General features: G+C 39.1%; 2 protein-coding genes across 8 annotated transcripts; one reads left to right on the forward strand and one right to left on the reverse strand.

Moving 5' to 3' along the window:
• Positions 1-4,090: 4,090 nt before the first annotated feature.
• On the forward strand, positions 4,091-6,354 carry LOC129776229 (probable isocitrate dehydrogenase [NAD] subunit alpha, mitochondrial). 2 transcript variants are annotated; one of them, XM_055781749.1, is made up of 6 exons: positions 4,278-4,349; positions 4,427-4,552; positions 4,762-4,926; positions 4,982-5,160; positions 5,220-5,571; positions 5,643-6,354. In XM_055781749.1, the coding sequence occupies exons 1-6, from the start codon at positions 4,293-4,295 to the stop codon at positions 5,982-5,984; spliced, it is 1,221 nt and encodes a 406-aa protein (XP_055637724.1). In that variant the 5' UTR covers positions 4,278-4,292; the 3' UTR covers positions 5,985-6,354. The 2 variants fall into 2 exon arrangements, with proteins under 2 accessions (XP_055637725.1, XP_055637724.1); XM_055781750.1 differs by lacking the exons at positions 4,278-4,349; positions 4,427-4,552 and adding an exon at positions 4,091-4,199.
• A 21,972-nt stretch (positions 6,355-28,326) lies between these two features.
• LOC129775006 (uncharacterized) lies at positions 28,327-109,377 on the reverse strand. Of its 6 annotated transcripts, none has more exons than XM_055779160.1 (10): positions 109,291-109,350; positions 108,959-109,205; positions 103,088-103,171; positions 79,316-79,459; positions 69,148-69,359; positions 40,173-40,276; positions 39,739-40,111; positions 39,335-39,678; positions 39,144-39,263; positions 28,327-29,182 (listed from the first exon to the last, which is right to left on the reverse strand). In XM_055779160.1, exons 2-10 carry the CDS (start codon positions 108,994-108,996, stop codon positions 29,042-29,044), a joined length of 1,560 nt encoding a protein of 519 aa, XP_055635135.1. In that variant the 5' UTR covers positions 108,997-109,205; positions 109,291-109,350; the 3' UTR covers positions 28,327-29,041. The 6 variants fall into 6 exon arrangements, with proteins under 6 accessions (XP_055635135.1, XP_055635134.1, XP_055635130.1 ...); XM_055779156.1 differs by lacking the exons at positions 103,088-103,171; positions 108,959-109,205; positions 109,291-109,350 and adding exons at positions 35,668-35,713; positions 93,072-94,087; positions 102,233-102,367 and having other exon boundaries at positions 29,098-29,182; XM_055779159.1 differs by having other exon boundaries at positions 108,959-109,377.
• Between the last annotated feature and the right edge of the window lie 16,212 nt (positions 109,378-125,589).

Consider the following 125,589-nt stretch of genomic DNA (forward strand, 5'->3'; position numbering starts at 1 on the left):
GAAAATCAGAAAATCCGGATTTCAGCGTTGTCGGCCATGTTCAGCTGTCATTATGCTCTCAAATGTCATCATATTGTCAATAATTTTGACCGTGTAAGGTCCGCTTAACGCCGAAAAATGGCAACTGTGTAAAGTGCTAATTATAGATATGATAAACATGTGACATGTTCACGATTAAAATTCGGCTCTGTTACAGCTAAAATGCTAATGAGCCTAAAATTAAAAAAAATGAAAATAAGAAACTGGACCCAAAAACGATTTTAATTGGCTTTAATCAACTTAATTGACTTTCGTCGCTCCAAGGTTCCGTCGAAATTACGAGTATAACCACCGGAACCAGCATGTTATTGTGAAAAACTACAGAAGTGTAGATGAACAAAAACACAAAGATACGAGGTAAACGAGGAAAAGCCAGAAATAGGTGTCGGCAGGACCTACTTCTCACCTGGACACAATCGAACTTGGTGGGTTCGACGAAGATACCTCAATCAACGCCCCGTCATCGTCATTGGAGAAAGCAAAAAATACCGATAAAAACTCCGAGATATCTATTCTTTTGTCTTTTCTCACCTTTTATAATAACGTGGTTCGTTTCATCATTGTCACATTTTTTATGCAAGCGAAATGTTGATACAAATTCTTACTGTCTGATTTATATTTTGCAAAATTGCATTGATTGATTGGTCGTAGATTTTCCCACCATGTTTATTAGTATAAGACGATTGTTTGTAAATTACAGGAACGAATGTTCATTCTTTTTGTTTTTTTAATTTTTGAGACTGCAATCGCTAAATATTTTTTGAAAAGTCATTGTTGACCCTCATCACCAGCAAGCGTTACCATCTCGTATATTGACTCAAAACTGTCTCAATTATTCTCATGTGAAACTTTTACCCCTAGCTTTGTGTTCGAGGTCTCGTGTTCAAGTATCTAGAAACAGCGGCAGCCAAAGAGGAGAAATCGAAAAGTGGTCTCGATGGGACGCTACCCTACAGAGGTCGGCATTCTCGTCGAAAAATTACTCCAGAAGTCTGTTGGACAGTACCCGGAACAGACGTGCTCACAAAGATTCTTTATACAACACAAGCGATGGAGGTTTCGATGGTAAGCGTTGGTCCCAGGAAAACTCGCACGATAGTGGCGGCATCTATTCGCCCAAATGGTCTCCAATTTCAATGAAAACAGGCTTCAGTGGGGAACCACCACCAGCTCCAGTTGCACCAACAACAGAAAAAGGTGCTATTCTAATATGCCCTCTGTTCTCACCTGCAGATGCAAATGGTCTTTCAGGTCTGCTCAGTGGTGGTGGCATAATAGGTTCGAAACATTTTGTCACCGTTTGTTGAAGATGCCAACAATAGCGGCAACAGTACCACTTCGACACCTAACAAACGACCGATCCAAAAAGTCAATATATCCACATATCAGGCGGAACAGTCTACTAACCATCTGAATGGGAACCATCATCTCTCGACGAGTGCCGCCTCGGTGGGATGCTCCCCAATGAGCAATGGTAAAACACCCATTCCAAAATACCATCGATATCGGGCTGAGTAGACTGCTGTGGAAACGATTGCCTGCCTTTCTCAAGGCAGAAGAAGAGTTTATTTCCGCACAGTTGAAAAATTCTTTCCACTTAACAGTCCACTGCCTTGGCGCTGAAGAACGCGCCAACAGGAGCAACATTTCCGGACGAGTGTAGTACTCTATTGTACTCCATAAATCCACTCCATATATTCACATTTGAACTGACGAACATCCTCGTGTCGCTTTCTGTGAGTTTCGAGAAAAAAAATCTGCTCGATAGACAATCCACAGGTGTCGTACACAAGTCGCGATGCTCGAGACGTTTGTGTTTGCTCAACTCCTTCAGTTCGAACTCCATGTCACATTGGAAATTGCTCTCTTCTACGATAGAATTTTTTATTTTCAATAGATTTTACCAGTGGAAAAATACTCACTCTAAATGTTTCTCCATATGAACATCGAATGTCTTTGGATATGCTTTGAATTTTCGCTTAGAACAATTCTGTAAAGCAGCTGGAATATCGTCATAATTTCACCTTGACCGCCGATGTTCCTAACCGAAACTGAAATCAAAACAAAACAGAAGTATAAAATGAAAAACATCTGTCATGGATGTTGATAATACAGTTTACCCAAACAAATCTAGTACACAGAAATACGGCCGTAAATGAGAATAGCTTTTTCTTTGACGAGGTATCGTATCCGACGAATGAATATACGGATAGGGACGTACATGAGAATAAGGGCGAATAATCGAAGCGAACGAATAATTTACGTATAATTATCGTCAATACAAACCCAAAGAAAAAAACGTAAGGCCGCTGCAGTTTTATCCTGTAAATCAATCAATCTTTGACGCTCCCCTGAACTGGTAAATGAGGCCCAATGCCGTCAACGCGAATTGAGCTTTGTTTACACTTTTTTGGTTCCAAAATGCTTTCTAGCAAATGATAAATATTAGTCCAACTAATTATTTCTCTCAGTGTGACGATTAATCGACTAATCGATTATTTGGAGCGATTAATCGTATCTAGACCAACATGTCAAAAGGGTCTATCTTCTTTGATCGATTCTCTTCACCGTCTTTCTCTTTCGATAACCACGGCCTTTCAGACAGATTTTTCTCCAGTTTTGTCATGTAGTTTGATAAACGATGTCACCTTTCACACTCCTTGTCGTCGAACACATCAGGAAATCCTATTACTGCTGAGTTATTAATGAAATAGAATGTAGATGAAGAGAATCGATCAAAGAAGATAGACCCTTTTGACATGTTGATCTAGGTATCGAATAACAAACTGATGAAAAATATTCGATTAGCTGATGAACGATTAATTTCAAAAATCGGGGATCACTAGTGGTGAGGTAAGTGGGTTGTTCGACAATTCTAGATGGACCAGCGAGATCATGTGTCGAAGTTTCACCGGTAGGGTAGTGATCTTGCAGATGATGTCGAGAAATGCCACCTGCAGCACGGTGAGATCCCGGGGCAGATAGACGAGCTGATTGTTGCGCAGAGTGAGCAAACGCAAATTCCGTAGATCGTCCAGCCGGGGAAGAGATTGAGTGATTTGGTTACAGGCGGCACCGAAAAACCGAGCTCAATTCAAATCACAACAGAATTCTAAAAATGATTATCATCGATGTCGATAATGTAGTTTAGCAAATAACAATTATGGGATTTGAGTATATTTCCTATTCGTTCGAAACCCAGAATAAGGGTGATATACAATAAAACCCTAATAAACCTTATGTCTTCACAACATGATACATTCTATTGTTTATCAGTAGACTTAAGGGAGTATTGTGGTGTAGAAATTATTAAAAAAAAATTAAAAATCTTCATATTTCTGAAGTTTAGACAGTCAAGAATATACCATAGAAAGGACTTTTCGAAAATCCCATTATTTTCTGAGTTAAATCCATTTTAGTGGTGTGATGTCTAATCTAGTACGGCCATAACAATTAACTTCAAACGTGTCTATTATTTTTTCTCAAACTGACGTATACGATATCTCAAGTTCTACTGAACCGATTTATGACAAATTGAAATGAATACAATCTGTATGAATCTCTCTACCACATGATCCAATAAAAAATAATCATTTTTGAATTTTACTGTTTTTAGAAATTCGGAAAACGTAATAAAAACCTTAAAACGATCTTTTTTCTTCAGATGGCCGCCATTTTGTCAAAAAAAAAACGTCAGAAATTCGTGCATCTACACTAGAATATCCCCTTAACACGAACCTAATAATTTTCAAATTTCTACTCGATTCAGTAAAATTTACAACTAACCCATTGCCATACATTTATGAGAACTTACATTAAACAAAACAGTTTTTCCATAGCTTTACGCTGAATATCTTTTTTCATTATTAATTTACTCCTATTTCATTTTAAGCGGCGAAAGTTTACGAATAATCATACTTTAGCAACAGAAATTTTCATTACACTTTTTATTTTGCATCATTCACCAACCAGTGTTATAACATTCCTTCCCCTTACTTCGACGAAGAACAAAAAAAATTGTACTGGGTAGAAAATAGTTTATTTGAGTGAAATCTACTTCGTGTACAGTTGAAACTTCAAAAATTTTCATTCAATTCGATCGCGTTTGTTTGTGACGAAAACCTGCGTGAAGAATGGCAGCTCGTTTCATTAGTAAAATTGTAAGAAAATAACATGTTTGCAATGACGATATTATTTCAACCTTTTTTGAAAATTTGTTATACGTAAAGTGTGATGTCGGCTGTTTTATTGTTATGTTCCAAAACGAGTTATCAGTTCTGTGCCGATTATTTAACATTGTGTGTTTAGCGGTCAATAATAATATTTTGTGAATTACAAATGTTATGGCTTATAGTCGCATTGGACTTGTTATTTGTTCTTATTTCAGTTGGGAGCGGATTTTGAAAAATTTATCGATAATTTTTCGCGAAAAGTGAAGGACAATTGGGTCAAGATTTACATAACCTCGTCTTCTGTTCAGTCAGAACAAAATAATTCAGGGCTAATAGTCCAAGTAAATAAACGTTTATTGACTTGCTCAATATTTTTCGTGAATAATAAACGAATCTCGTCGTCACATAGAATTTGTGTAGTAAAAACATTCTCTCAAGCAGATTGAACAGTGATACTACGAACTTACGTTACGTAATTCTGTTGTGACTACGAATGAGAATATTGCATTTCCGTTTTAATTTTTGTTCATGTACTTTTATATAATTCTAGACTTCCACTCCCTTTGGGGCTCGCGGTTATGCTTCTGGCGCAAAGAAGGTAACGCTTATTCCCGGTGACGGAATTGGCCCTGAAATTTCAGCTGCCGTTCAGAGAATTTTCGAAGCCGCACATGTACCAATTGAATGGGAGTCCGTCGATGTCACTCCAGTTAGGGTGAGTAAATCATCCTTATAGCTTGGAAACAGTGATTGCATTGCGAGTCTTCCAGAATCCCGATGGAAAGTTTGGCATACCCCAAAGTGCGATCGATTCGGTGAATCGCAACAAAGTTGGTCTGAAGGGACCATTGATGACTCCGGTTGGCAAAGGACATCGTTCTCTTAATTTGGCCCTCCGAAAGGAACTTAATCTCTATGCCAATGTTCGTCCGTGTAGAAGTTTGGAAGGGTATGATTGTTTTAAATTCATCTTGCCATCAATATTTTATGTGTTTTCGTTTCATTTAGCTATAAAACACTGTATGACAATGTGGATGTTATCACAATTCGTGAAAACACTGAGGGTGAGTACTCTGGTATTGAACACGAAATCGTCGACGGTGTTGTGCAGAGTATCAAATTGATCACCGAGGAAGCATCGTCTCGCGTGGCAGAGTATGCATTCAAATATGCTAAAGATAACAATCGCAAAAAGGTGACCGTTGTGCACAAGGCCAACATTATGCGTATGTCAGATGGCCTGTTTCTTCGATGCTGTCGCGAAATGTCCAAAAAATATCCAGAAATAAAGTTCGAAGAAAAATATCTCGATACAGTGTGCCTAAACATGGTACAAGACCCAAGCAAATTCGATGTTCTAGTAAGTATTTTACATAGTTTTCTGTTTTTCTATTTAATTTTTTAACAAACAATCACCATGCGATGTTTCAGGTCATGCCCAATCTGTATGGTGACATCATGTCCGATATGTGTGCTGGACTTGTCGGTGGACTCGGCCTAACCCCTTCAGGTAACATGGGTCTTAATGGCGCATTGTTCGAATCAGTCCATGGTACCGCTCCAGATATAGCAGGGAAGGATTTAGCTAACCCCACTGCCCTCCTGTTGTCCGCCGTGATGATGTTGAGGCACATGGAGCTTAACCAGCAAGCCGAGAAGATCCAGAACGCTTGCTTCGAAACCATCAAAGAAGCCAAATATCTAACCGGTGATTTGGGCGGCAAAGCCAAATGCTCCGAGTACACCAATGCCATCTGTGAGAAAATCAAATAAATAACTATGTTTAGTTCAGAGTGAAGAAAACGGTTTAGATCAGTTTCAAATCTGTTCTGCTTTTGGATGCTAGTCACAACTAGTTTCAGAACTATCTAAACTTGTCTGATCAGTAATAGCGCAATTGTACTTCAAACATCAACTTGAGCAGACAGTATTACTAACCAAATCGTTCGGCAAGAAATAAAGTTTTCCTAGATCAGACAATAAGCCTCCCACATTACCCACTTTCACAAAAATAAGCAAAACTTGCTTAAAAACTGAAGATCAGACTTTTTTTTACCATAAGAACATGTTATTGAAAATCTAATGCCGAAAATAAGTTATTGGAGAAGAAACGAAATAATACCACGCAGCATAATGCCATACACGTTTTTGTTTCATTCTAAGATATATGATGACAGGGAGATGAGATTTTTTATAAATAATTTGATGCTTATTCGAAACATGCATAAAATCGTCTTTTATTTATATCATAGCGTAAAACCTTTGTTCCTATCGTCGTTTTTAATGTACATTTGTGATTTGAGTGATTGCTTGCCGTCGCATGGGGCTAATTTGATACACTGTGCTTTTTATTATACATTTTTGCTTTGCAATGATTACTAACAGAAATACCATACAATCAGCCCTATTCTGTATTCAGACGAACTTCCATTTCATTCAAGTTATAATTTCGCATTCCCTATTCCGAACGTTTTACCCATTTAATATTCAAAGAGAAACAAAGATAGAACGAAATGCAAAAACAACTCGAACGAAATACAGGATGGAATTTTATCAAGTCGTTCAACATATTTCGAATCGATCGAAATACAGAATACGGCTGAATATCTGCGATTTGTTTATAAAATAATGATCTCGTCATCATTTTGCATATGACGCTTTTGATTAATAAATCGCGAAAAGTTGATAAAAAATGTTTTAAAAAACTGTTCTATGGGCCCTATTATAGAAATCGAGACGATAAGAATTTTGCTCGTTAGCTCTATTTTACTATTAGGGGCTGTCCACATACCTCGTGGACAACTTTGGGGGTGGTAGGGGTTACCAAAATGTCCACACTTGTCCACGGTGAGGGCGTATGGATAATGTCCACGTGGACATGTTAAATACATAATTCGTAAAAAAAATCACATCTATATTTAACAATTAATAAAATTAATTCTGCATTACCGAGAAATTTATCGATATTTATCAAGGTTGAGCTGTCTGATAGTGCTTCCCTTTCGAAAATCCATATTGTTTTCATATCGTTGAACTTCTTTGTTAAAATGTGTATTCTGATAGTAACGTACATCATCCAAGAGCGACCGATTTATTTTCATTAGTTTAAGAGAATAACGACGAAATGACAGGATGAAGACACCGTAAAAGCATGTTAGAATGTTGTAATATTTAAAATACAAGATATTGTTTTCCTAAATGGGGTTTTCGGTTCAACTTCCGCTCTTGATGAAAAAACCGTTTCGCTTTCAAGGCTTCGCGAAAATGGAATACAAACAACAAATTATTTTATGGATACACGCAATATATCTTTCGAGAAGTGTTGCTAGCAGTGATGCTCTACTTCGTTTTGGAATACGCTTCTATCGCGTTGCTCAGAAAGTTCATGTCGTCACTAATGATCAGGGCTCGACAATTTCGAAACTAAAAGATGAAAATGATTTTTTACTTCATCCTTTCTCTTCAGCCAATTTCAATTTCGATTGTGTGTAATCACTACGCATACTGAAACATCGATGCTTTTTTTCGTTTTCGTTTTGCTGTCATTTCCTTTGAAGCAGGCACTTTTAGACGACGATTGAAACTGCCCTTTTTATTATCATTTGAGTGGGCTATGTGTCACTTTCAGTTTCGCATGTAAAAGGATGATCATTGCTTGCAATTGAAGGTATCATTCGATTTCATTTCTCAAAATTAGATTTTAGATTAGTGGAATTAAAAGGGGCATATGAAGGTATATTAGTCTCACAACCAGATCTGATAAATAATTACGCCTGCTGGCATACTGCATATTCTATCATATAGTCATTTTCATTACTTTTAGTGAGTACGATTCGAGCTCCAATGAAATTTTCATTCGAAATAAGACCTTTCATTTTCATTTGACGATTTGATAATTTCGCTTCAGTATAATGGATGAAGGAAATGAACGAGAAATGAAACGAGACTGTACGAAGCTGAAGTGATATTCTCTTGATTGAACGTGACGAGAGAATAGCACTATTATGAAATTGTAACGCCCTGCTAATGATAATCAAATCGAGACGCTAATCAAGAATAATCCTCAGGACACGACACATGAATTAGCAGCTTCATTACAAATACAGTAGAACCCCGATTATCCGTGGAAGTCTATCAAGGTCACCGCGAATAACGAAAATCACGGATAACGCGTTAATGGACTAAAAATTAGGTGCAAACACGAAATAAAAATATTTCAGCAGAAAACATTCAATGGATCGTATTTCCGTCATCTTGTATTTCCAAACTCACAGTTTTGAAGCTAATCGTGACCGGTGATGCAAAATCTAAGCATTCATAACAATATTGAGTGAAACAAAATCTTTGAGCTAACCTGTTAGCTATCCTCGAAGCCTGTCTCCACCAGGAGAAAGTCTTTCTTTGTTCCAGATATTGCATCTTCAGATTATCATTTGTTCGGGGCGGTGGAAAAGATAAATAAAGGACAAGAATTTCGATTCATTGGATATCATATAAAGCACGTTGCGCAGTCTTTTGACGAAAAAAACAACAAAGAAGTTCTGCGATGATGGAATTTTCAAGTTGCGTGAAGGATGACGAAATATAGTTATGGGCTGAGTTACCACTCAGTCAGCACATAGCAACACCAAGCACCAAGCAGCGCACCATGCCACCCAGTCAATACGCACGATCAGCACAATGCAGCACCACGCTACCCAGCCGCCACGTGATTGCACGATCAGCAATCACAACCAATAAATAGGACCGCAATCGAGTGAATCCCTCTCTTGTGTTTTTAGCAGTTTAGTAGTTAAGTTCAGTTCCGTATTAATTGTATGTAATAAATTTAATGTGTTGAATAAATCCCTTTGTTAAAACGTACTCACCGTGAGTTAGTACTTAATTATATTTCATAAGATATAGCGCGGACTCGATTATATACAGTCCAGGATTTTTTTTTAATATAAAAGAAGAATTTAATTTTTGATTCAGTCGGAAAACACCTTTCTGACTTTAAATTTATTCAGAACCTCTCAGGATTTGATGAAAAAAATCCTTCTACGCATATGTTCGAATTCCAACAATGACAGAGTTATAGAATTTTTTTTGTTTCGGACTCTGTTGCCTCGAACTAGCTCTACATTCAAAAGTACACTACGGAAGACGATTCTGTGGCTTCTATTTGAAATGTGAGAAAATTTAGTACGGGATATAATTGTGAAACATCAAAATTAGTGGATTAAATCCATTTGGAAGTAAAAACTTGAGTGTTAGGAATTTTTAATGTGTTTTTATTAGTTTTATCCTAAAAATTCATAATAAACTTGATCGTTTCTATCAATCAAATTAAAGCTCCCTATTCGCTCTATAATTTGTTCTTTGACACCCAACTTCTATCTTTCTTAATTTCGCTGGTGAAAATTCAAGCAAAATTTTTTTCACTTTAACGTTGAAAGGTTACATTTTTTCTTGAAATAAGTCATATTGCAAATGTAAAAAAAATATTTCAAACTGTATATAATCGAGTCCAAAATTGTATATAATCGAATCACATATAATCGAGTCTGTATATAATCGAGTCGATGATTTCGACTAACTCAATTCCACTAACGAAGCCCTTGATTTCATTGTTTGAGTTTCTCCAAAACAGCAGCTCAGCCATTTTACGTCAGTTTATGCTACAAAATGTCCGAGTTAAGAATTGTCCACGTTGTCAACATGGGGAGGGGTATAGGAAATGTTCGTCCACTTAGAGGGAGGGGGTGTCTAAAATAGTGCTTTTTCTGTCTACGTGGTATGTGGACAGTCCCTTATAGATATCGAACAAGTCAATACCATCAACCGAGTGATAGCTATCGAGGAAAGTGTCCGAGCTTCTCGAGTTGTTTGAATCGCTTTTGCATATCTTCAAAAAATTATTTTGTTTCGGTTTGCGTCCCTGATATTTTCCTTTTGGAAACATTTCAGAAACGCTTAAATATATGCGATTTGCAACACATGTTCGTTTGTTTTGATCAATATTAAAAATTTTGTTTTACGGTGCTGCCAGAATAGTCCATACAAGTAGTGATCCCCGATTTTTGAAATTAATCGTTCATCGAATACTTTTCAGCAGTTTGTTATTCGATACGATTAATTCAAGGAGCTGGAATTGACAGGTGGTTCGTTTTCGACAGTATGACGATAAGGCATGGAAGATGCGAGAGGGGATAAAAAGTGACAGCGACTATTTTTGTTTATAAACAAAGCAGGTCTAATTTGTATGCTACATAGCGGTCCACACCAACATATACATACGCTGGGCCGGTTTCAATCGAACTAGCTGTTGTGTCTCACAACCCGTACGATCAGGTGAGTCTCCAGCTAAAGCAGCAGTCGCCGGGAAATGATATGCATGGATATCCACAGCGTATCGCTATCACTCAATCCTAATAGGTCGCCAACGACTAATTCCACCAAAGCGAATGGAACTTAGAGCAGTACGGCACAAGCCCGCCGGTAGTGACCCTTTCATATACCCACTAGCAAAGCTCCCACAATCGCTGAATTGCCAATCCCAGCAGCAACAGCAACAACCCTCACGTTCCGTAAAACAGCAATGCAGACAACAACTTGTAGCAGTCACAGAAACACAACAATGATGCCAACAGCGTAAACAAAACCAACGTTTATGCGCAGCAAACACATAGCGGTATGCACTCATCATTGCATGCCATTTGTTATCCTCTTTCTCGGAAAACTCTAGCCGTTCGTTTGGTCGCTGTCAATTCGAACTCAAGTAATGGCTGAACAGCAGTTCTGACATAACGTTCCACCTTATTATACCGCCTTGGATTAATTGCCCCAAACAATTGATTAATAGATTAATCGTTACACTGAGAGGAATAATTAGTAAAACTAATATTTCTCATTTGCTAGAGAGCCATCTGGAATCGAAAAAGTGTTCGTTCCGCCTGAATATCAATTATTATCTTTTACACTCCCCTAACTCGTAAACGAAGCGTTGATGGCGTTAAGCTTCGTTTACGAGTTTAGGGGAGCGTAAAAATAAAGGATTGATTTTCAGGATGAAACTGCAGCAGCCGTACGTTGTTTTTCTCTGGGTTTGGATCGATTAATCGACGTAAATTGTTCGTTCGCTTCGATTATTGGTTGCGCAGTATTCGTTCGATCAATAATCGATTTCTCTTGGAAGTATTCGATTAATCGAACGATTATCAGGGATCACTACCTACAAGATAAGTGTTCAATCCAGCATCATTTATATTAATTATGTTATAATTTACAATGCAGAGCTTACTTTCAGCGCATATTTCAGTGGTTAAAAATGAGGGGACAGAAGAAAAAACAAATTACTATCAGTTTGAACGGCACGTTGAGCCAATAAAAGCGAATGTAGACATTGCTCAAGGCTTTTGTGGAGTCAGTTCAAATAGTACTGTGTATGAAAATCTGATTGAACCTTGTGCACACATGATAGTCCTAAGCTCTAACCACTCGTTATTTCATGCTAGAATGAATAAAAAGATTACATACAAAATATTGTTTTGCTAAAAAAAAGTGAAATTCATACGTGACTGTCGTTTTTATTACACACTAGCTGACCCGGCAAACTTCGTTCCGCCCAAAATGAATTTTTTTGTTATCAATATCTTCAAACATTCAAGTTTTCTTGCTCAGCGAACGGTCATGGGTCCAATTGATCTTCCAACTGACCCTTTACAATTTCCTTTTACTATAAATTTCCTAGTACTTCTATCAAAACTCGTCGTTGCAATATCAAATTATTTTCAGACACAATTCTCGTTCAAGATTTCTCAATCACTTGCAAATAGCATCTTTCTCCCTTACATAGAATACAGAAAATGTAATAAATTTTTTATGGCAACCCCCCAACTTTAGAGAGGGGAGCTAGTGTCGACCCACCATAGAAACATTTATTGTCCCTCAAAACCATCACATGCCAAATTTGGTTCCATTTGCTTGATTAGTTCTCGAGTTATGCATACCCGAACCCCCTCCCCATTTCAGAGTGTCGAAATACCATAGAAACGTATCGTGATCTCTAAAACCTCGACATGACAAATTTCATTCCATTTGCTTGATTAGTTTTCAAGTTATGCTTGTCTGTCTGTCTCGAATTAAAGAGACTTTAAACTCTGAGAGTTCATTCGTCTCTACAAGTTATGCAGAAATTTGTGTTTCATTTGTATGACAGCCCCCACTTAGAGAGGGAGGAGGAGTGCCGTACCACAATAAAAACATTTCTTGTCCCCTAAAACCTCTCCATGCCAAATTTGGTTCCGTTTGCTTGCTTAGCTCTTGAGTTGTGCAGAAATTTGTGTTTCATTTGTACGACAGCCCTCCTTAGAGAGGGAGGAGGAGTGTCGTACCACAATAAAAACATTTCTTTCCTCCTAAAACCTTAACATGCCAAATTTGGTTCCGTTTGTTTGCTTATTTCTTGAGTTATGCAGAAATTTGGGTTTTTTAAAAAGAGGGTGAGGAGTGTCGAACCACCATAAAAACATTTCCCACCCTCTATATCCACCTCATGACAAATTTGATTCATTTACTTAATTAGTTCTTGAGTTATGCAGAAATTTGTGTTTCCTTCATATGGCAGGAGTGTCGAATCACCATAAAAACAATTCTCAAACATTTCTTTCTCCTTTAGAGATTCCATGTCAAACCTATATAATGGTTCTCAGATTTTCGTGAGAAGTGGTAGTTTTGTTCTTTATAGCAAAACATTAGACCCGTTTTTTTGTATTTTCAGTAGGGTGACCACATCCATTTTAGGGTTGTCCGAAAAATCAACTTTTTCCTCTTTTTTCCAAAAATGATTTTTTTCAAAAAATCATAACTTTTGAACTACACATGATCTACATATCAAATTGAATCCTGGTCTTTTCTGAAAAAAACACTACACCTGCAGAAAATTTGAATTCTGTTCTCGTTATAATTGATTGTATTCGTTTTTTATTGTTTTCATAGTCTCGGGACCAAGTGCGCAATTTTTTTATATTTTTCATGCTTAGGATTTTTCACATAACGTATGTCGAAACCAGAGAGGCGTTTTTTTCGTTTTTGAGTTATGATTTTTCAAAGTTAACCGATGGTCCAAAAAAATCATTTTTGATTTGGCATGGAACGGCTGTATACTAGGGTGTCGAGTTTAGAAGGGTGGCACATTTTCATTAGGAAAAGAATGGGATGTAAGGAGATTGTAACAATGTTCGCACGCATACTCACATTCTCATTCACACTTTTTATTGGCACACTAAACCATACTTTTCGTTTCGTATTCCAAAGTCCCAGAGTGCCGATTTTTGACAAAAAAAAATTTTCGAGATGACATTAGATCTCGACGTTTCATGCAATTTTAAGACAATTGGCATAAACAAAATTTTTGAAAACCCCGATTTCCTTTCCTCCCCCTTAAGTGATTTTTCGGTTTTCAAAAAACTCAAACTTTGACCGCTTTGCGCCACTTTCCCTTAAGTCCGATTGAGCTGAGGGTATTTTTTCGAGGTGGTGAACATTTTGTATAGGGTAACTTTTTGAAATTTTAGGGTCGATTTTTCGCATACATTCATTGACACCCTACTGTATACCTATATAGTGGAAACCCGATTATCTGCGGAATAATCTGGCAAGATCATAGTTGATAACAAAAATCGCGGATAACGCAATAATGTACTGAAAATGAGTTGCAGACGCGAAAAACACAGATATTCCAGAATGAAACAATATTTTAACGATATAGAAACCATTAGACTATCCATATGTAAGATCGTGTAAGTTCTGTTTTCAGGAGTTGCGGGCAATCAATGCGATTGGTTATGGGACCAGCAACAAACAATGACCTCGCTAGATTTCGTCTGATATGTAGAGAGTCCAGATGGATCTCGTAGCTTGAGAGCCGAAACGGACCACGTGAAGGCAACAGTCGGAGAGCGTATCTAACAAACCGTCGTAGAACAAATTCAATTCGCGTCGCCCCGTTCTAAAAGCAAAGATTCCACATGACGCTTCCATACTCCATGGTGAGTCGAACCAGAGCGCAATACGGCTTTTAGAGACAGTAGACATCGAGCCTTTTGGAGACTCTAAAAATGAAACCAAAATTTCTTGATGTATTTTCAACGATGTGTGAAACGTGCTGCTTAAATCTCAATTTGGAATCCAAAATCACTCCAAGATCTTCAATATCCGTTCTCCGTTCAATTGTGACATCAGATAGGGCATAATTGTGCATTATTAGCTCCTTGCTACCGAAGATAACCGTCGTACATTTGGAAGGGTTGACTGATCACGAATGTCACTTCACGGTGAAAACGAAGTGATTGTGTACCCCGTTATTACGGCTGCCACCGTGTGTGCAAAATCCGAAAGAGTTCATCCGTCGTGACAACTTTGATGAACTCTGTGTTATTTTGAATACCACGATACTGTCATGTCACGGAGAAAAACAAGAATATTTGTCACTTGTGTCGTGCACTCGTGGCCGAGTGGTTAGCGTCTCACAGTATCATGCCGGATGTTCGGGTTCGATTCCCGTTCTGGCCGGGGTATTTTTCGTCAGAGAAGTTTCCTTCGACTTGCACTGTGGTCACGCGTATTCTAGAGCTTGCCACTCGGATTACATTCAAGGCGTGTTATTTGGCTTAAGAAATCTCAACTAAGTATGATTGAATGACGCTAGTTAATGCATACGTTGAGACGGCAAAAGTTCCACAGGGAACGTTAACGCCATTCAAGAAGAAGAAGAAGTTTTATATGGTGTAAGTTTAATTCCGGGTTTATTTAGTTTTTTTGCTAACATATTTGAATCTTGTCTTATTTTTTAGGAAATAAAAGATAAACAAACAGCAATTTACCCACCTGGTGGCACTTTTAGAACAAAATCCTGACGCATCCAGAGGACGTAAATTTGTTAATTTGGATTCGATAAACGCACTATGGGATGTAATTAAGGACTGAAAATGTAGCTCCCGTAGGCCCTTTGAAACATGACGAATAGTCTACTTGCGACTGTCCTGAATGAATAGGATTTTTTCGTTTCTATTTTTACGATTAGACTAATAGAGAGTTTGTTTATTTGTTCATTTTTGTTTGTTATCAACAGGCCTGAACCAAATTGCCCTAATGATATTCTTAAATCTAACATAGTTTTTAGTTAATATCTAAGAGCGTTAAACAAAAACTTTTTCGATTGTAAACGGGTCAGGTGAAAATCGATTGAAGTAAACGAGCGGTTGAAAGCACGGCACATACTCGATACGGGTTCATTATACCCGTAATTAGTGCGTGAAGAGGGAACACAAATGAAAGTATGAGAGCGTAAATTTCGTATCATTATATTGAAGTTAATTAATTTGGAAAGATCAGAACAGTCGATATTCGAAAGGATCAGGTCTGAGAATAATATCGCCTTAGCGACGTCCCTACGTAGACTTAGTAAGCGTAGTTCAATTAAATTGGAGGATTGAGCGGACCAAAGTACAATATAGAGACTTTAAACAATGTATGTCCCTGAAATATTCTGTAAAACGAAAGATAAAACCTAGGACTCTGGATGCTTTAGTGGTGATGTAAGCTACATGTTCATTAAATGTTAACTTGGAATCGAGAATGACGTCAAGATCTTTGATGGCGGTTAACAATAACATTCCGTATTTTATATGGGTAGACAATAGCAGTACGTTTCCGTGAGAAGGTGATAACTGAGCATTTTGCTGGATTTAAAATCATCCTATTGATGTCACACCATTCGGTAAATATGTTGAGCTGCCTACAAGCGTAACCATGCAAATTTCCAATTAAATTTCCAAAATAATCTGTCCAGATAAAGGATATCATCGGTAAAAAGAGGGCCTTTTACGGATTAAAACATGTTTCTTCCATTTGGAAAACGCTTGCGTCTATTTATGCGGACAATCAATCGTTGCAATAAACATTTGTTCGCATAGCTAGACGTAATCACCAGGTTGCTCTGTCTGTAGCATTAATATTTACATTTCCGATAATAAAGTCTGCTTAATTTAATATTGGAACACAAACAATTGCGTGTAGTTTAGTAATTTATTAACGAATTCATAATTTGTTTTTCATACAAATGTAGCATTTTCTTTACTCTTTCATAAAAAAAATTAAAAAAATTATTCATTGCTGTTTCGAAGAAATTCTCGTACTTTTCCCGTAATACGGCACATTAAGCGGCACACACCCTTTTCGTCCACCGTTTTGGCGATTTGATTCCACCAGTTCTTCATTTGAGTAATTTTTTTATTTTTTATTTAAGTCATTTATTTTTACAGGCTCAGTTACATAGGTTTAAAGGAGCCGAACTCTTAGCTATACTTTTATTAGTATATATCAACATGTTTCCTTAAATCTAGGGTTAATAAAGTAGGAAACCGATTACTCGCGGTCGACTCGAGATTAGAAGGGTGACATAGTTTCTTTTGGAAAAGGAGGGGATATAAGGATATTGTACAATGTTCACACTCGCATTCAAACTCACGCTCATCATACTCGATTCTTAAATCTATTATTATATCTATTATGTATATACATTTCAGCTTATTCTATAGTTAGTCAGAAGGGAAACAGTCGCTCGCGAAGGAAAAAAAAGGAGAGGATAAGGGTGTACGGACAATCACACACGAAGATCGATAGTTTTAAGGAAAACATATATTAGGGACATGTAATCGAGGTCTAACCGAGCCAACACATCTCTCACCGGTACATTGGGCTGTCTACCTCGGGTCCGAAGGGAGTTTTCTAAATTCGATCTGGCAACAAGATACACCTCGCACGACCAAACAACGTGCTCGATGTCGTGGTAACCTTGGCCACAAACACAGAGATTGCTACTGGCAAGATTGATACGAAAGAGTAGCGCATCTAACGAACAGTGATTGGACATGAGTCGGGAGAAGGTGCGAATAAAGTCCCGACTCAAGTCCCGACTTTTGAACCACGGTTTGAGGCTAACCTTAGGGGAAATTGAGTGAAACCACCGGCCCAATTCATCTTCATTCCATTTTCGTTGCCAATTAGCGATGGTATTTTTACGGACTAAAGAATAAAATTCATTGAAGGCGATTTGACGCTGATAAATGTCGCCCTCAATCGCACCTACCTTTGCTAATGAGTCAGCCCTCTCATTACCCGGAATTGAGCAATGTGAAGGGACCCAGACAAAGGTAATGACATAACAGCGTCTGGATAAAGCACTCAAAATTTCTCGTATTCTCTCAAGGAAGTACGGCGAGTGCTTTTCCGGCCTCACTGAACGGATAGCTTCGACAGAGCTAAGACTATCCGTTACAATGTAATAGTGTTCAACAGGTCGTGAGGCGACGCTGTCCAGCGCCCAATGAATTGCTGCCAATTCAGCAATATACACTGAGCAAGGATTCTGAAGTCTGTGTGAGGTGCTAAAAAATTCGTTGAACACTCCAAATCCTGTGGACTCGTTTATAGTGGACCCATCAGTAAAGTACATATTATCACAATTGATACCCCCATACTTTTCATCGAAGATCGTTGGAGCGATCCTCGATCGTTGGTAATCTGAATATCCATGGATATCTTGCTTCATGGACAGATCAAAATGCACAGAGGAATTGATGTAGTCAGGGAAACAAACACGGTTGGGAATATACGAAGAAGGATCAACCTGCATGGAGATGAATTCATGATATGAACTCATGAATCCGGAGTGAAAATTCAGCTCGATCAGCTGCTCAAAATTTCCGATCACTAATGGGTTCATAACCTTACACCGGATGAAGAACCGAAGAGATAATAAATTGAAGCGATCTTTTAGTAAGAGTAGGCCTGCCAAAACCTCGAGACTCATGGTATGCGTTGAGGGCATACATCCTAACGCGATACGGAGACAAAGATACTGAATTCGCTCGAGTTTAATGAGGTGTGTTTTGGCAGCTGATTGAAAACAGAAACTGCCATACTCCATCACTGAGAGAATAGTTGTTCGATACAACATTATAAGATCTTCGGGATGGGCTCCCCACCAGGTGCCGGTAATTGTACGGAGAAAGTTTATTCTTTGTTGGCATTTTTTACTCAGATACCTAATATGGGCCCCCCAAGTACATTTGGAGTCGAACCAGACCCCAAGATACTTGAATGACATAGCATGAGTGATCGGTTTACCCAAAAGTTGAAGCTTTGGTTTTGCTGGTCTATGCTTCCTAGAAAAAACCACCATCTCTGTTTTCTCCGTGGAGAATTCGATCCCTAGCCCAATGGCCCAGGTTGAAAAATTGTTCAAAGTATCTTGTAAGGGTTCTTTCAGGTCGGATTCGTTTGATCCTACGACAGACACCACTCCATCATCTGCAAGTTGTCTTAGGTTGCAATTTTGTGTAAGGCAATTGTCAATATCGCTTACATAGAAGTTGTACAAAAGGGGGCTTAAACATGAGCCCTGGGGGAGTCCCATGTAGGAGATCCGACTTACTGTCGAATCCCCATGAGAAAAATTCAAATGTTTCTCACAAAGCAAGTTATATAACATATTATTCAATAGAGGCGGCAGACCCCGAGAGTGTAATTTGTCTAACAAAACCTCTATTGAAACAGAATCAAAGGCCCCCTTTATGTCCAAGAATACTGAAGCCATTTGTTTTTTTTCGGCGTAAGCCATTCGAATTTCTGAAGAAAGCAACGCAAGACAATCATTCGTCCCCTTGCCCCTGCGGAACCCATATTGTGTATCTGAGAGTAGGTCATTCGTTTCAACCCATCGATCAAGGCGAAACAAGATCATTTTCTCCAACAATTTCCGTATACAAGACAGCATTGCTATTGGGCGGTACGAATTGAAGTCGGACGCGGGTTTTCCGGGTTTTTGAATAGCTATAACTCGTACTTGTCTCCAATCATCTGGAACAATATTATGCTCCAGGAACCGATTGAATAAATTCAACAAGCGATGTTTCGCCACATCAGGGAGGTTTTTCAGCAAGTTGAACTTAATTCTATCCGATCCCGGAGCAGAATTGTTACATGAAAGGAGAGCAAGAGAGAATTCTACCATCGAAAACTCGGAATCAAGATCGCACCTATCTTGTGAAATATCTCGAACAATTTTTTGTACGGGAACGGAATCGGGACAAACCTTCCGTGCAAAATTCAAAATCCATCGATGAGAATATTCCTCGCTTTCATTCGTTGAAGAGCGATTTCTCATGTTTCGAGCCACTTTCCATAATTTTTTCATTGACGTTTCTCGTGACAAACCTCCCACGAATCGATCAAATTTTTGAACTGATTCTCAAGGGCTAAATACGTTTGAAAATTTTCAGGGGTTCCACGTTTTCGAAAAGCTTTAAATGCATTTGATTTATCCTGATAAAGCTTGGAACATTGGCTATCCCACCATGGATTGGGAGGCCTTCGACGAATAGTGAAGCCTGGGATGGGTTTCGTTTGAGCGCGAACCGCGCTGTCATATATCAAACGAGAAAGGAAGTTATACTCCTCCAATGGAGGTAAACCATCTCTGGAATTGATGGCTAGAGTAATCGCGTCCGCATATTTTTTCCAGTCAATGTGTCTTGTGAGGTCATATGCCATGTTTATAGATTCAGAAGAACTCGACCCAGTGGTGATGGAAATTTTGATTGGCAAATGATCACTACCGTTGGGGTCCTGGATTACATTCCACTTGCAATCTAACGATAGTGAATTCGAGCAAAGCGAGAGGTCAAGAGCACTTGGGTTAGCAGGAGGTTTAGGTACACGTGTTGTTTCCCCAGTATTCAAAACGGTCATATTGAAGCTGTTACAAAGGTTATAGATCAACGATGAACGATTGTCGTCGTACTGTTCCCCCCAGGCAGTTCCGTGAGAGTTGAAGTCTCCCAAGATCAATCGTGGCTCAGGAAGGAGTGAGCACATGTCATCAAGTTGTTTGCGGCTAACCGCAGCTCTCGGAGGCCAATACAAGCTGACAATACAGAGGTCTTTGCCTTTAATGTTTGCATGACAAGCAACAGCTTCGATCCCTCCAATAGGTGGAAGGTCAATTCGAAAAAATGAGTGGCACTTATTGATCCCCAATAGCACCCCTCCGTATCTGTCATCACGGTCCAAGCGTATAATATTAAAATCGTGGAAAGAGAGATCATCTCGCGAAGAAAGCCAAGTTTCGGACATAGCAAAAACATCACAATTGAACTTATGAATTAAAAATTTGAATGCATCCAATTTAGGGATAAGACTACGACAATTCCACTGTAAAACAGTGATATCTCCGACCTCTCTATTCAAATTAGACATCAAGAGAGATAATCATTGCAAGGAGGGGCCATGTTTGCATCAATTGCTGTAAAATTGTCTTTAATACTGGAAGCATTGAGATGACAAGGGTTCTGATGGAGTCGGAAACATTAAAACACGTGAAGATTTGATCCAAAAGGTCAGACAACTTTATAAATCCCGATTGGGAAGTTGAGCTTGACGGCGAAACAGGGACAGTTGGGGTTTTTGATGTCCCCTCGAGTGCTGGGTCATTCGAAGGTGAACTATTCCCACGGAAGCCAGGAGGAACCTGATTTTGCTTGTCCGCTGCACTCGATATTTTAAGCATGCTAACAGGGGGTATCACCGATGGAACTTGTCGTTGAAGTTTGGGAGTGGACACATTTTTGCGCCGGGGATTCCCTTGGAAAATGAACGGTGTGCCCTCTTCAGCTGTGTCCGCTTCTACTTCGTCAACTGGCAACGTGGAGAAGACATTGTGTGTGGGGATTGGTTGTTCTTGTTGTTGTTCGGCCGGTGGAGAAGCGCAAAAGTACGCTTCGAGCGTTCCTTTAAAGAGCGTTTCTGTTTCTCCCAGTGACTCTTGTAAGTTTCACAAGCCGAGAGCACATGTGGAATTCCTCTGCAATATGGACACTTTTGCTCAGTCGCATTGCAAGATTTACCCACATGTTGCTCTTCGCAAGTGGCACAGCGCTCCTTGTTGGCACAATAAGCTGAAGTGTGACCAACTGACTTGCATTTTTGACAAGTCATGGGCTTTGGCACGAAGAGTCGCACTGGTAGCCTCAATTTGTCCACCATAACGTAGTCAGGGAGAGCGGAACCAGCAAAAGTTACTCGAAACGAGTCGGACGGCGTAAATTTAGAGTTTTCCCCTTCCTGGGAGACTGCCGAGTTGTCGGCATTCTAAGATTTTGATTTTCATCAAAGGTAGTTTTTTAAATCTACCATCTCCTATAATTGATTCGCTCGTCAGACCCATTTCGGTTATCACTCCCGAGATTTCTACGTCATGGGAAGGCACGTAGACACGATACTCTAGGGTAAATCTCTGGTCGACGACAATATCGTTTGCTTCTTTCCGATTATCCACGACAACACGCAGTTTGGTCGGTCTAACTTTTGAAATTTCTTTCACGGAGGAGTATCTTGTCAGATCTTTCATGATCTGAATAACATTAAGCGCTTTTCCGTTTGGCTTAGGCCTGAGGAAAACAACCCATGGACCAGTTCCAAGTGCATCTTCCGGATAGACCTTGACACGTGGAAAGGTGATAACATGAGAAGGAGATGACGTGGATTGGGTGGGATCGGTGACAACAGGGAGGGGAGGTGGGATCGAAGAAGGGCGGAAGTGCTAGGGGATGGAGAGGAGTGAGTGGCAGACTTTTTAGAGGGGGGCTTGGTGGAGTTAGCTGACTCGTCCCCGGACGAAGCATCTCCTGTTAAAGTAACGCGTTTAAGTGTTTTCGCTGTTCCTTTTTTGTTATTTTTTACTAACATTGGGGAGTCATCGTCAGAGATCTCCATATTTGGAGACCCCCCTTCTGACATTCTACAATTTGTACTTATAATCTAATGTATTTAAAAATAATAATAAAAAAAAATAAAATAGAAAAAAAGAATTAAATATATTAATTTTTATTCACCCAATTGTACACCAGTGCAGATAAACTGGCAACCGATGCTTGCTTCCCAATCGGTTGATCGCGCTCGGCACAATTGAATGTGTGTCGCACACTACCACACACAGTCGCCGGTGGTCGTTGAATCGCACTGTATGCGAATGAGTTGTAAGTGCGACGAGGATGGCGGCTCCTCCTCAATCGGATGATCACGCGCAAAGAATAACTGCGATTATGAGTCGGCCAACGGCACTTCACCACACTATCCACGGTATGCGCAATCACACTGGTATTGGTGTGTACACGCGCGATATAATGCCAGCAATGGCGATGATACAGCAGAAACCAATCACTTTTCCAGCTCTGCTGAAATGATTTCCCGGTTGGTACACTGTCCAATGTTCCGCGGTGACAACCACGCGCGACGTGAGAAAAAAAACCCCAAACGAAAGAAGGAGAAAAAAAACACTTGTCCGGTTTTGTAGCTAACGAGACCAATCGAATATCCGGAGTCGCAACAATCACGTCTGGCTACCACAAACTTTAGACATGGAATTGATTTTTTTTTATGTCAACATTTGAGTCATGTTCCTAACAAGTTTTCCCTTTGCCTTAAGCCTCCGCTTCGTGATTGCCCAGTATTTCTCTATTGGCCGGAACTGGGGGCAGTTTGGGGGGTTGAGGTCCTTCGGTATTACGCTGACCCCGTTCGTTGCGTACCATTCCATAACCGTTTTGCTGTAATGGCAGCTTGCGAGGTCCGGCCAAAACATTACTGGACGGTCGTGGGCACGAATAAACGGCAGAATCCGTTTCTGTAGGCACTCTTTTTTGTAGACTTCTGATGTCATTGTCTTGTCAGTGAGAAAGACTTTGGTTTTCTGTCCACAACTGCATATCCCCTGCAAAATCATGTACTTGCGGGCGAATTTATCCGCAAACACGAACTTAAATTTTGCAGGTACATCCCCCCGAGCCGTCGCCAAATAAAATTTTTGACCTGGGATTTGCCCAAAGTCCGCCTTCACGTAGGTCTCATCGTCCATCAGAATACATCCGTCGAACTTGGTCAGCACTTGGTCGTACAGCTGTCGAGCACGGATTCTGGCCACATTGTTCTGCTTCAGCGTCTGATTTGGCTGTTTGCTGGCTCGGAATGACCTTATTCCTTCCCGGAGACGAATTCGTCGCACCGTACTGTGAACGGCCTGGAACTTATTGGCCAAATCGCGGTCTGAAAGATTGGGATTCCTCTTGACGGCCTTGATGACTTTCCCACGCAGTTTCCGGTCGACAGTTCCACTCCGACGCTTCGAATGCGGCTTCCGAGCCGTCGTCAATGTTTCCTTGTACTGCTTGATAACACGCCATACGGTATTTCTGGGCATTTTAAGCTGTTTAGATGCCGACAACAATGGATTTTCAAGAAAACTGTGCACAATTTTATCTCTCCGTTCGGCTTCCATGGCGGTTGTTTACAAAATGCTATCGTTTGGTGTTATGACATAAATACATGGTGAAAGGTAATGAATTTCCCGACACGTGGGTGAAAAAAGTTTCCAAATCCGTCCACTAGGAGCGCCACAATGAGCAAAAGAATTTGTTCCAATATTAAATGAAGCAGACTTTAGTCAAAGCGTCTCTGTCGGTAGTTTCAGTAGTTATTGGATAAAATTAAAAAGGTTTGGAAGAAATTTAGTGAAATGTCTGGAAAAAGAGCTCTGGATTTGTTGCGAGTCTATGATGGTGTGTGGACTCCAGAATGCATATTAACAGCACTGCCAGCTATAACTGTCTCGCCATACTCGTTCATCCCACCTTTTATGTATACCCCTTAATATAGCAACCCTTGAGCTCGGTCTGACAGCTCATATGAACACGACACCGATAAAATTCCGGCCTTGTCGAAATATTGAACTCCCGGCCCCGTCAGGTTGACGCCATATGAGCCTTAATAAAAATATATATTTTGGATACAAAAAAAAAATAAATATTCCGGCCTTCTCGTTACCTGAGACGAGACATGACAATAGGGGGCCGATTCCGGACCACCACTTCTGTCAAACTCGGACCACTTGCAACTCGGCTTCTGATTGGTTGATGAGGAAAATAATTGACAAAGATAAATATACAAAAATTGGATTTCCAACATTTTCACAGTGTTGCCAAATATATTCAAAATTGAATAATAGTTGCATTCACATTTCATTTTAGCGAAAATTTCTATTATGGATTCTTTGTAAGTTTTCGTTTATATTACGTCCGGTGTTCAGTTCCTGAAGAGGGAAACATTGCATCGGAATTTCCACCCTACATCTTTTTGTGATTCTCTTGCATTCTAGCATAGCATAATAGCAGCGGCCTAGCAGAGATGAACATTCAATTGTTTCCCAACCGTAAAGCATAAATCATGTTGGAACCTGAATAAAGCATACATACCAACAAATAAAAACCTGAATAAACGCTATGTTATATTTAGGAAATGTATTATTTTATCAATATTTCAGTACTGTTAGTGTTTGAACGATATCAAAGTTCAATTATAAAGCCTTATTCCTGTATACACTTCACGGTGAAAACGAAATGAATTGTAACCGCGATGACAACGATACGGTGTCGACATATGGATACGAAATTGGTTTTTAACAAGTCTAACTACTCGGCCCGAAGGCACTTTTAAATTGTTAAAATCTGAATGAAAATTTTTACTTGGCGTTATTTATTTACTTGAAGCAAGTCTTTCTTGAGGTATTTTCTATACACTTTCCGAAATTCTCACTAAAACTTATCATTATAATATAAAATTATCTTCAGATACAATTTTTGTAAGAGATTTTTTTACCAAATGAAGAAAGAAAAGTTTTTCATTTACATTGAACACTAATTTGATACGAAAAAGTTAATTTTTATTCATAATTTTCTATTTGAAAAGGTTCAATTCCACCTGAAAACTCATCATTTTCTTTAACTCGTGAAACGAAATTTAATGACGTGTCGTTCATTTCGATTTCTTCGTGAAGTGTAAACGGTAAGGCCCATAATCTCTTGATAAATAAAATATCATACTCCAACTATCAAATCTACGTTTTCTATTTAATTTTTCACATTTAATTTTTTTGCATACCAAAATAACAGGAAAGTACTTATTGGTTGAAATATGTGACATTCGGTTGAACAATTAAAATAAAAAATATGTGCAGCTCAGAAAATACATGATACGAAGAACACATGTTTTTCATGGGAAAATAATCTTCCGAAATTTTATAACATTTGGCAACCTTCACATCTCGCTTTCATGTTATCTAGCACTTGGTCGACGAAAATGCAGAAAGAAGAGTAAACAGCCAATTGTCACGTCTTGTCTTAGCTCGTTACAGCCATTGCAGAGGTAAGACGTGTTTGCAAAGTACTTTACTATAGTACTTTTTTCACACTCTGGGATATGATAAGAACAGCAGGTTCCGTGTTTTTCAATTAATTGAATTTGTAAAGGTAATCTGCAATGTTGGTAATTTTAGCAACATGATTTACCGATATCACGATCAATCGATTGTGTCACATTTACCCGAAACCCACTCACCCGAAAGACAGTTACCCGAAAGTCAATCACCCGAATGTAACAGTTATCCGAATTGACATTTACCCGAATGCGACAATTACCCGAATGCAACAGTTACCCGAATGCAACAGTTATCCGAATGTAACAATTACCCGAATGTGACATCTACCCGAATGCGACACTTACCCGAATGAAGGATATACATATTCGAATGATACACAAATTTCATTATTATGAAGTATTTGAATATTTATTTCTATTCAGTGTTATATAAAGATCTTATTTGTCTCGTACGTTCATTTCCATTCAAAAAATATTTTTCGTGGGTAGTGCAATTTGAGAAACGTTAAATAAAATCCTTTTCGAAATAATGAAAAGTGAAAGAATGCAGTTCTATAACATATTATGAAGTTTATGCATTCATATGGATGACGCAGCCCGTTTACTTAAAAGAAAGCTGTCAATTTTGGTACATACGTGTTATGACGATGAAGTGTAATTTTGATTATGAATTTTTTTTTTCGTAATGCACAAGGAACTGAAGCGGCCTCAAGCGGCCGCAATGCACCAGGTAAACGTATGTCGTCCGACGCTGGCTAACGCTCAGTCGGACCTGACTAAACGATCGTCTCCTATGTTTCAAATACACCGGGCAATCGGTGGAACAAAGGTTTGACTGCGAAAGGCCGCCACTTCCGACGGCGCCACTTCATTTTGTCGTTCACGTCTCCTATACAAACATGGACAGAATTGGTCGATGTTAAGACAGACCGGACCATGTGACATTTTTATGATTTCAAGAAAAAGGAACTTGAAGTTTGGTGTTATGAGGGGTCTTTGTTGAACATTCAAAACAATTTCAATTCGTTATTCCCGTTGCACGCGAGATTTTCCAAATCTGATAAATGTGATATGTAGCTTACAATATGATTAACTTAATGCAATCAATAACTCGAAATTTTCAATTTTGCGACTTGGTCCCCTCTGACTCAACATCGACCAAATGACACATGTTTCCTTTCTATAACATTAAGTGGATCAATTATTTTTTATTTATTTATTTATCCAGTCTTCGCCAAGAAATTGTCGGACAGACTAAAATTCAATTATTAAATCCGCATTTCTGGACATATCGAATTCAAACAAGTGATACACTTCATTGAACCGAATGTTGATGATCAAAGGACCATTGAATCTAAAATGCGGGCGTTTGCATCAGACCCAATAAAAACAAAGACGAGCGTGGTGGTTGGATGATATCAATACACTGTACAATATGAAATCAATAGGGTTTCGGAAAAATAAGAAATGAGCTTTTTTATTTGAAATGTGTGTCATATATTGTAGTTTTTAAACCTAAAGAACAGAACAATACCAAAAAACCAGCGAAGCAAACCGAAACAAAATCGCAATAAACTATTTTCTGCCTTATCTCTTGTCACCCAAGTATTTCTAACATAATTGGTTATTGCTTCAGTAAATTACGGTAAGTCGGCGTTGAATCTTTTGATTTTCTCTCATCGTTTATCACAGACACATGTGTCAACAAAATGGTTGTGTTTCACGTTTTAACACTATACCCATCATCACACCTGATCCCTCAAGTTTGGGTGGATCACATCTTCAAGACAAAGGGCCCTATTATGTAAATCGAATCGAGATTCCTATCAAAATTTCGTATTTTGTAAATCGAGATAATTTTACCGAGTCGTATTCTTGCTCGAACTTCACATGTGGCAAAGAACATATTTTTTAGCGTTTCTGAAATGTTTTCCAAACAAAATATCAGGGACGCAAACCATAACAAAATAATTTTCTAATAGCGAATTCGTTTTTGTTCAGTTTCAACCCCAGTGCCGCACTAACTGCTGTCAAAACGTTTTTTTATTCACTCAGTTTCGCACTCAGTGTCGCACTAGTTCGCCCCAAAAGCTGTTAGTTTCGCACTGAGATGTTTCACGGGTTGGCACTCGGGTTCACCAATACAACTATACTGAACTGTCAAGTTCCGAATATTGTTTTGGAAAATCTAAAAATAAAGACTATGAAAATGGAAAACCTGCTGCTTTTGCTTTTGTATTATTGGAATCGTAATCCAATTCGGATTCTGATTTTGAAGAGTAGAGTAGACGGCATTAAGCTACGTGTGCTTTCATTGGGAGGTGAAAATAATGATGGATATTCAGGTGGAATAAATTTCAAAATCAAAATTATGAATGAAAATTTACTTTAACGTATCGAATATTTATTTTATGTGATTAAATAAAAGTTTTTTTTCCGATATCGCAGAATATTGAACGAAAACTGTGTCTAATGATGGTTTTATATTATAATAGTAATTATTTGTGGAACAAACAGGAAATGCATCGACAAATGGTTAAGTGAGTGTCAGAACTACATGTGTTAGGTAATCAAACAATATTAAGTAAAAATTTTCATTCAAACTTTTATATGTTTACACTGCACTTGGCCCTTCTGATCTGATGGAGAACAATTTACCTCCCAAGCACTAATATCACCACCAGACGTCGACACTGTACATTTGTCGTCGTAAATATAAACAAATCAGACTATATAACGCACACCAACAAACCACCGCATTCGTGAAACTGAAAACGTTTTTTTATTACAGAGTCAGTTTGGCACTGACTCAGTTTTAAAAACGAATTCGCTATAAAGAACGAACAACTTGGAAAATTATGATACTCGCACCGATATATTTCACTCGGTATATATAATAGTAAAAAAGGGCTAACGAGCAATATTCTCATCGATTCGATTTCTATAATAGGGCCCAAAATATTCCTTTCGCGAAAAATTATTATGAGCGGTCATATTCCACAATTTTGGCAAAACTATTACTGAACGTCTGTTTTCACACGCGTAATGGACATTAGCTGAATGTGATCACACGAATTCAAAATGGTTGCTATTTTAAACGAGTAATCCCTATATCGATCAGTATCCTACCAATGCGATAGACCATATCCGGAATAATTTTAGTGTCGTATGACTAGTTCATCTATAATATAAGAAAACTTGAGAGATATTTCCGCCTCGGTTTTGAAATGAACAATGACTATTCAAACTACGCCTGTAACAGCAAATGTAACTGTTTTGCTTTTCTCATGTAACCCTTTGTTGACATAATTCATAAGAAATGCTATTTTTTAATGCCTGTTGTCTACTCGCTGTTCAATATTTACTGTTTTACCAGCGAGTGCTGTGGTTTTAAATGCAACTACTGCTTTCGGAAATAAATACTTAACATAAATATCACGTTAACAAGTTGGTAAATGAAAAAAAAATCCTACTGAATATAAACAAACCCTACTACACGTTGTTGTACCTTTTAATTACTACGTCAAAGAACCGGATGCGCTTTGTTGTACCGTACCATCGAGTGACGCAGCATCAGCATCTGAGCTGGCCATCGTATTGCCGTATTTTCTATCGGGATCATGCAAAAGCAAGGATAAAGTTTCCAGACTTTTTCGGACCTGAAATGAAAAGCGTATTGAGTATTGTTTAGAATCAGTTCATCAACTCTAACAGAGTGTGTATTCTAGCAAAAATGGGATTGCGAAGTGGATTTGTTTGCAATTCATCATTATCAAATAGAAAATGCATTGTTTCTCCAATAAATACTCTATTAAAAATCATAAAAATCATAAAAAGCACCCCTCTAATAAATCCGTAAACATTTCCACTCATCCCCCTAACCTTCCGTTTTCACTCAACCCTCGCTATCCTAATCCCCCTCAACCATCCACCTTATCTCCCCGCTCAGTTGCTTCCCCCAAATTGTAAGAACACACCTTTAGAAAAAAATGATCCTGTGGGGATTAGTAGGTTGATGACTTGATACTGCGAAAAACGAGAAACAGATTCCAAAGTTAAGAAAAATGTGGATACTCAACAAAATCATGTTATCCACTTAAGGTCAAATAGTGATCTACACAACCGATGACTACGGTTTTTTTTTTATTTTGCTCTTTCAACAAACCCTGAATTCCATTTGCACCGGATATGTTTGGAACGTTTCAGAAGATTTTCAACAGCACTTCATTAAATCTAAACGATGTCGTTACTTAAATCAATAGTCTTTTTTCCATCCAAAACGGAAAATCCAGGAATTTTTTTCAGGGGCTTTTCCAACGTGAAATATATCTCCAAATAATACCATCAATCACTGACGGGCAACATTCATTCAAGAGCTTTAATGATTTTTTTAATAAATATAGTATACATATCATGATCGTGAGTGTCACCTTTCTGAGGGTGTCACCCGGGGCGGACCGCCCCCCGTACTACGCCACTGGATACTATTATTCGCTCCACATCCAAGTTATATATGAGGGGCTCAGAATGCGAGGGGTGTAAGTGACTTGATCGATTTCTCTTCATCAACTTTTAATTTAATTAATAACTCAACTGCAAAAACTTTCCAATTTAAGTTTGCTATAGAATCCGATAGATGAGGTTCCGACCTATTTTCCACATTGATAAATACAGCTGGGAATGTATTTGCAGCTAAGTTATGACCCAAAGAGAGAGTCGATGTAGAGAAATCGATCAAATCACTTACACCCCATTCATTCTGAGCCCCTCATATATAAGTTGGATGTGGAGTGAATAATAGTATCCAGTGGTGTAGTACGGGGGGCTGTCCGCCCCGGGTGACACCCTCAGAAAGGTGACACTCACGATCATGATATGTATACTATATTTATTTAAAAATTCATTAAAGCTCTTGAATGAATGTCGCCCCTCATATGTGAAGCATCGCGAAAAATAAACCATCCGTTATTCAGTTAGTATTCCTGTGTGTTTCAATTTTTCAAAGTGTTTTATTTCTGCAGTGCAAGCTGGATCTAAAGGGTCTTCTCAAGGCCAAAATACCAGATTTATCCAATTTCTGAGCTATCAACATCGAGGCCTGCTTCAGCCTTTGAGCAACATGAAAAATTACCAGGGCATTGAGTCTAGTCACAACGTTATCCCGAAGAAATCTTCTGGTTTGAAAATAGTTCTGCGCAAGATCTACTTCGAGTAGTACATCGCACCTTAAGTAGGGATAATCACTAATACAAGGAACTCGTGCAATCGATCTATATTATTCAAGCCTTCGTCGAAATCTTACGAAACATAAATGGCTTTGCTTAGTCCATCGTAGTTCGCATAGACCTCCAGCGAGTTTGCGTTAACCTTATTGTCAGCTTTGTGACTCAGAAGCACCTCAGTGATGAGTTGAAACTGCGAAAAACAACTAAACGGTTCCGAAAACGTCACATACAGTGGATTTTCAGCAAAAGAATGTTATCCACATTCATTCAAAGAGTGGTTTATAAATCCGATGTATACGGTTTTTTATTATACTTTCCCAACAAAAATAGATTCTTATAGCGCGGAGGCGATCTGGCGTAGTGGTAACATCCATGCCTCTCACGCTGAAGGTCACGAGTTCAATTCTCACTCCCAACATTCTTCCAAAAATGGATGTAAAAGTGACGAACCAGCCAAATGAGTTGAAAATCACTATAATAAAGAAAAAAAAAAAAAGATTCTTATAGATATTGAATAGATAGATTAGAAAATAGACAAAAGTTATCTTAAGATAAAAAATGTACACGAATGAATTCGGCTCTGTTACAGCTGCATTATTAATATTAGAATATTAGGTTAGTAAAAATCTACGAATTTGTGAACAATTAAGAGAATAAATTTAAAAAACAATTTTCGAACAATTACAGTCCTACGTTAAACTTTTGTTCGTGCCTTTAGACACAGACCCTTTACTTTTGTTTACTGAATAATATCATCAATCACTGACGCGTGCCGTTCATTCAAAAACATAAAGGATTTTTTGTCGAAAAAGTTTTCGGAGCGGACCGCCCTACTCGCTCCCGTACTGCCACTGCTAACAATAGAATAAGTTGAATTGTAAATACACAATAGATATAAGAATAGTTTTAACCCTTTCATTACGGCAGTGTGCTCCGCCAAAGTGCTACCCCTGTACGGAGCACGGCGCCGAAAAGTATGCACATAGCGCTGGTGTGATCGAAGAACAGTATGAATGTCGTCTAAAGACGACGCTCGTACACACAGCTCGTCGCGCGGATGTCGTCTATAGACGACACTCGTACACACAGGATGTCACGCGGATGTCGTCTTTAGACGACGCTCGTAACAAAAGGGTTAAGAATTAAGTGTGATTATCAACATTGGCACAAAATCTTTATATCCCATCCTTTTTCTGAAGATAATATGTCATCCGTCTAAACTCGAGTCGACCGCGAGTGATCGATTTCCTTCCTTCTTAATCAGAGAATTAAGGGAAAATGTTTCTACATATTAGTTTAATACTATAGTTAAGAGTTTGACTCCTTTAAGCCTATGAACGTTAGCGTCTATTTAATGCCCACAAAGTTGATGTCGTTCAATACTCCCGTAAGTTTTGGGAGAATCTCACGAAGCTCACGACTTCTTATTGGACGTTCATTCGCTCTAATAACGCAGCTGCATGTGCTTCTCATTCCGCCTGCCTTCATCCTGTGCGAATTCGCGACACATGTTCTCGGAGCTATTTAGCTATTGTCCAGAGGTTTTTTTTGCACGGCGAATTGCCAATCTTCGTGCATTGCCGCTATTCATATCCCTGTTGATAACAAAAAAAAGACTTCAAATCTTACCTAAAGATAACTACAGTCACGCCATTCGCCTGACAAAATAAAGGGTGTGTCACATCAAATTGCATCACGGAAAAAACGCTGTAGAAATTTAATTTTTAGGAATTATATCTTCAGCTTTCGCTTATAATCAGATAAGAGTGTATAGATCATGTTGGCCATGCTTCACTGTCAATTTTTCGTAAATTTGGAAAAATTTCGTCGAACGAAAAAGAGCGTCGTGAATTAATCCTGCGCACTCATTTCGAGAATCCGGAGTTGTCACATCGGGACATCGGTAAGATGCTGGGAATCGTCCAATCCACGGTCAGCAGAGTACTAAAACGATACTTCGAGAACCTAACCATCGACCGGAAGGTGAAGAACGGCAAAAGTGGATGCTCCGTCAGTGAAAAAGAACACAAGCGCGTAGTTAAGCAGTTTAGACGTGATCCGAGAAGTTCGGTCCGGGATGTCGCCAATAAGCTGAATTTGTCAAGTTCATTCGTCCAGCGGACCAAGCAGCGGGAGGGCCTGCGTACATACAAGGTTCAGAAGGCTCCTAACCGCGACGAAAGGCAAAACATGGTGGGGAAGACGCGAGCCCGGAAGCTGTACACCGAAATGCTGACGAAGCCGCATTACCTGGTAATGGACGACGAAACCTACGTCAAAGCGGACTTTCGTCAGCTGCCGGGCCTGTTGTTCTTCTCCGCAGAGGACAAATTCAGCGTTACGGAGGAGATTCGCAAGCAGAAACTATCCAAGTTTGCCAAAAAGTACATGGTGTGGCAAGCGATCTGCTCTTGCGGAAAGCGGAGCGCCCCCTTCGTGATGACCGGCACGGTAAACGGGCAGGTTTACCTTAAGGAGTGCCTACAGAAGCGCTTACTACCACTATTGAAGCAGCACGAGGGCCCGACCATCTTCTGGCCGGATCTCGCTTCGTGCCACTATTCAAAGGACGTGTTGGAGTGGTACGAAGCCAACGGGGTCACCATCGTGCCAAAGGAAATGAACCCGCCCAACGCGCCGGAGCTTCGCCCAATAGAGAAATATTGGGCGATTATGAAGCAGGCCCTCCGGAAGAACCCAAAAGTTGTCAAATCGGAGGCGGACTTCAAGAGAAAATGGATTTCTGTTCAAAAAAAACTACAACCTGTCGTTGTACAGAACCTTATGGACGGGGTAAAGAGGAAGGTGCGAGCATACGGGCTCGAAGTATGAATAAAAAGAAAATGCCAAAAGTTGTTCAATAGTTTTTATTTTACTGTCTAAAATTTTCAAAAGAATCGGTCTACTGGGCGAATTTCTACAGCGTTTTTTCCGTGATGCAATTTGATGTGACACACCCTTTATATTATCGAAGGCTATTCGTATCAGATATCCAGAAAATACTTCTGGTCTGATTCAAGCACTGCGCCAAGCTGGATCAGTGATGATTCCCAAAAATACCGTCAGTTCGGAAATTCTAGAATTGACAAGCCGTAAGTGATGCCACTGGGTACCCTCGATGTTGAATCCTGTTGACAAAGGCACCAAATAGAGTGCCGATCGCTTCACCAATAACCGCAGTTCATGGTACAACGGCCCGTATTTTGCATGCAGAGTGAAGTTAAGTTCACTACTCATGTTAACGATATACAGTGGAATCCGTTTATAATGACATTAAAATGAGATCATAATAAGCGGACATCGTACAATGCGTTTTATAAAAAACACTTATGCATGTATGTTATTACACAATGTCGGACAAAACATGAAGACCACTGCTCAAGCAAAAAAAGAAATCGACGAAACTTTGAGAAAATATAGGGATAGTGGGGGCAAAGTGGTCACCTGCTTGTTTGGTAGTACTAGGCTGTCAAAAAAGTACTGCGGTATTTTTTTTTGAATTTTCATTTGTTCAAAAAATTAGTTACAATCATCTGTTTTAAGTCAAATATGCGCCGTTTTGTTCGATGACTTGTTCCCAACGAGATGCCAACTTCATATGACTACCAAGCTCATTCGCCATGGACAAAAACAGGTGGTAGTCACTTGGTGCAAGGTCCGGACTATACGGCGGATGCAAAAGAACCTCCCATCCGAGCTCCCGGAGCTTCTGGCGCGTCACCAAAGAAGTGTGTGGCCTGGCGTTGTCCTGATGGAAGACAATGTGGCCTCTGTTTATCAAAGATGGCCTCTTCTTCATGAGCGCTACCTTCAAGCGGTCCAGTTGTTGGCAGTACAGGTCCGAATTGAGCGTTTGGCCATAGGGAAGCAGCTCATAATAGATTATTCCTTGACAATCCCACCAAACACACAGCAGAACCTTCCTGGCCGTTAATGAGAGCTTGGCCACCGTCTGAGCCGTTTAAGCGACCTTCGATCACGACCGTTTGCGCTTCACGTTGTCGTAAGTGACCCACTTTTCATTGCCAGTCACCATCCGCTTCAGAAACGGGTCAATTTTGTTGCGATTCAGCAGCGATTCACATGCGTCGATACGGTCAAAGATGTTTTTTTGCGTCAACGTGTGTGGCACCCATACATCGAGCTTCTTTGTGAATCCAAGCTTCTTCAAATGGTTAATAACGGTTTGATGACTTATCCCCAGCTCTTGGCCGATGCTACGGCTGCTACTATGCCGGTCTTTCTCGGCTAATTCAGCGATTTTGTCGCAATTTTCGACGACAGGCCTTCCGGAGCGTGGCGCATCTTCGACGACCTCTACACCAGAACGAAAACATTGAAACCATCGTTGTGCGGTGGAAATGGAAACTGTATCGGGTCCATAAACTGCACAAATTTTATTGGCAGCTTGAGATGCATTTTTGCCTTTGTCATAGTAGTACTGTAAAATATGTCGGATTTTCTCTTTATTTTGCTCCATATTTGCGACACTATAACTCACGAACGACTTAACCAAACAAAACACTGTCAAGGACTATATTATAGCGCGCAAAAATACCTTTCCAACAAGCTATAGTATTACTCGATACAATGAATACAACTAGAACTACGCGCTTACAACGACACCTCGCGGAAATACCGCAGGACTTTTTTGACAGCCTAATATATCTATCGAAATATAAGTAAAAACAGAAATTGCTCTCTCGAAAGCCATTCGGCCTCAGTTCTGTGCGCATGGTATCTAAGGAATTTCTCGTGAGATTTAGTTTATTCAATCTGATATATTGGACAAATCATCAGTTTGGACGACTGTTCACTTCACATAATCTAGGAGATATTTTGTTTAATCTGTTTTTGGGGGCAAAGTGGTCATAGGTGCATAACGACTTACATTGTTCTGTTTACTAAAGCTAATATACCTCATCACATTCTGCTCTTGAAGAGGTTCCTTTTGTGGCTTTGACCCTGGAAAAATATGTCACTCCAATTAAACCATGCCTCATTATGCGGAACGTTATGTGTTTCTTACAACTTTTTATATGCATGAGAAAATTTTAATTGAGACTCTAGGTGAATAGACCAAGCTTATTTCATACCTTTACCTACTAAATCGAATATGATTTGAACAAATTTGGACAAAAAAACGCATAAATCTATCCCATATAGCATGATATGTAGGAGTGACCACTTTACCTCCAAGCAAAAAAAACGTTCGATTTTTCCCCTTTATTTGGAAAATTATGGAAAATGTACTATTTTGAATTTTTATAGTTGAAACCGTATGCTATCTTGAACAACAATGAGTTGAATAATAATCTTAAAAAAACGGGAATTGTAGCGGTATGTGGACACTGGGAGTGGACATATTCCTTAGAGTGACCACTATGCCCCCACTTCCCCTAATCCAACCCAGTGTTTCATTCAGTTATTCATCAAAAAAATGCGTTTTAAGCATACTTAACAACTAAAATGGCTCGACAAAATTTAGGACCGGTTCCTGGTTTCGGCTGTTTCGAGTGTTGTTTCGACCGAGTTTTTTTTCAAAAATTAATGCTTTATTCTGCAAAAATTTAATACTCAAAGTATTGCCCATCGCTAGTCACAACTTTTCCCATCTTTCTGTCAATTCACAGATCCCTTTGCGGAAATAATCGGCCGGTTTACGGCTAACCACGAATTGGAAAAGTGCTGGCCATGTTGCCATGTTGCACAGTGTGTTGAATGCATAGGAATGTGGGACAAAAATCATAACAGCAGAATTTAGCCATTTTAACACTTCGTTGTAATGGAGAAGATTGTTCATAAGTATCAGAACTACTTGCATAAGTGTCTCAAGCGACAAAATCTTTGTTCTTCTAAAGCGAAAAGTTCTTATAATCTCGGACCACATAAATCATTATTTGAGTAACTACTGGTTCAAATTATGCTGAAGTAGTTGTTTTTAAAGAGCAAAACCATTGTTTGCATAAGTGTATTATGTAATCTGAATAATCTCATGTAAAAAAAAACCTTTATTAGTTAAAAGAGAAAAGTACTTATCTTTTCGGATACACATTACTGGCATTAATTACATTCCCATTACTGGCATTTATTACATCAATGGCAAAAGTGTCTCATATTCAACAGATAATAAAACTAAAATTATGTGTTGATTATATTTCATATGATTTACTCTTGGAAAGGGTTTCGGAAGATTTCACACGAAGACAAATTATAAAATATAATTTTTATAAAAAAAACATCACATCAAAACACATTGTTAAGTTAACACATATACATGGTTCACAAAAAAATAAAAACAAAGTTTATTTTTCATAATCTTGTATTTATCACTGCTTTTTCAAAGAAAAATAATGCCGACCAGTACGACACCCATGCCCAAATTTAATTTAATACGACAGCAAAGGGTTAAACGATCGGATATGGATTGTTGAGCTGCTGTAAGTGTACCTGCAAGTTCTTGTTGCGTCTGTGACGACTCTTGATCGAGTAAAGTCTTCAATTCTTCATCTTCAAACTTTTTTGGTGGTCCGGAATGTTCTTCGTCTTCCAAGTCAAAATTACCACTTCTAACCCATGAAAACCACGTCTGATACGTTCGCTTAGTTGGAGCATGGTCACCATAAACTTCCACCAATATGCGATGACTTTCCGCAGCTTTTGTCTGCATATTGAAGTAATGAAGTAACACTCCCCGCAAAAACACTCTCGTTGGTACGACATTCGACATATTCAAAGTGGCAAAGAACTATGTAGTTTACGCTTAAACTTTTTGACATATACTGAAAAAGACGCGCAATGACAGTAGCTTTCTAACGAATATCTGGAGATTTGATTTACTGGAAGAATAATCAAGTTACGCCATCTGTTGTAAAACCGAAGAAACTTACCGGTACACTTAATCGTTGCAGTCAACGAAAAATGGGTCACGTGCATAATTGCACGGAAACACAGCGGATGGTCATCCGCGAAATGTACCAACCGCCCAAAGAAAACAAACGCAAAGGGTAACTCTGCCATGAAGCAAACCTCCAAAAAAGAACCCCTCAAGGCCTGGAAAAAAATCCGAGACGAACTAAACTTGCCCGTGAGTTCCCGGACAGCTCAGCGGCGGCTAGTGGAGCAGGGACTAGGCGGTAAAAGCTTCTGCAAGGCCCCGATGCTGACGCCGGAGCATCTAAAGGCACGGCTGAAGTTCGCGAAATACCACTTCTATTGGATCGGTCCGGATTTCCCTTCTATATGGCGAAATATACAGTGATCGGATGAGACGAAGATAAACCTCATCGGCTCGGACGGAAAAACTTGGTGCTCAATAAGCTGCGCTTAAATGCCACAGTATACTACGAAGACCTTCAATCATGGTGAAGGGAACATTATGGTGTGGGGATGCTTCTCCTGGTACAGGGTTGGCCCCCTGTACTGGGTAGATAAGATGTTATGCTGGCACACACAGAGTGGGATATGTCCCTGAAATGGCAGTTCATGCAGGATAACGATCCGAAACGCACCGCCAAGACCCTCAAAAAGTGGTCGACGTCATGGAGTGCCCAGCGCAGCCACCGGATCTGAACCCTATAGGAGATCGTGAAAAGGTTGGTGTACGCGGAGAAATCGAAGAATAAGCAGCAAATGTAGGATTGGATCCAAGCTTGTTGGTACGCAATCCTGGTAACCTCGTCCCAGGGGCTGGTGGAATCCATGTAGAACCGGGTGCGTGAAGTGATGCCCAACAAAGGATACACGACCAAGTACTAACCCTCGAAGCTTTTCGCGGTATGAATTTTCTTGTTTTTATTTTTTTACCATGAATTTTAAAACCGGTCTTAATTTTTGTACCGTCATTTTAGTTGTTAAGTATGCTTAAAACGAATTTTTAATGAATGACTATTGTTTTAACTGCAGATGTTATAAATTTCCTCGAACAATATAAATAAGTTATTATAAATGGATTGAAGCACTGGAATGGAATGTTTTTTCTCAAAGTTTTGTCACTTTCTTTTTTTGCTTGAGCCAAAAAAGTGTTTTGTCCGACACTGTACGCATTCCCTCAATCAGGAATTGAGCAATGTGACCTGTACAAGTCTTATACGATCAATTTCACGTGCTTCCTATTCTTGGATATGAAAATAAATTAGCGCTACTAGTTTCCATCGACCGGAGAGCTTCAATTACACAGTTATTAGAGATTTATTCGCAAAATTGATGCACAAAACAAAATCAAACTATATACGTCAAAGTGCATGCAAGATGTACGAAATGGTGGAGTAAATGCCGATTGTTCAATTATAGTTCCAATAATTTAATATGTTATTTAAATAATTGTGGATTTGGCGAATCAGTTCAGTTCAGTACAGCGAAATACAAATGGTTCATTAGAAACATTCAAACATACCTTTGCAATTTGTTCTAAATTAGAGTTAAGAACTATTTGAGCCTCCTCCGTACTTTTAGATTGCATTTGTTTTTGCCATTTTAAAACCTCAGCATAAACGTCGATATCGTTTTCTTCACCCTAAGACAGTATTTTGTAGAATTAGATAACTGAAAATGTGATGAGTATTATCTGAGATAAATCATGCTTACCCAACGAAAATTGTTGAAATTATATATGCGCGACTGCAGGTAGTGTATTTTGTACATAAGGAAACAAGAAAACAGTGCTAGTATTATTGCTAAAATTATTCCTACATGTATAACACCAAAATCGGAGGGAAATATTTGTTGTAGCCTATGCCTAAGTCTTGTTAGCATGCTATGGGTATCATCATTATTATCACTACATATTTGATAAGAGTTATCACTAAAGCTGGATTTTTCTTTAATAATGATGGTTCCCGATGTTTTCAGTATTGCGGCAGATGCTATCAATCCTGCTGCCGATGGTTTTATGATTATTTCTTTCTGCACAGATTTTCTACATTTAGAAGCTGAAAAGCGGAGAGAGAAAACTTTAGTAATGCTCATCTGCTTAAAAGTGGGTCACTTACCATCGAGAGAACGCTTAGTGCCATCTATTACCGTAAATTTATCGTAAGTAGAATCACCCGAATCAACTACATCAGACTTTTTATCTTTCACTTGGGAAGAACTTTCGTTACCACTAATTGAGCAGCTGCTGTCGTCTTCCACCGAGCACTCGGAAACTTCAACGTCGGGTATCTTCTGTGTGATAGGTTCTTCCACCTCCGGCGGTGCGACCGGACGCCACACACTACACATCAGTCGATAGGCAGCCTCGCGACTCATGAAGCTACCAAACACATGACGATCCGCGCACGTGGTCACACCGACCGCATTTGGGAACATTTTGGCTGTCTTCTCCTTGGATATCTTAATCACTGATACAGTGGGGATCAAAAGCTGAAAGGAGAATTCCTCGTTGAAAACTAGCGATAGTTGGAAATTCTGTTGCTCAGATTACCTTTGTTACGTAACCAAAAACATTAGAGTAAAATGCAAAATAATTCTGCGTAATGTAGAGGTGACCTTGCAGCAGTATATCACTTACTAACGCACATGAAAAATCTGCGAAATGAGGGATTTAGAAAATAGATGTTTCATTATTCTGAGTACACAAATGGTTATTGTGAATAGTATACAAATGAATTACACGATAAATGATTGAATTTTAAGGACCATGATTACAATATTGAGAGTTTACATGAAGCTGTGTTCACGAAAAAATTGCATCATACGCTTTATATTTAAATTGAATATATTTTTTTATTATTTATCGCCATTCACCGTGCATTTTCGAAATATGGTCCAATATTCTTTCTAAATAGTGGGAAAATGCCCCACTTTTGCATATATGTTAACAAAACTAGTATGAAAACCTTGATATGGGTCATAGTTGCGATCAAATTCCATTAAAAGTGTCGTTTTGACGTTTTTGTTTGTTTACATCCGAAGCCATTAGCTCTCTATCAGCGTCCCTACGAAGAAAAGTGGCAACAACGCTTTTCACATTTTAGTGTTTTTCTCCTGTTGTACCGTACAATCGCAGCTTCAGATATGTATTTTGTGGCAGCGTATCAAATAGAGAAGAAAATTGCGTTTACATTGACTTTTAATCAAAACAAAAATGCACGGTGAATGGAGCCTTCATTAAACAACATTCTCCACTCACCGTGCATTGAAATTTCGAAGTACATAGACGACAATTTATCTACTTTTTACAGAATAAGTCAGAAGAAATTCCAAAAGATGCGCTATTCCGCAGATGATTTGGAGAAAGCAATGGATTCTGTTCGACGTTCGATGGAACACATGTTACATTGCCGAATCAGATTTTCAATTTGGACATGTCTGCTTTCCAGCTTGTTGTGCGGAATAAAATATTCCTAGCTCCCAAGGACAGTAAGCATGTGCAGTCAATTTTTGGCAATAGTGATGAAGAAAATTATACTTTACTAGCTGACCCGGCAAACGTTGTTCTGCCATAAAAAATATTTGGCGTTTGCTGTTTTCCAGACGGACGGCTCATTTATAACTGCTGGATCGCGTTCATAAAGGAGGAAATTACACTAACGATTTTCTCAGAGCGTATTTTATCGACTAACCAAACTAAAAATGTGCATATGATTGCCATTTGCCATTGTGGACTGAATACGTGTAATGTTGCAAAGATGGCCATCAAAGACCTTATTTTTGTTTGAATAAACGCGATGGCATAGCAAAGACTGTGTCGGCATTTCTCATGATAGCGTCTCGTCGCTTCTGTTGATTGTGTCGTAGGAATCGCAGTCGTTCGCTTTCTACCTCTCTACCGTTCGCAAGTAATTCTACGTTCAGACGGCGAACGTTAGGAACTTTAGGAACGTTAGTACCATTGAAGAAGATGTGTGTTAACGATGAACTCCAGATTATTGTTTCTTCTTCGAATCACAATTTCTCATGTCGCCGTGCAGTTGTCCGTGCAGTTGTATTCAATAACATGCGCACTGGATCCACACACGTATTCTCTAGCTGTTTTATCAGAATTGATGATTGGCCTTGTAATCCGAGCATGTATGATATGAAGAGTTTCAAAAATTTATTTTGCTCATTCAAAAAGGCTTTCACTTGGCCGGCGATGCACCTGGTTTCAGCCGAATTTAGGTTACTGGTGCATGTGTGGATGACAGTTCGATGAAGCAGACGTCGCGCCATCTGTCATTTAATAACGTAAATAAATTGGTTCTGCTTGGAAAACGAACAGCAGGTCAATGTTTTGAATATTGTTTATACCAAAATAGTAAAAACACGATTGAAAATAGGTGATAAAAGTGAAAATAAAGGGTCCCATGTATTTTTATCCCAAAATTTAGGAAGAAAAATATAGAAAAATATTCAGAATTTTTTTTCCTGTGTAGGGTCACCCTAATCGGTATTGAACATATGGTAATCGGCCATTCCATGTCTAAAGTTTGTGGTAGCCAGACGTGATTGTTGCGACTCCGGATATTCGATTGGTCTCGTTAGCTACAAAACCGGACAAGTGTTTTTTTTTCTCCTTCTTTCGTTTGGGGTTTTTTTTCTCACGTCGCGCGTGGTTGTCACCGCGGAACATTGGACAGTGTACAAACCGGGAAATCATTTCAGCAGAGCTGGAAAAGTGATTGGTTTCTGCTGTATCATCGCCATTTCTGGCATTATATCGCGCGTGTACACACCAATACCAGTGTGATTGCGCATACCGTGGATAGTGTGGTGAAGTGACGTTGACCGACTCATAATCGCAGCTATTCTTTGCGCGTGATCATCCGATTGAGGAGGAGCCGCCATCCTCGTCGCACTTACAACTCATTCGCATACAGTGCGATTCAACGACCACCGGCGACTGTGTGTGGTAGTGTGCGACACACATTCAATTGTGCCGAGCGCGATCAACCGATTGGGAAGCAAGCATCGGTTGCCAGTTTATCTGCACTGGTGTACAATTGGGTGAATAAAAATTAATATATTTAATTTTTTTTTTCTATTTTATTTTTTTTTATTATTATTTTTAAATACATTAGATTATAAGTACAAATTGTAGAATGTCAGAAGGGGGGTCTCCAAATATGGAGATCTCTGACGATGACTCCCCAATGTTAGTAAAAAATAACAAAAAAGGAACAGCGAAAACACTTAAACGCGTTACTTTAACAGGAGATGCTTCGTCCGGGGACGAGTCAGCTAACTCCACCAAGCCCCCCTCTAAAAAGTCTGCCACTCACTCCGCTCCATCCCCTAGCACTTCCGCCCTTCCTTCGATCCCACCTCCCCTCCCTATTGTCACCGATCACACCAAATCCACGTTATCTCCTTCTCATGTTATCACCGATCCCACTCAATCCACGTCATCTCCTTCTCATGTTATCACCTCTCCATGTGTCAAGGTCTATCCGGAAGATGCACTTGGAACTGGTCCATGGGTTGTTTTCCTCAGGCCTAAGCCAAACGGAAAAGCGCTTAATGTTATTCAGATCATGAAAGATCTGACAAGATACTCCTCCGTGAAAGAAATTTCAAAAGTTAGACCGACCAAACTGCGTGTTGTCGTGGATAATCGGAAAGAAGCAAACGATATTGTCGTCGACCAGAGATTTACCCTAGAGTATCGTGTCTACGTGCCTTCCCATGACGTAGAAATCTCGGGAGTGATAACCGAAACGGGTCTGACGAGCGAATCAATTACAGAAGGAGATGGTAGATTTAAAAAACTACCTTTGATGAAAATCAAAATCTTAGAATGCCGACAACTCGGCAAAGTCTCCCAGGAAGGGGAAAACTCTAAATTTACGCCGTCCGACTCGTTTCGAGTAACTTTTGCTGGTTCCGCTCTCCCTGACTACGTTATGGTGGACAAATTGAGGCTGCCAATTCGACTCTTCGTGCCAAAGCCCATGACTTGTCAAAAATGCAAGTCAGTTGGTCACACTACAGCTTATTGTGCCAACAAGGAGCGCTGTGCCACTTGCGAAGAGCAACATGTGGGTAAATCTTGCAGTGCGACTGAGCAAAAGTGTCCATATTGCAGAGGAATTCCACATGTGCTCTCGGCTTGTGAAACTTACAAGAGTCACTGGGAGAAACAGAAACGCTCTTTAAAGGAACGCTCGAAGCGTACTTTTGCGCTTCTCCACCGGCCGAACAACAACAAGAACAACCAATCCCCACACACAATGTCTTCTCCACGTTGCCAGTTGACGAAGTAGAAGCGGACACAGCTGAAGAGGGCACACCGTTCATTTTCCAAGGGAATCCCCGGCGCAAAAATGTGTCCACTCCCAAACTTCAACGACAAGTTCCATCGGTGATACCCCCTGTTAGCATGCCTAAAATATCGAGTGCAGCGGACAAGCAAAATCAGGTTCCTCCTGGCTTCCGTGGGAATAGTTCACCTTCGAACGACCCAGCACTCGAGGGGACATCAAAACCCCAACTGTCCCTGTTTCGCCGTCAAGCTCAACTTCCCAATCGGGATTTATAAAGTTGTCTGACCTTTTGGATCAAATCTTCACGTGTTTTAATGTTTCCGACTCCATCAGAACCCTTGTCATCTCAATGCTTCCAGTATTAAAGACAATTTTACAGAAATTGATGCAAACATGGCCCCTCCTTGCAATGATTATCTCTCTTGATGTCTAATTTGAATAGAGAGGTCGGAGATATCACTGTTTTACAGTGGAATTGTCGTAGTCTTATCCCTAAATTGGATGCATTCAAATTTTTAATTCATAAGTTCAATTGTGATGTTTATGCTCTGTCCGAAACTTGGCTTTCTTCGCGAGATGTTCTCTCTTTCCACGATTTTAATATTATACGCTTGGACCGTGATGACAGATACGGAGGGGTGCTATTGGGGATCAATAAGTGCCACTCATTTTTTCGGATTGACCTTCCACCTATTGGAGGGATTGAAGCTGTTGCTTGTCATGCAAACATTAAAGGCAAAAACCTCTGTATTGCCAGCTTGTATTGGCCTCTGAGAGCTGCGGTTAGCCGCAAGCAACTTGTTGACATGTGCTCACTCCTTCCTGAGCCACGATTGATCTTGGGAGACTTCAACTCTCACGGAACTGCCTGGGGGGAACAGTACGACGACAATCGTTCATTGTTGATATATGACCTTTGTAACAGCTTCAATATGACCGTTTTGAACACTGGGGAAACAACACGTGTACCTAAACCTCCTGCTAACCCAAGTGCTCTTGACCTCTCGCTTTGCTCGAATTCACTATCGTTAGATTGCAAGTGGAATGTAATTCAGGATCCCAACGGTAGTGATCATTTGCCAATCAAAATTTCCATCACCACTGGGTCGAGTTCTTCTGAATCTATAAACATGGCATATGACCTCACAAGACACATTGATTGGAAAAAATATGCGGACGCGATTACTCTAGCCATCAATTCCAGAGATGGTTTACCTCCATTGGAGGAGTATAACTTCCTTTCTCGTTTGATATATAACAGCGCGGTTCGCGCTCAAACGAAACCCATCCCAGGTTCCACTATTCGTCGAAGGCCTCCCAATCCATGGTGGGATAGCCAATGTTCCAAGCTTTATCAGGATAAATCAAATGCATTTAAAGCTTTTCGAAAACGTGGAACCCCTGAAAATTTTTAAACGTATTTAGCCCTTGAGAATCACTTCAAAAATGTAATCAAAGGGAAAAAACGTGCTAATTGGCGAAATTTCGTGGGAGGTTTGTCACGAGAAACGTCAATGAAAAAAATATGGAAAGTGGCTCGAAACATGAGAAATCGCTCTTCAAAGAATCAAAGCGAGGAAGCGAGGAATATTCACATCGATGGATTTTGAATTTTGCACGGAAGGTTTGTCCCGATTCCGTTCCCGTACAAAAAATTGTTCGAGATATTTCACAAGATAGGTGCGATCTTGATTCCGAGTTTTCGATGGTAGAATTCTCTCTTGCTCTCCTTTCATGTAACAATTCTGCTCCGGGATCGGATAGAATTAAGTTCAACTTGCTGAAAAACCTCCCTGATGTGGCGAAACATCGCTTGTTGAATTTATTCAATCGGTTCCTGGAGCATAATATTGTTCCAGATGATTGGAGACAAGTACGAGTTATAGCTATTCAAAAACCCGGAAAACCCGCGTCCGACTTCAATTCGTACCGCCCAATAGCAATGCTGTCTTGTATACGGAAATTGTTGGAGAAAATGATCTTGTTTCGCCTTGATCGATGGGTTGAAACGAATGACCTACTCTCAGATACACAATATGGGTTCCGCAGGGGCAAGGGGACGAATGATTGTCTTGCGTTGCTTTCTTCAGAAATTCGAATGGCTTACGCCGAAAAAAAACAAATGGCTTCAGTATTCTTGGACATAAAGGGGGCCTTTGATTCTGTTTCAATAGAGGTTTTGTCAGACAAATTACACTCTCGGGGTCTGCCGCCTCTATTGAATAATATGTTATATAACTTGCTTTGTGAGAAACATTTGAATTTTTCTCATGGGGATTCGACAGTAAGTCGGATCTCCTACATGGGACTCCCCCAGGGCTCATGTTTAAGCCCCCTTTTGTACAACTTCTATGTAAGCGATATTGACAATTGCCTTACACAAAATTGCAACCTAAGACAACTTGCAGATGATGGAGTGGTGTCTGTCGTAGGATCTAACGAATCCGATCTGCAAGGACCCTTACAAGATACTTTGAACAATTTTTCAACCTGGGCCATTGGGCTAGGGATCGAATTCTCCACGGAGAAAACAGAGATGGTGGTTTTTTCTAGGAAGCATAGACCAGCAAAACCAAAGCTTCAACTTTTGGGTAAACCGATCACTCATGCTATGTCATTCAAGTATCTTGGGGTCTGGTTCGACTCCAAATGTACCTGGGGGCCCATATGACGTATCTGAGTAAAAAATGCCAACAAAGAATAAACTTTCTCCTTACAATTACCGGCACCTGGTGGGGAGCCCATCCCGAAGATCTTATAATGTTGTATCGAACAACTATTCTCTCAGTGATGGAGTATGGCAGTTTCTGTTTTCAATCAGCTGCCAAAACACACCTCATTAAACTCGAGCGAATTCAGTATCTTTGTCTCGTATCGCGTTGGGATGTATGCCCTCAACGCATACCATGAGCCTCGAGGTTTTGGCAGGCCTACTCCCACTAAAAGATCGCTTCAATTTATTATCTCTTCGGTTCTTAATCCGGTGTAAGGTTATGAACCCATTGGTGATCGGAAATTTTGAGCAGCTGATCGAGCTAAATTTTCACTCCGGATTCATGAGTTCATATCATGAATTCATCTCCATGCAGATTGATCCTTCTTCGTATATTCCCAACCGTGTTTGTTTCCCTGACTACATCAATTCCTCTGTGCATTTTGATCTGTCCATGAAGCAAGATATCCATGGATATTCAGATTACCAACGATCGAGGATCGCTCCAACGATCTTCGATGAAAAGTATGGGGGTATCAATTGTGATCATATGTACTTTACTGATGGGTCCACTATAAACGAGTCCACAGGATTTGGAGTGTTCAATGATTTTTTTAGCACCTCACACAGTCTTCAGAATCCTTGCTCAGTGTATATTGCTGAATTGGCAGCAATTCACAGCGTCGCCTCACGACCTGTTGAACACTATTACATTGTAACGGATAGTCTTAGCTCTGTCGAAGCTATCCGTTCAGTGAGGCCGGAAAAGCACTCGCCGTTCTTCCTTGAGAGAATACTGAGTGCTTTATCCAGACGCTGTTATGTCATTACCTTTGTCTGGGTCCCTTCACATTGCTCAATTCCGGGTAATGAGAGGGCTGACTCATTAGCAAAGGTAGGTGCGATTGAGGGCGACATTTATCAGCGTCAAATCGCCTTCAATGAATTTTATTCTTTAGTCCGTAAAAATACCATCGCTAATTGGCAACGCAAATGGAATGAAGATGAATTGGGCCGGTGGTTTCACTCAATTTCCCCTAAGGTTAGCCTCAAACCGTGGTTCAAAAGTCTGGACTTGAGTCGGGACTTTATTCGCACCTTCTCCCGACTCATGTCCAATCACTGTTCGTTAGATGCGCTACTCTTTCGTTTCAATCTTGCCAGTAGCAATCTCTGTGTTTGTGGCCAAGGTTACCACGACATCGAGCACGTTGTTTGGTCGTGCGAGGTGTATCTTGTTGCCAGATCGAATTTAGAAAACTCCCTTCGGACCCGAGGTAGACAGCCCAATGTACCGGTGAGAGTTGGGTTGGCTCGGTTAGACCTCGATTACATGTCCCTAATATATGTTTTCCTTAAAACTATCGATCTTCGTGTGTGATTGTCCGTACACCCTTATCCTCTCCTTTTTTTTTTCTTTCGCGAGCGACTGTTTCCCTTCTGACTAACTATAGAATAAGCTGATATGTATATACATAATAGATTTAAGAATTGAGTATGATGAGCGTGAGTGTGAATGCGAGTGTGAACATTGTACAATATCCTTATATCCCCTCCTTTTCCAAAATAAACTATGTCACCCTTCTAATCTCGAGTCGACCGCGAGTAATCGGTTTCCTACTTTATTAACCCTAGATTTAAGGAAACATGTTGATATATACTAATAAGTATAGCTAAGAGTTCGGCTCCTTTAAACCTATGTAACTGAGCCTGTAAAAATAAATGACTTAAATAAAAAACAGGAAGTGGGTTATATCTATGGTATAACCGCAAGGGTGACGTAGGACTATCGTTGATTTAGAGATCATTTGTATGAAGTTGAATCTGAATTCATTCTGAATGAATGAATATTTGGAGAACTTCGAAAACGAGAGCGTTACGTTGGAGGCACAAGGTTTTATGCATCCAATATTGGATACGGAAATATCCTACTGATGGGGAAGAATAATCTTCAGAAGCTATCCTGTTGATTGCGATTGATTGAAAAATCACAAAACCTAATGTATTTGGTCACAGTGTTACATGGATAGAAAACATTAAAATAAACTCTTTCATATGAATGTAATTTTAAATTCCCAGAGGAACTGGCAGATTATTTTCAGTAACGATTAGATATTTCCACATTTTCCTCGATACTGGAAGCCCACCAGTGGTTAATGCCAACTCGATAACCACCTGTTAATAGCACTTGATTGAAACATATTTGGTCACTGTGTTACATGGATAGAAAACATTCAAATAAACTCTTTCACATGAATGTATTTTTAAATTCCTAGAGGAACTGGCAGATTATTTTCCGGATCTTTCTCGATCCAAACAGAAAGAATTCCGTGCGTGTATGTGTGTGTGTGTGTGTAGCGGCTGCTACGAGATCTTCCCGGGGAACCGTTTGTAGCATCACTCTCCTCCTGATGGATTCCCTTCTGGCCTAAGGTGCACAAACAGGCTCTTGATGACACCGTTCATCCGCGCTTTCATGATAAATGAAGAGCTTCACCACAACAGCGACAACATGCTCCAATCGCTGTTCAATTAGAACTGAGTGGATTTCCGAGCGGCGCTCGCTTATATACCGATTGGTGATTTCAATAGCCTATTTTAAAAGCAAATTTAAGACTATTGAAACATGTTTTTGGATCAGAAAGTAACAAGTATAGAACGCGTAGACGTTTTATCTTTCGAATGAAGTGTTTATCATACCATTTCGTTCAGTTGTTTAGGAGCTATTAACACTCAAAATCTAGGTCTCCGGCGTAACGCTTTCGTTTTCGAAACTTTGATTTTACACCCCGGTATAGAAATGAAAGACGTATTCCTACGTCAAAAAAAATATGGTAATCGGTATCCTAGCGGTATCATATATAGTTTACAACCTATTCTCATACCTACCAAGTATTTTGAGTATAATTTCATCAAAATCGGTCGAGCCGTTTCGGAGGAGTTCGGTAACAAACACCGTGACACGAGATTTTTATATTATACTTTATTGTTTGCTGGAAACGCTGCAGGAAGGCTGATGCCACCTTTGATTTTGTTTCCGCCTAAAAGCCGGCTTCCGGGTGAAATTGCTCGAATTGTTCCAAAGGACTATGGTGTTGAGATTGTGTGAGTGAGTTCTGTCTAATGCGAAATTTGAATATCCTTTTTGTAAGTATGACATAGTTGTGACTTGTCTCGCGTCACGTGTTTTGAAGTGTTTGGATATACTATTTACCAAAACTGGACACGAACACGAGCAATCCCGCATTACATGTAAACATTATCGGGTTTGGAGGCTGTTACCGAAACTTCAAGGACTTACAAGCAATGTGGACTTATCCCTATTCATCCCAGGTGCTCTGATTTACCCCAGTTGACCCGATGCACCACAGATTACTGTATATTTTTTTCACATTTTCAACAGGTGCGGAATCTACGACCTAGATTGAAGCTAAAGGGTGTGTAACATCAAATTGCATCACGGAAAAAACGCTGTAGAAATTCGCCCAGTAGACCGATCCTTTTCAAAATTTTAGACAGTAAAATAAAAACTATTAAACAACTTTTGGCATTTTCTTTTTATTCATACTTCGAGCCCAAGCCCATATGCTCGCACCTTCCTCTTTACCCCGTCCATAAGGTTCTGTACAACGTCAGGTTGTATTTTTTTTTTTGACGAGGGACTACGTCTAACCGGAATATATGGAGGGTAAAATGAAAACCTAAACACAGAACATGCAGGAAAAAATGAAAGATTTCGAATGCTTATAGCTCGAACATTTCGTACTGGATAGGAGAGATGTTTGCATCACTTGATAGGGAATATTTCTACGCATCTATCGCAACTAACAAAATGTTGTTTTTCATTAGATAAACAATTGAATAACTGTAAAATATTAGGCGTTATCTAAACGCCCTAACTGCATCGTTTTGATTGGCCCGAATTACGGTTTCCCTAACACAGCCATCAAAACCAAGCAGCCTTGGGAAAATCGGCATTGCAAATACATGAAAGTAGGGGGACTTTTGTTCTCATCGAAAAATGTTCCCTAACACAGACTTTAAAACCAAGCAGCGAAATCGGCATTGCAAGCACACGAAAGAGCCTAGAGGCGAGTGAACTGAAAAGTTTAAACCCTCTTAAAGCCAAAAAGAAGAAAAAGAACACACGAAAGTAGGGGGAGCTTTTGTTCCCACCGAAATGTGTTCCCTAATAGAGATTTCTAAACCAAGGTGCCTGGAGAAATCGGTATTTCAAATTCATGCAAGTCGGGGGTATTTTTGTTCCGACTGGAATGTGTTTCCCTAACACAGACTTCAAATCCATGAAGCGTGGGGAAATCGGCATTGCGAATTCATACAAATCGGGGGTATTTTTGTTCCGATTGAAATGTGTTTCCCTAACACAGACTTCAAAACCGTGGTTTCTGGGGAAATCGGCTCTGCAAATAAATGCAAACTGCAAGTACTTTTGTCCTCGCTTGCCTTTGTGCAGAGTGGAATATGTCTGTCCTAACATGATCTTCTAAACTTAGGAACCTGGGAAAATCGTGCAGCCACTAGAAGCGAATGAACTTCCCAGTTTCAAGCAAATTCGAGATTCGAGAAGTATGTACACTTTTGGGATGTAAACTTCAGAGGAAAATGTAAAATAAAATAATCGTTTGATAATTTTTTTTTGTCTTTATTGGAAAGATTTTCAGCCTTAGGCTGTGTGTGGTTCGATGGTGGACTGTATATGATTGGGGAGGAGGCAAAGATGCTCGTGACCTTTCCTCGGTTTAATTGGACAGCTGGTGATGCCTCACGCATGCGACAATCACAATCGCCGGGAAGTAGCTGGCTGAAAAGCTGCGTGCTGCGAAACTTTCCACTCGCTGATCTACGCTGACGACCACTCTCGTTGAATCAGCTGCTAGATAGAAACTCTTAAACACTGTGAAATCCAATACACGGAATGTTGTCTTTTATAATACACTTTATTTACATTGCCCTAGCTTAATCTAAAATTATACTAACTTATTCTAGACTAAAAGAGAAACACTTGTAAAAAAAACTGTTCGAGGTAAAACACTTCTTGAGCCGTCAAAAAAATATAGATGTGAGAGCGTCTCACTGGGTGAAACGCATAGTTTTATTCAGCGGGAATGCTGCAATAGCGATGGACAGCATTTTTCTTTCTTGTGTTGTTGCCGTTATTGCGCTATGTAATGCACGTGCGCTGCTGGAAGGGGAATCAAAGAAAAGGGGCGTTTGTTCCTTATGAACATGTACAGACATGTTTTCTCTTGCGGGTTCTCTTTTCTTCAGTCGTGAGACTGAACAGGCTGGTTCATCAAACGTTTGATAATTCTTCCGTACATATATTTTGTTCTAGTCATCATACCAAACGTAAAAGGTCCGTCATTAAATTTACTTGTAACGAAGAACAATCAATCACAATAAATGAATTTACTTTACACGGCATTTGTTCATTTTTTTCACTCACAGAGCAAATATATTGAACTCAATTGAATTTGGAAACTGTTTCATTCAATCAAGAATTTAATCAATACAAACGAATGATTGCTCAGCTAAGGTAGTTCCACGTGAACCTTGCGGTTATATCATAGATATAACCCACTAATTTTTTTTTAACAGAAATCCATTTTCTCTTGAAGTCCGCCTCCGATTTGACAACTTTTGGGTTCTTCCGGAGGGCCTGCTTCATAATCGCCCAATATTTCTCTATTGGGCGAAGCTCCGGCGCGTTGGGCGGGTTCATTTCCTTTGGCACGAAGGTGACCCCGTTGGCTTCGTACTACTCCAACACGTCCTTTGAATAGTGGCACGAAGCGAGATCCGGCCAGAAGATGGTCGGGCCCTCGTGCTGCTTCAATAGTGGTAGTAAGCGCTTCTGTAGGCACTCCTTAAGGTAAACCTGCCCGTTTACCGTGCCGGTAATCACGAAGGGGGCGCTCCGCTTTCCGCAAGAGCAGATCGCTTGCCACACCATGTATTTTTTGGCAAACTTGGATAGTTTCTGCTTGCGAATCTCCTCCGGAACGCTGAATTTGTCCTCTGCGGAGAAGAACAACAGGCCCGGCAGCTGACGAAAGTCCGCTTTGACGTAGGTTTCGTCGTCCATTACCAGGCAATGCGGCTTCGTCAGCATTTCGGTGTACAGCTTCCGGGCTCGCGTCTTCCCCACCATGTTTTGCCTTTCGTCGCGGTTAGGAGCCTTCTGAACCTTGTATGTACGCAGGCCCTCCCGCTGCTTGGTCCGCTGGACGAATGAACTCGACAAATTCAGCTTATTAGCGACATCCCGGACCGAACTTCTCGGATCACGTCTAAACTGCTTAACTACGCGCTTGTGATCTTTTTCACTGACGGAGCATCCATTTTTGCCGTTCTTCACCTTCCGGTCGATGGTTAGGTTCTCGAAGTATCGTTTTAGTACTCTGCTGACCGTGGATTGGACGATTCCCAGCATCTTACCGATGTCCCGATGTGACAACTCCGGATTCTCGAAATGAGTGCACAGGATTAATTCACGACGCTCTTTTTCGTTCGACGACATTTTTCCAAATTTACGAAAAATTGACAGTGAAGCATGGTCAACGTGATCTATACACTCTTATCTGATTATAAGCGAAAGCTGAAGATATAATTCCTAAAAATTAAATTTCTACAGCGTTTTTTTCCGTGATGCAATTTGAAGTGACACACCCTTTAATGCCGTTCCTGAAGAATCGTACCAGATATGTGATAATTTATTCCCGGTTTCGGATAGTGACGAGGCACCATGCCAGGCTAAGAAAAAGGCGGGAAATTATTTATCCTCGTTTCGTTGCAACAATTCAAGCTTTTTTAGAGTTCGTGGAAGTAAAAGAACGTAAACAAAAGGCACCACAGGAAGCAAAAGAATTGAAGCGGACTTATTTTTGATCAGACTCCTAAAATATATTATTTTTCTGAGAATTGTTATACTTGGTGAAGGCTTTCTATGGTATTTGTAAGTGCGATTATCTGTTTGTTATTACATCAAAGAATGAAGTTACACCAAATGTGCTTAAATTAGGATTGGGCGATCTTGGATCGATATTTGGAAGATCGATCTTTTTCTCACCGATTTCCGATTTTTCGGATCGATTCTTTGTACTCTGAAAAATCGCGAGAATCGATCTTTTGTTTTCAATCTTTCCAATTTTTTTGAACGTAATTTTTTTTTGTCAATTTGGTTTTCAGTGAACATTTATTTTGATCTCACCAAAAAACACCTGACAAATTTTATATAGGGGAGTTGGGGGTAAGCCCGTCACTGGGAGTAAGACCGGCACCCCTTGAGTTTTACTAGAAAACTCTAATTAACTATGTTTTTGAACACTGTACATGTTAGTACTTATTATTTTAGACGTTTTAAATCTAATTCAACCCACCGTGATTTATCAAATGTTAAAATATTAATCAAAACAAAAGCGAGTGCCAGTTCCTTCCCTGATCTCATCGGAGAAGGACGTGTTTTTCTTTCGCTGCAGAGTGGAAAGAAAGTATCAAGTTTTTTTCTATTACTCTTTTACTACCTATTTTTAAAAAATTGTGTTTTTACAGGTATACATACTCGCCAGCCCTCAGGATCTAAACAGGGGACCTATCGACTACCAGGACTAACATCGTCACCGGCTTGCAGTCAGCTACCCAGCTTGTTACTCTTCGAAAACAGGTAGGCTAAGTTCTGCTTTTTGCTACCCTTTTTTTTGCTTTTCCTTCCTGTTGTTGTCGTCCTCATTAACAAGAAATTAATTTCTTGCTTTCACAATGGAAGTGGGTGTTACTATACACCACAGTCCTCCTGCCCCTCCCATTACTAATAATGAATCAACTATCCCGGATCCGGGGAACCCCGATCCACCATCAAAAACAGCTCCTGGGATTAAGTCCTGCCCTGAAGATTCCGATGGACCTTACCATGTTTATTTTCGCCCCCGTCAGAAAGCTCTGCGAATTTTGACTATAGCCAGAGAACTCAAAAAGAATTTCAGCACGGTCGATTCGATAAAGCTAATTAGAAAGACCGCAAACCGCCACTGTGATTACGCAATGCAAACTTTTTACGGAGGAATATTTTGTTTATATTCCTTCAGAAGACGTTGAAATTGATGGTGTCATCACCGACCCTAGTCTAACGTATGATGAAATATTACACGAAGGAAAAGGTCGATTCAAGAATGCCAATATTGATCATCTGAAGATTTTTGCTTGCAAGAAATTGCATTCGGTATCTCATTCCGAAAAAAGGGAAAGAGTACTTCGAATCAGGTTCGTTCCGAGTAACCTTTCCCGGAAAAGCTCTTCCACAATTTGTGGAAATTGATATGGTTTTGCTTCCGGTGCGCCTTTACGTACCTAAAGTGATGAGTTGTATGAAAAGCAAGCAAAGACTCCCACTGCAGCAACAAGATACGTTGTGCAAAATGTGGGGGGATGCATGAGGATAAATCATGCTCTGAAGATGCCGATAACTGCATTGTTTGCAAAGGAGAAGTTCACGATCTTTCTGCGTGTCCAGCGTTTAAATCGCGGGAGGCTAAAGTTAAGAACTCTCTCAAACAACGATCCAAGACGACTTATGCTGAAATGCTCAAAAGGGCTGTGGCAAAAGAGACCCCTAATACTGGAGCACAAGAGAACCCTTATGTAATTCTGCCAACCGATGATTGTGAAAATTTTACTTCCATTGAAGAAGCATTCATGTCAATACCGGGAGGCTCAAGAAAAAGAAAAATTTCTGCTCCTCTTACTCCTCCGACTCCTCGTAAGATGCAAGAAAACGTTAAACCAATTGAGAAATCCTCTGGAAGTGATAAACTCCAAAACAAACACCTCCTGGTTTTACTTCCGCGAGAACACAAAAAGACGTGAACACTCCGTCAGGGTCTTTCAAAGCTGGGTTATTTCCCCTTCCAAGTATTGCGAGTCACACTCTAGATGCTTTAAACATTCCCGAGCCCCTCAAAAGTATTATCGTTAGTTTGGTTCCTGCATTGTTTGCATTCTTGACAGAAAAATGGCCCCTCCTTGCGACCATTTTCTCACTCGATGCCTAATTGTTCTATAAACGATATAGATACAATTAAAGTTATTCAATGGAACTGCAGAGCTTGAGCTTGAGCTTGAGCTTGGGTAGACTGTACAATTCGTAGTTGCTCTCCGTGATTGACCTGAACCAATCAAATTGCACAAAGAACACACAGAATGACGCTTGGGACTAGCAAATCATTCTCGTTGTGCAATTTTCGGTGATTCGTGCTTTAAATGGTCAATAACGACGCCGGCCACGTCCTTACAGTCACCAGGGGAAGGGAAGGAATGTTAGTATAATAATCGCCGCCCGAAGGCCAGAAGGGTCGCCTCTATAGCGTGGTTCCCTAGCGATTATCATGGAAGGGATAGTGGTTAGTGGGAAAGGTATGAATCAGGATTCACTGAGGTAAGTGATGTGATTATGTGAACATGAACTATCGACCACACAACAAAACGTCCATCAAAGTCCAATCACGATGTCGGAGAACTAACTGTGGGAAACCTGAGAAGGTAACCGACAGACCGAGAGATCTCTAAAATCAATAAGACCGGAAATATATATTGTATATTGTTATTCATCGCACGTATTCTTCATTGAACTCCAATTGTTATCGCGGAGTCCTCTTTTGAAGACCTGAGAAGGTAACAGGGAGAACTCCTCTTAAATCACTTGAACCGGAGCATATTTTTTATCGAATTCTAGTCGCGATGTATGAATTAAACTATAAAAACCATAAAATTTAAGAATTTCCGATTTTAGATTTTGAATATCACATTTTTAATTTTTCGGTTTTAGATTATTGAATTTGAAATTTTTGGAATTCATAGCCTACACGGTTCTGTCACCATCGCTCCCCCACCAAAGACAACATCTGCTCTACTCCACCTTCACTCATCCCACGCCAAGCCCAACCGTAGACTGTTCGAAGTGCCGACCAAAGCAAACCCCCAGAATCACCCGACCGGCAGACGGACCCTGCGAATGCGAGCAAAATCCACTGAACACATCTCCCTCAACATCTCTCGTTATCAAATAAGCAACCGGTAGAAATGTTCTATAACATAACGTTCCTACTATATGTATCTTGATTCATCGTACGTTTATTCTTCCATTGAACCATTACGCAACGACAGAAGTATAAAGACAACCGGGAGAACTCTTTTAAAACAAACCGAATCGAGTTTATATTTGGTGATTTGAGCTGGAATAGACTTACACTTCGTAGTTGCTCTCCGTGATTGACCAGAATCAGCGAAGTTGAACAAAGAACGCACCAACTTTATATTTTGTAATTTATTGAACATTTATGCGACAGCGAATAATCTCAACAAGAGCTCTAAAAAGTCAACCGCGCGAGAAATCCGTATAAACTTTATAATTCATGATTTATCGTGCGTTGATTTTTCGGCATATACACTAAAGATCTCCATAATCGGCCCTTAAAATGAACCGGGAGTAATCGCATATTTTAAACAAACGGGCGATTAAATTTCAATCCTAGGCTTGTAGACGCGACACCGAAATACGATATTTTTGAACTTTCCACAAACGAAAACACATTATTTTCACATAAATATTCCCACAACTACAGTACAACATAACTCCCTTTCTGTGGGAAACCTGAGAAGGTAACCGAGAGACCTCTAAAACCAGAAATATACGCATCTTCTCCATCTATAATAAATCTATTTAGAGCAACTATCACCCTTTTTCTGCACAGCGAACGATTTACACAGTCACTTCTATATTTACTATAAATTTCTAATCCACACCGCACGTAGAGCAACGGAAAATCATAACAATTGAAATAATTTTACCTTTATTGAATAGTTTTAAAGTTATTCAATGAAACTGCAGAAGTATTAAACCCAAAATTGAATCATTAAAATTTTTAGTCAACAATATAAATTCTGACGTATTTGCTCTTTGTGAAACATGGCTTACCCCTGATGAGGACTTGAATTTTCATGATTTTAACATTATCCGTTTAGATCGAAGAGACTCACACGGTGGCGTTCTTTTGGAGATCAAAAAATGCCATTCCTTCTATAAAACCCTATTACCATCGCTTCTAGGAATCGAGGTAGTTGCTTGTCATACCACAATAAGGGGAAAAGACCTATGTATTGCTTCTGTATATATTCCTCCCAGAGTTGGAATTTCACGCAACCAACTCGATGGAATTATCGAGATTTTACCTGACCCAAGTTAATCTTGGGTGATTTCAATTCACATGGTGTGGCCTGGGGGGCACTCTATGATGATAACCGTTCCTCAATCATCTACGATCTATGCGATAATTTCAATTTATCAATTTTGAACACTGGTGAAGCTACAAGAGTACCCAAACCCCCTGCAAGAGAAAGTACACTAGACTTGTCACTCTGTTCGTCTACTTTATCGTTAGATTGTATGTGGGAAGTAATCCAAGATCCTCACGGTATCGATCACTTACTAATCCTTGTTTCTATTGCCAATGAGATGTGTCCACGGAAATTGGTCGAAGTTGTATACGATCTTACCCATAATATTGACTGGGAGAAATTTGCTAGTATTATATCAGAGAGCATCAATTCGACTCCTGAACTTCCACCTCTCGAAGAATATGATTTCATTGCTAGTTTGATTTACCACACTGCCATTCAAGCTCAAACGAAACGTTTCCCTGGTGCAAAACTTCGCCGACGCCCTGGCGCTCCTTGGTGGGACAAAGAGTGCTCGGATGCTTATTTCAATAAATCCTCTGCTTTCAAAATTTTTCGCAAATATGGCTCAATGGAAAATTTTGATAAGTATGAACTTTTGGAGATCAAATACAAAAATCTTTTTTTTTTATCCAAAATATATATTTTTATTAAGGCTCATATAGCGTCAACCTGACGGGGCCGGGAGTTCAATATTTCGACAATGTTTGCCTTATAACTATGTTAGGAATATGTAACCGATTACTCGCGGTTGGCTCGAGGTTAGTATTACAAGTGTTTTCGTAATTGTGATGTTGCTGTCTCCAATGCTCTGTACCTGTGCCCGACACGGGATACTTCCTTTTGGGATGCAGCTGACCATTAATCAGCAACGCCCCCTAGTCTGTACCCCATATCTAGCGTGGTGCGTCTTCTCGACTCGAGGAATCCAGGATAGAATGGTCACTAGCCGGCGCAAATATCAGCTCGTGTAGAGTTGTCATGAGCGGTACAACCTTTGGCTCTTGTTGAATGATCAGTGGACTGCACAACCTTTGGCCCGTGTATCTGTAAAGAGTGTGTGTATGTATTGCCGCGACTAAGTAAAAGTTTATAGATCGGAAATGAGAGATATGAAACGGGGACACAACGAAGGAAACATCATTAAACGTTGACATCGGCGTTTCTGAGGAACAGGTATAGATGAAGCAGAAGATCAGGATCACGGCTACCTAAGATATCCCGGACGGGGATATCCGATTGTCTGCCTTTTGCTCTCAGTGCTCTAGAGAGCTGAGAGCGAGCAGCATGGAACCGGATACACGACCAGACAATATGCTCGATGTCGTGGTAGCCATCGCCACAATCACAAAGATTGTTTGCTGCGAGCCCAATGCGATGGAGATGCGCGTTTAGGATGTAGTGATTGGACATAAGCCGAGATATCACGCGAATGAAATCACGACCTACATTCAATCCCTTAAACCAAGCTTTCGTCGAAACCTTAGGGATAATCGTGTGTAACCAGCGACCGAACTCATCTTCACTCCACATGCGCTGCCAACTAACGAGTGTGTCCTGACGAGGAATGTGAAAAAAATCGTTATAAGCAATTTGCCTTTCAAAAAGTGTGCCTTCTGAAGCGCCCACCTTAGCTAGCGAGTCCGCTTTCTCATTCCCCGGTATCGAGCAATGGGGAACCCATGCTAAGGTAATCTTGAATAATTTTTCGACCAAAACACTCAATAGATGTCTTATTCTTGTTAGGAAATAAGATGAGCGTTTATCAACTTTCATTGAACGAATTGCCTCTATTGAGCTGAGACTGTCTGAAAAAATAAAATAATGGTCGATGGGCAATGTTTCAATGATCCCTAGTGCGTAGTATATCGCACCCAGTTCAGCGACATACACGGAACAAGGATCTTTGAGTTTGAAAGAGGCACTGGAATTTTCATTGAAGATGCCGAGGCCAGTGGACCCGTTTATGAATGAACCGTCAGTAAAGAACATTTTATCAGATCTAGCTTTCCCATATTCTGCCGAAAATATCGGCGGAATAGAATCGGAGCGTAGATGATCTGGGATTCCATGGATTTTTTGTCGCATGGACAGATCAAAATTGACAGAGGAATTGCAAAAGTATGGGAAGCAAAATTGGTTGGAGATGCCCGGTGAAGGGTGCACTTCATGGGTAAGGAAATCATGGTATAAAGACATAAAACTTGACTGAGGAGTCAGTTGGAGTAGATTTTCGAAGTTATCAATCACCAATGGATTCATGATCTTGCAACGGATGAGAAATCTGTAGGATAATTCTGTGAATCGAAGAGTAAGCGGGGGTACTCCTGCCAATACTTCGAGACTCATCGTATGTGTCGAATGCAAACACCCCATTGCTATACGCAAGCAACGATATTGTATTCTCTCCAGCTTGAGAATATGAATCCTGGCAGCTGATCGGAAGCAAAAACTGCCATATTCTAACACTGATAATATCGTTGTTTTGTACAACTGAATGAGGTCTCCTGGATGGGCACCCCACCATGTTCCGGTTATTGTTTGGAGAAAATTGATTCTTTGCTGGCATTTCTGTTTCAAATACGCAATGTGTATTCCCCAGGTACATTTAGAGTCAAAATATACTCCAAGGTATTTGAAAAACATCGAGTGCCTGATCGCTTTACCGGATAGGTGAAGCTGGAATTGGGCGGGTTCGTGCTTCCTAGAAAAAACGACCATTTCGGTTTTCTCCGTAGAGAATTCGATACCCAGCTTTAGAGCCCACGTGAACAGGTTGTTCAGGGTATCTTGCAAGGATTTTTGCAGAATGGCGGGATTAGTACCCGTGATGGAAATAACTCCATCGTCTGCAAGTTGTCTCAGCGTGCAGTTTCTAGTTAGACAATCATCCATATCATTGACGTAAAAACTATACAAGAGGGGGCTTAGGCAGGAGCCTTGTGGTAGGCCCATAAAACTGTATCGAGAAGATTTCAAGCTGCCATGATTGAAAAACATGTGCTTTTCTGAGAGTAAATTGTACAGGAAATTATTCAGAATTGGCGAAAGTCCACGATTATGAAGTTTCTCTGAGAGAATTTCCATGGAAACTGAATCAAATGCCCCTTTGATATCGAGAAAAACGGAAGCCATTTGTTCTTTACGAGCAAATGCGATTTGGATTTCAGAAGATAGCAGCGCGAGACAATCGTTCGTCGCCTAGCCACGCAAATTGTTCGCTTCAACCCACTTGTCCAAACGAAGTAGAATCATTTTCTCCAACAATTTACGAATACAGGATAACATTGCAATCGGCCTATACGAGTTATGATCGCAAGCCGGCTTGTTGGGTTTCCGTATGGCTATCACTCTCACCTGTCTCCAGTCATGCGGGACAATATTCAGCTCCAGAAACTTGTTGAACAAGTTCAGCAAACGCTGTTTCGCCAAGTCGGGAAGATTATTCAACAAGTTGAATTTAATCTTGTCCGACCCCGGAGCTGAATTGTTACATGAGAGGAGGGCAATTGAGAATTCTACCATCGAAAAATTCTCATAATCGCATTGGAGCGGAATGTCGCGTACGACGTTTTGTGCAGGAACGGAATCGGGACAAACCTTTCTTGCAAATTTGAAAATCCAACGGTCAGAGTATTCTTCACTTTCATTTGTATGGTTCCAGCCACGCATTCTCCTAGCCGTATTCCAAAGAGTGCTCATAGCTGTCTCCCTTGACAAACCATTGACGAACTTCCGCCAATATCCACGCTTTTTTGCTTTAATCAGACCTTTTAGTTTGGCTTCTAGAGCTTGGTACTTTCGAAACCATTCCACTAATCCAGTTTTCCTGAATTTTTTGAAAGCGGATGATTTTTCAAGGTAGACCTTTGAACACTCCTTGTCCCACCAAAGTGATGGAGGACGACGTCGGAAAGTGGTAGCATGAACACGTTTCTTTTGAGCTTGAAGTGCGCTTTCGTAAATCAAACTCGATATAAAGTTATACTCTTCGAGTGGAGGAAGTTCATGCATTGAAACAAGTGCTTCAGATATTATTTCTGCAAATTTTCTCCAGTCAATATTTTTCGTGAGGTCATACGCAATATCGACTGACTCACGAGAACCTGATTCATTGGCGATCGATAAAATTATTGGCAGGTGATCACTACCGTGGGGATCTTGGATTACCTTCCACGTGCAATCCAGGGATAACGAAGAAGAGCAAAGTGATATGTCTAGCATACTTGCCCGTGCAGGAGGGTTGGCTATCCTAGTTACTTCCCCTGTATTTAAAACTGTCATGTTGAAGTTGTCGCACAGATCATAAATCAACGTGGCACGGCTGTCATCGTAGTGTGACCCCCATGCTGTTCCATGGGAGTTGAGGTCACATAAAATTAGCCGCGGCTCCGGCAATGCCTCGATGATATAAAAAAACTGATGGCGGCCGACCATGGTTCTTGGAGGAATATATATATCGAGGCAATGCAGAAGTCTTTGCCATTGATTTGTGTCTGGCAAGCGACAACTTCAATGCCTGTCATCGATGGGAGAGTGACTCTATAGATGGAGTGACATTTTTTGATCCCCAATAGTACGCCACCAAACGAGTCATTTCGATCGAGGCGAATAATGTTGAAATCGTGGAAATTCAGCTCGTCGGCTGAAGAAAGCCATGTTTCACAGAGGGAAAATACATCACAGTTAGAACTATGAACTAAAAATTTAAATTGATCTAATTTAGGGATGATGCTTCTGCAATTCCACTGTATTACAGTGGTCAAATCCTTGACCTCTTGCACTGAATCAGGCATCGAGGGAAATGAACGCTGCTAAAAAACCACATTTTTCTTTCAAAAATGTTCCCACAATCGGAAGCAAACATAATATTATGCTTTTAAGAGGATCATTTATATTTAAAGCATTTAAAATGTTGTCCACCAGGTCAGAAAACGCAAGCAGTCTTATTGGAGCGAAAAAACGCAGTTACTGGCGACGATATGTCAATGGTTTGTCAAGGAAAACATCTAAGAGTACCCTGTTGAACACAGCCAGGTGTTTGCGAAACAAAAACCAATCGAAAACAAAGAGTATTCCGACCGATGGATTCTTGATTTTGCCAAAAAAGTATGTCCAGATTTTGTCCCTGCAGAAGACATATCTCGTAATACATCGTCTTCCAATAGTAAAGGGTGTGTCACATCAAATTGCATCACGGAAAAAACGCTGTAGAAATTTAATTTTTAGGAATTATATCTTCAGCTTTCGCTTATAATCAGATAAGAGTGTATAGATCACGTTGGCCATGCTTCACTCTAAATTTTTCGTAAATTTGGAAAAATGTCGTCGAACGAAAAAGAGCGTCGTGAATTAATCCTGTGCACTCATTTCGAGAATCCGGAGTTGTCACATCGGGACATCGGTAAGATGCTGGGAATCGTCCAATCCACGGTCAGCAGAGTACTAAAACGATACTTCGAGAACCTAACCATCGACCGGAAGGTGAAGAACGGTAAAAATGGATGCTCCGTCAGTGAAAAAGATCACAAGCGCGTAGTTAAGCAGTTTAGACGTGATCCGAGAAGTTCGGTCCGGGATGTCGCCAATAAGCTGAATTTGTCAAGTTCATTCGTCTAGCGGACCAAGCAGCGGGAGGGCCTGCGTACATACAAGGTTCAGAAGGCTCCTAACCGCGACGAAAGGCAAAACATGATGGGGAAGACGCGAGCCCGGAAGCTGTACACCGAAATGCTGACGAAGCCGCATTGCCTGGTAATGGACGACGAAACCTACGTCAAAGCGGACTTTCGTCAGCTGCCGGGCCTGTTGTTCATCTCCGCAGAGGACAAATTCAGCGTTCCGGAGGAGATTCGCAAGCAGAAACTATCCAAGTTTGCCAAAAAGTACATGGTGTGGCAAGCGATCTGCTCTTGCGGAAAGCGGAGTGCCTCCTTCGTGATGACCGGCACGGTAAACGGACAGGTTTACCTTAAGGAGTGCCTACAGAAGCGCTTACTACCACTATTGAAGCAACACGAGGGCCCGACCATCTTCTGGCCGGATCTCGCTTCGTGCCACTATTCAAAGGACGTGTTGGAGTGGTACGAAGCCAACGGGGTCACCTTCGAGAGGATACAGTATCGTTGCTTGCGTTTAGCCTTAGGGTGCATGCAATTAACACACAACATGAGCCTTGAAGTCTTGGCAGGTGTTTTACCATTGCAGGTTCGGTTTTGGGAACTGTCATATCGCTTCTTAATCGGAAGCGAAATCATGAACCCATTAGTAATTGAGAATTGTAAGAAGCTTCTCGAATTGAACCAACGGTCGACATCCATGGATCTGTACTCTCATTACATTTCTCAAGAAATAAAACCTTCAGCAGACATCTTCAATAATGTTAGCTTTGCGAACTTTTGCAGATCTTCCGTTGATTTCTATCTTTCTATGAAGGACGAAACTCGAGACATTTCAGATCATCTTCGATCATCGTTAATCCCTACTATTTTCGCTTCAAAATATAACCATATCAATTCTTCAAGAATGTTTTTTACTGACGGTTCAAGAATCAACGGATCCACTGGTTTTGGTATCTTTAATGAACATTACACTAGCTTTCATAAACTTGAAGACCCTTGTTCAGTGTATGTTGCCGAACTGGCTGCAATATATCATGCAATTAAGACCATTAAGTCCTTACCACCTGATCACTATTTTATTTTCTCGGATAGTCTTAGCAGTATACAAGCCATTCAATCCTTGAAACAACAGACGAAAGCATCATATTTTCTTATCGAAACTAGGAATGCATTGAATTTTCTTGTTGATAAAAGTATTCGAATCACTTTCATTTGGATTCCTTCCCCTTGCTCTATTCCTGGTAATGAGAAAGCCGATACACTCGCAAAGATGGGTAGTATGCAGGGCACAGTTTTTGAAAGACAAATAGCGTATCGGGAATTCTTCTCCATTTCCCGACAGCAGTCACTCACCAATTGCCAAAACCAATGGAACAGAGATGAGCTTGGGAGATGGCTATACTCCATCATCCCCAAAGTTTCAACGAAGGCCTGGTTTAAAGGGTTAGATCGTGACAGAAATTTTATTAGAACTATGTCCAGATTGATGTCCAATCATTCCGCGCTAAATGCGCATCTCTTCCGCATAGGTCTTGCCACTAGCAATTTATGCAATTGTGGTCAAGGATATCATGACAGCGAGCACGTTGTTTGGTCATGTAATGAATTTTGCAATGAAAGAATAAAACTGGTTGCCGATTTAGAGGCTCAAGGAGTACACTCACGCATGCCAGTTCGCGATATCTTAGCTACTCGCGACCCTAATTTTATGTTCTCCATATATGTCTTCCTAAGAAGCGCTAATGTTATTATTTAGGTCGCATATCCTACTCCCACTGTCCACTCTCCCTTCCTTTCCTATTACACAAGCAGAACTTAGTGCCCGTTGAGATAAGATCATTAACAGATCGTGTTTTATCTATTAACATAACAAGGAGGCAGTCACTACCAAAGGATACCGTTGTTACATCAACCGACGAGGCAACGAATACCGACGAGGCAACCGACGACGAGGCAACGAAGGAATATTTTTTTTTTATATTGCACTGTAGTTTTAGCTAATTAGACCTAAGTTAATAATTATGTAGTTATAATATATTCAAATAGTTTTAAAATGTATTGCTTGATGGTGGCTCTTTAGCCACTTGAGCCTAATTAAATCAATAAAGGAAAAAAAAGCGAGTGCCGATGATGTGCAACCGGATGTAATTTTTCGGTAGTGAAATTTAAGCTTGCATTCTTGAACGAGGATTCAAATCCTTTTTCGTTGTTCTACAGTTTGTCCCCTAAATTGTTAACTATCACTGGGATTCGAGTTGAGTTAAGTTTAAACACTAAATTAATAGAAATAGTCTCCTTAAAAAATGTATGCTATTGAGGTAAAACCGTCGTTTTGTGAAAGGTAGTAATCTTTAATTAGGACCTGGATTCCATCGATTTTGTAATTGAATTCTGGTGTATATATATATATATATATATATATATATATATATATATATATATATATATATATATATATATATATATATATATATATATATATATATTGCCAAATTGAAGGTACCGGTGTTACCCCCATGGGGTGCCGGTTTCTTCCGCACTGGTTGGTGAACTCTGTTTAAATATCAGCTTTCAAAATTGACTATTACTTGCAACATTGCCGTCTAAAAGCACTGATATTTCTCATATCTCATAGAAAATAATCTAGGCAATGATTATGTGAGGATCTCAGATCTCACAAAACAATACTTTTCCTTATGGGGCCGGGCTTACCCCCAGTTCCCCTACAATGGACCCCTTTCAAGGTTGTCAAATTTGTGTAAATTTAGGAGAAGCAGTTTTGTAATTTTAATAATAACAAAACAATTTTTTTTTTCTATCACAATAGTTTATTTTATTAGGCTCATTTAGCAACTCAGCTGTAACAGAGCCGAATTCATTCGTGTACATTTTTCTATCTTGAGATAACTTTTTTTTTTATTAATTCGTTTATTTTTACAGGCTCAGTTACTTAAGTTTAAAGGAGCCGAATTCTTAAATATAATTTTAAAACTATATATATATAAACAATTTTCTTAGATCTATGGTTAGTAAGGCGGAAAACCGATTACTCGCGGTGTACTCGAGTTTAGGAGGGTGACATATTTTTAGGAGAAGAATGGGATATAAGGAAATTGTAACAATGTTGATGAACACTCATTTCTTAAATCTATTCGTATATCTATAGTGTATTTACATTTCAACTTATTCTACTATTTATAGCAAGGGGACGAATTACCCGCAAAGGAAGGAAAGGAGGGTATAAGGATGTAGGGACAATCACACACGAAGATCTATAGCTTTAAGGAAAACATATATATGTTGAGAGATAACTTTTGTTGTATATTACACTGTTACCATTTTGAGGCATAAGAGTATCGCTATCTATCGATAAACATTTGTTTTATCTGTAACACAGTAGCCGTTTACAACGCAAGAGAATTCCTATTCTATCGATGCACAACACATGTCGCCTTTTTCGGCGTAAGAATATTGCTATTGTTCGAATGTTCACAGTTGGGCTGTTCACAGCGGGACTGTTGATATGAGGCTTCCTTTGTTGCGTTATTAATAGTGCCAACTACCGATGCAGCAGACCGAAAATGTGAGCGGTAAGGGACTGGGAAAATACCCTATGCAAAATATCAGCTCAATCGGATCATTTACTAGTGTCGCACAGCCGTTAAGTTTGAGCTTTAAAAATCACCCAATTGTGATGCCAAATGTCTTAGAATCGCATGAAACGTGATGTGGGTAATTTTTCAGTTTAAAAAACTCACATTTTGACTTTTGTGACACCAGTAATTGAAGTCCGATTGAGCTATCATTTCGCAGTAAGTCCCGTATGAAAAATCCAGATGAAGATTTTCATTGGAACCCTAAAGCATACGTTTTGCCTTGTGTTCCAAATCCTAGAGTGTCGATATTTGAAAAAAAAAGGTGACAAAAGTATACAATTCGAAGACATTTGGCATAAAAAAGTACTTCTAATTCGACATCTACCTAATTGGACAGACCTGTAATGCGACACGAATAATTGGACATTTTCGCCTCTAATTGGACATTTTTGAGTTTGGCACCCAAATTATGGGCCAGATACTTTCCACATCTATTTAGTTCAGTTGCACTCATTCGTTCGCAAACAGTTCGCTCTCAAACAGTTTGTTTACAGACAGTTCGATCACAAACAGTTCGTTCCCGAGCAGTTCACTCTCGAACAGTTCATCTGAAATCTGTTCGTTCGCAAAAGACAAAATGTTCAAGAGTTATATGATTGTTAATTATCGACCCGGAAACTTGTTTCAATAGCTTAAAAATTACTTTGAAAATAGGCTATTGAAATCACACAAATCTGAATGAATTCCCACTCGAAAATCAGATTGAATGAATTCCCACTCAGTAATGATTGCGCAGCGTTTTATATACGATCGCTGGAGTCTGTATGTTTCCTTAACACAGATTTCAAAACCTCGGAATTTCAAAACAGATGCAAAGTGCGGGTACTCGCATGCATTTTTGCAGACCGGAATGCGTTTTCCCAACACAGGTTTCAATACCTATTTCCTCAAGCTGCTTGGTTTTGAAGTCTGTGTTGGGGAAACCGTATATCGGGCCAATCAAAACGTAAGACGCGAATGGCGATATCGTTAAAACGTCTATAATAAAAAAAAAGCAAAACGTGGTAGTTAGAGCGTTTAGATAACGCTTAATATTTTACTGTTATTCAATTATTTGTCTCATGAAAAATAACATTTTATTAATGGTGATACATGGACAGAAATATTTCCAATCAATTGATGCAAACATCTTTCCGATCTATTAAGAAATGATTGAGTTATAGGCATTCGAAATCCTTCATTTTTTCAGGCATGTTCTGTGTATCGGTTTTCATTTTACCCCCCATACATTCCGGTTAAACGTAGTCCTACGTCAATAAAGTAATGGTAATGTAAAGTTAGTAAAGTTGATGTTAATGTTTCGTGCGACTTTTCTTATCCAGCCGTACAAGAAAATTATATATACTCAAATGTTCACTAAATCACACTGCTATATCATGGTTGACGAGATATACAGACTTCAAGTAGATTCTGGGGAACTGCTAGAGCCATGTTCGATGTACCAGGGACTTCAGGAAACACAAATTGTCGAAGTTTGGCAAGAAATTCATGATTTAACACTGTAGGAATAATCTTGAGGAAAAGTCTTTCTAATCCGTTCGCTCAAATGTATTTGAAAGAATGCCCCAAAAGCGACTTCTCCGCTTCTGAAGCCACGCATCGGTCGTACGATTCTCTGGCCGAATTTGACTTCATGTTATAACACAAAGAATGGTGTAGTATGAGCAAACTACTGCTGAAAAGTATAGACCTAAAGAAGTCGCAAAAAGTCGAAAGTTTATTCAATATTCTGTAAATTTGATGACAATCGGATGAAAGGATAGCTTTGTACAATTTTATCGTTGACACCCGTTAGTATTCTTGAAAATATTCGTGTAATATTTATTTGTAACACAATTCTTGATTTTATGAAAAATCTGGAATCAATTGCAGGCTCATGGCATTATGTGGAATAAACTTAACCAAACATCTATCAGAGAATTGATTAGGTGACTGAACATATGCGCGTTAGTGCTTATAACCGAGTTCTACTTACAGTTTAAAACTTTCTCATCTTCCACCTGAATGAAATGTCGCGAGAACTTCTTCTGCCAGGAACTGCTGAATTCTTTTTTCTTTTTTTCTTTCTCTGGCTTCTCAAGCTTGTCACTGTTGTCATGTTTGATGGTTGATTTCAACGGATGAGGGCTAGAACTTCTTATTGTTGGTGCAACCGCCAGTGGAGAAGACGTTAGAGATTTTAAAGATCTGCAAAAACAAGACAAAAACAGTCAGAAGATAATCCACCAAATTTAAGCTATGACTATTTCTACTTCACTACAAACTAGTTCATTGTTTCAACCGCGATATGATATGTCAACAAGATCATTTCTCGAAATGTGAACTTCAAGTTGATGTCATTTTCCCACACTTCAATTACCATACGTGATTGTTATGATGATTGCAAATTGCACGTTTCTGTTTAGCGGTTATTTATCGATTAAGGGCAAGGTGTGACATTTCCCAGCGGTTGACGAGGAAATGCAGCCGATGGAAGGTCGTGTAATCGATGTTATTGATTTATATCGCACGGAGCTAGGCTCCGCAGTGAATAATTGCGAAGATTCTGCAAGACGACTCCTCTTTTCATTAGACGTCAGACATCTTTTTTTTCAAACTGATGTGAAATGTGGCCACTTGTCGATAATTAATAATAATTGTATTAATATTCGTTATCAGTATTATCACTTTAAGTCATTTGATAGACAAATAACGACCTTGTTCAGCGAGAGTAAACATACGACGGTTGTAAAACAATGAATGTTTATCATTTGGTATGTTTCCAGTTGTAATGTATATAGTTTCAAATCTAAATATTGTTTGATGAAAAAGTAAACCACTTACCCATAGTAATAAGCACTGTGATATCGTCTAAAAACAACACCACTTTCATTATCGATTTCCGATGGAACATCAGGCGTTGAATATGCCGGCGACAGCGGCATTTTCGGTTTTATAATTTTGATCTTCGAGTGAAGTAATTAGTCTTGTACCACTAACAATAATCATTTGAATTCGAAGCAATAATTACAGCTCGAGGCAGCGTATCACTTCAAACATAGAGTATTCTGTAAATGCGTTTTGAGTATCCCAGAATGACGATGGTGTTTTCTATATCAATACTAGCTAACCAGGCAAACGTTGTTCTGCCAAATAAATTATTTCTAGTGAATATTTTGGGTGTTGAATAAAACACACTAATGTATTGTAAGTGTGTTTGAATATTTTAACGATCTTTAAAATAAATCGAATGTGACCGATAAAAAAAACGAATTAAATGATTTGAACGAAAGGTTATATGATGTTTCTTGGTGTATTTCATTAACGTAACTGACATGTTTGATCTCTTAAAAGCTAAACGTCAACTGAAAAAAGTAACATAAGTTTGTCGTAAAGTAGAAAAAATGAAATATATAAAATCAATATTTATTGATGTCTCCTTGTTAGAAAATACGTGCATGTGATTTTCAACATTGCTTAGTTTATAACAGCTTGGTCTCGTTCATAAATTGGAAAACAGCAATACGCCAGCTAACTTCAATGGAGCTGATTAATCGGCCTGTTTGGAATCGCGTTATATTATCGTTGTCATTCAATCGAGGAGTATTCACATCAGTAATCTAAGTTTGAAACACAGCCATATTGCTTCCTTTATTCATGGATGTTTTTATTACTCTTTACCGATTTGTAGAACTCAATATTCATATATGCATATGAGTGATCGAATTTTACAATTCGATCGAAATCGACTTTTACACTCTTAAATTCGTTCGCCTTGTCGCGAAACAATGGTCAAAATAAGTCATCCGTATTTGTGGTTCAATTTACTCTCTATCTGATCGGCATAATTCCGGAAATAATTATAAATTGTTGAAATTTGAATGAAAATTATTATTCGATTTCGTTTGGATGCTAAATTTGTTTTGAATGTGTTTGAATGCTAAATTTTGCGTGTTTATTCCACCCGAAAAACCATTACTATTTTTGCTTCATAGAAATGGAACATGGAGACCAATGTTGTTTACGTCGAATTGCGTGGCAAGGTTGTCACATTTGCTCAACTCGATTGGACTTGAGCTAGAACAGAATGCAAAATTGCACTTTTTCCATTCAACAGAATACAACCAACAATATGTGGGGACGAATACGATCGAACTTCATTTTGTGTTTGAACACACGCGCAATGTCATGACAATGCATTGCGCTTTGGCCTGGCTATAACTAAAGCTGTGTCGGCGTTGCTCATGATAGTGTCTCGCAAGTGAATGTATTATTCCTCGCACCGCTTTTGTTGATTGTGTAGTAAGAATTCCAGTCGTTCAATCTCTACCTTCGCGTATATGTTGACCATAAGTTGTTGGCACAGCTTACGATATCTTGAATTGGCGTTTCTTGACCATGTCAAATCACCATATGATAAACATAAAAATCCTTCGAGCGCGCATTCTTTTCTCGCAAGTGAATGTATTATTCCTCGCACCGCTTTTGTTGATTGTGTAGTAAGAATTCCAGTCGTTCAATCTCTACCTTCGCGTATATGTCGACCATAAGTTGTTGGCACAGCTTACGATATCTTGAATTGGCGTTTCTTGACCATGTCAAATCACCATATGATAAACATAAAAATCCTTCGAGCGCGCCCTCTTTTTTTTTCGTCGCATGTTCATAAATATTAAATCAAAATGAGAAATGATGTTCATAATGAATTAAGTATCTGTGACGGGGTCTCGTTGGTCTAATCTTTATGCAAGAGATTTTTCGTTAAAGAAACCCTCCTGACTTGCACTGTAGTCACGCGTATTCTTGAGCTTGCCACTCCAGAATACATTCAAAGCGTATTGTTCGTCATAGAAATCTCAACTATTTACTAATAAAAATGACGCAAGTAGTACTACGTTGAGAAGGCAAACCTTGGGAACGTTAGTGCCATTGAAGAAGAACATAGCGAGGGTCGTATGAACGGTGTGTGTCAACGATGAATTCCAGATTATTGTTTTTTCTTCGCATTGAATTTCTCGTGTCACCGTGCTATCATGATACCAGCAGCGCATGTGCTTTGGATCTACACACGTGCTCTCCTGCTGATGTTTTATCAGGGTTGATGACAATAGCGTGATTGTCATTTTGTAATCCGAGCAAATGTGATTTGAAGAATTTCGATAACTCATTGTGCTCATTCAAAAAGGCTTCCAGATCGTCGGAGAGTCTCCCTGCTTTAGATGAATTGATGTTACTTGTGTATTTGTAGATGGATGTTCAATGAAGCGGGCGTTACGCCATCAGTCATTGAACAACTTAAATAAATTCGTTCTGTTGAAAAAACGAACAACGGTTAAATTATTAGAATATTTTTGACACAAAAATAATAGAATCGCAATTGAAAATAGGGAATTGGGGTCAAAATTTAAGGTTATATGTATGGTATGAAGTCAAATTTTTGAAAAAAAATATCCAGATCTTTTTTCTGCATAGAGCCACCCTATTCGTTTACATCGCTCAACCCGAAAAAATATTCGCTTTGAAAGCTATTGAAACCATTGGAAACCAATGACACGCGTCGTTGACCCAACTAAGAATATCTATCACAGGCATTTGTGTCCGTTTTTTTCTATTAACGCACAGCTCAAACGAATCCATTGCAAGGTTCCTGTCGATCATAAGTAAACGAAAAATATCCTGTAGGAGTCAACCAAAATGTCCAACTCCTGTATTAAAGTAATTAGTGTCGGGATTTAGACGAGGACTGTGTATGAACTCTGCGGGACCAGTGATCAAGTGGATAATACCGATTATCCGTTCTACTGCACACCCTCGTGCTCACAATGGTGATGATCGCAAGAAAATGATCGTCGATATAATGACCACACAACAGAAAGTCCTGTCCGAGCCGGCAATGTCCCGAAAAATTTGAACGGCAGCCACAGGAAACCAGCTCTTTGAAGATTTCGATGTGACAGCGTGTTTTATGGATGGGTTCAACTACTCCAACTTCTTTTGTGGCCAAGCCGGAAAGCAATAAATCAATAACGCTCGATAATCTTACGAGAAGGCAACGATCAACGCAATCAACCCGTTCATGCGCTCGACGAAACAAACCGTTTCCAAGCCTACACTGTAACCTCCACAACGATAGCAACATTGGTATACATGGCAGAGACCTTATTAGGAGATCGAATCGTTCCATTCTCATCTTCTGAAGGACTGAGTGAACTCGTGATAGGAACACACAGCTTCCAAAAATCCCAGTCGTTGTGCTACTCGCCTGTTTTGACGGAAAGTATGCGAATTTTGAACCCATGTAATCGGCGATTTCAATGTCGTTTTTTTAAAACGACGCATGGATAAAGAAAGATGTGCTAGACTTCCTGGAAGATGTCGATTTGATTTAGAACGCCAGGAAGCGTGTCTAGGGTCTTCTGATTTAGTCGGACGAGAGCGTATGGCATCTTGAAATTAGTTGAGCAAATCGATTCGCTATAGAAAGCTGTGACGAGTAGCGGAATCCGATGCTTGGGGAACGAATACTGTATCGTAAAGATTAAAATCAGACGTTCAATGACACCTGTGGAATCATGTCCCGAAAAACAGATGATTATCCTTAAGGAATTCTTCCCGAAATCCAGGAAAGAAAGAAAAATTTATCGAATGTGTGCATGGTCCCCACGAAGAACTCGAAGCAATGACGAATAGCTTTAGAATAAAAGCGACCGGTCTAGATAGAATCCCTAACATAGCGTTGAACGATTTATCTCACGATTTATCACAAATGCAATTTGGTTTGCAAAAATCGAAGTCTACTGAGGATGCTATCCGGATAGTGGTCGGAAAAGTCTGTTCAAACAAAAACGCTTGCAATAACCAGGCCAGAGGTCATCGTTAAGTCACGCTGAATAAAGTTCAATTTTAAGAAACTACTTTTTTTCTAGCACTAAACCAGCTAAGTAGGACGCTCAAGAGAAACGGCCAAGGCTTTTATTTATGAGGTATGGCGAAAGCACCCACAGAGAAGTGACCCATACCTTTAAAATGGATGATCTTACAAGGTTTACGCCAATTCACGTCTGCGTCTAGGCGTACTTATCCGGATTGTGGATGATATAAGCAGGTGTCGCTATGTCCACTTACGGAGAAGACAACTTACCGAATCCGGAGGAATTCGGAAATACACTGCATCTCAGAAGCTCACTAGGATCCGCCACTCCGATATCAAGACGGAGCTGAGAAACGAGTTCTTGAGTTGAGTGAACTGTGCTGAGTTAAGAAGTGTTATAATTCTGCGAAAACAACACACCGAAAGTGTGTAAACATAGTGAACATAACGATACATTCAACGCATGCCAAAAGATCTTCAACTATGTCAGCGGAATAGAAGACTTCGGGATGAACGAAGAGACCTTCAGAAACAGAATAAGGAACATAAGATGAAACGGTAAATGAATAGTACACATGGCGTAGAGCTTGATGAAGATGTCTACAAAACTGTCACACGGCTCTAACCTAGGGCCTACGTTGTGGAATATAATGAAAAACAGCACACTAATGCTGAAGCTGTCCAAAGGCGTAGAGAACGTTTGATTTGCAAATTTGATGGTTGCGGACTTCGTTTGAACAGTAGTAGGGAACGTTCGAAGAAGTGATATGTTGGCAACTGAGGGTTCAACATCATTGAAATTTAGATGCAGAGAGTGATACATACCACAATATCACTTCAAAAAAACGGAACGGATGGTGGTTCATTACGGTAGTGTGCTCCGTCGGAGTGCTACCGCTGAACAGATCACAGCGCCGAAAAGTGAATTGGCAGTATAATCCTGATGTCGTCTATAGACGACGCTCGTATACACAGGTCCTCGCGCGGATGTCGCCAATAGACAACGCTCGTAGCGAAAGGGTTAAACTCAGAGCACATGCTGGAGTATGTACAGTAGAATCGTGCAGACATTCACAACATTCACATCAACATCATTAACCTTTAACTAATTAACGTCATTAACCTCTAACCATTAACTTTCAACTCGCGCCATTAACCTTCAACTCGCGCATAGGTCTGACAGACCGAGCATCAATGAGGTGGCTGATTAAATGAATATAAAGACTGAATGAAGTTAAAGAGAAAATATTTTCTAGAGTTTTGTTCATTCAATTATATCTTTTTCTTTGAATAAATACCAATAACGCCTAAAAATACACAATAGCAATATCACAGAGACGCGCACAGTCCAGAATACACAAATTACGATTTTTCGCGAGTATAGGAGTATTAAAAACAAAAGGGACAAAAAGTGTCTTTTGGCTAGTGTATCGTCGCAGATATTTACCTATGGAGACCCAGCCTGGATTGCTTCCGTGAAGATTTATGAGAGATCTAAAAAAGTTAAACTGTTGTTGTTCGGGCTTATGACCTAGCGAGTCGTAAGTGAGTTCGTAATCGTATGTATGTACTCATTGACATCATTCTGATCAGGGCTCGCCAGGTGAGCTAGATTATTTTGTATCGTACACGAAAATTATTCACAAATGGTCGGTGTTCAGTCAGACAGAACTTAGTAACATAATTATGATTTCGAGTAAATCGAACTCAAAGTTTGAAACTGTGTAGTTTTAGTAGCTTCCAAATATTCTCCCCAATTGTTTTTCTATAGCTCTTAGTTATTCTTTAGCAAGGTCATATAATGATATTATGACAAAAAATAGCCTCTTTAAGGTCAATCAATGTTTTACGACTGGCTATGTGTTAAACCAAGTACAAAAACATAGTATTTAGATACTTGGTCCACTATGAATGAACTATGATACGATAAAATGATATCATTTATTCAGTAGAATCTCCTCTACTAAACCTTTGAAATAAAACAAACGGGTTTTATAGTATTTTACTTACCAAACATAATCGATTAGTATGTATTTCAGAAACACTGACAAATTTGTGAATTCTGCTGATATAAATCGTTTTTATGCATATTTTTTCACAAAATTCAACTCGGAGACAAAGTGAACTGAAATTTTGTTTTAAATTCCTCCCAAACTGCAATTCCTCTCAAACGTGCCTGAATTGAAGAGAGCCGTTATAGCGAAATGCCGTATAACGAGTGGCCGTATAGCGAGGTATGGGTGTACATAAGAGGGCAACTATCCAAATCACAATTTCAGAATCACAGCCATTCCATGTCAAGCCGATATAGTGGTTCTCAGATTTTGTAGTTTTGTTTCTCATCGCAAAATATTTGATCCATATTTTTTTATTTTTCCATTAAGCTGTCCATTTCAATTTTAAGGTGGTCCGAAAAATGAAATTTTGAACTGAAATTATTTCTGATGATTTCAAATTAAGATGAAAAAAAATAATGAATACCAGGGAATACGTCTTCTAAGCATGGAAATAATATCAAGTGATAATTTTTATTCTAACTTTAACCATTTAACCCTTTGCGGCCGTATTAATTTGGACATTTGTGTCATACTGGACGAAATTATTTTCACTTGAAACATAAGTTGTACACGGGCCCGTTTGCAACGATCGATCCGTTGAACCCAATTTTCGACTACTCGGCCACCCATTTCGAACGGAATGTTGCGAATTTCATGTTGGATGTTGTCTCTGAGCTTTGCTAAAGTTGCTGGCTAGTTGGCTTTTTTTGTATTACAGTGACATTCAATACTCTTCGACTGATTCGGTTCTTTTACTTCCATTTTTGGAAAAATGTCATGAGAATTGCGAGAATTGAATTCGTGACATTTAGCGTGAGAGGTACGAATGTTACTACTACGTCATCGCCTCCATAGTTGATTGGCCAGTGACTTGACATAGCCCCATGAAAAGAATGCGATGGCGTCAAATCGCATGAATGAGGCGTCCAATCGACAGGTCCATTCCTCGAAATACCACGTTCATCCAACTTACTTTTACTTTTCAATAAATCCATTGTAACGTGCGCTGTGGCATCGTCTTGTTGAAACCATATATCATATGTGTTAAGATCTGCCAATTCTGGCCAAAAATAGTCTTCCAACATATCGCGATAGTGCTCTCCAACGACGGTAACGTGACGGTCGTTCTCATCGACGAAGAAATACGGCCCAATCACTCCTCCGGCATGAAACCATGGTGAAAATCACACCAAATAGTTTTTTTTTGCGGATGCAATGGTGTTTCATGAAGCACATGTGAAATTTTCTATTAAACCTTTCCTCAAGCATTGATGGCAACATTTGTTTGAACTGAGTATCGTTACCTATTATTCATAGGAGCACCGTTTTGATTCGTGAACAAGTTCACCAGACATTAAGATTCGTTCAGAAAAATTGTGAGCTAATACATTGTTGAATAAAGTATAAAATCAGTATCGTTCCTTGCTGAGAGCAGACATACGACTTCAAAGGATTAAAAATGTCTTCGCGCCTGCTTATCTGATAGAGAATAAATTGCTTCACAAATACAGATGAAATATTTTGACGTTTGTTTTGCGTCAAGGCAAGGTAGTAACAAGTTGACCAGACTTGGATCTCGAATAGATTGCAGAATGCAAAAGTTGATCTCATTCGTATAATTTTTCATGTGGAATCGTATGTAGGTCAGATTTTTCGTATTATTTTCTATAAATGGTTACGATCACGCACGGGATCGAAATTTCATAATTTTTTTCAACGTGTTCTGATGGTACTGATCGTATTTATTTTTGACCCAAAACAAGATTAGGAAATATTTAGTTCTTACTTGTTTATAACATTAACACTGTTGATTATTGAGGAATGACAAACAGAGTTGTATTTGTACCAAATTTTATATGTCAAAAAATGTCAAATATTTGACCTCCGGTCAAGCGGTGTACGACCACCTTAAGCCATTTGTCGTTGCTTCACTAGCAACATTTGAAACTACTAGTACATTGTTCAGTGTTTGTAACATGATTACGCAGACCAACGAAATTATTGAATAATGTGGACCTGTAGTATCACTAACACGTTCGGAGTAAAGTGACAACACGGGTGTTTTTAAAACTTCGTCAAGTAAACATTCTTAATGTAGGGTCACATGCATCGGATGACTTCACTGTGCTATACACGATTTGTCATAACAAACAACTAGCATCTAATTTGTTTGAATGATCCGCGATAATTACACGCTTGAAAAATTTACCGGTTGCTATAAACGAAAGAATTGAACTAGAAATCAAACTTCATTTCGAACATCCGAGCCAATGTCGAAACGGAAATGCTTCAGTGAGTTTCTGCCTACCGATAAGATAAAGCTTATCAACAGTGGCGTAAATCATCAACATTTTTTTCCTATAAAACATAGTACAAGCGATTACAAAACTGACTAGAACTAACATTTAACCGGCCTACAAAGCGACTGAGCGAATCTTGAAGAGTGCACACCTGTGAAATTTATTCGATCAGTTATTTGTTATCTACGAATTTATTACTTTGTCAGTTCGAGACGATATCGGCCACACATCGGCACAATATGAAAAAAGTATCAACCATTGCATTGCAAAGTTTGGTTCTTCGTTTGCACAATTGTCTTTGAAAGCAACATTTCAATATGCGTTTACTTCCTAGACACCCATCATGTAAACGGATGATGTCAAGCCAAACCCATGGAACACTAATTATATTCATGCGAACTGTGTTCGTGCGAAGTCAAGCGAACCTCTAAACGGCGATTATCTTATGGGATTTTTAGGTGGGTTCGATGTAGGTTTGAATTCATTAAAGCATGAGAGTGAAGCACGAATATGAATGAATAATTTTGAACATGCAAAATTGTGCAATCTAGTAAAATTAAACAGACTTTAATGTCGCGAATCGATCTTCGATTTCCGATTGTAGATGAACTGTATTTTCCGAATTATTCATTCAATTGCAGTAATTTCATAGTAGCTTTCATTGATGGTAGGGTAGAATTTCAATGATGATTTCCATTATTACTGACTCGCACCTGTAAGATGTATCTTTGAGTGCGCCACTCAAAATACAATCAAGATGTTTTGTGTTGCATCGAATTCTTAACTGAGTAATAGATAATAACACGTATTTCCCCAAAAATAATATGTGTTCAGAAGACCGTTAATGCATTTTAAGGAAAACACTCTGTAGCGCCTAGCACGTCCAAAACTTAAAGGGTTGTTCCAAAATAAATTATTACAGTGAAAAATACTTACTTTTGTTCACTCTTCCCTGATGTGTTGTGAACGGGACTATGTGACAATATACTGTTATTTTGGCCTTGCACATCAGTATTTAACGGCTCTATGGTCGCCGAGATCGGCAGCGATCGGAATCCTAAACCAACGTTACTGGCGGATCTGCAATGGACATAAAAACAATATATTAATATACAGGGTTTTCCATTTCGGGCTTCCGAAAGTATACAGCCCTGCGCTGACAACCGTTTGACATAGCTGTCAACCAAAGCGTCATATCGTTAGTTGAATGTCTGCCATTTTACAATATGGATCGTTTTAGCATCGCACAACGTGTTAATTTTTTTAAATTATACTATAAAAATGATGAAAAACCGGCAAATGTTTTTCGAGCATTACGGACGGATTTTGGTCGTCTAGACGGCCTACAGAGCACACAATCGCTAATGTAGTGCGTAAATTCGAACAAACTGGATCCGTAGCGGATATTGTGAAACCTGTGCATCATCGTAATGTGCGTTCGGCCGAAAATATTGCTGCTGTTGCTGCCAGTGTGGAGGATGACCCGAATGTTTCGATTCCTCGGCGTGCTCAGCAATTGGGCTTGTCAAACACATCATTGTGACGAATTTTGCATTTGGACTTGCACCTACATCCATATAAAGTCCAACTGGTACAAAAATTAGAGCGTGGTGACCATGGAATGCGTCGGGCATACGTGGATTGGGTGAACGAACAACAGCAGCAAAATGCTGAATTTTCGCATCAAATTTTCTTCAGCGATGAAGCACATTTCGAGCTCGGTGGCTATGTGAACACCCAAAATTTCCGTATATGGAGCTCAGAAAATCCACACGTGATTCTTGAGAGGCCATTGCATCCGCCAAAAGTCACTGTTTGGTGCGCATTATGGTCTGGTGGAGTCATCGGGCCGTATTTCTTTGAAAATGAGGACGGCGAGACGGTAACTGTGAATGGTGAGCGCTATGGCCGCATGTTAACCGATTTTTTTTTGCCACAAATTGAAGATATGGATACGGATGACATGTGGTTTAAGCAGGACGGCGCCACGTGCCACCAACACGACCGAATATGGCCATATTGCGAACGAAATTTGAGGGACGCATAATTTCGCGTTTTGGTGATGCCAATTGGCCGTCCAGATCATGCGATTTGAACCCGCTAGACTTTTTTTTGTGGGGTTATGCGAAAGACCGTGTCTATGAAAACTCTCCGCAAACTCTTGAACATTTGAAAGACAACATTCGTGAAGTTATTACCGAGATACCGCCCCATATGTGCCGAAAAGTCATCGAAAATTACCTGTTTCGGATCAAGGTGTGCGAGGAAGCCCTAGGTGGACATTTGAATGATGTTGTATTTTACACATAATGGCATAAACCAAACTTTAATTTGAAATAAAAAAAAAATCGAAATTCGAATTCTAAGTGTGTTTTATTTCAATTTACTTTCGAAATTTAAAAAAAAGCCGTATTGAAGGTGGCCGTACAATGTTTGTTTGGAGGTCAAATGTTTGAAACTTTTCGACAGATAAAGTTTGCTTTGAATTTGGTACAAATACTATTTAGTTTGGTAACTATCAACAGTGGCAAATAACTTAGCTGCAAACACATTCCCAGCTGTAGTTGACGATGTGGAAGATAGGTCAGGACCTCATCTATCGAATTCTATAACAAACTATAACAAACAAACTAAAAATGTAATGTGTTAAAAAGTAATTTTGGGAGTAGCGAGTTATGCAATAATGCTAATGAATCCGGACGGCTTTTTAATTCGGACACTTTTTCGTTGTATTCAATATCATACCAAAACCATACCATCTTTTCCATGCTGAATTAATGTGACTGATATTTACTATTAGGTGTACCGGTAAGTTTCTTCGGTTTTACAACAGATGACGAAACTTGATTATTATTCCAGTGAATCAAATTGGAAAGCTACTGTCATTGCGCGTCTTTTTCAATATATGTCAAAAAGTTGAAACGTAAACAACATAGTTTTTTTTGCCACTTCGAATATGTCGAATTTCGTACCAACGAGAGTGTTTTTGCGGGGAGTGTTACTTCATTACTTCAATATGAAGACATAAGCTGCGGAAAGTCATCGCATTTTGGTGGATGTTTATGGTGACCATGTTTCAACTGAGCGAACGTGTACGACGTGGTTTGCACGGTTTAATAGTGGTAATTTTTACTTAGAAGACGGCCTTGCACGGCCTTCCGGACCGCCAAAACAGTTTGAAGATGAAGAATTTCAGATTTTACTCAATCAAGATCGGTCACAAACGCAACAAGAACTTGCAGATATACTTGGAATAGCTCAGCAAACCACGATAAGTATTCTCATTTTTACTCCAGAATCATTGATATTAGAAAATACTACTCAAGTCAAGTAAGACGGACACTCAACTGAAGTGAAAGATGAATATTTTGTTTTGAAAACAATTTGATTATCTCGTCTTAGGAGTTAGCAGTACCATCTCAGATAGCAGTGAAACGTTGTGTGTATAAAGACATAAGTCATTTAAGCAACTTTCCATGCTTGAAATCATCAAAAAAATGAGACTACTTTTTGAAAAGGGGGAAAAAAATCTTTATTTTTTACAAAAAATTATAACTCAAAACTAGGATACCTGCAGAATTCTGGTCAAAAGATAAAATGTAGGAAATTGTTTAAATTTTCATTAAAAATGCCAATAAATTTCGCTGAAAAAAATTATTTTTAAAATTTAAACTCATTTTTCTGAAAAACCTATTTTTTCTTAAATTGTTAAAAAAAATTATGTGAATATCCCTTACAATTTCCAACAAGTCATCCATGCATCGGAAGATGGACAATTGAAAAGCAGGGAAAAAGTTTTTCTAACAACTTCTCCATGTTTTCTTTGAAAAAAATGCAACTAATTCTTTTTTTGTTAAAAGTCAAGAAAGCGATATAGTGTATATAGTACAAAGATTTAGAAAGTTTTAGACGAAGACGACAACTTTCTATCTTTCATTGTTTCTGGAATATAAGACAACAACAACTTTTTAATGTTGTTATTTGATAAATGACTATTGATGTTCAATTTGTAACATTTTTATGTATAAATTATCGCGATTTACATGCTCTGCTACCTTTTTACTACTTATGAACGCGTCAAGAACATGTCAAACGCGAGATTTTATAAATATAAATTCTCCATAAAAAACTAGAAGTGGGTTATATCTTTGATATAACCGCAAGGTTGACGTAGGACTAACGTTGACTTAGTGATCAAGAAGTAACAAGCATATAAATTTTAGACGTTTCATCTTTCGAATAAAGTGTTTATCATACCACTTCGTTTAGCCGGAAAAGAATTATTAAAGTTCAAAGGGGGGATCGATTCCTCCTCGGAAATACCCAGCACAAATAGTACCCACTCCCCAAGCCCCGACGATTGGAATCGTCGCTGATCCGGAGCAGGATTGTTAACGCTTGAGAAGGAATGGATTCCTCCTCAGAATAACACAGCGAAAATAAGACCCCCTTCCCAACAATATTTTGCAATGCCAATTTCCCCTGGCTCCATGGTTTTGGAGTCTGTGTTAGGGAAACATTCCGATTTCCAGAAACGCAAGCGAGTACAAAAGTAACCGCAGCTCGTATCTATTTTGCTATGCCAATTTCCTCTGGCTCCATGGTTTTAAAGTCTGTGTTAGGGAAACATTTCGATTTCCAGATACGCAAGCGAGTACAAAAGTATCCACTGCTTACATCTATTTTGCAATGCCGATTTCCCCTGGTTCCATGGTTTTAAAGTCTATGTTAGGGAAATGTCCATCCATTCTAGCGCTCGTACCTCAATCGTTGCGCAATTATGACTGAGTGGATTTCCGAGCGGAACTCGCTTATATATCGATTGGTGTGATTTCAATAGCCTGTTTTGAAAGGAATTTTTAGGGCTATTGAAACAAATTTTTTGATCAAAAAGTAATAAGCATATAACGAGTAGACATTTTATCTTTCGAAGGAAGTGTTTATCATACTATTTCGTTTAGTTGTTTAGGAGCTATTAACGTTCAAAATCTCGTTCTCCGGCGTAACGCTTTCATTTTCGAAAGTTTGATTTTACACCCCAGTATAGAAATGAAAGACGTAGTCCTACGTCAAAATGCCTTATATTCCAGAAACTATAAAAGATGACGTCTTCCGTAAAGGAAATCGGGGTTCTCAAAAAAAAAGATGCTCAAATTCTTAGAAATGCATGAAACGCCGAGATTTACGGTTACCTCGAAAAAAAATTTCTTCAAATATCGACTTTTCAGACGAAAAAACGACCAAGAACCAAAAAGTAAATTCTGGACCAGAACAAATTTCTCGAGATAACAGACATTTGGCATCAATTTTTTTTATGAAAACCCCGATTTCCATTACTCCCCCTTGAATGATTTTTTTCTGTGACAATAGTAAGTAAAGTCCGTATGAGCTAATATTTTCCAAGAAGACAGTAGATCTCGACGTTTCGTGCAATTTGAAGACATTTGGCATCAATTTTTTTTTCGAAAACCCCAATTTTCTTTAGTCCCCCGTAGGGTGATTTTTCGTTTACAAAAAACTCAAACTTTGACGGCTGTGCGACACTAGTAAATGAAGTCCGAATTAGCTAATATTTTGCATAGCGTAGTTTTTAGTGGGAATTAACTTTTTTTTTAATCAAGTAATCAAGTCCGTTTGAAAATTCGAAGGTTTTTTCCCCATATATCCATTGGCACTTCAGTGTCCATCTTTCCTGAAAGCTGAGGAAGGCTTAGTGACTAGCGACGAACAATATCGTTTCCGATTACCTTGATAAAGGAGTTATTAAGTTAGTTCACGAAAAAACAGCAAGAATGTATTTGAAGTACCCAGTCACTTTGATTAAATAAAGATTCTGATTAGAGTATAAGCAAACCTATGATCATTTATCCATTACGCTGAATTGAAACAAGTATTGCTGGACGACTAATCGTTCTCTTACTTTTAAAGGTCAACCGAAAACATAAATACCTAGATTTCCGCAACTTTCCCCACTTGTTGTTGACACTGTTGTCAAGTTTTTGGTCCATTGGTCCATTTGAGCAACCACCACCTTCACTGGTGACGACTCCAGAGATTCCTTGCACAAGGTACAGCATGGCGCGCAGTGGTGTTTTACGAGTATCACAACGAAGCTTTACGTTGTTTCTGTGTGTAATTTCGTTTTTCTAACGACATCGATGTATAACCAACTAGCAGCGTTTATGTCGAGGAAAGCATCGCAAAACCATGCAGTTTTTTAATACGGTCATCATTAACTCTGTGCTTTTAGTTTGCAGTTCACTTCAAACACACACACACTGAATTTGTCGGACTCAACCTGTTGAGATGATTTGGACCTCTGGCACTTTTTAAGGGGATTTAGAAATCGTTTCCCTCATCATAACATAGCCCATATGTTAGCAATAGGAATGTTAAAATGAAAACACGAAACGAGTAACGTTACACACACTGGGGTTCTTTGAACCGTTCAACTAACAAACGAACATTTCAGATATTTTTTTCACCCGAAGAAATTAAACACACCATTGTGGCGTTACAATCGAGAACGTACAATTGAATCACGATTGCGGAAAGCCTGGAAGTGCATGCTTCATCGAATTATTCCACGATTTGAATGAGGGCGCAAAAATTCTCTCGACACTGAAAATGCTCCATTTTCACAGTTAGATCATTTGTACTCAAAAGCATGATAACAACTCATAACTATTCGTATTCTAACGACGGTACCATGTAAGTGGAACAGTTTCCAAGTGTTTCATCCAATTTTGTGCTGATTGTGCAAAATTTACATGGCTTCAACTGCATCACACAGCGCAGACTTTTTGCCTCTGACCATTTCTGCACAACCAAGGTATCGTACCGTGCTAACTGATTATTGCGAAAACATTTTCAAAACGATATGCACTTAATGTGAATCGAATTCTATAGTGTATATGAAAACAAACAGCTTTGATAATTTTCGGTCATGCGAGATTGGTAACGCATGACTATTCAACTGATTCGACAACTATTCAACGCATGGTAACGCATTAAACTATTTTAAGCCGTTATTTCAACTGTAACTTTTGGCAACAGTAATACTTTACGCCGAACCGAATACTAGATTACAACTAACATTATACGCGAGATGGGCAAACGGATAACGGTGGTCTGCCGACCAGTTCATTTTTTCGTGATCCGACTGAACACACTTCTAACCAGAGTACTGACAACTAGCGGCTTATTGCCAAGATCAACAGCCCAGCGGTTCCGAGCTCACGGTGCTCTAACAAATACATAAACGCTGAAGCCAGCCAGCCGGTCGGTCTACAGCCAGCAGGTTTCATGTTGCTATGCATTGGTGGTGCGCTCTTTCGTTCCATTCTACATATACATTTCACCTCGAACTCTCTTTTTCTCCGGCCCGAGAAGATGATAGGGTTTGTAAACCCAACTCATGTCGGGTCAGAAGCACGTGCAAGCACAAGGAAATTGTAAGCGGTGTTCATTATTTTTGACGTAGTCTAACCGGAAGATATAGGGGGTGAAATGGAAATCTAGGCACTGAACAAGTAGGATAAAATGCAAGATTTGGAACGCTTATAACTCGAGCATTTCTCAATAGATCGCAAAGGTTTTTGCATCAATTGATAGGAAATATATCTACGCATCTATCATAACGAATAACATTTCATTTTTCTTGAAATAAATAATTGAATAATTGTGAAATATCAAGCGTTGTCAAAATGCACTATGTGCCCATTTTTGATTGGTCCATTTTGTGCTCCTCAAATCGTACCGACCAAAACGGGCAACCAGAGCAGTAGCGAAATAGAATGAAGCACGATTGGGAAAGAAAAAGAAAAAAATGAACGAAACATTGGTCGCAGTCTCACACATGCGTAATTCTCGAGCCAGCCAGTCAGCTTAAAAATCCCCGCTCCGCTGCCGTAACGATCATTCTCATTCAAACCGTACACCACATCGGTTCGCATCACAACACAACAACAAACCAACCCAAGCAGCCATGTCTGGACATGGTAAAGGAGGAAAAGTGAAGGGAAAGGCAAAATCCCGCTCGAACCGTGTTTAGTTTCGGCCGCCGAAGTGATCGAGTTAGCTGGCAAAGCTGCTCGTGACGATAAGAAAACCCGCATTCGGAACAGAACACATTCGGTTCGATGGACATCAAGAAAACAGGCAGTTGCAGCGAGTGGCGAGTGGCAAACGCAATCGCAAAACGGCATCAGGTAGCAGAAGAAAAAAGTTTGTTCTTTATACAAACTGCTATGGTGGCAAATCCAGAACAAGGCGGCATCGAGGGCATTCGAAATGGTTTTTTTCGAAACCACGAGTACTAAGTTGTCTAAATTGGAACCATTCCATAAAACAAGGCGCTTTTCAGGGTCATTAAACCTTCCAAAAAAGAGTTTACGAAATACAGTTCAATGCTTTCTAAAACATTATCCAAAATAATAATAAAACACAAATTGATTTTTTCATAATTTGTTTGCCAGGATCTGATGAGTATGTGAATTTGGCAGTTGTTCTGAGCTTATTGATAGTTGGGGACTTTCCTGATTATTCAATTTTCACCAATTCTTAAATTGTTTCCAGATTGAAAGTACAGCAATTTACAATTAGTTCGACAGTTACCTAATTGGACGGACATGTAATGCGACTTATTTAGTTGGACATTTTTGTAAACATAGAGATCCAAATTATGACCCCACATTGAAAGTCGACACTGTACCACTGTCATCGCAAATGTTCAATTACAGGTTAAAATCGCCTCCAATGCGACACTAAGTGGCGCTTTGACACGTCGCATTGAATGTGATTTACTGTACAACATGTCACAAAGCTGGATGGGATGAAATTTTCCAACTGTGAAAGCTGGCAAAGTGGCAAACGCAATCGCTAAACAGAAAGGTTTAGCCGAACAAGATGGGGATATCGAGTGATAACAAAACAATAAACTCTTTAGATTGAAGATAATTTTTTGATCCTGAAAAGGACCCTTTTTAGCCTGCATGTGAATCCAACGAGCGAACAAATCGTAATGAATGTATTTTTTTGCCATCGCTCCCTTTTAACGCTCATTCGTTCGTCTCGTTGGACTCGCCCCTCTGGCTGAGTCTGCCGATTTGTCTCTATTCTGTGAGTGTGTACCGCTAGAGTATAAAACACGCGGACCCCAAAAAAATATCTTATTTTCTTTCAAACCGTAAACCCGTGTGATTGTACGGCATCGGCATCGTGGACGTAACAAAGGAGGACAAGTTAAGGGAAAGGCAAAGTCTCACTCGAACCGTGCAGGTCTACAGTTCCCTGTTGGTCGCATTCACTGATTGCTCCGCAAGGGTAACTAGGCCGAACGGATTGGTGCCGGAGCACCAATATACCTAGCAGCGATTATAAAGTTTCGGCCGTCGGAGTGCTCGAGTTGGCTTGCAAAGCTGCTCACGACAATCAGAAAACCCGCATCAAGAACAGAGCAGCTTCGGTTCGGCGCTCATCAAGGCAACAATTAGTTTCAGTGAGTGGCAAAGTGTTTCTCCGGCACGTCGCATTAAATGTAATTTACTGAACAACATGTACAAGCTGGATAGGAAGAAATTTTCCAACTGTGAAAGCTGTGGCGAGTGGCAAACGCAATAGCTAAACAGGAAGGTTTAACCGAACAAGATGGGAATATCGAGTGATAACAAAAACACAACACTAAAGGTTCTTTTCAGAACCATCAACATGTTCATAAAGAGTAAACAGTAAACTAATCCATTTTTCAGGTAGATAGGTAGGTATTCACGTAGGAGAAGAAAATAAAACAATATATTTAAAATATATATTTAACAAAAGCTGTTCCCTTTGTATAGTCCTACGTCACTCCGGTTATGTCCCCGACATTACCCACCCGTCTTTTTCATCCCAAAACATGCCAATAAATTACCCTAATTATGTGTAGTTCCTCTCTGTAGTGTGATGTTTACAACCTATCAATTCGCGTTGATAGCATTGAGCTTCGAGTGCTGCCATTGTGAAGCGAAAAAGATGATCAATTTTTAAGTGGAAAAAATACACTTTCAAGACGAAAAATGTGAATGGAAATTAACTTTTCCTTATCTATTTATTTATTTATTTATTTATTTATTCTTTTTCGTCAAACAAATGTAGACTACATACTTATATATTAATGTTACAATGTTTTCTTAAGTTAAATATTATTCCTACGGTACATGTTTCTTTTTAGCTGTTTTTTATTCATTGTTGTGTCAATTAATTCGCGGTGCTGACTGTAAATACGCATCATGCGATTGATAGGAGCGTTGTTTGCATAATTTGTTCTGGATGTTTTGGTTAGAAACAAATTGCGTGCTCTGAGTTGACGCCCAGGTACATAGAAATTTAATTTTTCTAGTAATTCAGCTGATTGTAGTCGTTGCGAAATTATATCATTAACAAAAGACAAAAGACGAATATGTATTCTATGGTTGGGTTACATACCACGTGGACAGAAAATGCACGACTTTTGACACCGTGGACTAGCGTGGGCATTGATTATACCCCTCTTAACACTCCTATACTCGCGCATTGGTCTGTCAGACCGAGAAATCAATAATTCGTCCATTTCTCAGAAAATATCAACACTACGACTTTGCGATTCTCTCTAGCTTCGTTATTCGTCGTTCGTCATCGTTTAGCGTATCGCATGTGTTGGTACAAAGGGGACGTGTGCCACTTCTTTAACACTTTCGGTCTGACACACCGACGCGAGTATAGGAGTAACTTTTTTGGACAAGTGACTTTTTTCATATATTAGAATATTATTGAATGAAATGAATAGAATAATGTTAGTGGCGTGGAATATTTGTTGAATATAATGCATAAGATCATGACAGGACTATTCTTAATTGATTTCAGTCCCTTCTGTAACTGAATTGAACGGATCCATATGGTAACTATTCGTCGTTAGATTCATATGTTCAAAAGCAAAATATTAATGTTTGACTTTCGTATCGTTATTCGCTAAATATAATAGTCATACATATACACACTTGTGAAAGAATTTCACTTGTGGAAGAATTGTAAACAGTGAACACAGACAACAGAGACAAAAAATATTAGAAATATGCAAACTTTATATTCCAGAACCTTTATCATCTGGTAATTATCTAGAAGGTCGTTATACATTCTTCTCTCGATAAAAGACCCGATAAACACGCAAAAACTGCAAGAAATGTAAAAAATATGTTTGTTTCGAGCATGCAATTATGCTATGTTCTGATTCTTACTCCAATGAAACCACAATCGATTAATACGTTTTTATGTTATTTTATAGCTCTTTATACTTCAATGAATTATATTCAGTTGCTTACTTTTAATTAATAACAGTGAAAAATTCGAATTTCGTTATTTGTGTTGGAGTATCAAAAATTACTCTGTTTTGAGGAGGCTGAATTAGATGACTATTAAAACATAATAAAGACGAAGAAAACATATTTTTTAGAGTTTTTTCATAAAAATAATACCCTCTTCTTGAAATAAACGCTAATGAAGCCTGAAAAATATACAATGGCAACATTACAGAGAAGTTAAATTTTCGGTCTGTGACACCGTGCGCGAGTATACGTGTTATGATTTTTCACGCGAGTACAAGAGGGTTAAACAATTATTCGTTAAAAAAAACAAAGTAGGCAGCAGGCTCAGGTTTCTAGTGATCTAGTTCATCAATCCATAAAGACCTTGCTCATTGTAAAATATTATCGATCACAGGAAAGGCAGCTTCTTCTTCACTCTCAGTTTTTGATTCACCTTTTTTCAATTTTTTTCAGCCATAGTATCTCTTGAATCAACTGAAAACTTTGTTAAAAATATAAAATGAAATTGGCTTTTTAGAAGACAGTTATTTTCTGTTCTTTGATTCTTTCACTAAAATTGCTTGGAAGATATTTCTATCGCTTCACATTTTCTTCGCTTCTATATTTGGATTGCTTTGATTTTCCCCAATGAAATCTATATCTGAATTTGGAACAGTTTACTATACGATATATTCATTCACAAACTTTCGAACTCTTTTAAACAACATCCGATGTGCTGACTGAAGAACAAATGATGAAAATCATGTACGCTCTCTCACTCTTAGTTCCTCTCAGATCGTAAGAATAAGGTAGAATCAAACTTAGTCGAGTTATTTGTGACATTTACAATTATTTAGTATAAAATAATGATCCAGTCAAAAAAAAAGGTATCGGAAAACTTGTCACGTTTTTATAAAACAGTTTCAACGTTAATAACCATTTTTGCTACGAACGGATTTTGATGATTTGCATACCAACCAAATCAACAATTAACTTAAATTTGTTCGATATTCTATACATTACAATTCCCTACGAATTATTCTGTTTTTAGCTCAGCTAGCGTGAGGACAATGGTCTTTCCTAATGTATATAACACACATAGCGGTTTCGCTCAATACAAAGTCCAAGAACAAAGCCATTTCAAGAGGTCAATTGTGTTGGATCCGGAATATAACGCGCACAGAGGTTCAATTTTCCGCACCTAAAATTGAAGGATGGGAGGCATCGCGTCGATTTTCATTCCGTCTAGTGTGCCGAAATGTGGAATAATGGTGCTAATGCAAAAAATATATGTGACTGAGTGTAATTGGAATTACTTAGATATTTCAAATTCAAATTTCCCGTTTCTGCAGAACACAAAACTAATCTGGCTAGTATCTGTTATCTGTAAGGAAACCAGTTCAAACAATGATCCTGTAGTATCATCGTGATTAACGATTTCAACGTTGATCTTTCTTCATATTTTTTGAGAAATAGAAGCATATTAAAAAAAGCCACAAATTGTTGTACGATTTCCATTTCCGCAAAAGTTATCCATTTTTGGGAGTAATCGGGACATAAAAACGATGCGGCTTTTGTATCAGGAGCGAAAGCTGAATTGAAACCTGCGCCTTAGGGGACTGAACAGTTCCTGTTTATTCATTTGTCCAACCATTTAATTTTGCATATAAGGTTATTTTTTTATGAAATATTCATCCAATATGGCTACATGGACATTGTCTATACCCTGGTCCTGATCCCCTGTAGATTATTAGTTGGGTTTATCAACTTCTCCGACGTCCAAAAGCAATAGCTCAACCACCGGTCGCCTGCCGAACTCTCCGAACACATCCTGGGAAAACCTGCTCCACGCATTCTCCTCTCCATTGGTTCCTTCTTGAACCATTAACGACCAGTACCAAATCTCCCACCTCTGTTTTTCGTCTCTTCGAACCATATATACACTGAAGTCGCTTTTTACGCGGTTTTATTTTACGCGGTTTTTGGAATTTACGCGATTTATTTTTACGCGGATTTCGGAATTTACACAGATTTCGGAATAAACCGCGTGAATTCCGAAAGGCGGATTAAGGCGGATTTCGATATTTACGCGGTTTTTTTTCCGCAGCACGTATCAACCGCGTACAAATTCAATGTGTTAATTGATGTGACTTTTCATGAAATAAGTTTGTATTGTATCACTGATTAGTAGCTGAGAAATAAAAGGAGATACAGATATAATGATTGCAGCATACAAAAAAAATCAGTTAATCAATTGTTAAAGTATGCATTTTTTTTAAAGCATTTTTAATTAATAATTCACTATTTGTTACATTTTTATACGGATTTTCAAATTCACCCGGTTTATTTTTACGTGAATTTTGGAATTTACGCGGTTTTATTTTACGCTGATTTTGGAATTTACGTTGATTTTGGAATTTGCGCGGTTTTCTTTTACGCGGTTTTTGTCTACGCCGCACATATCCCCCGCGTAAAAAGCGACTCCAGTGTATTCGAGTTTTAACTGGAAGGTATTCCTTTACCCACCTTCGTCAGAACTCTTCGGTGATGTACTGAGCGAGTTATCAGAAACTCTGTAGCATGGAACGGATCTATGGGTTCAATTTGAATACCAGAAGAGCTACCCAGCAAAAAATGATTGGGATTCAGTATCTCTGGGTCTGCATCTTCCAGTGGTATGTACGTTAGGGACCTAGAATTTATCATGGCCTCAGCATCGTATCAAACAGTCTCCGGATCTTCGGATCTGTGAGGAGCATCAAAAATTGTGCCAACTTTTACGGAACGGACAAGTCGCTCCTATGATCCTCCTATATGAAGACTAGCAGGGGGACTGAATTTCCAGCTGGTTTGCGAACTAGTGAACGTAGAGACTCGGTTCCGAATGTCAACCTAAGATTGTAGCTCTTTATCTGCATCATGAAAACATGTCCGATGCGAATTTATTCAGAAACTGCCGTCTTAGAAACAAGTTTGACTGTTGAGAACTCGCGGACATGTTTTTAATCAACGCTCAACTCTATACGGACGAAATAATTCTTTTCCACATTTGCTGCCAACATTTTGACGATGAAAAATAGGAATAGGAAAAGGAATAGGAATAGGAATAGGAATAGGAATAGGAATAGGAATAGGAATAGGAATAGGAATAGGTGATGTTTCATACATAACTTTCTGTACCAGCGTACATAAGTGTATGTGGAAAACCAAAGATGAAGAAAAGCACTTTTTTGGCTTCAACACTGCTACTTATTTACGTATAAACGATTTTTCTGTGCCCTCTATTTTCTTCACGAGAAGCCCTAAAGAACATTTCATTCCATTCCCCATTCGGTTACGATAGTCTTTGTAGAAAATATGTTACAACAACTTACCTATCACAGTTTTCAGCAGATGGTTGGACGACATTTATCCTTATACACAACGAGTCGGAGTTCATACGTCTATGACATTTGCTCTTACTTTTAACATCAAAATCTTCATCAAGTCGCATCACAATGTCATCGAGTATATCTCCAGTGCTGGCACGCTTACTAGGCATGGTTTCCGGCAAAAAGGCATCCAATAAAGGCTTACTCGCTGCGTTCGAGCCATCATCTTCATCTTGCTCGATAAACGCGTTGGAATCACTATCACTTGTACCCGACCGATCCTTCAGTTTATGTTTGTTCCGTTTGAAAAGGTACGAAAAACTTCGCCGAAATGAAGAACCACGTTTGAGGGGCGACGAGGTAGATTCGTTACCGGAACTAGTTGTGCATTCATCAGTTGGTCGACTGACGATTGCACTGAACAAAACTTCTCGTCCATTGATCATGCACATTTGCGGGGCGCCAGATTTGGCCAGCAGGGGTTGTCGCGTAATCCCATCACTACCAGAACTGCTCACTTCCCTTTCCTTATCCTCACAAGATTGTCTCGCACCAATGGGTTTCATCATGAACTGTCGATTAGAATTCTTTGAAATACTGTCAAAAGTGTTTGCATCTCCATGATTGCAATTGAACGACACCAAACTTCTTCTTAAACACACATCATCCAAATCAAGCTCAGTCTTAATTGACGTTTTGTTCTTGCCAATCCTAAACCGTCGTACTATTTGTGACAGGATTTTTTCTTTCTTTTGTACATTCTTATCTTCCGAAAGTGAGACCATTTTCTGCCGTTAGGCACTGTGACACATTCGGTCGATGCGCGTGGTTCAATGTTGGTTTCCAAGCACAAATATTTTAGTGAACACTGCGAACTTTTCCATCTTTTTTTTATCAATCTACATCACTAGATTTTTCACTCATTGTACATAAGCAACGTGCGATTCATTCTTCGACTTCACAAGTAACATATCAAAAATGCATAGGTTTCTCATAGCATTGAGTCTTTATCACACTATCTATTATCCAGAGAAAAACATGAAATGTACAAATGAGATTATTTAATATATATGTAGAATTTGCATCAATTTGTTATTGAATTTTTCCAAGAACCAAGACCAATCTTCATACAATTTCGTTAAATACATTTCTGTATGAATGGAATGCAAAGCATTTGAATTCAGCAAGCTTGGACTTGCTGCAATATGTGTATATTTCAAATTTATGACGTCGAAAAATTCGTTTTCATTTATGAGGAAATCACCCAAATGAAACATGATTTAAAAGTAAGATACTTTTTTGTAGGGATCGACTTCAGTGAGAAAGCATACATGGTGTTAGGTTACAAGAGCAAATATTTTATCACTAAACCTACCACAGCGGAGTCAAATGACTTACGCCTAAATGGCTATTGTGTACTATACAACATGAGATAAAAAATATACATGAGTAAATTCGGCTCTGTTACAGCTGATTTGCCAAATGAGCCTAATAAAATAAACAAATGGGATAAAGAAACAACATGTTAAAACAGGATAAGGATTGAAAATCAAACAAATAAAAGTAAAATGGTTGAAAACACTTCTAGAAATGTATCGTGTTGTAGAAACTTGTACAAAGGATTTTTACAAAAATGTCCAATCAGAAGATTGAATGTACAATTATTCGTGTCGCATTACAATTAGAGACAAATCACTGTATAATTTTTTAAAGATGGGTCATTTCATCCGCTGTGATAGGAATAGTTATACATGAAATATCGGTAGTTTTAGTGTCAAGGTATGGATAAAGGTATATTACCTTGATGAAAGAATCGTTCATGCATATGGTAAAATCTCAATTGTGATAGAACTACTGCACTTTTCTTGAGTCCAAATTGCTTGCCCTCAACTAACTCTAAATACACTATTTAGAACAAGTCCGTTGTTTTCATTTGAAAGATAACAAAAATTGATATAGAACGAAGTCATAAAACTTTTTAATTAGTGGAATAAACCCGCGTGCCGAGCGTTCGTAAAATCGAACAGCAACTTTGATGATTTTTCATGTCATTGGAAAGCAATTATATGATAATGTTCTTGCACCAAATGATAGCTTAATTTATTAGCTGTCACTCACCATCAATTCATTCATTTGTGAATATCTTCTTCATATGGCGATAAATTAGGTTTAACCCTTTTCGGTCGGAATTAATTTCCCTCGACAGAAATCCTATTATCTTCTCACGCTAATAATATTTTGTTTATACCGAGTACCGTCACCTCTCGTTGATGGAAACTTCGTATACATTTGTGAAAAAGCTCACTAGACATTAACAGTTCGGCTGAAAAGTTCATAAGGTTAACGTCTAGATGGCGCCTCTTGCAAAAAATCTACTAGACTATCACAAAGCACCATCTTTCAATGGATACGTGTCAAAATTTGACAGCAATCGGTTGGTTCGTGAGTTACAGCATTGAGAGTTAAGCAACTTTTGTTATTGTGAAAAAAATGGAAATATCACAAATCAATGAAAATGATGAAAATGATTGCATGAATTGGACTCCGAATTACTTCCGCATCCACCGTATTCTCTAGATCTGGCCCAGCAACTACTTTCTGTTCTCAGACCTGAAAAGAATGCTCACTGACAAGAAATTTAAGACCGATGATGAAGTGATTACCGGAACTGAGGCCTATTTGGAGGAAAAACCGAAAGAGTACTATAAAAATGTTATCAAGTTGCAAGATCGCTATAATCGCTGTATCGCCCTCGAAGACAATTATGTTGAATAATAAAATTGAACTTTGCAAAAAAAAATAGTTTTTCTGTGTTACCTTATAAACTTTTCAACCGAACTGTTAAAGTTCGCTTAGAAAAACAAATGTAAACAATTATATCGTTGAATCAGGTATTAAGTATAATTCCTAGCTGTGGTGGCTAAGAGCTAACAAACGACCGCAGAGGGTTAAAGCAAGTATGTGCGGAAAGTACACAACCTAATATACAGTGTCGAACAAAAGAAACCCTAATGAAATCTAATGCAAAAAAAATCAAATTATTCTTAAATGCCAATTCAAATATAGTGTATGCGAAACCTAGCGGCGAGAAAAATTTTAGGACCAGTGTTGTTTCGACCGATTTTTGAAAAAAATTGATTGTTTCTCGGTGGTATCTCCTGTTTTTCGGATCCTGGTAAGAATTTATCATGTAAACAAGAAGTATGTAAGGTTTTCTTTCTCGAAATCTAGTTGAAGTCAACGAAAAATTTGTCGCGCGCATAATTGCAAGGAAATACAGCGGATGGTCGTCCGCAAAATGTACAAAGCAGGTAGCACCCATTGCGAAATCGCAGAGTACTTGGGACGAGACCAAAACCTTCGTGTTTAATCCTTTCCACAACCGCAAAAAATCTGAAACGACTGGACGTACAAGGAAAACGATCGCGAAGGGGTCACTCTCTTCTAGAAAGATCCCTTCAAGACCTCGAAAAAGATCCGGGACGAACTGAACTTGTTCACGAGTCCCCGGAAAGTTTTTCTGCGGCTGGCAGAGCAGGGGCTAGGCGGTAAAAGCCTCCGGAAGGTATCAATGCTGACGCCGAAGCATCTGAAGGCTCGGTTGAAGTTCGCGGAAGACCACTTCGATTGGTTCAGTCCGGAGAAGGAAAAGCAGTGGCAAAATATACTGTGACCGAATAAGACGGCTCGGCTCGGATGGAAAATCTTGGGTCCATTGCCCAATAGGGTGCGCTTACATACCACAGTATACCACGAAGACATTCAAGCATGGTCGATAAGATAACGATCCGAAGCACACCGCCAACACCGTCAAAAAGTGGTTCCAGGATAACAAAGTCAACGTCATGGAGTGGCCAGCGCAGTAACCAGATCTGCACCCTATAGAGAACCTATGGAAGATCGTGAAACGGTCGAAGTACACAGAGAAGTCGAATAATAAACAACTGTGAGATAGGATCCAAGCTTGTTGGTCGCCATCCCGGTCACCACGTGCCAGAAGCTGGTGGAATCCATGCGGTACCGAGTGCGTGAAATGATGCGTAACAAAGGTTACATAACCTAGAAGCTAAACTAACCCTCCGCGGTATGAATTTTCTTGTTTTTATTTTTTTTACCATGAATTTTCAAACCAGTCTTATTTTTGTCGCGTCATTTTAGTTGTTAAGTATGCTTAGAACACATTTTTAATGAATGGATTGGACTATTTTTCTCAAAGTTTTGTCACTTTCTTTTTTTTTTTGCTTGAGCAGTGGTCTTAATGCTTCGTCCGACACTCTAACCTAACAAATATTAAAACCTAGTAAAATACAAAAATATGTGAACTTTTCTACCATTTCTACCAAAACCATTGGATTGAACCGCCTACAGAAAGAAAAATGCCGATTTTGGTCAATGTTTTTTTATTGACAATTTTTCGACTTCTCATCATTTCCCAGAAAATGGAATATAAGAAAAAAATCATTCTTGAGCATTGGGGTTTCTGAGCGCCAATAATTCAAATTATATCAATGGCTCTCGTAAAAAAACTTTCTACAGCTTGATCGTTAATGTACCATTAAGTACCATTTAAAAGTTAAACAAAAAAAGGTTAAAAGTTAATGTTTTATGAATTTACTCCCAAAATGCATTAATAACCTGATTGTTTCTTCAACCAAATTAAAGCTCCCAAACTGCTCTACAACTTATTTAGCATGAACGATTGCTACCACATAGTCTTATTCCGTTGACTGAGATTTTATCAATGACACTCCCTCCTGTAATTGTCCTATGCATTTCAACTTTATATCATTGCGGATCAGTAACTATGCTTTCACGAAAATGATGAAAAATGCCACATTTCGTCAGGCCATTTCATCTACTAATAAAGCCATTGAGGCTTCTCACGATATGCACAACAAAGCTCTCACTGAGCTGCGAACTGAAATTGAACAAAACACTACCAAAATAAACTTGGTTTTGGAACAGTTTCCTAACGCATCGAACCGACAAGTAATAGAACGGCCACCATTGAAAACAGGCCCGCTTGACAATTCGAGGAAACGTGCCCGAATCGACGACGAGCCAAGGAATGAAGTCGTTGCTGGTACCAGACTAACAAACTCTGCTGTGATAGTACCACTAGCGGTGCGCCCGGAGAGAGCTGATTTATTCTGGCTGTACTTGTCTGGCTTCGACCCCAAAGCCACAGATGATAACATTCGTGAACTTGCAAAGAGTAACTTGAACACAAACGAGACCGTTGACGTTTAAAAATTAGTTCCTAAAGGTAAAAATATTGACGAACTTACTTTTGTTTCGTTCAAGGTCGGTGTTGTGTCGAGTCTTGGCGAAGACTGAATAAATAAAAAAAGTAACGTGCAAAAAAGGGTATATGCAGACCTCCAGATCTACATTTTTGGATCTATAGGTCAAGTTCACACAATATTAATGGAAATCTGAGAACAATCGAAGCATGGGTCTGTTAGCGCCATACTATGGAAAACTCAAGGAATCGTTTTTTTTTGCAAAACTGGCGATATCCACCCGTAAAATCCGATTGTTTTTGTGGAGAATCTATCCAAATGTCGGATAAGGCAAATTTTATCAACTTGAGGCTTATTATGGACAAAAACTTCAACTGGACGTACCAAGTCAACGAAGTCGTGAAGAGAGTTTACAGTACTCTCAGGACTTTTCGTCGATTCCATTGTCCGTAAAGGGCAGAAAAATGAACGGCTTCACCACAGCTTCAGCCCCACAGAAGAAACAGAAAATTAATTTGTATTGAAATAAAACAGTGACAAAACAGAGCCCACTTCTATAATCGATATGCTTTCGATAAGTTTCCAACGGAAGGCCGATTATTCATGTTTTGACATATTGACATGTTTTGTATTTGTTTCAAACCTGACCTGGTGGATTTATACACGTGATCGTATTTTATACAGTTGAAAAATGGTGAACTCATTGATTTCGAAGACAATTCCTTTGTGTATCCGATGATAGAGAAACACCTCAATCAATGAATTCTAGAAAATGTGGTCATCTGAAAGCCAAAAAGTGAACCCGGAAACTGTGAAGACCCACAATCCAATCGACGAAAAAAACATCGACCTCACATAGACCGTAACGCTCTTTGTTGGTCGAAAATAAGGAACAATTTATGAAACGAAACGGCATCACTGGTGATTGATTTTTTTTCTCCGCTAAACTGTCATCTCACACCAAAACAACTAGATCATACAACTACGGAATCTATTTTTGCTTTTCATTTAATAATGATTTTATTCTGTTTCAGTTATGAATCGATCGTTAAATGAGGAAACATGATTCCCACATCACAATTCCGCAGCTGGTGCCAGCACCGAGAAAGGGAAATGATGCTAAAGTCCAGTCGAATGTGAACCATAATCGATACCTGAGAGGATAAAACTCGTGAGATGTTTTTTTGAAAGTACGGCGGATTATGATCCGATCAAATAAGTATGCTTCTGATTACAAACTGCCTAATTTAAAGAAGTATTTGCTCCGATTTTAATCGCACTGTTTTCATTCGGTAGATATCGTAAAATTCACAGGACGTAACAAACCGCTGAAGTGCCCATCAATTAGTTGTCAATAAGAGAGCAGCAACAGCAGCGGCAGGACCTGGCCGTCGATGATATCTCGAAAACTTTACCCATCGGAGGTCCCGCGCTTTACGCAAAATCGAGAATCCTCAGCCACACATATGTATCAAGGAGAAAACTATCAACGGCAAGGAGACATTCATCAACATTCTCTGCTGATCTCGAGTGACCTGTATGGTGGTTATAATGATTTGAAAATTTAAGAAACTTATATATATTTGTATTATATGTTTGTAATAAAATGTTATTTAGTCATGTGTTTTCGTTTTTATATATAACTTTATTCCAATAACAAACCAATTAGAGATGTGCCATCCGCTCATGAGCTGTTCCGAAGAATCGACTCTTTGAAGTGAGTTGACGCGGAACAGCTCGCAAAAAAAATCAAACAGCTCTTCAGCTCACTTTGATGATGATGAAGGAGAGAAAAGAGCTGTAGAATTGAAGAGAGTGTGTGAGCTGTAAGATTCAAATGAACTGACCGTCTCTCGCTCTTCGTGTTAAGACATCAGTTTAGTTTCATTTGTCCCTCGTCTTTTCAACTGTTATATTCGCGTTGACGGCATTGAGTTTTGTTTACCAGTTTAGGGGGCGCCAAAAATAATAATTGGCTCTCAGGCAGAATGAACACGTTTTTAAAATTCAAATTATTAATGAAAATTAACTTCTGTGTATCAAATGAGTATTCTATTTCAATGAAAAACACTTTGTTTGCAGGCGGTGCAAAAATCTCATAAGATTTTTTTTTTTTGAAGAAAACTTTCTATTGTAATGTAAAGCCTCAGTAAAAATGTCGGAAATGTTGTACTCGCCGAGTCTGTTGTAAATAATAGTCTGGAATACGTGTTTCAAGTAATTAATAATATGGTGTGAAAAATTTCATTTGAATTTTAACATTTTCAAACTGGCTTCGTGGCTATCGAGTTTGGGACCCAAATTGAAAGTCGGCTCTGACAACTGAGCTGAAGAGCTGTTCATAAAGAACAGCTCATTTAGATGAGCTGATATGATCAGAGCTGTTCATCATGATGAGCTGATTTGCACACCTCTAAAACCAATACAAACAAAAGGCAAGCAGTGCTGGAGCAGCGCTGCAAGCAGGTCGACGCCTTGCATATGTTGGCAAGAAAGAGGCGTCAAATTGTTCGACAAATGCATATGAAAGGTCGATAACTCGATTGCAAAGTGGCAGCATTTGAGGTCGATCGTTGACATTTCATCGACCCAATCTTGGCAGGTAAAATGGAATGTGGGGAGGTTTGTGATAGAAGTTCGAGCAAAAGTTCATCAGTTTCATCATTAGGTGAACTCGGTCAGGTTTTTCATTTTGTACTTTTCGTACAGAATGAAAACCTACATTTTGCTAAATTGTGTACAAATTGCTTGATTGCAAAGTATCCGTTTGATAAAATGAACAGTCCTTAGCTTTATTTTGCATCCTTTCGTTAGGATCACGATTACGTAACGCAACCACGACTACATAATCCCCCCCTCCCTTCACGCGTTACGTAATTTATGCACGACGCCTTACTCTAATTTATATTTCCTAGAGCCAAAATGATGTGAGCATATTTTGTTGCTGTTTTTTAATACAAATTGATTTTTTTTCTTTAAGTAAAACAAATTTTTACAATATTTCATAAGTGAAACTAAAAAAGAATATACGAAATGAGAAATCAATAAATACTATAGCGTGTTTACAGTGTCTGGATTCGAACCAAATAACTGAGTGAAATTCGAAAAATGATTAGGTGGGCACTTTATTTTGCCTATCTGTGTATTTATTGTATTTTATTGTATTTATTTTTTATATTTGATCCGAGCAAAAGTTTATAACTTATACATTATCAATCACTTGGTGAAGTTAATGTACGCAATAACGAATTCAACCCTTATCATTCTAAGATTTTCATAGGCTGATACTCTGCTGACCAGAACCTGACAATATTACAGCTGGTTGGAGCGATAAGGGTTAATGGCACTAATCAGATATCAGCTGATTACAGGAACTTATCATTTCCCATCAACACCAGAATTGTTTCGGCCGCAAAAACTTTACTAGTGAGGTGAACTGAACTCTCACATTTGAATTCACACCAAGCAACACATTAAAAACGAAACACACAACTACAAAAACGCAAGTCTAGCGACGGGACTTTCCAGTTAGTACCATAGCGATATTTACACATAAAACAGTAACTATCATCTCTTTTTCACATTTGAGTTTAATATGTTTACGACTAAAAATAAAACGCGAATTTCATTCTCTTCGTATGAAAGGTTTTTGAAACGAGTTCGGAGCGACAGCACAAAAAAACACATTTCAGATCGCTTTCAAACTTCTATTTTAATAATTCTCACTAGTGCATGATATATGGGCGAATTCACAAAAAAAAACTAGTGACAGAAGCACTGCGCCAGAAAAAGTAGTAAACGACACGTTTTCACAACCGAGATAACGGGACTGAGGGAGATCAGGCACAGAAATATAACCAAAAAATCAATTGTCGATTAATGTGTACGAACGCTTAAATGTTAATCAATTTCACTACGTACGCAAGGAAATAGTAAAAACTTCTCGAGCTAACGCACGATTGTATTAATATGTTGACACGCTATACGATACTGTTCTCTAGTTGTATATTTGCAAACTTCAATTGTAATTTCCTCCCAGTTCATGCGGACACATTCTCTCACTCATACACACGATTACTAGTCAGACCGTATTCTCACGACGTTGGGTAAAGAAAAACGTGCTCCAGAAGTGTCATCTTCCACACGCCTATGATAGAAACGAGCGAAGCTTATGTAAACGAATGCGAGATAAAATACACGTTTTATAATTATATTCAACGCTCTTCTGCTGAAATGGGATATTCTTCTTACACTCAGCGGATGATAATTCCATGCTATTGCGGCTGAGCATTACGGAATGCTTTCGTGAACGCGCAGGTCTCTCTTTTCACCTTTGCGAACAGCTGACTTTGGCTGTGTGCGATCTGTTGGCGTGTGAGATATGCTGTAACGAATACTGCCGAAGAAAACCTTTTCATTGATCTACATTTTGCGTATTTCCGTTGTAAAGAACAGTAAAACGAAGGAAGAGAAACGCTGAACGATGTTTTGAAAAAAAAAACAATCTATAACAATGTTCGTGGAGATTTCTAAACAGAAAATTCTCACAATCAGAACTAGTAGTAAAAAATTAGTGTCTAATTTGTCCAGTATTCTTAACGTCTGTTCATATGCAAATAAACAACTGAGCCTCTTCTCTTTGTAATCACGTATGTAAATTGCAAATTTCACAGACTTATTCTGCTGCAATTCGCTTATACGTGCTCATTACCTTGACACGTTCAGAATGCGATTTTCAAAATCTAACACCTCGCCAGTTCGGTCATTCGTACTCACCCATCTAACTCTAGACGAGCACACTCCGCCGCAACAATTCCGCCTCGCCCGAGAAGGTCCCGCGCAATGCTCCTACTTGGAGATCTGAAAAAAAGTCAATGACAGAACGACAAAAAACATATTATTCATACAAGATGAAAGAGGCGAATAAAGTCTATTTTAAATTAATTGCTCATTGCTTAATAATCATGGGAAAAATTTCGAATACAGGTCGAACTTGATTGAATACAATTTTAGATTATATACAGTTAGTTTTTTTCTATTCCAAATATGGCTTATTTCGAGATAAAATGTAATGTAATATTTCAACGTTAAGGTAATAGTTAATCAACTATTATAAGTACAGCGGAGTAATAATCATGATTTTCGAAGATTGAAATTGAAAGCGCACCAGGATTTATTCATAATGATTTTGCAGCGAAATTAACACTGATAGAAGTTGTGTGTCAAAGAACAAATTGTAGAGCGGTTAGAGAGTTTCAATTTGGTTGATAGAAACAATCAAAACAACTAGAAACAATTTTTATATTTTCACTTCCAACATGTTATTTAATTGCACCAATTTCGATGTTCCACAACTATATGCTGTACTATTTTTTCATCTTACGAATGGAGCAGCAGAATCGTCCTAAGTACAGGGTTACCACATTTAATTCTGTAAAATTTTCTGAAAAAAAACCTGTACATCTGTATTTTTAGCGAAACAAAAAATTAAGGGACAAATGAAAATTAAGTTTTATTTCCATTTTGAATTTATTTTTCTTATGTATGGGTTGTTACAGTCGTATCAATACAACAAAAAAGATCAAAAGGTTTTCTCATATTCCTATGAATTGTATATTCATAATTTTAGTCAATTTCATCCTTGAAGCTCCTCATTAGGCCGATACAGCCGCTTTCAAAATAGAGTATATCATTGCAAGTGCCAATTGATTTCCGGTCTTTGTTTTGTTGGCATTGTAAAACGAAAATTTTCGCTGAACACACGCTGATAAATGTGATCTTATTGACTCTATGTGGTTCAAGTGATGTCCAGTAGCAGTTCGCGGTTCGCAGTAGTAAGCATAATCAACGGAGCCTGATCATTTGTATTTATTTATTTCCCAATTCAACTGACAATTGTTGTCTCAATGAATAAAAAACTTATGCTAATCTTAGTTGGCCAGCGGTACGAAATAGGTCGAGAAGCCGTTGTCGGAAATTGTTGGCAGAAATATTAAAATCGAAGAGATTGAAATTGTTGTTGAAATGCTGACAGATCGAACGGATGGGCTCATGCAACCCATAATTTCTGCTTCGTGGATCCAACAACAGAAAATCACGTAGGTGTAATGGTCTTTCAGGCACGTACATGTTCAGTTGAGCCAGCAGTGGTGGGCAGTCAATGTCTCCTGAGAATATTTTTCCAGCAAATGTAGCTTGAGCGACTATGCGTCTAACTTCAAGTGGTTGAATATTCAACAGACGACAACGATCCTCGTAGGGTGGCAGGTTCCGAGGATCGCGCCAACGAAGAAATCGGAGGGCGTATCTGACGAACTTCTTCTTAATAGCTTCAATACGGGCGATCCATCTGGCGTGATAGGGGCACCATACTACTAAGTTTGATTCCAATATTGCTCGGACAAGTGAACAGTACAGGGATCGGAGACACAGTGGGTCACGAAATTCGTTGGCAGTCTTGAATATAAAGCCCAATTGGCGATTGGCTCTGGCAACAATATCGTGATAGTGATTCCGAAAAGTCCGCTATCCAGGATAACTCCGAGATCCTTGAGGTGTTGTACTCGGTCAAGATGACAACCAGACAGGATGTAGTCATGGATGATCGGTTGATTTTTGCGGTGATAGGAGATCACGTTACATTTTTCGACACTGACACTCAGCATGTTTCTGGAACACCAATCTGCAAAGGTACATACCAAAGTTTTGCAGATCCTGGCAGTCCGAATGGCATTTGACTAATTTGAATATTTTTGCATCGTCAGCAAAAAAGAAACGGCATTCCGGAGGTATCAGCAACGAAACATCATTCAAAAATAATGAAAATAATAGCGGCCCGAGGTTACTGCCTTGCGGGACTCCAGAATTGTTGGAAAACGTCTGCGATTCTGAGAGGCCAATCTTGAACTGAGCGATTTAATAAGTAGTATCTGAACCAATTAACACTCCTTGATGAAACACCGAGTTTATCCAGTTTAGCGAGGAAAATTTCGTGGTTCACTGAATCGAAAGCAGCTTTCAAATCCATGTATGCAGCATCAACTTGCCATCCCGAGTCCATACTTCGTGAACAAAACGAAGTGAACTGCACCAAGTTGGTGGATACCGATCGCTTTGGGTAGAAACCGTGCTGTTGTGTGTCGATATAGTATTTGCAACAAGCAAACAAAGATCCATTTACTATTATCTCGAACAGCTTAGAACATGCGCACAAGGACGTGATACCGCGGTAGTTACCAACATCGCGTTTGTCGCCTTTTTTGTGCACCGGAAACATTTAGGCATTACGGTTTTCATCATCTCTTCTGTAATGTGAGGAATGCCGACGTTGAATTCATCACGAGGCAGTCCGCTGGTAGCCTCTGCAACTTGCATAGCAGAGGTTGAGGAATTGTTGAACACTCGTTTGAAATGACGTGCAAACAAATTGCATTTCTCAGGATCATTATTAGCCGTGCTATTTCCAAAAAACATAGAACAAGGCAGTCCAGCATCTTTTCGTTTGGTATTCACAAATGACCAGAACCCGAGGGTTGGTGCGTAGATTCGCTTCCGTTCGTTTTACGTACCGATTATAGAGAAAACGGTTATATTGACGGTAACAACGACTGGCCAAATTGAACTGTCGTTTGAAGTAAGATGACCGGCAGTTACTGTAACTTCGCAGAGCGGTTGATCGTTTTCGCTTCAGCTCGCGTAAGCGGCGATTGAACCAAGGAGGATTATGAGGTGGTCGTCGAGCAGGAACAACACGAAAGATTGCATCCACTACTGCTGTACAGAAGTACTCCACTACGACTTTGACACTATCGGTAGATTCGATGAAATTCCAGTCAATATTGGCGAGTTCATCACTCAAAAAAGCGTAGTTGGCTCGACGGAAGTTCAGAGATGATTGTTCATATGGTGCAACATAAACGATCGGAGTGTGCAAGCTTATTGACGTGACGAGAGCAGGGTGCTTAAGATTAAATTGCTCGGAAATTGCGCGATTGAAGCTCGCTGCTTTTATAGCATGTTCAGAACAAATTCTGTTAAAGTAGCACCGCAATAACCGCGACAGATTGTTGTCTCTGTGACAAAAAAAAAGATTGTAGAAGAGAAATCGTAAACTCCAGGACTTCAATTAAAATAGTTAGAATTCTCCGTTTTGTTCGATAGCTCGTTATAGTTGTTAAGGTATTTTAATCATGTCTCTACCAGAAATCTTTCACCAGCAAAGTATATCACTACAACACACATAGCCTACAGTAAGTGACCTTTGGGTACCCGATTCAAATTTAAAGGTAAATGCACATGAACCTACCAAACATTTGCCCGGAGCTCTTGGCGAGTCACTATCGATGTGTTCGACCTGGCGTTGTCCTGACCTGGCGTTGTCCATTCCCTTTCTAACTGCAAAAGCTGGCAGATTTTGGATGATTGTCCAATCGAGGCAATTGTGGTTTGCGATTCACAAATGGAGAGCTGGTCCATGAGGATTTTTCTGTGTTGACTCGTATCTTTATGTTCTTTGTGTATTTAGCCTTTTTCAAGCGGTTCTGAATAGTTTTTTTTTTGTTTGTAGGATTCAGAATCATCTTTTTCACTTCACACCACTCGGGAAACACATTTTTTATCTCTGAGGAAACTTAACTTTTGATCAGGTGATATAGTATGAAGTCACATCAGCATATGATAATTCATGGCACTGAAGACAGGAGTTGAAAACATGAAGGTATAGCACGAAAATATGTAGACCAATATGACGTTCTTGAGGAAAACCTGATGTAACCCTAAAAGGGCTGGTTATGATGTCGCCAACTTGCTCGAATGTCAGACAAGATTGAAGGCGACACAGAAAGAAGCTAAAGCTGAGTCCAATGTATTCAAGTTAGACGATTGTTATTTAGTTTCCTTGAAAGATAATGTAGTACAGGAGCCCAAATGAATCGTATAGTTGGGCAATATTGACGGAATGCCCAGTTTAATTGACAGCGAATTCTTGACGTCGACGAAAACTTTAAAGCAAAGTTTGTTGGTTTCTTGGACAAACTTTATGGAAGATCGCGTACCTTCAAGAATCTCTGATAGTATGTCGAGAGAATTGCTAACCCACTTCCGCAAACGAAAGCCACCTCGCCGCAGCAGTTCCACCAACTACTTTTGTCGCTGAATAGTTCGTTCCGCAGATTTCATTAAAAATCAAGTAAGACGAGTACACATCTTTTTTTATTACTCAGCTGACCTCGGATAAATCTGGTCGTTCATAACGGGACAATACGTAACCGTGGAGGATTCGTAGCCTTTGATGGTCAGGTGAAGTGAAGATCCCTCTTCTCTTTAATGGAACTAAATTTCCTCTGAGTCGTCAATACGAATTGTTCTACTTAGAAACGAGCTGGCGAGGAAGATAAGTGTCATGCTTTTTTACTGCGAATTGGGGTGGCTTTTTCTTTCCAGCATTCGTTAAAAACAACGGAATCGTTCAGCTGCTGTCTTTTACGAGCATCCAAACTACTGTGAGTATGCGTATGATGTATCGACCAGAGTTGTTTCGAAAAACGATTTTACGTTGGAATCTCTCACAGTGCTGGTCATCCAACGTCATCGATCCGCTCTACTCCTCAAATTTCTAGAAACGTTCTGGGCTAACTTTGAACGACGGGGTTTGGTGACTACTGTTTCTCCTGTCGATAAAATCCTGAGAAAAAATCGAAGTTGACCGGTAAGTTTGTAGTCCTAACTTCGTCCAGAAGATGAATGAAAAGCACAGCAAAAAGAGTACGGCGCTCAACGTGTTAAATAAATCTGAACTATATTGTTTCTAAATAAAATACATGTTTCTCAAAATTAATCTTTTGGACAGTTGTTGACTGTTTGCGATTGGTTGAAGATGTTTCATACAACACTGTGACTGATTCTACTCTGTGATAGTTGATGGAAAGGTCTATAAGAATGTCCATGTATATGTTAACGGGAATTTTATTAACACAGAAATCATTGAACTATCAATCTGTGAAGTCGTGTACACCAGTGGACAGATAATGCGAAAGCCATGCCCAAAATAAAAGAGCGTTAGCCTACGCCTGACAAATTTCGGGTAGGCCTATAGCATTAATATGGAACTCGCTTCTGCAGATAATCCACACCGCGGATAATCGTAGTTCTACTGTACTTGTCAAAATATAAAACTCGTTTTATGAATACCAATTCCAGCTATTATGTGAGACCGTTGCTTCTTTACTGCGAGAACGAGATGTAAATTTTGAAGTTCAACGTTCAATATAATTTGACTGTGTATATCGTGATCCAAACACTCTTCACTCAAAACACTCGAAACACTTTCCAAAATTAACTAAGCCTAATGAATCAATTCTCATTATAAAAACATCTACCGTGTTAAATACAAGACAATTGATGAGATTAAAGGTATGTTATAATTATAAAAACTTGATGCTGATCAATATAACGGTTTCATGGTTTGCTGAACTTTTCTCATGGATTCATTCTGCGTCACTTCAAATATAGCCGGTTCGCTGATTCTCCGAACTACATAAATATTGCCTATTGAAAAACAATCAAACTTTAGTGTTCTACGTTACATAATACGCTAGTTATGCAGAATATATTCCGCATGAAAAAAAAAATTAATGAATGAGGACGAACCCTTTCAAGTCTACCAAGCTGCGGTTCTTCCGCAGCATCACTGCATCAGGATGATATTTACAAACAAACTCACTCCACTCGCACTACCGAACACGGTAATGTCTCACTTAACTTTTCCTTTATGTAATAAATTGCACCAAATTTGATTTCGGCCCATAATACAATTCATAACTTTTGTCGAATATTGCCACTGCCAATAGCATGTTTTCGATTCTCGCACACATAAGCTACACACACCGTCTAGTAACTAGATTAAGAACATCATAGAAAAACCAACGAGTGTTATTTCATATAGCAAAAAATTAAAAATAAATAACAGGAACGATTCTAACGCGATTCTAACGGAAGACATAGAAAACTGCACTGAAACGTATCGGTCTTCGGTCTGCCGCTGCATACTCAGCGCGATACCATGGAAAACTGACCTACCCAAATATATACTATTGGATGAGTGCGGTACATGAATGAGAATGGGTGATTCGCCATATTATGCTCTCCTTTTCCACTTTCCCATTCAAACCAGTTGTCTATGTGCTATATATGTTGTTTTGTGTTCCGGAATATATCCTGGTCGAAACTATTTTTATTCTGATAAAAGAAGCAATATTCATTGTCATATATAGTAAGCCTGAAGCTTCATTTGGGAGCTAGCGATCGAACTTTTTTGAAAAACATGAAAAAATATGAAAAATAGATGCGAAGGAATATTACATTCGTAAAAAATCGGAATTTGTATTCGTAATTATTGATTGTATTTGTTATTTATGGTTTACATGGTTGAAGAAAAAGGACGCTATATTTTTTAAATATTTTTTCTTGAAATCTGAGGATTCTTTACATAACATATCTCGATAACAGAGATGCTTTTTTTTGTTTTTGAGTTATGATTTTTCAAAGTTAATCGATGGTTCGAAAAAACAATTTTTCTCCATTTCTTCCACTACAAAAAATCATAACTTTTGAACTACTGGACCGATTCATATGATCGACATATCAAATTGAAGCTTATGAGTTCTTTGGAAAAATATTGCTTTAGCTAAAAATTTGGATTTTCGTTTTTGTAATTATCGATTGAGCTAGTTTTTCATAGTTTTCTAGGTTAAAGATAGAGGGCGGTATATTTTTTATATTTTTTCTTGAAAGCTGAGGATTTAAAAATCTAGCCCTCTAGTCCAAAGTCAAGAAAACAATAAAAAACGACTACGTTCAATAATTACGAAAATAAAATCCATTTTTTTTGCAATTTCTATTTTTAGCTTTAATTCGATATATCGATCAACTAAATAGGTTCAGTGTTTCAAAAATCATAAATTTTTGAAAAATGTTTTAGGAAAAAAGAGGAAAAAGTTGATTTTTCAGACAACCTTAAAATGGAAATGGTCACCCTAATGAAAGAAATAAAAAACAAGAAGTGGGTTATATCTGTGATATAACCGCAAGGTAGACGTAGGACTACCGTTGGCTCGATAATAATTCATTTGAAATTGCACCTGAATCAATTTTTAATGCATGAATGAATGAATATTTTGAAAGATTGCGGTAAGTTTTTCTTGTTAGTGTGTGGGTGGATGAGTATAAGTATGGAATTGTTATTAACATAAAATTCAACTCTTTCGAACTTGTTGGTGGTCCCGAAACGAACCGATGGAATTTGAGTGGTATTGTAAAAGCAACTGAACATGTTTGATACATGATTCACTTTTGTTTTCGTGAGAATAACACGAGATTTTTCATGATCACTCCATGCGCAGAATAGAAACTGAGGGCGCCATTTCATGGTGAAAACGAAATAAAGTCTTATAACCTTGCATAAAATTCATTTCGTTTTTATCGTGATGTGGCCATTTTTCATATGCTATTGGATTGCATCACGAGAACACCAAGCCTAATGCGTGAATGGGTGAGAATAATCGCTCGGACACATTCACACGCAAAAAAAATTTCATGACTGTTCCAAGCAGGGTTGCCAATAATATTTTTCAAAAAACTAGAAGATGACTCTTAAAAAAACTGGAAGAAAACTGGATCACGAAAAATTGTTTTATTTTAAGAAGTTCGGCTTTGATTTATCTGAAATCATTTTTTTACCTACCCCAGTGCTTGAGAAATAGAATTTACTTCGAAGCTTCTTGTAGTATTTAAAGGTAGTTCATAAAATAACGAAATAAACCATTTATAAACCATTCGAGCAGATCAAAATAACGTTTCTCACCACTCGAACATTGCTGTAAAACAATATTTGAGGATCTTTTCTTCTAGAAATATTGGTTTTATTTGGATAAAACTTGAAAAATTTATTGCTCGACAATGTGATTGATTGAGTTGCTTGGGGACACGGTGTCTGATTCTAGATCACTACATCGAACCTAACCTCATATTCTGTTCTTTTCCTTCTAACTCGAATTGTGACATTTCTGTAGTATTTCTTTTGGCCCTCTTTGTCGCTATCTTTTTTGCACTCACGAAGAATGTGGAATAAAAAAAGGTGGCCTGCAAATGACGGTAGTTCTCTCTCTATAGTAGCGTGTCAGGAACAGAATTTAAAACTATAGTGATCCAGAGCAGAGGGTCCAAAGCCCATAAGGAGGACGGTTGTAATAGCTGTTATTTATGGCTATTGACGAATTTACGCAAAGCTGAATCAGCTCATGCGACATCTACATTAGAGCTCAGAACCACAAAAGCGAGGGTGTTTGTTTATTTTACGCACTGAAAAGCAAGATTCGATGGTGATTTTTCATTTCATTTCAATTTAGATTCATTTCAGCCATTGAATGTCGTCAGTATATGATAAGAAAGTTGGAGTTTTGTATATTTACGATGGTTTCAACACGCGATTTGACCAAAGTAATAGATAATCTTCGAAAATTTTAAGTTGGATAATGCACACCGGTTATTGATACTATGGATAATTGCCAAGAAATCGATATCATATCAATTTGGCTGATATCATTGATTATGTAGGGGCCGATACGAGAAGGATTTGCAGTATTTTTAGCGCAAAACACCCTATTCATAGTTTACTTAGTTGAAAAAAATTAAAGTTACAATACTTACAACAAGCCATTCCTCTTAATGTACATAGCACATTGTAAAATGATGATTTTCTAACCTTTTCAGCGTGAAAAGAATAGATGAAACCGGGAAATTTGAAGATAAATTCTGATTTTTCTAGAAAATTTGAACGAATTTCATACCAAAAAAACAAAACATCCTCATTTTACTCGCTGCGCCATCTGGTTGCAAATCCAACGTAAATTTGTCAATTACGTAAATAAAAATGACTCTCCGCCGTCGCGATTGAAGTTCGATACAGAGTACGCGCGATTGATAACGGAACATATCACCGGGAATATTGGTTTCAGAGGAGTTTTCTCGTTTACCTTCTTATGTTACCAAAAAATAACCCTCATCCGCCGCGATTAATTAATTTCTATAAAGCGTATGCGTGATACATAATGGAATATATTTCCAGGACGATTGTTTCTAAAGGAGTTCTCTCTGCTTCTCAAGTTTCCAAAAAATAACTCTCTCCCTTTGATTGAAGATCGATATAGATGAATAACGAAATATATTCCCGGTCCGATTGGTTTTAGAGTTTTTCCAGTTATCTTCTCAGGTTTTCCAAAGATTACTCTCCGCAGTCGCGAATGGAGTTTCATGAAGTGCATACGTTATGAATAACATTTTGTATATCGCCGGGACGATTTATTTTAGAATTCTCTCAGATACCTTCTCAGTTTTTCCACAGTTAACTACTCACCGTCGCGATTGGCTTTCGATTGAAAAAGATGCGATGAATAATAGAATATATAGCCGGTCCAATTAACTGTGCAGGTTGTCCTTTTCAAGTTACATAAAGATAGTCTTTGTCGTATGAGATTTTCGGATTTTTATTTCGTCAAACGGTCGATTGATGTAAACGGATGTGAACGGAAGCAAAACTGTTTGGGTTCCATGTTCAAATCGATTAAAGTCAATGGAGCACATTGTCCCTAAGATTTTCTGAACTTTAGAATGATTTGGAGTACCTATAACACCTAATGTTTGAATAAACTAAAAGCCAGCATAGCACGCAGGCTCTATGAACCAATTAGGGTAAGATTTCTTGTTATGAACATTACACGAGTCGTTGTTGAAATGGTAGATCAATTGGTCTGGATTTCATGGAATGCTTTGGAGAACCTAGGATATATAATATTGAAATAAACTCAAAGACAATGTTGCACGTTGCTGCTTGGGTAGTCACCACATGCACCGCGTGCTAATCGTATTGAATTCGGAAGCGCAAGCAGGAAAAAAATAATACCCAGAGTGTTTAAGAAGAGAAAAATGGATCCAAAGTAAATACATCTTGGATCGATCGAACGAAAAATTCAAAAAACAAAACAAGGTATAGAAAAGGTGAGGGAGGGATAATATTTATGCATTATGAATTTATGTAACATAAAATTAGTGAAACTGAAGCACACATATAAAAAATTGGATAAAACTGGACAATATTTAAAAAAACTGGAAGATTTAAGGGTTTAACTGTTTGACTGGATCGAGCAAAAAAAACTGGAAGAATCCAGTTTAAACTGGAACATTGGCAACCCTGGTTCCAAGCGAAAGCAGAACAGAAACTGACGCGAGTAAAAGTATTCACGCCTTGCGTGTGTCCGCTATGGTTTCCCAAACACTAATGCAAGCGAGCAAAAGAAATCACAGCTTGCATGTATTCGATATGAAGGTTTCTCCAGGTGCCTAGATTTTGCGTCCGTGTTCGGGAACACATTGCGATCACCAATCATCATCAATCAGCTAGATTGTTATGATTTAAATAGCTTGCTTTCAAAGCAATTTTGCAAAGCAAAAAGCTATTGAAACGATTTGTTGGACCAATAAGTGACAATCATATAATTCGTTGACATTTTATCTTTCGAATGAAGTGATTATTATACCACTCCATTCAGCCGGTAAAGAGGTATTAACGTTCAGAACCTTGCAGTCCAGCGTCACTCTCTCGGTTTCGAAACTTTGAACTTACACCCCGGTACAGAAATGAAAGACGTAGTCCTACGTCAAAAATACGGGTCTAATATTTTGCGATAAGGAACAAAACTACCAATTTTCACGAAAATGTGAGAAACACTATATCGATTTAGCATGGAATGGCAGTATATATAAATGGAGTGATGTCTGTCGCTCTGTCTTTCTGTCTGATTTTTATGAACTTGCATACTACTGAACCGATCGTATGCAGGGTTTTTTGGGACCCTCCTCCCTCTCTAAGGAGGTCCGCCATACAAATGAAACACAAATTTCTGCATGACTCGAGAACTAATCAAGCAAAGGGGTAATGGTAAAACTCGAGGAAGGAATCATCCGATTTCAGATGGTATCATTCTATTATATTTTCTGTATCAAACATGTATTCCATGTAAAGGAGTGATTGAAAAATCTTGAACGAGAATTGGGTTTGAAAACAATTCGATATTATAATGACGAGTTCTGGTAGAAGTACTAGGAAATTTATATTAAAAGGAATTTGTAAAGGGTCAAAATCAATCAATGAACAATTCTTGACTTCTATTTTATATGAAAAAATTTAAAAAAAAATAGAAATACGCATTTTAGATGTTGCAAATTAAAGTTTTTTTTTGTAAATAAAAAATGAGTACTATTTTTTTCTTAGTGTATATTTTTTTCACGTTTAAACATCAATACTCTATAACTCTTTCTAAAACACTATTTCGGTACGGCTCACAGTTTTTGAGATATAAATTATCAAAGATTTCTCTTACTGAAATCGATACGCCCTTTTTAAAAGTTATACTTGAGTCAAAAAATTCCCAAATGCTGTGGAAAGCACATATTTGCTCCAACCCAAACGAAATACAAGCTTTCATTCGAATCAAAAATACTCATGTTTTGTCATTTGTCGATTTCATTTGGAATTGCTCTATAAAATGCGTCAATTACTTAACAAATACAACTTCTGCGCAACGTTGCTATGCTTGTGAAGTTACAATATAGGAGTTTAACATGGTTGGATACGCTGCTTTGAATTCATGATTCATATTTAATATCGGCTGGGATTCAAGCGCTGGCGAAAATTTGGGTTCGAAACTCATGCCACGCCACCAAAAAAAATCAGGTAAGAACAAAACGGTATTTCAACCCAGCAATACTAATCAATGGAATTTTCAAATTTAGGAAAACTTCAAGACTAGAACAGGTCTCACCATTGACAAACCTAAGCCTGGAGGTTCTGGCAAAACCGCTCGTAGGTTTTCTTTTTGGGAATGCCGAAACAAGTTCCGAAGTAACTGGTGTGGATTTAGAATTTATTAAGCGACTTCGACATATTCTTATAGAAATTTCATGCTCCGAGCAGATAGACCCAGAAAAAATTAACGATTACTGTATCGGGACAGTAAAACGTTACGTTGATCCGCACTCTTGATACTATATGACTACTGCTATGCACTGAACCTCATGGATAAAGAATTATTCAAACCGCAATATCACCTATAGAAAAATGACCGAAGAGGCTCAAGAAAAGAGTAATAAAATAATTAAATCTGCCCAAGAACATTTCATTCGTAAAAATAGTCGAGAAAATACTAATCATAATTTGGTCAATCATCTTCTTATCTCCACGTATCCAATAGTAAACACTTATTTTGAAAAGGAGAGAAAGTAATTGTAAAAAACTTCCAGATGAAATGATGTTTCTATTGAAGAAAACAATTGTCGAATCAGGAAAGAGTGACAATGAATCTGAAGGTAATTATGAAGAAGAAGAAGAAAAAGAAGACGATGATGATGATGATTGTTTTAATTTGTAATCTAAAGAAAATGTTTTATATTTATAGCAGAATTTGTTTGATTTGGGGGATCGTCCATGGACTACGTGATATTTTTTCAATAGGGAGGATTATATAAAAAAGTATGTAAAAAATAGTACGGGGGGAGGGTGTCATAAAATCCCAAATAATTGAATCACGTGTTTTATGGACGGCTCCAAATAAAAATGGATGCCAGATTCATTTTCGGCAGTCCAAAATTATGTAAAAACCATGTTTTTTTGCAATTAACGACACCTTGGTCAGCCTTTGTAGGGAGTCAATGATTTCTCGGACCATCACAAAATAGAAATGGGTACCCTAATAAAAAAAAAAAAGGATTAATATTCTGCGATAAGGAACAAAACTACCAATTTTAACGAAAATCTGAGAACCACTATATCAGTTTGGCATGAAATGGCTGCATGACAAACAAATATTACGTAGAGCGCCATTAACATTTTACTGTTAAGGTGAAGGTGGAAGCTAGCCATTGTAGTAGTATAGGTAAACCCTCGTGTAAAAATGGGGTAATAGTGTTTGTGAGAGAAGAGCAAAGCACACGTAAATAGATCAATTCACTTATCAGACTGTGTGGCGCTTCATTGACACGAGTCTTTGAATACATTTGAAAAAAAAACAAATAACAATTCAATACTAAAGTAAAATGTATGAACGATATGTTCCGATGAACAATTGCAAATATAAATATATATAGAAGGTGCATTTGCATATGATTCTGATTATACGCGAGCGTAACATGAGCAAATTTATAACACATGCGAATTGGGGCACTTTTGGTATTAACAAGTTCTTCCGCATAGTAACTCGATGTTGATAATTCCTTAATATTTTCCTTCGTTGATCGTATTGTTTTCACATATTCACGTTGGAAAGCCTTAACCCTTCTCTTCGTTGGCCGAGGCATTTAGATTGAATTTAATACTTTTCCGTTTACTGTTTTTGAAAGCATAGGCAGCCGTGGCAGTGTTCCGAGCTCTGCAATACAATTTTCTTACCCAATGTTAAAGTTGCTAAAACTTACATTATAGACCCATTAAACGTAAAAATAATAATTGTATTGATATCAACACAATTTTATTCTATTGATTTTCATGACATGGGACGCTATGACTCCGGAATAACATTTTATTGAGTGGTTTTTATAGCTGTTTCGATGATGTTGTTTGGCATCAGTGTCGAAAAAATAACGATGCTTCCACCAATACAAACAAAACCATTGCAGAAGATTGAAAAACGAAAATTTAACTTTCAGAGCACTAGCTCGAGTTTTCAGACGTTTTTCACTATACGGTGCGAAAGCAGATGAAAATTTAATATCTTGTGAGTAATCGATTAGAGTCTGGTTGATATTACTTGATGGGAAGTGTGCGAAAACGATCATTTTCTTCACACTGTTTCGCAAAATTATTGATTTTCGGGCGAGAGGTGAGGGAGGGAGATGAAAGAAATGAGCGCCATTGTGGCAGCCATTTGTGGCTAGCTTCCACCTTCACCTTAAGTTTCACCGATACGACTATTTTAGCCGTAAGTAGTTCTACTAGAGGGGATCGCCAGCAGTTGTCAACCTCAAGGCGGTCTAGATGGAACGTAGAAATAAACGTTAATCTAACAAATCCGGACAGTCAATGTTGTCAGTCAGTGAATCGCTGACTGGTACCAGTCTGTAAAACAACTTGTCCTTGAGTCCAAGGTGATTTAACTGCTTCATGGCAAGGTTCCTCGTCAGAAACTTTTGAAAAGCTAAATCCGGAAGAAACGTGCGTTCTCTTAATCGGTCGGTTGAAGATGAGACTAGGAGTAAGAGATTCAGATTCGGAGATTCGAGAAAATTGAAAGTAAACCATCCGTTGATCTTTGGAACATCAAAATTCTTCAGGTGTTCAGTCCCTGAAGACGAATGAGACATTGCATAAGAAGTTTCACACCTCTACTTCTTGCGATTCTCCAGCGAGCTAGCATAGCAGTCTAGCAGCAAGGATCGCATGAGTATTTTCCAACCGAAAGCAGAAACCAATTAGAATCTAATAAGAACCAAGAGTGAAAGGAGAAGCAGAACATCACCAGCAGGAGTAAAATCAACAACAAGAAGAAGTTGAGCAGCAGCCACAGCAGAGCGAGGGACTTTTTGGAGAAAAATCGTGAACGTGGGCAGAACGTTTTGCTTCCACGAGAAGAACGGAGTGAAAGTTGAAGGATCCGGTCAAGAAGTCGAATAAACGTGGTTTATACATGATTCTTATGTTTTTTCTACCGTTTATAAGTAGTGATTGAACAAAACCTTTCAAAGAGAATTCCTGTGAGAGTTTCCGCTGTGGACTTTCGGTTCAAGCGTCCAGAGGCATATTTTCTTGTGTTTTTTCTACCGTTTATAAGTAGTGATTGAACAAAACCTTTTAAAGAGAATTCCTGTGAGAGTTTCCGCTGTGGACTTTCGGTTCAAGCGTCCAGAGGCATATTTCCACCGGTGAAACGTGCATCATCCGACCAGAGCCCCCGCTCTCGAGATTATCGAATCCAACATTGGTCCTTCGAACCGGATTGGCTGCATATCTGCTTGCGATGGAAGCGACGGAATAGTGAATCGATCTATATTTGTGAACAAATGTGAATTCTTGCGAGAACTAAAAAGAATTGACTTAAAGTGATTATTCATACATAGCGTACATAGCGAAGAAAGGTGAAGCGAAAATGTCGTTGGAGAGAACACCCACCAAGAAGGCAGACACGTGTGTTGTAAATCGTGCTGACTCTGATAACGTTAATGTATTGATTCACCTGCGAGGTGTATCGAAAGCGAAGCTAACACGGATGTGGAATTCCATCCAACAAGCTGAAGAAAACGGTATCGAGATTACTCTACCGCAAATAAAAGTGCATCGGAAGAAATTGGAAATAACCTATAAGGAATACAACGATCTCCATCAACAAATCATGAATTTGATTGATCCAGAGAAACGCGGGGAACATGATGCTAAATATTTTGAGTTTGAAACGTTATACGACGAACTTTGTGTCTTCCTCGAGGAGTATTCAGAGAATTTCTCTGCTACAGTACCAACACCAGTAACTCCTAATCAGCAACCGCTCGTCATCCATCAGTCGCTTCCACGTGCCACACCGACCTTTGATGGCAATTATACCGAATGGGAAAAATTCAAGGTGATGTTCCGTGATGTTGTAGACAAATCGAACGAGCCACCACGAATAAAACTATACCACCTGGAGAAGGCGCTGACAGGCGAGGCTGCTGGTTTAATAGATGCCAGAACCATCAGTGACGGTAACTATGAGCAGGCCTGGAAAATTCTGGAAGACAGATTTGAAGATAAGCGCAGAATGATCATCCTCCACATCGATGGTTTATTGGGAGTGAAACGATTGCCGCAAGAAAGCCATACCGAGTTGAGATCGTTGGTGGAAGAGGTATCAGGACACGTGGAAAATTTAAAATTTTTGGGCCAAGACTTAGCCGGAATGTCGGAGCAGATAGTGATACATTTTCTGGCACAAGCCTTGGATGAGGAGACAAGGAAACATTGGGAAGCCACTGTCAAGCGAAGTGAACTACCATCATATAATGGAACAATTGCATTCTTGAAAGATCGGGTTTCAGTTCTAGAGAGATGTCAAATTGCAACCAGCAGACATCAGTTAAAGCCAATACAATCATTAATGAGACTGCCATCCTCCGCACACCATACTATCCAAAATGTTACTACAGCTTCAACATCTTTCAATCTACGTTGTGACTTTTGTGAAGCCAGCCATCCAACATTCAAGTGTCCAGATTTCAACACACTATCTGTGAGTGAACGCAACGCAATGGTGAGACAGAAGAATGTTTGCTTCAACTGCCTGAGACGGGGACATCGAGTACTTGATTGCCCATCTTCAAAATCGTGCTCCAAGTGCCAACGAAAGCATCACAGCCTGTTGCATCCCGAACAAAATGTCACATCAACCAACTTTTTGAGAAGGACCCGAGAAGTTATACCTTCATCGTCTCCGGCTTCATCAGTTCCAGAACCATTGAACACAGTGATTGAGGGTCCGTTGAACACCCAACCGTCGGTGACGACTGCCCATTCAGTACCATCAAAGTCAACCATCCAAGTTCTATTGCTGACAGCCGTAGTAAATGTTCTGGATCATAACCAAATTCCACATCCTTGCAGGGCGTTGATTGATTGCGGTTCCCAGGTAAATTTCCTATCCTATTCTTTGGCAAGTGATCTGAAATTAAACATCGAGGAAGTGAGCGTTCCAGTAACCGGTATCGGTAGCGTCAGGTCCACCATAAAGCACAAGAGCACAGTCAGTGTCCGTTCGAGGTTCAACAATTATGCGTTTACTCTTGACTGCTTGATCTCACCAACAATAACTGGTCATATCCCAAGCGTGGAAATTTCTCCCCAGACGTGGGATATTCCTGTAGATTTGAAATTAGCGGATCCAATCTTCCATAAGCCCGGTAAAATCGACATGTTTATTGGCATGGAAATGTTCTATGAGTTAATGAAACCAGGGACTTTGAAGCTCTCCGATGAGTTACCAAGCCTTCGCGATTCACATTTGGGATGGCTAGTGGGTGGAAAATATCACGCAAGTTCAAATTATACTGGCATTTTGAGGTCACATAATGCTGCCCTCGATCCCATTGGAAATCTTATCCAGAAATTTTGGGAAATTGAAAACGTAATTCCAGAAACCATCCCATCTACTGAAGAAGAAGAATGCCAAAAACATTTCCTAAGCACCTATCACCGTACACTAAATGGACGTTATGTTGTACAATTACCGTTGAAAGATGATGTTTCCAAGCTGAATGACTCACGTCCCATGGCTCTTCGTAGATTTTTTATGTTGGAATCTAAATTAAATCGTCAGCCAGAATTGAGAGCTCAATATGATGCTTTTATGGATGAATATGAATCGCTCGGACATTGCCGTGAAATAAAGGAATCCGAAGATTCTCCCAATATATTAAAATGGTACCTTCCGCACCACGCTGTTCTCCGTCCATCGAATACCACAACCAAATGTCGAGTGGTCTTTGACGCTTCTGCGAATGTAACTGGCCATTCTTTGAACGACATGCTGATGATAGGACCAAATGTGCAAAGCGATTTGCTGGCCATAATGTTTCGTTTTAGAATATACCGCTTCGTCCTGAGTGCCGACATTATAAAAATGTATTGTCAAATTATTGTTAACCCTTTGCATACTCCGTTACAAAGAATCTTTTGGCGCAGAACACCAAATGAAAATCTTCGAGTATTAGAACTTACTACAGTTACATATGGAACAGTCTCAGTCCCTTATTTAGCAACAAAGAGCCTGCTCCAATTCGCTCGCGACGAGTATGAAAGATACCCTCTCGCAGCAAAAATAGTTGAAGAAAGTATGTATGTCGATAACGCATTATTTGGATCCGAGAGTATTGATAGCGCAAAGGAAATGCAAGAACAGTTTATAGAACTTATGAAGGCAGGTGGAATGTCACTTCATAAATGGTCTTCGAATAATCCTAACTTATTGAGTACAATTCCTGTAGCAAATAGAGATACACTGGTAGCTGTAGGCGACTGTGAAGCCAATAAATTTATCAAAACTTTGGGCCTTGTTTGGGACCCCTCAACTGATGAACTGCTATTCGTGTATCAACATCCAGTGGAATCTGATAAGCCCACCAAGCGAAAGGTGTTGTCTGCTATTGCAAAGTTATATGATCCACTCGGCCTCATCTCGCCAGTTATAGTTATTGCTAAGATATTAATGCAACGTTTGTGGATCAGCAAATTGAATTGGGATGATGATCTCGATGATGAATTAACTAAACAATGGAAAGGCTTCCTAGTTTCTTTGCCCATAGCAGAGCAAATACGCATTCAAAGGCAATTCATATCCAAAGGGGCTATTGCGTATGAATTACATGGGTTCGCCGATGCATCCTTGAAGGCATACGGCGCTTGCGTGTACTTGCGATCTATTAATCGTGATGGCACTACCACCATGCACCTGATTAGCAGTAAATCGAAGGTTTGTCCACTCACCCCAATGACAATTCCGAGAAAGGAACTCTTAGCTGCCCTTCTTCTATTTCGACTTGTGATAAAGATTCGGAACGCGCTCAAAACCCAGTTCACCTCGATTATTTTATGGTCAGATAGTCAAGTTGTGCTTGCATGGCTGCTCAAGCCTGTCAATCAGTTGCAGATTTTCGTTCGAAATAGAGTAGCGGAAATTTTATCGATGCATTTCGAGTGGAAATATATTTCCTCGTCTGAAAATCCCGCTGATATAGTATCCAGTGGGGAACCAACATCAAAACTGGTAAAGAACAAGACATGGTGGCATGGCCCACACTTTCTGCAAACCGTCAATTACCAAGTAGAAGATACAGCACCAATGCTAGATTGCGATATTCCTGAGCTAAGGTTAGAATCATCCGTCAATTTGCTTACAACGTACGACGAATTCCCTTTACTTACGAGATATGAGTCATTTCGCAAACTCCAACGAATTGTTGCGCTCCTAATGCGCTTCGCTGCCAATTGCCAGAAGAAGAGAGAAATTTCAATCGTTTTCCTACAGTGACTGAGTTACGAGAATCCACAAAGCGTATCGTTGCTGCGATCCAGCATATAGAATTTGCAAAAGAACTCGATTGTGTAGCATCAAATGATCCGAATCATCGCTTGAACAATCTCAACCCATTTTTAGATCACAACCTTTTGAGAGTAGGCGGAAGAATTCGGCACTCGAATTTACCATATGAAAATAAGCATCAAATGATTCTTCCAAGTAAAAGCATTGTAGCCCATCGTATCATAGTTGCAATTCATCAAGAAAACCTTCATATTGGTCTAGCTGGTGTAATTACCATTTCGAGACAACAATTTTGGTTGCCGAATGCGAAATCTACTGTCCGCAAGGTCCTCAGGAAGTGCATTACATGCTTCAGAACGAACCCGAAACTAATTGATCAACAAATGGGAGATCTGCCATCGTATCGTTTAGAAGTTGCTCCAGTTTTCCACAGAGTAGGAATCGATTTTGCAGGACCCATCTTCATGAAGCAGAAAGGAAGAAAATGTGTACCTCAAAAGGGATATATTTGCATATTTGTATGCATGGCTACGAAGGCCATGCATTTGGAAGCTGCTGAAGATCTCTCGAGCGAAACATTTCTGGCCGCGTTCCAGCGTTTTGTTTCGAGACGAGGATTACCACAGGAAGTTTATAGTGACAATGGAACAAACTTCGTAGGAGCCAAATCAGAACTGCACGAGCTTTATCTATTATTCAAACGAGAAATTACCAGGAATCAACTTGCTGAATACTGTATGACGAAAGAGATCTTGTGGCGGAACATTCCTCCTCATTCACCCCATTTCGGGGGACTTTGGGAAGCCGGAGTTAAAAGCGTAAAATCTGTCCTAAAGAAGGTATTCAAGTCAGCTTCTCTTACTATGAGCGAATTTTCCACTTTATTGTGTCAGACGGAAGCGTTATTGAACTCTCGTCCTCTATATGCTCATTCCAATGACCCACATGATCCAGAACCGTTAACACCAGCTCACCTCCAGCAAGCTAGCATAGCAGTCTAGCAGCAAGGATCGCATGAGTATTTTCCAACCGAAAGCAGAAACCAATTAGAATCTAATAAGAACCAAGAGTGAAAGGCAGAACATCACCAGCAGGAGTAAAATCAACAACAAGAAGAAGTTGAGCAGCAGCCGCAGCAGAGCGAGGGACTTTTTGGAGAAAAATCGTGAACGTGGGCAGAACGTTTTGCTTCCACGAGAAGAACGGAGTGAAAGTTGAAGGATCCGGTCAAGAAGTCGAATAAACGTGGTTTATACTTGATTCTTGTGTTTTTTCTACCGTTTATAAGTAGTGATTGAACAAAACCTTTCAAAGAAAATTCCTGTGAGAGTTTCCGCTGTGGACTTTCGGTTCATGCGTCCAGAGGCATATTTCCACCGGTGAAACGTGCATCATCCGACCAGAGCCTCCGCCCTCGAGACTATCGAATCCAACATCAGGGATTAATCGATTCTTCAGGGTTATCTGCAATATGTCCAAGGCAGCCAACGCGGAATCGCAGAGTATGATCCAAAACCTCCGTGTGCAATGCTCTCCACGAGCGCAAAAGTACGAATAGGTCCAGTCTATTCGACAAGAAAAACGACCGCGAAGGATAACTCTGCCATAAACCGAGGCTCCAAGAAAGATCCTTTCAAAGTCTCAAAAAAGATCCGGGACGAACTGAAGTTGTCCGTGAGTTCCCGGACAGTTCAGCGGCAGCTGGTGGAGCAGGGACTAGGCGGTAAAAGTCCCGGGAAGGACCCGATGCTGACGTCGAAGCCTCTGAAGGCGCGGCTGAACTTCACGAAAGACCACTTCGATTGGATCGGTCCGGAGAAGGAAAAGCAATGGCGAAATATACTTTGGTCGTATGAGATGAAGGTAAACCTCATCGGCCCGGACGGAAAAACTTGAGTCCATCGACCAATAGGCTGCGCTTACATGCCACAGTATACCCAAAGACATTCAATGGAGGAGGGAACATTATGGTGTGGGGATGTTTCTCCTGGTACGTGAAGATGCTTTTCACGATATAAATTTTCTTGTTTTTGTGTTTTTTCATGAATTTTAAAACCGGTCTTAATTTTTGTCGCATCATTTTAGTTGTTAAGTATGCTTAAAATGCATTTTTAATGAATGGCTGTTGTTTTAATTAAAGGTGTTATATTTTTTTTCAAACAATGCAAGTTTATTATTTTAAATTGATTGAGCACTGGATTGGACGACTTTCATTTTTGCTTGAACTGTCTTAATATTTTGTCCGACACTGTATCTTTCTTAATTTCGCTGCAATATCGTTATAAACAATTCCATGGTGAGAATTTATTCAACATCTTCAAAATTCACGATTTTTACTCCACTTTGTTTGTTTGTTCATTACTATCAACAGGCCTGAACATAAGTGCCCTAATGATACCTAATAAATTAATAACTTAAAATACTTAATCTACTCAAAACTATGCCTAACTGGAAAGAGCGGTCAAGAATGCCTTTCTTAAACTGGCGCGAGATAAGTGAAAGTCATAAGATAAGTAACAGCGGTTAAATACACGAGACATACTCAATACGGGTTCGTTGTAACCGTAGTTTGTGCAAGAGTGAGGAAGGCAGAGAAATGTATGTGAACGCAGGTTACGAGGGCGTATATTAAAATCGATCGACTGAAGAAGATCAGAACAATCGATTTTCGAGGAAATTAGATCGGATATAAAAGTTGCCTTCGCTACATCTCTACGTAAGCTCAACAAATCGAGTCCAATCAATTTACAACGATCCTCATAGCTGGGTAAGTTCGAAGGATCGCTCCAGGGCACTTTACTTGTAATTTCTTTTTTCCCACAATATATATTATTTATTAAGGCACATGTGGCGTTAGCCTGACGGGGCCGGGAGTCCAATATTTTGACAATTTTGGTCTTACAACTATGTTAGTAATATGTAACCGATTACTCGCGGTTGGCTCGAGGTTAGTATTACAAGTGTTCTCATAATTGGTATGTTGCAGTCTTCGATGCTCTGTACGTGTGCCTGATACGGGATACTTCCTATTGGGATGCAGCTGACCATTAATCAGCAACGCCCCCCTAGTCTGTATCCCATATCTAGCGTGGTGCGTCTTTGCTTTACTTACATTACTTTACTTGTAATGATCAATTAAATTTCACATTAACGTAGAAATATTTACTT

This window comes from Toxorhynchites rutilus, chromosome 3 (genome assembly GCF_029784135.1).
Source record: "Toxorhynchites rutilus septentrionalis strain SRP chromosome 3, ASM2978413v1, whole genome shotgun sequence".
Lineage (NCBI taxonomy): Eukaryota > Metazoa > Arthropoda > Insecta > Diptera > Culicidae > Toxorhynchites > Toxorhynchites rutilus.

What these genes read in the sequence shown, in the direction of transcription:
- LOC129776229 (XM_055781749.1), top strand. Translation starts at nt 4,293, where the DNA reads ATGTTCCAAAACGAGTTATCAGTTCTGTGCCGATTATTTAACATTGTG. An exon ending in ATTCAGGGCTAATAGTCCAA is followed by an intron (nt 4,553 to 4,761) that starts GTAAATAAACGT and finishes ATATAATTCTAG; the next exon opens with ACTTCCACTCCCTTTGGGGC. An exon ending in CCGTGTAGAAGTTTGGAAGG is followed by an intron (nt 5,161 to 5,219) that starts GTATGATTGTTT and finishes CGTTTCATTTAG; the next exon opens with CTATAAAACACTGTATGACA.
- LOC129775006 (XM_055779155.1), bottom strand. Translation starts at nt 93,853, where the DNA reads ATGGTCTCACTTTCGGAAGATAAGAATGTACAAAAGAAAGAAAAAATC. An exon ending in AGATGAGAAAGTTTTAAACT is followed by an intron (nt 40,277 to 69,147) that starts GTAAGTAGAACT and finishes CTCATTTCGCAG; the next exon opens with ATTTTTCATGTGCGTTAGTA. An exon ending in ATTTAGAACAAATTGCAAAG is followed by an intron (nt 29,183 to 39,143) that starts GTATGTTTGAAT and finishes TTTTCATTTCAG; the next exon opens with GTCCGAAAAAGTCTGGAAAC.